We start from the raw sequence: 120,329 nt of genomic DNA, 5'->3' as shown, positions 1-120,329 counted from the left end.
TTCATATGTGCATTGTAAATGTTAAGGACATGGTGTCCTTAACTTCTTGTGTGCAATACAAATGTTAAGGACATAGTGTCCTTAATATTTTACACATCACTCATGAAGTTAAGGACACCATGTCCTTAATATTTTACACATTACTCATGAAGTTAAGGACATCATGTCCTTAATATTTACACATCACTCATGAAGAAAGGGTAAAAAAGACTTTTCGTATCAATTTTAATATAGTAGTGACTATTTTTGCTCAACATTAAAAATACTGGCTAAAAAGTAAATATCACTTAAAAAAATGGCTATACCACGCCATTCCTACAACATTTTTGGACACTAACCTGAGATATTTTCTGGAGGATTTGTGTCCAACTAAGTTTCAGGTTGACAACACGCAAAGTGTTTTATGTAATTTATTACTCCACTGACTTTTGGATTTTGGTTACTATTTAGAATATTTCATTTAATTCAGATTCAGATCCCTTTTCAACATTATTAAAGTAGAATATATGTTGTTGTTTGGTCGGAAAATGGTGTATTTCTTCTTTCTTTCTTTCTTTTTTTTTGCGGAAAACAAGCATTGCCTACACTGCAGTATATGTATAATCACTTTTATTTTTGGTAATGTAGATTTTATCCTATTTTACATTTTTACAGAAAAAAAAGGTTAATTATCTGACCTCATGTATTATCCAATAAAATAAAATGCCAAATAGTTTAAATATAGATGGCTGTTTTCAGGGTCAAATTGATACCTTCGATCGGTTTGAGAAAAAAGAAACCCTAAATCTGATTCAGTCCCATCCTCCAATTTTCTCTATATTTTGGCTTTGCAATAAGCATAAAAATCTTTCTCACTTGAATAGGAACCTCTCACTCCATCACACAAAATGGTGAGTGATTTGCATAAATAATATTATTTGGTGCTACCCTCTAAATTTTGATTATGTTCAGAAAAAAATTGGGAAATAGCGCGCATCATAATTTCATATTTAATATGAGACAAGTCTTGTGGTGAATCGTTAGAATTTCTGACAAATCATCATAATTAGCCACAAAATTCTGACGATTGAAATAATTGTTGTGCAAAAAAGCATGACAAATCGTATAATTATATTGGCCACAAAATTATGACGGTACCACCAATGGTATTTTTCAATTTTCTCCGGCTAAACCAATTCAAATCATTAAGGATAAACAATATAAGTTCAAACCACAAATAAGTAATGAATCTTTAATTTTCCATACCACAAATTTCATTATTTTGTAATTTTGGTTGTGTACTTACAATTTATTGGAAGAAGAAGAAGAAGAGAAAAAGGGAAAAGGAGAAGGAGGAGGAGAAGAAAGCTATGACGGATCAAGTTGAAAGAGCTAAGATTTTGTTACCAGCGTCAAAATTTAAATAAGTGTCCTTAAAGTGTCCACCCCATATACATTCTTGCAACATGACGGCGAATTTAAAATTAGAAAAATTATATATTATAACAATAGCCCGTGAATGTATACTTTTTTAAAAATATTAATGTATACGATACATATATAAATTTTTTTATATATTTAGCTAGCGGTTGTAATAATTTTGGGCCTACCGAAGCCGTGTTGACTTTAAAGTTTTGAGTTTATTGCAAATATTTATGTTTGTTATGAAATATTATATTATGTAGTGGATGTCTATAACTACTACTAAAGTTACTCTCACTACTCTTTTCCAACACCTCCGTAATCTTCCCCGTGATCTCAATAGTTAATATCATGTTTATGACATGCATTTGTATTACCTAAATATCATCATGTGAATAGAGGGTTTGGGCATCACATTGTACACACTTGAATACATGAAAGAAATAAGAATCTCCCATCTCTTGCTCTCTACATTTTTATCTATTTTCTTATTTTATATTATTACTTTGAGCTAAATTTCTTAACAATGCATGCTACTTTCAAATTTTATAAATTTGGAGTCGAGCCCTAATTAAGCATAGGAGCTTTTCACTCATCTTCGTTATCCTACTGCGAGCGAATCCGGTTTAATCTGAGCAGAGTGTGTTGGATGCCAAATAGTTAAATCGAAAAGAAACAAAATTTAATTTTAAAAAAGTCCCCACTACCAGCTTAAATGATTTACCTCACATTTATGCACCCAAAATTAAGTTAGGTTTTATTGGATTAATTAATTAATTTATTATTTTATTTTAAGAAGGTTTGGAACTTATGCCTCGTAATTCTTGTGTCATCTATTGCACATCTCAAATTATCTGTCATGATTTTTTAAAATAGTTGTCTTAAATTATTTATCGTTTTAGAAGGTCAAGACAAATAAATAAATAAAATTCTATTTTACCTTTAATAGTAATTATTCTTGAAAATAGAGATAGTACATAAATAGAGTAAATATTCAATGAAAAAAGATCATATCTTAAAATATAAATAAGGGAAAAATAATTTAAAATCCCTCATAAATAATATTTTTTAAGAGGCGTGTAAAAGAGAAACACAACAGATAATTTTGAGACGGAGGAAGTACCAACATGATTAAAAAAATTGCAAATCCATCTATTTGTGTTATCATTGTAATAGTAAAGATTTGAGATAATACTTAAGGTCAACTACATCTTGTATACGGTCGAAACTGATTTCGACCTTCGTGCGTCTGATCGAGATGGGAACACAATGGACCGAAGAAAGTCTTTATAATATCGAGATAGGATCCGAAGAAGGCACAAACGAGCTTCAAGTTTTAGGAACAGGTCAAATACCGAGCTCGAAGTCATTATCGAGCTCGGATCCTCATCGAACTATGATGAGATGAGATGTGATGGAATCGAACTTAAGGGCCAGAGGCCAACCAATACCGAACCCAAGTCATTACCGGACCCCGAGTCGGCCTCAAGCTCAAACCCGCATCAAGCTCTAAAACTTGAAACCCACCAATGCTGAGTCCGATCAAGATCGAGCTTATAGACAAGAGTCGTTGCAGCCGCATTAAGGGAGAGAATCTCGGCGGGAATTAGGAAAAAGCTTATTTATCATGGGTTCCCCACTATGTATTTTTAATTATATCTAAAGTAGGATCCCCCAACTATAAAGGGGATGACTATATTTTTATAAAGCATCAAGTTTTGCATACATTGTAACTGAAATATCATATACTCCCATATTAAAGAGTTATTATTTTTTAAGCTTCATAGATTGATTCATCTTGCTTAATCCATAAATCATTCCATTTTCAACTTTGCTTATTTTTCTTTCTCTACAGTCAGCATTCGATATTTCTATTTACTCTTACGATTTGTATCAAGTTATACCACATACCCTTAGAACTACGTACAAATTCAACTCAATTCGTTTTTCAGACAAACAGTTTGGCGTCCACTGTGAGGCTAAGGATAATAGTGGTTATTTGATACGAATCTGCAAAAATACACCATTTTACGCTTGTTTTCGGAAGTATCTTTGATTTCGGATTAGCAACGACGAGTTCTCAATTAAATGGCCTTACCTATCAACAACGAAGCTAGCCTTCAAGGTGAGAACAGCAACTCGACACCCAGGGCCGAAGGGCCACTTATCGACGTCGTTGGAGTTCAAGTCGAAGTACCATTAGACGTTAATTCGCATATGGCCATTGAGACAAATCAACGTTCTGAACCTGAAAATAGATTTCATGGTAGTACTCGATCTGCAGCTCGAGAAACCCATAACGTTGAGGAAAACAGAATCAGCTTACGTATAATTTTTGAAATGTTGCAAGCTTAACAGGTAGCGACAGCTCAGTTGCAGAGTCAAACCCAGGTGCTGAGCAGGCCGGAGCCCAGTCCACCCCGAGAAGTCACCCACAGAACGAAACCAGCTATAGTAAGGTCAAATGAGCAAGAGTCGGGGACTAATCCCAAAATTGCTTAGATGTTCGAAGAACTGATTAATCGAATAGAATCAGGAGAAAGGAGTATCGAGGCAAACGACAAAAATGTGGAAGCATATAACTCCAGGGTTGATCAGATCCTGGGGGCACCACCGATATTGAAGGGCTTAGATTCCAAAAAATTTACTCAAAAGCCTTTCCCCCCAAGCGCGGCTCCTAAACCGATCCCAAAGCAGTTTCGCATGCCCGAGTTTCCTAAATATAATGGAACGATCGATCCCAACGAACATGTCACCTCTTACACATGTGCCATCAAAGGGAACGATCTAGAGGATGATAAGATCGAATCTGTATTATTGAAAAAATTCGGTGAAACCTTGACAAAGGGAGCAATGATATGGTATCATAATTTACCGTCTAACTCTATCGATTCTTTTGCTTTGCTTGCAGATTCTTTCGTAAAAGCACATGTTGGGGCCATAAAGGTCGAGACCAGGAAGTCAGACATATTCAAGGTAAGACAAAAGGATAACGAGATGCTAAGAGAATTCGTATATCGTTTCCAAATAGAACGAATAGATCTACCACCAGTCACAGACGATTGGGTTGTTCAAGCTTTCACTCAAGGTCTAAACGAACAAAGCTCGATGGCTTCACGGCGGCTGAAGCATAACCTGATCGAGTACCCAGCTATTACTTGGGCCGATGTGTATAATCGATATCAATCCAAAATAAGAGTCGAAGATGACTAGTTGAGTTCTGGGTCCGTTATTAAAAGGGCTGCCAACCGAGAACAGAGGTCGATCAGAGACCGATACCGGCCGTATAATGGAAATCCTACAAACTCGGTGTAATAAACGGAAATCAACTACCATGCAAATTGGAATGTGTCACGCCTAAGACGATGCTACTGCTAAGGTACGTTCTCCCTTATTCAATTATATTTCGAAACTAACCCTTGCAAGTGCTCGACCAAAGACAGGGATGGATTATTCAACTCGAAGCATTTAGGCCAGAAAGCACACGTTGTACTCTTTTTCCCTTAGACTAGTTTTTTTCCCAAATGGGTTTTTCGGCTAGGGTTTTTAACGAGGCAACCATTGATCGTGCTAACTTGGAACAATTCAACAGTATTCGAGGCCTCCTTACAATCAACCTCGAATACTGGGGGCATACTATTGTCATTGAACATATCAACGATGATTATCAAGTACGATGCAAAGAAAGTTACTTCGTTATTTCATGGCAACAAGGTCTCGACAGAAAAAATTGTAAGAGCCAAATGGTCAAACGAGCCATGCCCATGTAGTTGGCCCGAGCCTTGACACAAAACATAAACACATGTATAATGACTTACAAAGAAAAATTTCTTTTTTACCGTTATCTTATATCCAAAAAATATTCCTCTATTTCTAGATCTATTATGCGAACAAGCTTAAGGGCCGACCATTACCCCATAAATCAGGTACTGCCAACCGAAAAATCAATAAGTTCGAGCAACACTCACTCGACTATAAAGCCCAAGTGTTACACCGACTCTAGTTCGAGCAACCATTCTCACTCGGGTACTATATACGAAGCCCAAGGGCTACCCAATTTCGAGTTCGAGCAAGCACTCACTCGACTAAGAAGCCTACGGGCTACATCACTTCGAGTGCGAGCAAGCACTCACTTGATTACTAAGCTACGGGCTACTCTTATTTCGAGTTCAACTAAGCCTACGGGCTACCATTATTTCAAATTCGAGCAAACACTCACTCGACCATTAAGCCTACTTGCTACATTACTTCGAGTTAGAGCAAGCACTCACTCGACTACTAAGCCTACGGGCTACTCTTATTTCGAGTTCGAGCAATCACTCACTCGACTACTAAGCCTACGGGCTACTATTATTTCGAGTTCGAGCAAACACTCACTTGATCATTAAGCCTACGGGTTGCATTACTTCGAGTTCGAACCACTCACTCGACTACTAAGCCTACGGGCTACTCTTATATTGAGTTCTAGCAATCGCTCACTCGACCATTAAGCCTGCGGGCTACATTACTTCGGGTTCGAATCACTCACTCGACTACTAAGCCTACGGGCTACTCTCACTTTGAGTTCGAGCAAGCACTCACTCGACTAATAAGCCTACAGGCTACATCACTTCGAGTTCGAGCAAGCACTCACTCGACTACTAAGCCTACGAGCTACTATTATTTCGAGTTCGAGCAAACACTCACTCGACCATTAAGCATACGGGTTGCATTACTTCGAGTTCGAATCACTCACTCAACTACTAAGACTACCGGCTACTCTTATTTTGAGTTCGAGTAATCGCTCACTCGACCATTAAGCCTACGGGCTATATTACTTCGAGTTCGAATCACTCACTCGACTACTAAGCCTACGGGCTACTCTCACTTCGAGTTCGAGCAAGCACTCACTCGACTAATAAGCCTACGGGCTACATCACTTCGAGTTCGAGCAAGTACTCACTCGACTACTAAGCCTACATGCTACTCTGATTTCTAGTTTGAGTAATCACTCACTCGACCATTAAGCCTGCAAGCTACATTACTTCGAGATCGAATCACTCACTCGACTACAAAGCCTATGGGCTACTCTTATTTTGCGTTCGAGCAAACACTCACTCGACCATTAAGCCTACGGGCTATATTACTTCGAGTTCAAATCACTCACTCGACCATTAAACCTACGGGCTATGTTACTTTGAGTTTAAATCACTCACTCAACCATTAAATCTACGGGCTACATTACTTCGAGTTCAAATCACTCTCTCGACCTCTAAGACTACGGGCTATATTACTTCAAGTTCGAGCAATCACTCACTCGACTACTAAGACTACAGGCTACCATATTTCGAGCTTGAGCAAGCACTTACTCGATTATAAAGGCTACAAGGTCCAAATTCGATCAAATTGCCTAAAGCCTTATGAAAACCTTCATAAGGTGTGAATGAAACAAAATCTTCACAAGGCAGAGAATAAAATAGAGGCAAGTCGGGAAAAGAAAAGATCTTTATATATATACAAGAATGTTTACGATGTCCGAACAGGACCCTACACAAAAAACCAAAATGGAAACTAAGGGCTAAGTTTCTTGGTTATTTTTGGGGGCGGTCTCTTCTCTATCAGGCTCCTCCCCGCTCTCAAACCCACTCTTACTCCCATTATCATCATCATCATCATCATCGAAAGCTAAGGATTCAGTATCAACTTCGATCTCTTTAGCCCTTTTAATTTTTTCGGAGAGATCGAAACCTCGATTATGGATCTCCTCGAGGGTCTCCCTCTGAGATCGGCATTTAGCAAGTTTAGCAACCCAATGTGCTCGAGCGTTAGCGGTCTCGGCCGCCTCTCTTGCTTGTACCTGAGCAGCTTCAGCATCCGCCCGATAGACGGCCACTAATGCATCTGTATTGGTCTTTGCTTTTTCGGCGTCAGATTTGGCCTTGGCAAGTTCGGAGGCTAACCGAGCCTCGAACTCCTCTATTTTTCTTGCTTGAATCGAGCTCTTATTCTTCATGATTTGAAGTTGGTTTTCGACCGATGATAATTGGGCTCGAGTAGTTTCTTTTTTCTGCGGCAAGACGTTCCACGCCATCTTTCCATTCCATGGTCTATGCCCTTATCATATCGACCTCCTCACGAAGCTTCCCAATCACCTCAAGCTTCTGCTGCACCTGTGAGATCGAAATATTAGCCACCGTTCAAGGATCGAGCCCATGGGTTTTTACTATTATTATTACATGCTCGGTCAGGTCGATCTGGTCTTGATGAGCCTTGGCCAACTCAGCTCGGAGGTCTTTGATTTCTTCTTCCCTTTGCCCGAAGAGGAGTCTAAGGGCGTTCCTCTCCTTCGTGACCCGTCGTATTTCGGCCTCATACCGACGCATCTCAGTTCGAGACCGAGAACATGCTTCTCAATGAACCGCTGCGGCCTATGTAAGAAAAAAGAAAATAAGTTAGAGAAGAATAGAAAACATAAAAGTAATATCAACGAAGGTAGTTAAAGCTTACCCGATTCAGAGCTTGCTGCACTTCACAGAAAAGGCCCGACACATCATTAGCGCCAATAACATCCTCGACACCAGTAAACAAATCACAGAAGGGGTCCTCCCATTCATGAGATCGGTTTACCTCGAGGGCCCCCAAAGCTTGGGCTTCCCGAATCGCCCCTTCGAAAAAAGCAGGGAGAGTGGATGACTCTCCGATTACTATTTCCCCAAGCGACTCGCTTGGGGCATTCTCCTCAGTTCGGAGAACTTCAGGACCGACCCCTTCTGATATACCCACCGTTTGTTGACTTCAGTTGAAAGCATCCTCGATCTCTAATGATTCGGGGACTCTGCTCGAACCTTCCTCTAATATCTCCTCAGTCCGAGGCAGAGCTTTATAAATCACCATCGATTCAGCTTCCTTGGGGGCATCGATGGTTTCGGGCCACCAGCATGGACCCGCCGTTTTCTTCTTCTTCATCGTCGTCTTCATCCCTTAGACGCAGAACTGATTCTATGATCAAAGGGATGGTATTCTTCTTCGGCTTACGAGCCATCCTCGTCTTCGGTTTTGGATCTTCGGAAACGGAGGCTATTTTTCTCTTATTATCCTTCACTGGTTTTGGAACAAAGGCCGAAGCGTCTTCCTCGACGGACGGGGGCTTCAAAATCATATCTTTCCCAAGGCCTACATACAAGAAAATTGATTTAAGTATATGGAGAGCATCTCGTTCGAATTACCAAAGATACGAGAGAGAGAGAGAGAGAGAGAGAGAGAGAGAGAGAGAGAGAGAGGCTTACCATGATTTTTGGTCTCCCATCGGCCCTTTGACAAATCACGCCATGAGCGCTCGGCATATGTAGAGGTCAAAGCTAGACCTCGTACCCAGTACTTGAGGTCAGGAACTGCAGCGGAAATCCAAGGAACCAATGCATCACAAAAAGGGGATATCAGTGAGGAAGAAATGAAGGGGCAAAATAGTAGGGAATAATAGCAGAATTACACTTACGCTTCATGTTCCACTCCTCGAAAAATGGCATCTTTTCAGTCGGAATCAGGTCTGAAGTCTTCATTCGAATGAACCTCATATCCAGCCTCGATCCTTGTCCTTGTCTATGCTCGAAAATAGAACCTTGGTAGCTCGGCGCTGAAGTTTTATTAACCAGCCTCGAAAGAGGCGAGAGCAGTACAATCGAATTAGATGGTCGAGGGTAAAAGGCATCCCCCTGATTTTGTTCACGAAGAAACGGATCAAACTAACGATCCGCCAAAAAGAAGGATGGATCTGGCCTAGGGTTATTTGGTATTAACAGCAGAAATCAATAATAATAGGGCCGAGAGGATCTAACGTGAAAGGGTAAGTATACACGCTTAAAAACCCTTTCACGTGAGTGGTGATATCTTCTTGAGGAGACGGGATTACCACTTCTTTGTTCTTCCAATTGCAATTTTTCTTTAGCTGTTCGAGGTGCCCCTCGGTTATCGAACACATATACCTCGATACTGGCTCACATCGGCCGGGAACCGACGAGCCTTTGACTAACTTAAAATCAGAGGTAAGAACACACGCCCCAGGAACGCACTCCTCAGGCCGTGGCTCCACCGGTGTTTTGTCGGCGTCGGGCTATGAAGAAGAAGCTTTTTCTTTCTGAGGAATAGTTTTTGATGTTTTCGCCATTTTGGATTTAAAGATCGAAAATAGAAGGAGGTAACAAAGATTTGGTATTTTTGAAGAGAGATTTTGCAGTGAAAAATCATAGATTTACAGATAAATTCAGAAGATGCAAGAAAGAACTTTATAAAATTTGGGGATTGGAGATGCAAAAGTGATAAATGGTAAAGTAAGGAGCTATTTATAGATTAAGCAACACCGGTTCAGTATCAACATTGGCCGGCCGTCGTCTGACACGCATTAAATGCCTTGAAAAAATAAACTGACGGGACAAACTATTACGTACATCATGATCGAGCCCGATGTAAACGTCAGCTTATATCTGATCGAGCCGTTGAGAAATCATATCGTTTCTCGTCACATTCTTCCCAATAAACAAGGGGACTATCTGTATACGGTCGAAACTGATTTCGGCCTTCGTAGGTCTGATCGAGATGGGAATATAATGGACCGAAGAAAGTCTTCATAATATCGAGATGGGATCCGAAGAAGGCACAAACGAGCTTCAAATTTCAGGAACAGGTCAAATACCGAGCTCGAAGTCATTATCGAGCTCGAGTCCTTATCGAACTATGATGAGATATGATGAAATCGAGCTTAAGGGCCAGAGGCCAACCAATACCGAGCCCAAGTCATTACAGGACCCCGAGTCGGCATCAAGCTCAAATTCGCATCGAGCTCTAAAACTGGAAACCGACCAATGCTGAGTCCGATCAAGATAGAACTCATAGACAAGAGCCGTTGCAGCCGCATTAAGAGAGAGAATCTCGGCGGGAATTAGGAAAAAACTGATTTATCACGGGTTTCCCACTATATATTTTTAATTATATCTAAAGTAGGATCCCCCACTATAAAGGGGATGACTATATTCCTGTAAAGCATCAAGTTTTGCATACATTGTAACTGAGATATTATATACTCTCATATTGAAGAGTTATCATTTTTTAAGTTTCATAGATTGATTCATCTTGTTTAATCCATAAATCATCCTCTTTTCAACTTTGCTTATTTTTTTTTCTCTACAGTTAGCATTCAATATTTCTATTTACTTTCACGATTTGTGTCAAGTTATACCACATACCTTTAAAACTACGTACAAATTCAACTCAATGCGTTATTCAGACAAACACACCTCACTAAATTATTGACGAAATAATGATTAGCAGCAGATAACAAGAGTTGCAACTAATTATGTTAGATCACACGTGTAAAATAACTGTTTCTCCTATATCTGCAATAATTTGATCTCAAGTCCCAACTTAAAGTGTAAGTATTAATCAATTTGCTAATATTGTTATCAATATTTAAAAAAGAATCTGAAAAAATATTCTTAAATCTCCAATAAAACACTAGAAATCATTTTAATTTTTTAAAGGTATATTTTTCGTATCAAAGAAAGAAAAGGAAAATGAGATGCACAAAAGTCATGTTTTCAATGAATTCACAGGCTCAAGCCGAGTGATGGTCGACTGCCGACCAGGCAAAGTTGGCATATGGACCCTACCACAAATAATTTTGGATATTTCGTCTGTGGCTTGTTATTTCAAAAAGAAATTTTTATAATACGTCAGAGAGCCAAATATATCTCTCTACTTTCAAAATGGTCTAAGAATATCATTCGTTATACTATTGGGTTATTTATAACCTTGCAGTCATACTTTGGGTTCAAATATACCCCACATTTAAACGGAGGGACACGTGTCATCGTTCTGTTAGTCAATTCTAAATATCTTCTAATTAATTAAAAATACCCATTAATCATACTCGAAAAGCAATTTTTAAAACAATTTTTTTTTTATAAAAACTGGAAAAAACTGAAATTATTTTTAATAAAAACTGAAAAAAACGAAAATATTTTTTTTTCCAGTTTTTACAAAAAACCTGCTTTAGAAAAAACTGAAAAATATTTTCTAAAACAATATTTTTGAAAAAACTGAAAATTAATTTTCTGAAGCAATTGTTTTTCTAAAAACTGAATTTTTTTTGTAAAAACTGAAATTCTTTTTACTAAAAACTGAAAAAAAATGAAAATATTTTTTATCCTGGAGGTAATTAATTAGGAGATATTTAGAATTGACCAACAGGACGATGACACGTGTCCCTCCGTTTAAATGAGGGGTATATTTGAACCCAAAGTATGACTGCAGGAGTATAAATAACTCAATAGTATAACGAGGAGTATTCTTAGATCATTTTCGAAAGTAGATGAATATATTTGGCCATTTGCCGTTTATAATATTACTTTTTTTTTCTGGAGGAAGCTCATTCAAGAATTGAATGGTATCTTATTAATGGCTTGTGTTTATTGTAGCAAAATTATAAAACTAAAGTTTGTAACTAAAAATTATATATATTATTGTTTCTATATTTCACATCGAGTGAAAATCGTTAGAAATTACGACTAAGCGCCACATAAGATGACGTTATCAAATAAAGGATGAGATGAACACCGCCACACTGTCAACATTTTAAATGAGATTGCTGAAACTTTCAAAAGGTAAAAAATGACACTCAATTCATATAATTATAATAAAGTTTTTTTTAATTCAACAATCAAAAATTACACAATAGTATTGTATAAAAAGTGAAAATCCATACTCTTCTTTTATGATAATAACATGTTGAATTCGTGAGAATCAACAGAACATTAAGAGTAAAATTTAATAGTGTTAAATTCAGAATAAAATAGTCGCACATATTATGTCATGACCCTTATTTCTCACACGGATAATAAATCAGTTTTGCAAATCTTTAATTCTTTGTGATCAATTGCTATTTGCTTTACTTCTAGCAGTTAGTTGTAGTTCATAATCATTCCTAATGAAAATATTGATCATCCTGAGTAGCATTTAAGCTAGAAATTACTAGAACATCGTTTAATTTAATTCCTGTGAAGACGATAACTTTCTATACTATCTTTGCAATAGCACAATCTTATTTTATAGTGTGACGCGCACTCGTCAAATTTTGTAGATGTTACCGTGGACCAAAACCGGGTCACCCGCGTGATAGGCTGGAATACTCACCACTAGGGGTATTCATGGTTCGGTTTGAGTCAATTTTTTCCTAAAAAGAAACCAAACCAAATAAGTCGGTTTTTCAAATATTGGAACCAAACCAAAACCAATGAAGTCGGTTTTTATCGATTTGATTTTTGTCGATTTTTCGGGTTTTCGGTTATTTATCAATTTTTTCTTAAATATGAGGCATACATTACCAAACGCATATTCCGGCAACTACATTTTCAACGTAACGCTATCAAACTAAATGCTCTTTGAGAAATCTATCATTTACCAAGATATATTGATGATAATTGACTCAATTAGTGATGAATAATTTAAGTACTCAACTAAAAATCAGTTATTTTTAACATGAAATAAATTCTTGTACTTAGCAAAAGAAAACTACCAATCAAACTAGAAGGCAAAGAATTAGATTATTATAATAGCCAAAAACTAGACTAAAAATACAAATGACTAATATGTAATATAAAATTTCAGAAACTTTATATAAAAATATACATTTATATAAGTGTAATAATAAATTTAAATAGCTACTTTTATAGTCGATTTGGTTCGGGCTTTTTCGGTTATATTTTTATTAAAACCAAAACAAAACCAAATTTGATCGGTTTTTAAAATTTAAAACCAAAACAAAACCAAATTTGATCGGTTTTTAAAATTTAAAACCAAAACTAAACCAAACCTAAAAAGTATCAGTTTTTTAGTCGATTTGGTTCGGTTTTCGGTTTTGTTTGATTTTTCAAATTTTTATGAACACCCCTACTCACCGCTATACTAACCAATTTTTGTAGCCGTCGCGGTTTCCTAAACTGAACTATTAAACGAAGTGTTCTTTTATGGCTTGTTTTTATTGCAGTGTTAATATGAAGTCCGACCCCATAAATTTTACAGTATAATAAGTTTAATGTTAATAATCTTAAAAGTTGAACCCGTTATATTTAAATTTGAATCCGCTAGTGGTTCCATTGTCACGACCCGAAATATTTCACCGACGGGACCGTGATGACGCCTAACATTTCACTTGCCAGGCAAGCCAACGTTAGAGAATCATTAAAATAATTCCTTATTTTCATTCATTAAGTAGCAATAATTAACTAAAATAAAATATAATAAGTGCAGAATATCATAAAAACTGTATTAATTACTACCACCCGGATCTGTAGTCACAATTCACGAGCATTCTAGAATTTACTACAAGTACTAGTATGAAAGAAATACAACTGTCTGAATAAAAGAAATAGTAGAACAGAAATGATAGACGAGGACTTCAAGGTCTGTGGACGCCGACAGATCTACCTTGAGTCTCCGGACAGCGGACCAATAGCAAATTTTCGATCAACCAGAGCCGGTATCAAAATCTGCACAGAAAGTGCAGAGTGCAGCATCAGTACAACCGACCCCATGTACTCGTAAGTGTCGAGCCTAACCTCGATGAAGTAGTGACGAGGCTAAGGCAAGGCACCTACAATCAACATGTACAATTTAACAGTGTATACATAAATAACAGGAATGAAGAACTAAACAGGAAATGTCGTAAGGGGAAACATATTCAGGGGAATACAAGATAAAGAACTACAACAGAATGATCACCGGAGCAGTCAATATACCATGAATCAACAGGAATAGTGAATATAGTAAGGAAAAATGTACGACATCACCCTTCGTGCTTTTACTCTCAATCTCACCATAAAATTAATAGAAACGGCACGGTATCACCCTTCGTGCTTTTACTCTCATATCATGGCACATCATTACCCTTCGTGCATTAACACTCACAATATGGCACGACATCACCCTTCGTGCATTAACACTCACAATATAGCACGACATCACCCTTCGTGCATTAATACTCACAATATGGTACGACATCACCCTTCATGCATTAATACTCACAATATGGCACGACATCACCCTTCGTGCATTAACACTCACAATATAGCACGGCATCACCCTTCGTGCATTAACACTCTCCCTTACCATAATGCAATGCATAAATAACATCAGGGAGATAGAATAACAAGTACAAACCGTACTTCAACATTTGGTTTCATAATATCAATCTCAACTTGAAATAAAAACTCAATTATCACCAAAAAATCCGTAAACATAATAAGAACGATAATTTGGATAACACTAGTATAACACGTTATAATTTGGCATAGGAATGAGAAAATGTCAGAAAAACAGAGAAACGTGAAAAAACAGGTAAATTGGCGGCGCATAGGTACTCGTCACCTCACATATACGCCGCTCACATGAATTTCACTTAGCAATTAATCTAAGGTTCCTAATTCCCTCAAGTCAGGGTTAGACACAATACTTACCTCGCTCCGAAATCCACTTAATCCTCAATCACAGCTTTTCCTTTGGAATTCACCTCCAAACCACTCGTATCTATTCAAAAATGACTCAATAATATCAAATATTGCTAAAGGAATCAATTATATTGCATAAATTAAATTTTCCAAATTTTTTTCCAAAAAGTAAAAATATCAACCCCGGGCCCGCTTAGTCAAAACCCGAGGTTCGGACTAAAATCCTTTTACCCATTCACCCCCGAGCCAGAATATGTAATTAGTTTTGGAATCCGACCTCAAATTGAGGTCTAAATTTCGAAATTCCTATTTTCTACCCTAACCCCTAATTCTACCATAAAAACTCTAGATTTTTGGTTGATAATTCAAGGAATGTAATGGGTAATTGAAAGAAAATGGTTTAGAATCACTTACCAACATTTTGGGAAAAAAAATAACTCTTGAAAATCGCCTCTACCATTTTGGTTCTTGAAAAATATTGAAGAAATGACTTAAACCCATGTTTGATTTTGTTTTATGCACTAGGTGACAGTGTGCATCGCGTTCGCGTGGCCACTGTCGCGAACGCGAAGGGTACTGGCTGCCAAGCCTTCGCGTTCGCGAGACGTTGCTCGCGTTCGCGATGATTACGCTCCCCTGGCCTTCGCGTTCGCGAGACGTTACTCGCGTTCGCAATGAAAGAATGACCAACCCTCCCCCAGGTCCCCAAGTGCTTGCATTCGCGAAGGGTAAATCCCCCATCACTTCGCGTTCGCGACCAGACCTTTGCGTTCGCGAAGAAGGATTCTCAGCCTCACCGGATTACTCTTCGCGTTCGCGAGAGTACCTTCGCGAACGCGAAGAAGGACATGCCAGAACAGAGATTCTACAGAAAACTATATTTTCAAAGTCCAAAACATCCTGTGGCCTATCCGAAACTCACCCGAGCCCTCGGGGCTCCAAACCAAACATGCACACAAGTCTAAAAATATCATACGAATTTGCTCGCGCGATCAAATCGCCAAAATAACACCTAGAACTCTAAATTTAGCACCAATTCAAATGAAATTCTCAAGAACACTTTAAAATTCATAACTTCTCAAGTGATTTAAATTGTTCGAAAAGAAAAAACGTGCTTTGCAGCAGCAAAAATAATTTTTTGTTGTTAGAGAAAGCTACAAATTCCTTTTTCTTAGAAAGAAGGATATGCAAAAAATTAATTGTTTAAAGATAAAATAATACTTATCAAAATTTTATATTTATCAAACTAGCTCTCATTAATTTAACCTTTGTATCTCTCAAATACAAATATAAACTTTTTCTTCTCTTCTCTTTTTGGATTTAACTATATTTATATTAATTAAAAACCTTCACATATTTTTTAATTTTATGTTTTAAATTTTAATAAATAAAAACAAAAACTTACTTATTCTCATTCATAAAAATATTTAAAATTATTTCTCTAATGAAATAACATAATTGTAAAATAAACTTTAATATTGTTCTTTTAGTAAATTGATGATCAAAAGAGCACTTTTCTAATGAATTGGTTGAATATAAATAATTTTTCTCCAAAAAATACATAAATGATTTTTCACTTATTTTTAGACACAATTCTCAAAATTATCCGTTTTTAAAAATTTGGCCAAACTAAATCGATCTTAGTCAAACACAATAATTTTTTCACTTATTTTAGACGCAATTATTAGTTACTTGCTTAGTTCCAATTTATATGGTGTTGCTTGATTCGACAAGCCTTTTAAGGAAACAAATAAGTAGACTTTTAAATTTTCTTGTCTTAAACAAACAATAGATACTTATGTGGTCGTAAAAAAAGGTATGACACATAAAACGAGACAAAAGAAGTAGTATACCTCTGATTGGCTACTGAACTTGGCAGGTGAAAAAACAGCACATTGCAGTATATTTGGCCTGGGTAAAATAAGATGTCTTTTCCAAAAGGAGTAATATTACAGTAAATCTTCGAAATATTATGTGGTAAGTTCTGAAAAGGGAACTACGAAAAGAGCCAAAAAGGGTTAATGTCGTTGGGCAAAACAAGCCACAGAGTGATCCACGTGATAGCAGATGAGCTGGCGAACAATTATTGGCTGTTGGACTGTCCATCTTGTACGGAACGAATTAAAAAATCATACGGACAATCTATTTGAAACTCTGCCGCAGCCAGGAAAGGAAAGGGCAAGGGTTTGTCCAATCAAGTGTGCTAACCTTTATTTGACATCCTTTCTCATTTATGTTGTAATTTCCCATCGGAATTTATGCCTAGTATTTTCAAGGGAGGATACATATTCCCTTCGGCTCAATTTATGTGATGATATTTAGCAAAAAAAATTATAAAATTTATTAGTCTAAAATAATAATAAAAATTTATATGGTTAGAAATCATAAAGTTGAATGGTTACGAAATACAAAAAAATATAATTTTTTTGGGTCATAACTAAAAGAAAAATAATGTCAGATAAATCAAAATAAGAAAGTATTCAACTAGTACTAAAAAGGTTAATTATGTAAAGAATTTTTATACTATCAAATCATATATCAATTCATACTTAAAAGTTAAATTTTTGGGGGCTTTGTTCCTCCATAAACTTGTCCGAAGCTAAATACGTAATATCTAATTTGAGATGCCATGTGGCACAAAAAGTGTGATTTACTTATCCTGTGATGAATAAAAATATTAACGTATAGTATTTTCTTCGTTCCAATTTATGTGATATTTTTTATTATAATAAATTTTAAAAAATAAATTTATATATTTAATAATAGTTTAACTTTAATATGCTAATTTTATTTTTAATAGGATATTTTATAGCTACACAAATATATTTGACTTACTTTAGACCATAAATTTTAAAATTAAATTCAGTAATCAATCAAACACCGTTACATAAATTGGGAATGAGAGTAATATTTTACAGCTTTCTTTCACCGAAATTTTCTTCTTACCCTACTTATTTTTATTTTATATTTTTCCTTAAATATTTATATCTTTAACCGTTTTTTTTTCTTTCTCTCTTCTTGCCATGAGTGCTCACCGGAGCCGCCGTAGATTCGTCACAAACACAGAACAGAGGAGAGGGGTTTCCATTTGACCCATAATAAGAGCCTATCTACGTTTCTTATCTTTTGTTTTCATTCTGTTTGTTAAAGTTTTTGTTCTGATTTTATTTGTTTTTCATCGTAAAAGAGGTAGATTGATTTTTTGACTCTTTATAAACTTGTTTTTAGTTTTATAACTCTACATTTTTATTTTTATTTTTACACATGAGAGATTTTCTTTTACACGTAAGAGATCTATCTTTTACACATAAGAGATCTAAAAAGGTCATTTTTTTAAATTCAAAATTGTAAAGGGGCATGATGTACAAATAACACATTAAAAAATAGGAATGTGTCAAAATGAATTTCGAAATAACTTAGGAGAGTAAAATATACATTAAGCATATTTAAAACGATAATGTATATTTGTTTATTGAAAGTGTAAATTTAGAGGTTGAAAATGAAGACAGAGTGACTAGTATATCAATTAATGAAGAATGACGATAATATCACAAACTAAATATCATGTGCAAAGTTTTAAACGGCAAACGCCAAATATATCTATATACTATCATAAAAGGTTTAATTATACCCTTTGTTATATTTTGGATAATATACCTCTGCCTTAATACTATTGGTCAAATATACCCTTTTTCTATTAAGTTTGTCCAAGGTGGACATCCAATCATACGTGGCATTGATATTTGATGAGGTGGATGTCACATGTCATGCCACCTCAGTGCCCCTAATCCATATATAAAAGACTAAAATTTTGTAACGATCTGGTTGGTCGTTTTAAGTATTAAAACTCTGTTCTCCCATTTACTACTCAATTTATGTTTTACAGTTGTTATGTGACTTGCCAAGGTGATTGGTTCGGGTCCGGTGAGTTTTTGGAATAAATTGTAATACTTAGTTCCAAGGTTTAAAATTTAAGTTGAAAAGGTTGACCGGATATTGAATTATGTATAAATGACCCCGGAATAGAGTTCTGATGATTGCAATATCTCATTATGGTAATTTTGGAAATTGAAATAGGTCCGTTATGTTATTTATGACATGCGTGCAAAATTTGAGGTCAATCGGACTTGATTTGATAGGTTTCGACATCGAATGTAGAAGTCGAAATTTCTTAGTTTCATTAAGCTTGAATTGGGGGACGATTCGTATTTTTAGTGTTGTTTGATGTGATTTGAGGATTCGACTAAGTTCATATGATGTTTTAGGACTTGTTAGTGTATTTGGTTGAGGTCCCAGGGGTCTCGGGTGAGTTTCGGAGGGTTGACGGATTAGTTTTTGAACTTGGAGCTTTGCTGAAATTTTTCTGATGCAATATGTGGTTTCCTTCATCGCGTTCACGGTTGGTTGAACGCGTTCGCGTAGAAGGCATTTGAGGCAGAGAACACTTAGTACTTCGCGAACACGAAGTAGATACCGCGTTCGCGAAGGTGGAATTCGGGCGGAACGAAATTTGTTCTTCGCGAACGCGAGGTAGTGGCCGCGTTCGCGAAAAAGGAATCGCTCGGCAGAGAGTTTAAGTTCTGAATTTTCCATTTTTGATGAATTGGAGCTCGGGAAGAGGCAATTTTCATGAGATTTTCAAGTAAAACAACGAGGTAAGCGTTCTTAACTCAATATTGGTCAAATTACCCGAATCCATGGTTGTTTTTAACATTTAATTGGTGATTTAAGTTGGAAAATTTAGAAAATCCTCTTGGTTTAATTTGAAGATTTGAGGGTCGAGTTGATGTCGGAATTTGGTAAAATTTATATGGTTGGACTCGTGGTTGAATGGACTTTCATATTTGGTAACTTTTGTCGGGTTCCGAGACGTGGGCCTCACGGGCGATTTTTGAGTTAAATTTCGAATTTTATTGGAAAATTAGTATTTTCATATGGAAATAATTCCAATGATTTATATTGACTGAATTGAATTAATCGTGACTAGATTCAAGATGTTCGGAGATCGATTCATGAGGCAAGACATAACGGAGTAAAGAATTACACGGTTTGAGATAAGTAACAATTTTAAACTTGGTTATGAGTGTATGAATCCCCGAATTTGGTGTTATATCAATTGTTTGAAGGTGACGCATATGCTAGGTGACGAGCGTGTGGACGTGCACCATAGAAATTGTGACTTAAATAAATTATGTGAAGTTATAAATTTAAAAAATCATGTTATTATCCGAATATTCTCCACGTGTTAGGAAATTGAGTTGAGACTCTTATTAAAAATCATGTTTAGGCTACGTACCGATATTTTGGGACTCCTAGGGTTGTGTTACTGTTGAATTTAATTTTTTTTTTTAAAAAAATATATTTTATACTCAGTCATGTTCATCTATTATGAGGATATTTATAGAATCGGGGTTGTCCGCGTGCAGTAGGCCATATTGGCTTTATATATATTATTATTATATAAAACGGGGATGCCCGACTGCAGTAGGCCTTATAGGCTTTATTATTATATGGATCGGGGATGCCCGCCTGTAGCAGGCCATATAGGCTTATATCACGTTTGGGCTGAAGGAGCCCCTCCGGAGTCTGCACCCCCCACAATAAGCGTAGTTAATTTATATATACGGGATGGACTTCCAAGGGCTTGGACTTGCCTTACTTATCTATAATTGTGATGAATTTTTCTGGACATGGATCTTGTACGAAATATTTATATTTGGGGATAAATTACCCCAGGGCTGGATTGTCTTTATACGGTACTGAGTGACTCACTGTTAGTCAATGTGTGTGTGTGTGTGTGTGTGTGTGTGTATATATATATATATATATATATATATATATATATATATATATATATATATATATCCCTGGGCTGGATTGGCCATAAACAGTACCGAGTGACCGAGCGATTAGTGATTAGGAGTATACGAGATTTTCCACTGAGATGTCATATCCCTCATAGCATGCAGTATTGATCGATCTTACTTGTATTGAGTTTAACTGTTGAACTTGAAAGCATGCCTACATTTCTGTACCGTTATTAATATACTGGACTGTACCTGCGGAGCTCGTCACTACTTTCAACCCAGAGGTTAGTCTTGTTATTTATTGAGTTGGTTGTACTCATACTACACTCTACACCTCATGTGCAGATCCAGGTACTTTCAGACACGACGACTGCTAGATTTCAAAGTGCTATCATTTTGTAGACTATCAAGGTAGCTGCCTGGCGTCCGCTGACCTTGACTCTCTTTCCTTTAGTTATTGTACTATTCTATACTTTCGAACAGTATTTTTATCAGTCGGACTTTGTATTCATTTAGATGCTTATGTACTCAGTGACATCGGATTTTGGGAGTGTTTTGTATTTGTAATTGTGAGGCTTTCTGTTGAATTCAAGTATTATGTTTTTCAAACTTAAAAGATATTGTGTTTTATTGAGGTTGTCAGCTTGCCTAGTATTGAGATAGGCGCCATCACGACATGTAAGATTTTGGGTCGTGACAAATTTGAAATATTTTTTTTTTCATAGTAGCGATAATGGTGGTGGAGGGGAAGAAAATTTTAGTAATGGAAAAAAATAGAGGGGGGAGGGGGGATAAAATGGGTTAGGAGCGCTGAGGTCGCAAGCCATGTGGCATACACCTCATCAAATGTCAGTGCCACGTAGGATTGGATGTCCACTTTGGACAAACTTAATAGAAAATGGGTATATTTGAACCAACAGTATAACGACAGAAGTATATATAGACTCAAAGTATAACAAGAGGTACATTTAAAGCTTTTCTAATAGTACATGGATATTTTTGGCTCTTTTCTGATTTTTAAACGAGGAGCATAAAAATTTATGACACTTAATTAATTTGGAGAATTATACCAGTTAGACATGCAGAATAAACGAATATCAACTAATTAATATGCATGACTACTACAAAATAATTAAAAGTAGGAGTATAGTATATAACTTCATTTGTCAAATTAAAAATTCAGAATTCAAAATCTTGATTCCTCTAAAATATTTTTCTGACAGAGAAAGGAATAAGATCATACTATATGAAGAAAGAATAAACAAAATAAGAAAAAATTAGTTCAAAATTTCCTTTAATTTATGGATGTTAGATGGTATTTTGAATCACCGAGAGATAAGGCGAGACAAGTGAGATCCCTCCACCTTTAACAAAATGTTTTTGATTCAGAAATTTCTGATTGAGAGCTCTTTTCTTTAAATAAGCCCAGCGCAAACACGAGTAAATTAGTCTAGTCAATGTATTTCGAATATAAATATATAGTTAAAATTAGAAAATAGGAATCTGGAATAAAAATATATTTTGTGCCTTTAGTGGTCCCTAAGAGCGTCTCGACGAATTAAATACTCATGATTCTCTCTTGTTGCCAACCAGATACTTATTTTATTCTTATCTCTTTCTTTGGAAGTTTTTTTTAGTCACCTCTCTCTAGTAAGTTTACCAAAAGTAGAAAAAGACATAAAAGGGGTTCTTTCCTTAATCATTTTATGTACGTTTACTATATATGGATCCACTGGCTGGAACTCAAAAGGGAAAGATAATACAGTAGCACAAAAGTCTTAAGAAATCAAAGCTCTTCATTTCCTTTGGCTGATATGGTTTCTAATTCAACTCTTGAGCATTAAGTCTTTACTCTCTAGTCTTGACCAACCAAATTTTCTTCCTTTTTGGTTCATCTTCCAGATCTGAGACACCCCCAAAAAGGGTTTTGTGTCAATCAATTTTATCCACTTCTTGATTTAGAACCTTTCTATTTTTGGAAACTTCCCATGAATTGCTAGAATTTCAAGAGTAATTTGCTTGTCTCAAATCTTGATTTCTCAAGAATGGTGAGGGGAAAAACTCAGATAAAAAGGATTGAAAATGCAACAAGCAGGCAAGTGACTTTCTCTAAAAGGAGAAGTGGGCTTCTTAAGAAGGCATTTGAGCTCTCAGTTTTGTGTGATGCAGAAGTTAGTCTTATGGTTTTTTCCCAAAAAGGAAAGCTTTATGAGTTCTCAAGTTCCAGGTACATCTATTCTATTTTATTCACCTCTTTGCTACAAAATAAAGAATAGTCTTATTCAACTTTTTGTTTTTATATCATCATACTATATATACAGCATCTTTGAATTAGGAGCCTTACGAATTAACTAACTGGCCTTTACGATTTAATGCAACAAGTACCAAGTACAATGATCACAACCTCACTGTGCAAAAGGGACCCTTCTTGTTTCAAATATTGTATTTTCTTTTGAGTCCAATAATCTTTCCTTCTAGTTTCTTTTGTTGATTTCTCTTCATTCTCGAACTATATCTTTCTAGTGGAAATGCAAGGTCGTACGATAGTCGATAGACCATTGTGGCTGGCCCTCCCGACCCCGTATATAGCGGAAGCTTAGTGTACTAGTCCTCGTACAATATATATATATATATATATATATATATATATATATATTTCTCTTGCAATTTCCTTTTTCTTCTTTTGGTCCTCAAGGACCTATGATCATGGTACATGAATTATTAATATACTGAATAATCTGTAAACTTCTTGATTAAGCCGTATCTTGTACAAATTCTAGACGATTTTCTGTAAAATATGAAGCATACTACTCTTCAAACAAGAAAGCCAATTTTGAAGGCTATTTGTGCCTTTGTTTTTGGAATATAATATGATTATACCTGAAGGGAAATTGTACTTGCTACCCAATCGTTATTTCCAAAACCCCACCCACTTTTTGCCTGTTTATATCACAACTTAGTGCTAAACCCCAGTGGAAATCAACTTCTGCTATATCTTTCCTTTCTCCAACAAAGCACTGATGTCTTCTATTGATGGAAAAGAGAGGCTGGAGTTTAACTTCTATAAACTTACTTACAGGTCACCTAAATAGTAACATATATATACCCACTCATAAAAGTCGGATTAGTAATCTTGTTTTTGGTTAAAAGGAAATTTTTATTCATTACTAAGTAGAAGCAATACATAATCTAGATGCTCCATTGGGATGATCATTACTAAGACTATTGATCTAACTAACCGGATAGTAATCTGAATAATAAGATAAGTTACCAGCTATTGTTAGTCTAAAAATTCCTTGTACTATCAGTATTTCACAATATAGTACTCCTCTTATACTTAACAACTTTGTATTTCGTTTAGTCTTATTGGTAGATATAACTGTTACATTTTGTCATAAAATATCAAGTTTTTATCTTAATTACCAGCCTTCAGGTAACTTGCCTCATGTGTACGGAAATGTAATGCATTTAAATTTGCTTCTATTCGTACATACCAAGTTTATCAGTCGGCATAACAATTTAATTAATCCTTAATCTTTCTTCCCTTTGAAGTTCCATTACGCAAAGAGTTTTCTTCACTCAGCGATTTAGAACTGCCCACCACTTTCTTATCAGGCTAAAATTCTTAATCCAAGAGACTGAAATATATTTTCTGTGTTTTGTTTTTGGAAAGATAAAAATTGTTTTACTAGTGTGAATACATTGTTGCATTTAATACTTTGAGCAAATATTTGATAAGAGCACAATTTCATTCAGGAGGATTTCCTCCACTAAATACAACTCAGTTACACACAAAGGTGATAAATCCTTGAGGGTTGAAACTCTATCTAGGAGATACACTTTATTGAAGTATTTGATCATTTCATTCAAAAGTTTAAATTGTTAAAGAGAGCATATCTTTATTTATTTAATTATTATCTGCATTATGTCATCTCAGGTGCATGCTTAATTCATTTTTATGAGTCAAACATGTGAAAGTTCTTTTCTTGAATAAAGAGTGACAGTGAGACCTAAATGCAGAACCTACGCCTGCTCTGATGCCATATAGAAGTGTGTGATCATCTCATCTATAAATGACAAAATAGGAAGAGAATGCTTTTTAAAAAACAAAATAGAGAATGTTCAAGTTGTATTTAGATACTTAAGGTCACTTGATATGATTACAACCACTAAATATATCTCTATTTATATTATTCAAAAGATAATTTAAGAGTCTTGCACAACTAACAATATACATGCATTAAAAATTCCTAAACACTTCTTGAAAAACTAAGAGATAATATTGATGAACTAAATGATACACTTAATAAGAAATACAAAAGTCAAAGATAATATTCAAGAAATGCTTTAATTTCAACACTCTTAGTTAATTCATTTGTTTGACAACTCCAATACGTTCTAAAAGGTAACAAAACTTTTCTCTAGAAAGTGCTTCGGTGAAAGATGTTAGCAAGTTGTTCTCCAGTCTTGCAATAACGAAGTCGACTTTTATCTTTCTACTGTACTTCTCCAATAAAATGATACTCGATAAAAATATACATAGATCATTTATGATTGACCGAGTTCTTGGCAATAGCAATGGCTGATTTGTTATTGCAATACCAAAAAGTCCCTCCCTTTTGTTTTTTCATCAATATCTTCAAGAATTTCCCTAAGCTAATTAGCTTAAGAAGTAGCCTTAGCTACCAAGATGTATTATGCTTCGGCAGTAGATTGAGCAACAATATTTTACTTTTTTGACAACCAAGAACAAAACTTGAACCAGATATGAAAGCATAACAAGAAGTACTCTTCATGTCATCTACACATCTAACTCAGTCACTATTAGAGTAGCCAATTAATTTCAAATCTTCATCAATTTTATACATTATTCCATAATTCATTATACTTTGCAAGTAGTATAACACTCTCTTTGTAGCTCCAAAATACACTTGGCTTGGTGCTTGTTTGAATATGAATAATAAACTAGCAACAAACATAATGGCAGTTATTGAAGTATGATATAACTGGCTTCTAATCAAGCTCTTGTACAATGAGATATTATCTTTCTTTGTTCCGTCATCTTTCCTTAACTTTTATTTGCTGCTAATTGTGTGGACGTATACCTGAAATTCATCATTTTAAATTTGTGAAGAATGCTTTATACTTCTTCAGAGAGATAAAAGATCCTTCTTTCACTTGAGAAGCTTCAATGCCAAAGAAATAATATAGCCAAGATCGCGCATTTCATATATTTGCATCATATCCTGCTTGAATTTCTGCATCATTTTCAGTAATTTCCTATAGAAATTAGATCATCCACATAGATGCTTCCGATGAGAATGTCGTCATTTTGTTGCTTCCAATGAGAATGTTGTCATTTTATTGCTTTCACTTTTACTTTTTTGAAAATTATTTTTTAAAAAGTATGTGTCAATTTTATTGTACCAGGCTCTTGGCACTTGCTTTGGTGCATAAATAGTTTTTTTTAGCCTGTACACATTTTCTTCTCCTCCTTGAATTAAAAACTCTTGAGGTTGCTCAACATAATTTCTTCTTCAAGTTTTTCATTTAGAAATTGAGATAACATTAAGATAAAAAATCTTTTATCTTTTTGTGCAACAATAACAATCAAGATTCTTGTTGTCTCAAGTCTTGCAACCGGAGAAAGACTCGTAGAAATAAATACATAGTTTTTGTGTGAAACCTCTAGCAACCAACCTTACTTTATGCTTCTGAATTTCTCCTTCTTGGTTGAGTTTGATTTTGTAAATCTAAGACTTATAATCGCTCTTCCTTTGGGTATATCAACAAGCTCCCAAGTGTTATTTTTTCAACTATTCCAATTTCTTCTTTCGTGGCTTCCTTCTAAATATCATACGTTACTACCTCCTCATAGTTTTTTGGCTCAATGCAAGCAAAGTTGCATGTTTGATAGATGTAACTCAACTTTCTGTTTATCTTGGAGGTGATTCTTCATCTTCTGAATTTGATATTCCCCCCCCTTGAGAGACATCTTCCTCATCCTCTTCTTTTAGCACATTCATAGAAAAGATAGAAGTATTCTCCACCTTTTTATCTTTCTATCCATGTTGTTATTTCATGTGAGAAATCAGTGTGTTTGTGGTGAAAAATCTGGATATACTTCAAGCAGTATACCTTGTTAGGATCACTTTCCAAAGAGAATTATTTGTCCCTTACAAATACTCTCTCGGGATAGAATGAAGTAAAGCCAAGAAATAATAAATCAGATCTCCAAATACACAAGTATCAGTACTGCAGTTACCAAACTTATGTAATTTTTCTTAAGGAAGAATGTTAGTACTTGAGATATACATCAGGATATATTATGTCAAGAAGTGTTTCCCTATTTATAGAGGATGTCTAATTCTCAAAACAACTGGAAAAGCACCAGAAAATAATAACCAAAGAGGTGCAATGAATCAACCTAAGTGATACTCGAAGCAACGCAACGTTTCGCAAAGCAACATGTTGTATCAGAACTTTAAACCAATAACCGTTTTCCCTTTTGCTTATTCTTGCTATTTTCTCATGAAAATTCCAACAATCCCCACCATTTTCAAGTGAAAATAACAACCCAACAATTCATTTAGAAAATAAGAGACAAGTGAATCCATGCACAAATGAAGTATCTAGCGATACAAAGCACTTACTTTAGGATGGTAATACCAAGTGCTATCAACCAATTAAGTATGTTATCACTTATTGAACTCGAGACTGGATGTTGTATCAAGCGTCAAATTGAGGTTTCACCCTTAATGGTCTTTCTTTATGGGTTTTAACCCTATCCCCCTTGATGTTCTCAACGTCAAGTCCCTTGCTAATCCCTTAGTTAATGGGTCGACAGGATTATTAAGTGAGCGTACATAGTCAACAGTGATCACCCTATCTTTAATTAATTGATTTATATAACTATGTCTAGGCCAATATGCCTAGACTTTCCGTTATATATATGACTGTATGCTCGAGCTAAGGTGGCCTCACTATCACAATGGATAGAATCCGGTGGCATGGGCTTAGGCCATAATGGAATATCAAAAAGCAAATTTCTCAATCATTCCCCTTCCTTAGAAGCGGATGACAAGGCTACAAATTCTGCAGCCATAATTGAATCTGTAAGACACGTTTGCTTCTTAGATCCCCAAGATATCGCACCCCCACCAAGGAGGTATACCCATCTACTTGTTGAGGAATTATCCTTTTGATCAGTGATCCAACTTGCATCTGAATACCCTTCTAGTATAGCGGGATCACCACTATAATAGATGCCATAATCTAGAGTTTTCTTGAGATACTTTAGTACTCTTCTTATAGCATGCCAATATACTCATTTGGATTGCAAGTATATCTACTCAACTTACCCACTGCATATGCAATATCGGGTCTCGTACTAGTCATGACGTACATCAAACACCCGATCAACTTAGCATACTCAAGTTGAGCAATTGGCTTTCTGCCATTTTTTTCCAATTTAAAACATGGATCATACGGTGTAGAAACAGGATTACAATCAAAATGATTGAATTTCCTTAACACTTTCTTATACTAAGAATAACATCCGCTTCTCCCATGTCCTTTATGGAGAACTGAGCGGATAAGAATCTTTTGGTGGTCTTGACCCGTTCTATGTCGGTCCCAAAAATTAACATACCATCTACATACAGGCAAAGGAAAACTCTTTTTCCGTTTTCAAATTTTGAGTAAACACACTTGTCTGATTCATTGATTTTAAAACCATTAGATAAAACTACTCCATCAAATTTTTTATGCCATTGCTTAGGGGCTTGTTTTAGCCCTTACAATGATATTACAAGTTTGCAAACTTTCTTCTCTTATCCTTTAATTACAAACCCCTCGGGTTGTCTCATATAGATTTCCTCTTCCATTTCACCGTTCAAAAATGTAGTTTTGACATCCATTTGGTAAATTACTAGATTGTAAATGGAGGCTAGTGCAATAAGCACCATTATCTTGACTATTCTAGCCACATGAGCATAAATATCAAAGTAGTCAATGCCGTGCTTTTGGGTAAAATCCAAAAACCACAAAACGAGCCTTGTATTTATCCACGCTACCGTCTACCTTTAACTTCTTCTTGAACAACCATTTACCATCTATGGGTTTGCAACCGGGTGGAAGATCTGTTAGGATCCAAGTATTATTTTTCATAATGGAATCTATCTCATCTTAGATAGCCTCCTTCCATAACGGTGCATCAGGAGATTGCATGGCCTCACTAAAAGTAGTGGGATCATTTTCCATATTATAACAATAAGGAATTTTATTTCCAGTTTTATTAATTGAACCTTCTATTAAATAGATGTGGAAGTCATCTCCATATGTCTTTTCTTTTCTAACTCTCTTACTCCTTCTTATTCAACAATGTCATCTTGATTTCCACCATTTTGAGAGATTGATGATTGTGAAATAGAAGAACTTGGATCACCTGGAATAATATATTTTGGTATAGGAATTGATACAAATCTAGTTTCATAAAAAATTGCATCTCTTGATTTAATGAAGGTATTAACTGAGTATGAATCATTTGGTTCAATGGCGAAATCTATAGGCTTTGCTATTTTCAGAATATTCTATAAAGATACATTCAATTCCTCTTTCACCCAACTTTTTCCTTTTCGGTTGTGGGACTTTAACTATAGCTCTACATCCCCAAACTTTGAGATGACTCAAATTTGGTTGTATTTGTTCAAAAGTTCATATGGGGTTGTTGGATTCCTTTTATTAGAAACCCTATTAAGAGTATAACTAGCTGTTAACATAGCTTCACCCCAATATCCCTGACTTAATCCTAAGGTAGATAATAAAGAATTAACCATTTCCGTTAAGACTCGATTTTCCGTTCGGCTACACTATTTTGTTGTGGTGTATATATGGTGCCGTTACTTGATGTACAATACCAGTTCTTTTGAAAAATGTGGAATTATAATATTCTCCTCCCCTATCGGGCCTTAGACACTTAACGAAAGATTCAAATTGCAATTCAACCTCGGTCTTGTAAATTTTGAATTTTTCGAATGCTTCATCTTCAGAATTTACAAGATAAACTTTGCAAAATCTAGAGTAGTCATCAATGAATGTAATAACATATTTCTTTCCTCCAATTGTAGGAGTACTATGAAAATCACTCAAGTCATTATAAATTAGTTCAAGCAACTTAGTACTTCTCTGGATACTTGGAAAAGATTTCCTTGTGATCTTCGTTAATATGCAAGTTTTACATTTTCCACTATACAGTCATCATTGGTATCAAACCACATTTAATCCGCTGCCCCTCATACTTTTCTTTCCGTTTTTGGGTCATATCCCTCATTATATAAAAATCAACATGTCCCAAATGGGAATGCCACAATGAAAAATTAGAGTCAAGCATGTAAATAGAAACTTCATCGTTTATTGCATTGTCATTATTGATAATTATATTTAACTTAAACATTCCATTGGCATAATACCCCTGCCCAACAAATACACCACCCTTAGACAATATAAACTTATTGGCTTCAAATACTTGTTTGAAACCATGCTTGTTCAAATAAGATTTGTTCTAATACTGGAAACATAAAATGCATCAGTTAAAATTAACATCTTTCCAGATGTGAACTTCAATTTCACTTGTCCCATGCCCTTGACTTCCATAGTTGAAGAGTTCCCCATGTAGAGGACGGTCCCATCATCAACTGATATGAGTGACTTGAAGAAAGAACGATCATTGCACACATGCTTTGTAGCACATGTGTTTATCTACCTAGAATTGTCATTTTCAATAACATTGATTTCAGAGATCATGGATACAAAATTGTCCATTGATGCCCCTTGGTTTCCTCGACTCTTCTTTCTTTTCCAGATAGAGCAATCTGTCTTCTTGTGGCCCGGTTTGTTGCATTCATAGCACATACCCTGGAACCCCTTATTCTTTTTTTTCCATCATCATAAGGCCTCTTCTTATCGTTATATTTTTATTTGTGTGGTTTGGAGGACTTCCCATGTTCAACAACATTAATCTTGCCATCTTGAGTGTTAGGCTCCTTGGATTCATCCTACATGCGGAACTCTTGTTCTACCATCTTATAATTATTAAATTGTGAGACAAGGAATTTCTTACTAGATGCATCTTTAGACATGAACTTGTTCTCCAGAGCATCCCACAGTTCCTTAGCGGTCTCCACATGTTGATAAATATCGAATAAAGCATCCGAAATTCCATTCAATATATGGCCTCGGCACATGTAGTCATCACTGTCCCATTTCATCCTTGCTCTTGTGCTTTCCAATGGTTCCTCTTCGATCACCTTCATTGGCGTCTAGTGGACGAATGGCGGAAATCACATACACAACCTTTAGTGTTTTCAGGAGGAAGTGCATTTTCTTTTGCCAATGGCCGAAATCAACTCCACCAAACTTGTCAAGTTTGGAAAAGTTGGTGGCGAGATCTTTCACATAAGACATGATGATAATTCTCTTTGATTGTTAGAAATCAGTGTGTTTGTGGTGAAAAAACTGGATATACTTCAAGTCGTATACCTTGTTAGGATCACTTTCCAAAGAGAATTATTTGTCCCTTACAAATACCATCTCGGGATAGAATGAAGTAAAGCCAAGAAATAATAAATCATATCTCCAAACACACAAGTATCAGTACTGCAGTTACCAAACTTATGCAGTTTTTCTTAAGGAAGAATGTTGGTACTTGAGATATATATCTGTATATATCATGCCAAGGAGTGTTCCCCATTTATAGAGGATGTCTAATTCTCAAAACAACTGAAAAAGTACCAGAAAATAATAACCAAAGAGGTGCAAGAATTAGCCAAAGTGATACTTGAAGCGACATGTTGTATCAGAACTTTAAGCCAATAATCGTTTTCCCTTTTACTTATTCCTGCTATTTTCTCTTGAAAATTCCAACATTTCATAAAAAATGATATCTCGGTTAATAACAAGTTTGTTAGTTCTCATATTGAGAAGGTTGTAGCTTTTGCTCACACATCACTATAACCAAGAAAGATATATTTTTGGTTCCTTTCATCTAGTTTTGTTCTTTTCAACGGGTATATGAGTAATAACAAATACACTCATACCCATAAATATTCAAATGACTTACAGAAGTTTTTATTCCCTCCAAGATTCAAACTGGTGTCTGCTCATTCAAGCCTTTGACGGGTACCTATTGAGAATGTACATTGTTGTATGTACTGCTCTTCCAAAAAAAAAAATAGTAGTCAGTTCTCATTTATCATTGTTCTAGCCATTTCAAAAATAGTTTAGTTCTTCTTTACAGATACATTATTTTATAAGTTGCTTCCCAATGCCTTTATTTTTGAAATATTCTTTAAATTCTCTACTTGTGTATTTACCTTCAAACTATCATTATGCATAGCTTATATGTTATAACCCTTTTGCTTCTCAACAAAACTTTTAAATCTCTTGAAAGTAGCAAGTATTTCTCATTTTCTTTCAAGACATAAACTCAAGTCATTGTTGAAACATCATCAAAAAAAACTTAGAACGTACCTTTGGATTCCCAAATATGAAGTCTTCGTTGGATTAATTCCAAGACTTACTTTTTGGAAAAGGCTTTCTATGTTGCTTTCACATATATAATACAACTTTCATATGGATCCATTAGTGTGTATTTTAGAAAGGCTTTGCACTATGTCTTTTGGTTTGAGAAGCTTCAACCCATGAGAATTCAAATGAAAAAATCTTTCGTGCCAAATCCATTAGTCATCACAACTTCATTTTTGAATGCATTGTAATAATTTTATAAAGGAAAGTTTCTATTTACCATCTTTACTTCAACAATGACTTGATTTAGCTCATTTTTATCATAAATTCTATAATGATTATTCCTAAACAAGAGAATAACCATATTCCATAAGCTGGCCAACAATAAGCAAACTTTGTTATAAGTTAGGAACATAAAGAACATCATGAATATGCTTACCAGTTATTTTTTAGTTGATCGAAATGATACATTTATCTTGAGCGTCAACTAAGGCTTCATTTTTCATTCTCACGTTAAAGGTGATGTTTGGATTAATTGAGATAAAAGCCTTTACATCTCCACACATATGATTATAACAGCTGTGTCAACATACCATTCATTACTTTTTTATGAAGCATCATTGCATCATAATTGACAATAGTAGAAAAAACTTCCTTCTTTTTCTTCCTCTTTTTCCCACAAAAGTTGGCTTGCTCTCCTTGCTTGTGTCTACAAGCATTCTCAATATGGGCAAACTCATTATAATAATTATGTTGGGGTTTGTCGTTGTGCCAATATTTTTCTGCATTATGGTTAGTCTTTTTGCAAATTTTACAAAATAAAATTAGTGGTTTTCTCACTTATTTCTTCATCCTTGGTGGACCAATGACAATCCTGCTTCTTTTTGGATCATACTTCTTCTTTGTTGATTATTTGAGAATTTTTATTGGTTCTAGACTAGAAAATGGTTTCTTCGGGTTGATTCCCACAAATAAAATTCTCTGCTTCTCATGTGCACGAAACGATCAACTAGCGATCTTTTATGAAAAACTTAAAAAGATCTTTCATCTTCTTAGTGATAGCAACAATATACTCATATATTTCGATAAACATTAATTAGAATTTTTTTTATAACTTGTTGGTCAGAAATTTTTTCATCACGGTTTCTCATTTTATTAATAATATTCATGACTCGTGTGCAAACTTTCATCTATTTTTTCAGATTTATCATCTTCGAATTCTGAAACTCTCTTGTAAAAGTTTGAAGATTGATAGTGTGTACATTTTCATCACCATATACCTCAGCTTAAAGAGAATCCAAGCTTGCTTTGCAGTATCACATGTAGCAAATTTTGCAAAAAAAATATTCTTGAGACTCTCATTTGAATTTTGTTCAAGGCTTTTGCATATTTGGATATTTTATCTCTGCTCCTGAAAGAGCACCTTCTTCTTCTGGCTCTTTATAGTCATTTGCAATAATATTCCACTAGCATAGCTCTCAGATTTACGTTCTCATTCTAATCTTCCAATATTCAAAGTCATTTCTATCAAAAATGGTAGTAAGAACAAATGAAGAATCAACACCTTCTTTTGTGTTTGATGTCATGATTTTTCTTCACCTAACCCCAGAGTAAGACCGAAAATTGTGGTTGATATATACCAATTTGGAGGAAAGAAAGGAAAAAATATTTTTTCTTATAGAGAATGCTCAAGATGTGTTTGGCTACTCCAGACCACTTGAGGCGGATTTAGGATTTGAAGGTGGCGGGTGCCACAATTGTTTCTAATGTACACCTTAAAATAACTAATATAGAGTTTGTTCGAAACGTTTGTCCCATTTAATTATTTTTTAGTTTATTCCGGCAATTAATAGGCATTTTTATTTAAAATTAGAAAATTACATCTCTTTCCCAGAATATACTTGTGAGATTTCACTGGGTATGTTGTTGTTATTACGTTGTACAAAAATTACATCTCAGACATCAAGAAGCAAATATAATTAACATTTTAAAGAAGGAATCACACCTTTATTATTAACAATACAAGTAAAATCAATATTTTTTACTAGGAAACTACATCTTTTTTTGTATGCTAAAAGTAAATTTGCACAAGTAAAATATCATATTTAATAAGGGAATTCCACCAATGAGAATAAGAAAAATAAAAAAATATTTTCAATAGATAAATTATACACCATAAGTAAATGTAGAATTAGATAAACTATAAGATCCCAAAAGTTAAAATAAAAAATCTCATGTTTTTCTAAGTAATACTTGCGAAATATTCATCATAATTTAATAGTAAAGACAGTTAAATTATATTTAACAATCATAGAATAACACAAATTTTTATGTTATAATAAAAAACTAAATTATAAAAATTAAATTTGATCTCAATCAAAAAATTCTATCAAGACCCAAGTTTTTTGATTTTGCAAAAAAAAAAAAAAATTAAAAGATTTGAATTAAGAGAAATTGTTATTTTACGGTATTTTAAATATAGGAGGCTCTTTTTTGAGTGTCTTTGCTAAAGATTAGAGATAAAATAATAGAATAGAGGAAAACATATAAAAAAAATAATAAACGACAAATAGGAAATTGGGAGGTAGCCAAAAAGAAAAATAACTAGGACAAATGAAATAAAAAGCACAACAAAAAAGGAATGTTAGGCAAGGTTCAAGATAAATTCGAACTTGAATTTTGCACACGAGAAACGCTTTCACAAAGGTCTACCAACCATGGCACCTTTGTCTAGTTTGCGATTGAGAGTGACAAGATCAAATATTTAACCTAGTTTAAGAAGTTTTTTTACATAAATATATGATAATTTTACCTATCTAGCGGGTGACGTACCACCCCCACCCTAAAGGGTGGATCCGCCCCTGCTTCCACAACTAAAAAACTATATGCATCACAAATTTTTAAAAGACTTCTTGAAAAATTAAGAGATAATATTGAATAACTAAATGATACTTTTAAAAAACACTAAAATCAAGGATAAATATCCAAGAAATGCATTAATTCAAACAACCTAAACGATTAAATTATTAAAAACATATACTTAATTTACTTAATTATGTCTTTAATACATTTTACCAACCTCACATATATTTGAAGTGAAGTCTATCAAGACTTAGACTCTATTCTAACACTCATCCACAAGTGAAGTTGTGGATGCAACATTGCAAGCTTGTCAAGTAGAAATTGACAACACATCCTAGTAGATAGGATATTTGTCAATATGTCACCCAGTTGGTCAATTGAGCTAATGCAACGCGCCTAGGAGTGTCTAATGGGTAGGTTGGATTGATCTTCTTCTTTTTTTTGGTCGAACGAATCACATTTTATTAATATCCCGTCAAAAACTCCAATTACAACAGCCTCCTACAAAAAAACTGCTCAAAAAATAAAGGAATAAAAATACAAATTAGTATCTATAGCCTCCTGCCCTCTTTTTGTGGGACATCTTATACCTCATTTCTTCCTAGTAGCTGATTTATCCAAATTCTATCTTTCTTTCCCTTTTTTTTCTGCATGAGTTCACTCATTCTGTACCTTATCTCCATCTTTATCAGTTGTTGCATTATTTGTGGCCTTCGGACTCTTTGATTCCATAATGCATCATTTTTTGCTAATCATATGTGGTAGATTAGTGCTGCTATTCCTGCCTAGATTATGGACCTGCTCATCTTTCCTTGTTCTCTTTGTTAGGAGTTGTCCTCGTTTTCTTACCATATTGATTTTCCTATTTCTTGAAGAAAAGGGTAACATGTTTATCATAATTGGGCTTTCCTATTCTTAGAAGAAAACATTAATCTCCCATATTTGGCGAGTCCCTTTTTTTATAGGAAAAGGTTTGGACTTCTAAAAATTGAGAATCTTTTCTTCTCATTCAGCAGCATCCACAATGTAGCCATATGGGGTTTGAGAGTCTTGTTTAGGGGGAAAACTTTACGGGACAAGTGTAGTGTGTCACTTGTGTTGTTCTTGGTGAGGTTGTTCTCTCGATATTTTGTACTCTCTTTTATATAGTGGATTGCTTATTTTCATCTGTGGACGTAGGTCAATCGGTCGAACCACGTTAAATGTTTGTGTCTCTTTTAGTATATTTCTCTTTTATTGTCTGATGTATCATCGATCAAGTGTTATTTTACTAGTTTTCGCATGACACCGGACTTTTTTCAATCATAACAAGTGGTATCAGAGCAAGGTTTAAGACATGTTCATCTTGGCGGGTTCAGTTCGAGCCGCAACCTATTTGACGGTAATCATGATTTATGTCTGAGAAATTTGACCCGAGTGCTACGCACGTTGAGACAAAATTTGCGGTGGAGATTTGGAGATGCAACATGTTGAAGATTATGTGAAAAAGGTTGATCAAGTTTGTTTTGTCATAAAATTCAGGCCAAGGGGGAGAATTGTTAGGAGTTGTCCTGGTTTTCTTACCATATTGATTTTCCTATCTCTTGAAGGAAAGGTCAAAATATTTACCATAATTGGGCTTTCCTATTCTTAGAAGAAAACATAAATCTCCCATATTTGGTGAGTCCTTTTTTTGTAGTAAAATGTTTGGCCTTTTATAAATTGAGAATCTTTCCTTCTTATTCAGCAGCATCCACAATGTAGCCATATGGGGTTTAAGAGTCTTGTTTAGTGGGAGAACTTTACGGAAAAAGTGTAGTGTGTCACTTGTGTTTGCCTCTTCGTGAGATTGTTCTCTCGATATTTTGTACTCTTGATATTTTGTACTCTCTTTTAAATAGTGAATTTTTCATCTCCATATGTGGATGTAGGTCAATTGTATCTTTTTTAGTATATTTCTCTTTTGTTGTATGATATATCGTCGTTCAAGTATTATTTTACTAGCTTTCACATGACACCTGACTTTTTTCGGTTCTAACACTCTTCTCGCTGCTCTTTTCCATATGCTCTCAATATCTAGCTGTTGTAATTTGATCTTCATCCGTAGGAGCACTTCTGTGATGCATATTCTGGAGAAGTCACAATCAAAGAATAGATGCTTCATCATTTCTCGTTATTCTCTACATGGTAGACATGTCTCGTCTTGACATATTCCTATTGCTGCTAGCCTCTCCCTAGCTAATAGTCTTTGATGCATGCCAACCAGGGGCGAAGCTACGTTCCATCAAGGGTGGTCACTGGCCACCCTTCGTCGAAATATTATACTCCGTATAACTAAAATATTACTTGTTATTGATTAAAAATAGACTTTGAATACCCTTACATAGCCCACTGGCAAAGGTTTGAACACCCTTATTAAATTTCTTGGCTTCGCTACTGATGCTAACCAACTCATAAACCTATGTTTAGGTAAATTCACTCTATTACATACCCCCTCCAGTATCTCCATTCTTCACCCTCTCCTCTTCTTCACTAATACCCACTCTTGGTAGTATACATCCCCTTGTTTGTTATTCACCTATTCTGGATGGTTGGTTGGGATTGATTTTGGGCAAGTCAAAATGTGTTGAATCAATAAATATCAATGACTCACCCAAAAATTATTTGGGCCGAAATGAGTTGGGTCAGGACAAGCTAAGATTTGGGTCAAATATTTAACCTAGTTTAAGAAAATTTTTACATAAATATTTGATAATTTTACCTATCTAGCGGGTGACGTACCACCCCTACCCTAAAGGGTGGATCCGCCCCTGCTTCCACAACTAAAAAATTATATGCATCACAATTTCTAAAAGACTTCTTGAAAAATTAAGAGATAATATTTAATAACTAAATGATACTCTTAAAAAACACTAAAATCAAGGATAAATATCCAAGAAATGCATTAATTCAAACAACCTAAACGATTAAATTATTAAAAACATATACTTAATTTACTTAATTATGTCTTTAATACATTTTACCAACCTCACATATATTTGAAGTGAAGTCTATCAAGACTTAGACTCTATTCTAACACTCATCCACAAGTGAAGTTGTGGATGCAACATTGCAAGCTTGTCAAGTAGAAATTGACAACACATCCTAGTAGATAGGATATTTGTCAATATGTCACCCAGTTGGTCAATTGAGCTAATGCAACGCGCCTAGGAGTGTCTAATGGGTAGGTTGGATTGATCTTCTTCTTTTTTTTGGTCGAACGAATCACATTTTATTAATATCCCGTCAAAAACTCCAATTACAACAGCCTCCTACAAAAAAACTGCTCAAAAAATAAAGGAATAAAAATACAAATTAGTATCTATAGCCTCCTGCCCTCTTTTTGTGGGACATCTTATACCTCATTTCTTCCTAGTAGCTGATTTATCCAAATTCTATCTTTCTTTCCCTTTTTTTTCTGCATGAGTTCACTCATTCTGTACCTTATCTCCATCTTTATCAGTTGTTGCATTATTTGTGGCCTTCGGACTCTTTGATTCCATAATGCATCATTTTTTGCTAATCATATGTGGTAGATTAGTGCTGCTATTCCTGCCTAGATTATGGACCTGCTCATCTTTCCTTGTTCTCTTTGTTAGGAGTTGTCGTCGTTTTCTTACCATATTGATTTTCCTATTTCTTGAAGAAAAGGGTAACATGTTTATCATAATTGGGCTTTCCTATTCTTAGAAGAAAACATTAATCTCCCATATTTGGCGAGTCCCTTTTTTTATAGGAAAAGGTTTGGACTTCTAAAAATTGAGAATCTTTTCTTCTCATTCAGCAGCATCCACAATGTAGCCATATGGGGTTTGAGAGTCTTGTTTAGGGGGAAAACTTTACGGGACAAGTGTAGTGTGTCACTTGTGTTGTTCTTGGTGAGGTTGTTCTCTCGATATTTTGTACTCTCTTTTATATAGTGGATTGCTTATTTTCATCTGTGGACGTAGGTCAATCGGTCGAACCACGTTAAATGTTTGTGTCTCTTTTAGTATATTTCTCTTTTATTGTCTGATGTATCATCGATCAAGTGTTATTTTACTAGTTTTCGCATGACACCGGACTTTTTTCAATCATAACAAGTGGTATCAGAGCAAGGTTTAAGACATGTTCATCTTGGCGGGTTCAGTTCGAGCCGCAACCTATTTGACGGTAATCATGATTTATGTCTGAGAAATTTGACCCGAGTGCTACGCACGTTGAGACAAAATTTGCGGTGGAGATTTGGAGATGCAACATGTTGAAGATTATGTGAAAAAGGTTGATCAAGTTTGTTTTGTCATAAAATTCAGGCCAAGGGGGAGAATTGTTAGGAGTTGTCCTGGTTTTCTTACCATATTGATTTTCCTATCTCTTGAAGGAAAGGTCAAAATGTTTACCATAATTGGGCTTTCCTATTCTTAGAAGGAAACATAAATCTCCCATATTTGGCGAGTCCTTTTTTTGTAGTAAAATGTTTGGCCTTTTATAAATTGAGAATCTTTCCTTCTTATTCAGCAGCATCCACAATGTAGCCATATGGGGTTTAAGAGTCTTGTTTAGTGGGAGAACTTTACGGAAAAAGTATAGTGTGTTACTTGTGTTTGCCTCTTCGTGAGATTGTTCTCTCGATATTTTGTACTCTTGATATTTTGTACTCTCTTTTAAATAGTGAATTTTTCATCTCCATATGTGGATGTAGGTCAATTGTATCTTTTTTAGTATATTTCTCTTTTATTGTATGATATATCGTCGTTCAAGTATTGTTTTACTAGCTTTCACATGACACCTGACTTTTTTGGGTTCTAACACTCTTCTCGCTGCTCTTTTCCATATGCTCTCAATATCTAGCTGTTGTAATTTGATCTTCATCCGTAGGAGCACTTCTGTGATGCATATTCTGGAGAAGTCACAATCAAAGAATAGATGCTTCATCATTTCTCGTTATTCTCTACATGGTAGACATGTCTCGTCTTGACATATTCCTATTACTGCTAGCCTCTCCCTAGCCAATAGTCTTTGATGCATGCCAACCAGGGACGAAGCTACGTTCCATCAAGGGTGGTCACTGGCTACCATTCGTCGAAATATTATACTCCGTATAAGTAAAATATTACTTGTTATTGATTAAAAATAGACTTTGAACACCCTTACATAGCCCACTGGCAAAGGTTTGAATACCCTTATTGAATTTCTTGGCTTCGCTACTGATGCCAACCAACTCATAAACCTATGTTTAGGTAAATTCACTCTATTACATACCCCCTCCAGTATCTCCATTCTTCACCCTCTCCTCTTCTCCACCAATACCCACTCTTGGTAGTATACATCCCCTTGTTTGTTATTCACCTATTCTGGATGGTTGGTTGGGATTGATTTTGGGCAAGTCAAAATGTGTTGAATCAATAAATATCAATGACTCACCCAAAAATTATTTGGGCCGAAATGAGTTGGGTCAGGACAAGCTAAGATTTGGGTCAAATATTTAACCTAGTTTAAGAAAATTTTTACATAAATATTTGATAATTTTACCAATCTAGCGGGTGACGTACCACCCCTACCCTAAAGGGTGGATCCGCCCCTGCTTCCACAACTAAAAAATTATATGCATCACAATTTCTAAAAGACTTCTTGAAAAATTAAGAGATAATATTTAATAACTAAATGATACTCTTAAAAAACACTAAAATCAAGGATAAATATCCAAGAAATGCATTAATTCAAACAACCTAAACGATTAAATTATTAAAAACATATACTTAATTTACTTAATTATGTCTTTAATACATTTTACCAACCTCACATATATTTGAAGTGAAGTCTATCAAGACTTAGACTCTATTCTAACACTCATCCACAAGTGAAGTTGTGGATGCAACATTGCAAGCTTGTCAAGTAGAAATTGACAACACATCCTAGTAGATAGGATATTTGTCAATATGTCACCCAGTTGGTCAATTGAGCTAATGCAACGCGCCTAGGAGTGTCTAATGGGTAGGTTGGATTGATCTTCTTCTTTTTTTTGGTCGAACGAATCACATTTTATTAATATCCCGTCAAAAACTCCAATTACAACAGCCTCCTACAAAAAAACTGCTCAAAAAATAAAGGAATAAAAATACAAATTAGTATCTATAGCCTCCTGCCCTCTTTTTGTGGGACATCTTATACCTCATTTCTTCCTAGTAGCTGATTTATCCAAATTCTATCTTTCTTTCCCTTTTTTTTCTGCATGAGTTCACTCATTCTGTACCTTATCTCCATCTTTATCAGTTGTTGCATTATTTGTGGCCTTCGGACTCTTTGATTCCATAATGCATCATTTTTTGCTAATCATATGTGGTAGATTAGTGCTGCTATTCCTGCCTAGATTATGGACCTGCTCATCTTTCCTTGTTCTCTTTGTTAGGAGTTGTCCTCGTTTTCTTACCATATTGATTTTTCTATTTCTTGAAGAAAAGGGTAACATGTTTATCATAATTGGGCTTTCCTATTCTTAGAAGAAAACATTAATCTCCCATATTTGGCGAGTCCCTTTTTTTATAGGAAAAGGTTTGGACTTCTAAAAATTGAGAATCTTTTCTTCTCATTCAGCAGCATCCACAATGTAGCCATATGGGGTTTGAGAGTCTTGTTTAGGGGGAAAACTTTACGGGACAAGTGTAGTGTGTCACTTGTCTTGTTCTTGGTGAGGTTGTTCTCTCGATATTTTGTACTCTCTTTTATATAGTGGATTGCTTATTTTCATCTGTGGACGTAGGTCAATCGGTCGAACCACGTTAAATGTTTGTGTCTCTTTTAGTATATTTCTCTTTTATTGTCTGATGTATCATCGATCAAGTGTTATTTTACTAGTTTTCGCATGACACCGGACTTTTTTCAATCATAACAAGTGGTATCAGAGCAAGGTTTAAGACATGTTCATCTTGGCGGGTTCAGTTCGAGCCGCAACCTATTTGACGGTAATCATGATTTATGTCTGAGAAATTTGACCCGAGTGCTACGCACGTTGAGACAAAATTTGCGGTGGAGATTTGGAGATGCAACATGTTGAAGATTATGTGAAAAAGGTTGATCAAGTTTGTTTTGTCATAAAATTCAGGCCAAGGGGGAGAATTGTTAGGAGTTGTCCTGGTTTTCTTACCATATTGATTTTCCTATCTCTTGAAGGAAAGGTCAAAATATTTACCATAATTGGGCTTTCCTATTCTTAGAAGAAAACATAAATCTCCCATATTTGGTGAGTCCTTTTTTTGTAGTAAAATGTTTGGCCTTTTATAAATTGAGAATCTTTCCTTCTTATTCAGCAGCATCCACAATGTAGCCATATGGGGTTTAAGAGTCTTGTTTAGTGGGAGAACTTTACGGAAAAAGTGTAGTGTGTCACTTGTGTTTGCCTCTTCGTGAGATTGTTCTCTCGATATTTTGTACTCTTGATATTTTGTACTCTCTTTTAAATAGTGAATTTTTCATCTCCATATGTGGATGTAGGTCAATTGTATCTTTTTTAGTATATTTCTCTTTTGTTGTATGATATATCGTCGTTCAAGTATTATTTTACTAGCTTTCACATGACACCTGACTTTTTTCGGTTCTAACACTCTTCTCGCTGCTCTTTTCCATATGCTCTCAATATCTAGCTGTTGTAATTTGATCTTCATCCGTAGGAGCACTTCTGTGATGCATATTCTGGAGAAGTCACAATCAAAGAATAGATGCTTCATCATTTCTCGTTATTCTCTACATGGTAGACATGTCTCGTCTTGACATATTCCTATTGCTGCTAGCCTCTCCCTAGCTAATAGTCTTTGATGCATGCCAACCAGGGGCGAAGCTACGTTCCATCAAGGGTGGTCACTGGCCACCCTTCGTCGAAATATTATACTCCGTATAACTAAAATATTACTTGTTATTGATTAAAAATAGACTTTGAATACCCTTACATAGCCCACTGGCAAAGGTTTGAACACCCTTATTAAATTTCTTGGCTTCGCTACTGATGCTAACCAACTCATAAACCTATGTTTAGGTAAATTCACTCTATTACATACCCCCTCCAGTATCTCCATTCTTCACCCTCTCCTCTTCTCCACTAATACCCACTCTTGGTAGTATACATCCCCTTGTTTGTTATTCACCTATTCTGGATGGTTGGTTGGGATTGATTTTGGGCAAGTCAAAATGTGTTGAATCAATAAATATCAATGACTCACCCAAAAATTATTTGGGCCGAAATGAGTTGGGTCAGGACAAGCTAAGATTTGGGTCAAATATTTAACCTAGTTTAAGAAAATTTTTACATAAATATTTGATAATTTTACCAATCTAGCGGGTGACGTACCACCCCTACCCTAAAGGGTGGATCCGCCCCTGCTTCCACAACTAAAAAATTATATGCATCACAATTTCTAAAAGACTTCTTGAAAAATTAAGAGATAATATTTAATAACTAAATGATACTCTTAAAAAACACTAAAATCAAGGATAAATATCCAAGAAATGCATTAATTCAAACAACCTAAACGATTAAATTATTAAAAACATATACTTAATTTACTTAATTATGTCTTTAATACATTTTACCAACCTCACATATATTTGAAGTGAAGTCTATCAAGACTTAGACTCTATTCTAACACTCATCCACAAGTGAAGTTGTGGATGCAACATTGCAAGCTTGTCAAGTAGAAATTGACAACACATCCTAGTAGATAGGATATTTGTCAATATGTCACCCAGTTGGTCAATTGAGCTAATGCAACGCGCCTAGGAGTGTCTAATGGGTAGGTTGGATTGATCTTCTTCTTTTTTTTGGTCGAACGAATCACATTTTATTAATATCCCGTCAAAAACTCCAATTACAACAGCCTCCTACAAAAAAACTGCTCAAAAAATAAAGGAATAAAAATACAAATTAGTATCTATAGCCTCCTGCCCTCTTTTTGTGGGACATCTTATACCTCATTTCTTCCTAGTAGCTGATTTATCCAAATTCTATCTTTCTTTCCCTTTTTTTTCTGCATGAGTTCACTCATTCTGTACCTTATCTCCATCTTTATCAGTTGTTGCATTATTTGTGGCCTTCGGACTCTTTGATTCCATAATGCATCATTTTTTGCTAATCATATGTGGTAGATTAGTGCTGCTATTCCTGCCTAGATTATGGACCTGCTCATCTTTCCTTGTTCTCTTTGTTAGGAGTTGTCCTCGTTTTCTTACCATATTGATTTTTCTATTTCTTGAAGAAAAGGGTAACATGTTTATCATAATTGGGCTTTCCTATTCTTAGAAGAAAACATTAATCTCCCATATTTGGCGAGTCCCTTTTTTTATAGGAAAAGGTTTGGACTTCTAAAAATTGAGAATCTTTTCTTCTCATTCAGCAGCATCCACAATGTAGCCATATGGGGTTTGAGAGTCTTGTTTAGGGGGAAAACTTTACGGGACAAGTGTAGTGTGTCACTTGTCTTGTTCTTGGTGAGGTTGTTCTCTCGATATTTTGTACTCTCTTTTATATAGTGGATTGCTTATTTTCATCTGTGGACGTAGGTCAATCGGTCGAACCACGTTAAATGTTTGTGTCTCTTTTAGTATATTTCTCTTTTATTGTCTGATGTATCATCGATCAAGTGTTATTTTACTAGTTTTCGCATGACACCGGACTTTTTTCAATCATAACAAGTGGTATCAGAGCAAGGTTTAAGACATGTTCATCTTGGCGGGTTCAGTTCGAGCCGCAACCTATTTGACGGTAATCATGATTTATGTCTGAGAAATTTGACCCGAGTGCTACGCACGTTGAGACAAAATTTGCGGTGGAGATTTGGAGATGCAACATGTTGAAGATTATGTGAAAAAGGTTGATCAAGTTTGTTTTGTCATAAAATTCAGGCCAAGGGGGAGAATTGTTAGGAGTTGTCCTGGTTTTCTTACCATATTGATTTTCCTATCTCTTGAAGGAAAGGTCAAAATGTTTACCATAATTGGGCTTTCCTATTCTTAGAAGGAAACATAAATCTCCCATATTTGGCGAGTCCTTTTTTTGTAGTAAAATGTTTGGCCTTTTATAAATTGAGAATCTTTCCTTCTTATTCAGCAGCATCCACAATGTAGCCATATGGGGTTTAAGAGTCTTGTTTAGTGGGAGAACTTTACGGAAAAAGTATAGTGTGTTACTTGTGTTTGCCTCTTCGTGAGATTGTTCTCTCGATATTTTGTACTCTTGATATTTTGTACTCTCTTTTAAATAGTGAATTTTTCATCTCCATATGTGGATGTAGGTCAATTGTATCTTTTTTAGTATATTTCTCTTTTATTGTATGATATATCGTCGTTCAAGTATTGTTTTACTAGCTTTCACATGACACCTGACTTTTTTGGGTTCTAACACTCTTCTCGCTGCTCTTTTCCATATGCTCTCAATATCTAGCTGTTGTAATTTGATCTTCATCCGTAGGAGCACTTCTGTGATGCATATTCTGGAGAAGTCACAATCAAAGAATAGATGCTTCATCATTTCTCGTTATTCTCTACATGGTAGACATGTCTCGTCTTGACATATTCCTATTGCTGCTAGCCTCTCCCTAGCCAATAGTCTTTGATGCATGCCAACCAGGGACGAAGCTACGTTCCATCAAGGGTGGTCACTGGCCACCATTCGTCGAAATATTATACTCCGTATAAGTAAAATATTACTTGTTATTGATTAAAAATAGACTTTGAACACCCTTACATAGCCCACTGGCAAAGGTTTGAATACCCTTATTGAATTTCTTGGCTTCGCTACTGATGCTAACCAACTCATAAACCTATGTTTAGGTAAATTCACTCTATTACATACCCCCTCCAGTATCTCCATTCTTCACCCTCTCCTCTTCTCCACTAATACCCACTCTTGGTAGTATACATCCCCTTGTTTGTTATTCACCTATTCTGGATGGTTGGTTGGGATTGATTTTGGGCAAGTCAAAATGGGTTGAATCAATAAATATCAATGACCCACCCAAAAATTATTTGGGCCGAAATGAGTTGGGTCAGGATGAGCTAAGATTTGGGTCAAATATTTAACCTAGTTTAAGAAAATTTTTACATAAATATTTGATAATTTTACCAATCTAGCGGGTGACGTACCACCCCACCCTAAAGGGTGGATCCGCCCCTGCTTCCACAACTAAAAAATTATATGCATCACAATTTCTAAAAGACTTCTTGAAAAATTAAGAGATAATATTTAATAACTAAATGATACTCTTAAAAAACACTAAAATCAAGGATAAATATCCAAGAAATGCATGAATTCAAACAATCTAAATGATTAAATTATTAAAAATATATACTTTATTTATTTAATTATTTAATTATGTCTTTAACACATTTTACCAACCTCACATATATTTGAAGTGAAGTCTATCAAGCCTTGGACTCTGTTCTAACACTCATCCACAAGTGAAGTTGTGGATGCAACATTGCACGCTTGTCACGTAGAAATTGACAACACATCCTAGTAGATAGGATCTTTGTCAATATGTCACCCAGTTGGTCAATTGAGCTAATGCAACGCGCCTAGGAGTGTCTAATGGGTAGGTTGGATTGATCTTCTTCTTTTTTTTGGTCGAACGAATCACATTTTATTAATATCCCGTCAAAAACTCCAATTACAACAGCCTCCTACAAAAAAACTACTCAAAAAATAAAGGAATAAAAATACAAATTAGTATCTATAGCCTCCTGCCCTCTTTTTATGGGACATCTTATACCTCATTTCTTCCTAGTAGCTGATTTATCCAAATCCTATCTTTCTTTCCCTTTTTTTTCTGCATGAGTTCACTCATTCTGTACCTTATCTCCATCTTTATCAGTTGTTGCATTATTTGTGGCCTTCGGACTCTTTGATTCCATAATGCATCATTTTTTGCTAATCATATGTGGTAGATTAGTGCTGCTATTCCTGCCTAGATTATGGACCTGCTCATATTTCCTTGTTCTCTTTGTTAGGAGTTGTCCTCGTTTTCTTACCATATTAGTTTTCCTATTACTTGAAGAAAATGGCAACATATTTACCATAATTGGGCTTTCCTATTCTTAGAAGGAAATATTAATCTCCCATATTTGGCGAGTCCCTTTTTTTTATAGGAAAAGGTTTGGACTTCTAAAAATTGAGAATATTTCCTTCTCATTCAGCAGCATCCACAATGTAGCCATATGGGGTTTGAGAGTCTTGTTTAGGGGAAAAACTTTACGGTACAAGTGTAGTGTGTCACTTGTGTTGTTCTTGGTGAGGTTCTCTCGATATTTTGTACTCTCTTTTATATAGTGGATTGCTTATTTCCATCTGTGGACGTAGGTCAATCGATCGAACCACGTTAAATGTTTGTTTCTCTTTTAGTATATTTCTCTTTTATTGTCTGATGTATCGTCGATCAAGTGTTGTTTTACTAGTTTTCGCATGGCACCTGATTTTTTTCGGTCATAACAAGTGGTATCAGAGCAAGGTTCAAGACATGTTCATCTTGGAGGGTTCAGTTCGAGCCGCAACCTATTTGACGGTAATCATGATTTATGTCTGAGAAATTTGAATCGAGTGCTACGCACATTGAGACAAACTTTGCGGTGGAGATTTGGAGATGCAACATGTTGAAGATTATATGAAGAAAGTTGATCAAGTTTGTTTTGTCATAAAATTCATGCCAAGAGGGAGAATTATTAAGAGTTATCCTGATTTTCTTACCATATTGGTTTTCCTATCTCTTGAAAAAAAGGTCAACATGTTTACCATTATTGGGCTTTCCTATTCTTAGAAGGAAACATAAATCTCCCATATTTGGCGAGTCCTTTTTTTTTGTAAGAAAATGTTTGGATTTCTATAAATTGAGGATCCTTCCTTATCATTCAGTAGCATCCACAATATAGTCATATGAGGTTTGAGAGTTTTGTTTAGAGGGAGAACTTTACGGGACAAGTGTAGTGTGTCACTTGTGTTTGCCTCTTCGTGAGGTTGTTCTCTCGATATTTTGTACTCTCTTTTATATAGTGGATTGCTCATCTCCATCCGTGGACGTAGGTTAATTGATAGAGCCATATTAAATGTCTGTGTCTCTTTTAGTATATTTTTTTTTGTTGTCTAATGTATCGTCGTTCAATGGTTGTTTTACTAGCTTCCGCATGACACCCGACCTTTTTCGGCCCTAACTCTCTTCTCGCTGCTCTTTTCCATATACTCTCTATATCTAGCTGTTGTAATTTGATCTTCATCCGCAGGGGCACTTCTGTAATGCATATTTTGGAGAAGTCACAGTCACAGAACAGATGCTTCATCATTACTCTGTGTTCTCCACATAGTAGCAAAGTTATTTTTAAGATATTTTAGCAAAGTTACTCATGGATAAATTTGGGCTAAAAATCAGCCCAACTTTAAATAGAGATAGGCTGCGTTAAGATGGGTTGAGTTCAATAAATGGGTGGGTCAATGACCAGCCCAACTTTAGACGGGTTGCACGAGTTGAATGAGTTTAGGTTCCACCCGTAAACGCACCTCAAGATCGTTGGAGACCACTTGTCCATAACAAAGTAAACATCTTCCTTAACGTGTTTAATTCTAGCATGGAATATAGGATTTGTAATAACTTAGGTGGCTGAGAGATTGTCACCACAACCTAGGAGCAACAGGAAGGTGTACACCAAGATGTACCAGTTTTTGAGTAATTTGTAGTCATGTTACTCAGATCACTAGTGGGGTGATTAGTGGCTCCTCAGTCCGGTTACCAAGATGAGTCCATAATAGTTGAAGGTTGAGGAACAATAATGTAATTTCACTCATTTATTATTTAGAGTTGGACTGGAAAAGCATGATTATATCTGTTTGTAGCATGACAATATTGTAGAATGGTCACCTTATTACACACTTGACATTGAATTGGTAGATTGGATGAATGTAAGGCAATATAATTAATCTTCAGTTTCCCATTCAAAGCATACATCTTATCAAAGGATTCGATCGAGCTAGTACAAACCCTTCAAAAAGTCTATCACAGTTAGGTTAATGATTTAACTACATATATACCACCTCATTGTGTGTTCCATTATTATTCAGTAACATGTTGGAGAACTAACAGTCTGAGTTTCTTTCATTTTTTTCCTTTTAACAGTACTAACAAGACAATAGAACGTTATCAGAAGAATGACAAGAATTTGAGACATGACAAAATATTACTTGAACAGACTACCGAGGTTAGCATTCTTTTTGTTATGCCTTGTTTTTATGCTGCATACGTATTTTTCAAGAGTTTAAGTTCTATGTATCAATAAAAAAAATGTATACAATCAGGTTTTGCACGTTAATAATCAGGTCGTTGAACTTGAAAGTGGGGTTAGTTGTAAGAATATCTTATGCAAATCCCACATTTCAGAGGAAAGTTAGAGGCCATATATGCGCGTAAAGGGATCGGCCAAAGCGAATTGGATTGTGACTTTAGAAGTATGTTATAATCATCGGCAAAGGGCCAAATATATCTCTGTATTTTCGAAAATGGTCTAAGAATACCCCTCGTTATACTATTGGGCTATATATACCCTTCCCGTCATACTTTGGAACAAATATAACCCTTATTTTGGATGGAGTGCCACGTAGCAGCACCAGATGAAAACGACCCATTTCTTTTTTTTTACCCGATCCGTTTTAAAAAACCCACCCCATGACCCGTTTTAAAATTCAGTTTTTTCAGTTTTTTTAAAGCATATATTTTGTAAAAACTGGAATTATTTTTTGTAAAAAAAAAAAAAAAAAAAAGAATTTGCAAAATATATATTTTTTAAGTCTTTTCAGTTTTTTTAAAGTATTTGTTTTTATAAAAACTAAAAAAAAATATTTTTTATAAAAACTGAAAAAAAAAAACTCTCTTAAAGTGAACTACATATGCATTAGACTACATATGCATTAGTTTTAAAAAAATAAAAATATTTTGCAATTTTTTTTTTCAATTTTTACAAAATAAATACTTTAAAAAACTAAAAAAACTGAAAAATATATATTTTTCAATTTTTAAAGCATTTTTAAAACAAGTATTTTCACCATGCCCTTCTTAAGAGTTGGTGTACTTTTGACCATGTTAAGAAAAGTTATGCAAATATAGATTTCCGCCACAACTTCTCCTCCTTCTCCCTTCTCCCTTCTCCCTTCTTCTTCTTCTTCTTCTTTACCTTATTTTTCCTTTTTCTTCTCCGTCTTCTTCATATCCTTCTTCCTCCTCCTCCTCCGTTTTCTTCTTATAATTATGATCACACACTTAAAATTGAAAAATGAAGAGATATATGTTGTAGAAAATTGAGAACTCGTTCTTTTATTTTATGATTGAAATTGAGTGAGTAATGTTCCATTTATCTTATATTGTGTATCCCTAGTGATTTTGGATTAGTTTGGGGGAAGAAAATTGAAGAACACCATTACTTGATTTTGTTGTTGTGGAAAAAACTTGTTGTTGAAGACAAAGTGAGTCTATTAATTTCTGAAGGTTTGGGTTGAATTTAACCATTGAAAATAGTTGAAACCAGAATTAGAAGATTGGATATCAAATTTGGAGTCATTTTACAGTTGATTTGGAACAATTTTGAAACAACAATGTGTTAATGAGGCTTCCATACAGTAAGTTATGGTGATCGGATTATCTGACAAAATATATCAATCCGTCAAGATTTGATCACAAAAATTTGCTACCCGCAAGCTTTGCTCATCAATTTGAAAGTCTGGTTGGCCGCAAATTTATTTTTATAAAACTCTTTTAAACACACAATTAAAAATTAAATGGTTGTACTTAAACATCTTATTTGTGTTGGGAAAAATAATAATCCCGTCGAGGAATAATATTCACAACAAATAATAATAACACAAGAGAGTAACAACGACATCAACTCTTTTAATGGGGTAAAATACAATACCCGAGCGGAGCAATATAACCACTATAATATTACAACTTAGTAGTGTCAAGAGACTATTACAATTTTGAAAGAAATAATACTCTTTATTTAAAAACAACTCACTGCAATATTACTCACATACACTATTTATCTCACAGACTACAATCTGTGGATTACTCTCTCTAACTTCTATTGTTTCTTTCTTATTTTGATGTAATTGAAATGAAGAATATAGGCATCTATTTATAGTAAAAGATGCCGTCCAACTACTACAAAGAAGATGACTTGTTGTTAATTTAATCCTATAATTTTTCAACAAGTTAGGTACCTCCCATCCTATTTTTTTTCAACAAAATTGTCAACAAAGTTAGGCAAGATAATATTGAGTATGGACCAATATTGTTGTTTTGTTGGTCATCTAGCTTTGGGATTTGTTCGAGGTATATAAACCATAAAATTTCCTTTAGTAGCCAAACATGAAAATGCAGCAAACTGTAAAATGTAATCAGTGCGGTAGTGCGCTGCCAGATTGGCAAATTCAAGCAGATACTGAGATACCAAATTATAGAAAGAAGCCGGAAAGAACATATGCAAGAAACATAAAAATCTCGGAACCCTAATTGGACAAAAATCAACAAATTCTGGTAGTGTAAAAGAAAAAAAAGGAAACAGCATTAAGATATTAAGTATAGGAGCAAAAGATCTCTGAAACGAACTTGAACTTAAAACCTCGAAAAACAAGTACAGAAAATCTGGCAAATATACCACAAGGACGGAAAATTTTGGACAGAATTAAGACAATCTTTATCTCTCATAGCAAATGAATTTCTAACATGGTTACTCCTTAATATAAGAATCTGGGATTGAGTTTTTTTGTTGAAGTGTCTCACAATCTCATGTTAAAACTTAAGCTATTGGAGAGAGTTCAACACGCCCTCTCACGTGAGGGCTTGATTCTATTTTATTTTTATGAGTCATGCACGTGAAAATTCTTTTTGATAATGGATGACAGTGAAACTCGAAATTCAAGACCTTTGTCTGCTCTGATATCATGTTGAAGTGTATGTCCATCTCATTTACACGCTTTAAGCTTTAGAAAGAGCACACTCTTATTTACTTAATTACGTCTTCAACATGCACATGAAACTTTGTAATACTACTTCTTGTTAGATGCATTTCCTTTTTCATTATTGTCTCTTGCCGAAGAAAGCTCGGAAGCAAACAGAATTATATTAGCCATAGAAATATTACTGAATGCTACTTCTTCTTTAAATTGCTTTGTAGCATTTGAAAGAGGACGTTGCTACTATGAGTAGGAAGCTGGAGCTTCTAGAAAACTCTAAAAGGTTTCTTCTCTACTACTTTCCAATGCTGCATTATCATAAATTTTAAGCTAAGCAATAAGATAACCTTATCCTTGTATTGCAAACCGCGTAACACATTGGCAGAGATGATTCTGAAATGTTAATTTGACGAGTTTTTCTTATTCATTGCAGAAGAATTTTAGGAGAAGATTTAGATTCTTGCTCCATTGATGAACTTGAAAAGGTAGAAGAACAGTTAGACCGAAGTTTAAGAAACATTAGGGCAAGAAAGGTACAATATTATATATCATTATATTGCTGTATTTATTTTTGTTCCTTTTGCAGTAATTATCTATATTGCTCGAACTTTCCAAAAATATTTTCGGGTGCGTTTCGGATCCTCGAAAAGTAATGTATTTTTTAAGGATCTAACATGGATGCGGTATTATTTTGAAGAGTCTGTGCAACATAGGTTATTATTTATATTGCTGGGACTCTCGAAACTGTACCACACCCGTATTTTATCCTTTAAAAATGCGGTACTTTTGTCCGACACTTTTGAATAATATTTTGCCATCTTCTTCTGTTTTACTCCAGAACCAACTATTGAGGGAACATATTGCTCTTCTAAAGGACGAGGTAAATGCATTAAAACATACTTTATTATATCCATAAAATCTGTTTAATTTTATTCTATTTACATATCAACAATTCAGTTCAAAATAACTGTGAGATCATTCAAGTACTAATTGCTTCAGAGTTTCCTTATTCTCTTGTCCCAGGAAAAAGTCCTAATGGAGGAAAATGCAGAATTGCGGAAAGAGGTGAGTTAGTACTTGAATTTCAACGCCCTTAACATACATTACATATCTAATATTGCATTTGTTTCAATTCGTTTGACATGTATAGTTTGGCTCGACACGAAATTTAGGGATTTTTAATGAGAAACTTTTATAGTCGCACAAATATTATAGTATTATTTAAGATCACGAGTTTCAGTAAAGTCTCATAGCATTATGAGTTAGAACTGTTAGAAATTCGGGGAGGAGACTCTCAATCTCATTTTATTTGAAGACAAGTGGAGGAAAGCTTTCAACTTGACTTACCAAAAAAGGGTATAGTGTCTAAGTATTTATAGTACTTCTTTTAGCATGTGCGTAGTCTAGCTAGCACATATACCTTAGTTTTATTCTAAACTTTTCTTTTTCCCCAGTTCATGATTAAACCATGCATACATCTTAGTATTAGTTTCCTAATACATGAAACTAAGAAAATTCATATGAACCTAGTTCATTTTTTTTTTTCCGATTTCCTACCCGAGGTCTGGTACCCTCATGGGGTCCAGATTTATTTGGATGTGCGCCATGGTAAGGTCCTAAAAGGGGTAGTGTCCCCGTCAGAATTTTTTCATTTTGAACTCGAAATCTCTGATAATTAGGGTGGTGGGGGTCCTATTCATCCCACACTCTGTCTTCACGAAGTTACACCTTCATTTGTATTGTAGAATGTTCTATTTAGTGATCACTTGTCTCCATTTTCTTAATGTGTACTATTTCAATGACTATGTAACAAAAGCTAGACATTCTCTGTTCTACAGAATGAGGTCCGACCGCTGCCTTTATTTACTGATCGACAACAAGAAGAACATCTTCAGAGAGAGACAGTGGATGTAGAGACACAGCTATTTATTGGACCTCCTGAAAGACTAAGTTCCCACTAATTTAATTATTACTTCTCTGATAAGAAAATCCCATAACTTCGAGCATTTGCAACTGTAATTTTATTGAGTTGATGAATAAAAGCAAAATGGAAAAAGTAGAAGAAAAAAAAGAACCAAATTGGCATATGTTCCCCCCCCCCCCTATTTTTCAGGAGTAATTATAATCTAAATGGAGTGTTAAAAAAATTTTCGTGTCTTACATTGTAAGGTGTTGGATGTATATTGGTTGTTGTACTTGTATAGTATCATTTTCTGTGTTAAAATACTCGGATTTGGCTCACCTCCAGTTTAGTAACCCTCCAGTTCCACCGGTGCGCATCTAGTTTAATGACATCTGTTCATTTTTAGATCTAAGGGTCATGATTCATTTAGACTAAACAATCCCTTAACCATTGTTAAACTAAAATTCGCTTGGTGGGTTAGTTTCAAATTGAAAAGAAAAAGTCGCTATCTGAAAATCTTGTTAGAATTTGGTTAGGTTGGAAAGAATGAAATGTATTTTTGACCTATGTTTTAATTTTATTTTTTCTTCACATTAGCTTCAACAAAATATTTTAACAATGCAATTATCAAGTACAAGAAACACAATATAGTCCACTATTTGGTTTCTAAGAAATACAAAAAGGTGTAAGAACAAAAAAGAAACTTTTATGGTGCTTATGAAAATAATATTTCATTCGAAGGTAGGGATTTTGGGGAGAAGAAAGTTTATCGATTTAGAAATTTGAATCATGAAAATAAAAATAAAACTTCATGCAAAGGGGCTTAATTGTTACAAGTAATTCAGTTACTAAAATGACGAGATTCTCGCCTATTATATACTGCTAATTATAACCTGACATTTTGGACAATATCCTGAGATATTTTCTGGAGGATTTGGGTCCAACTAAGTTTCAGGTTGACAACACGCAAAGCGTTTTATGTAATTTATTCTACTGACTTTTGGATTTTAGTTATAATTTAGAATCATTCATTTGATTCGGATCCCTTGCAACATTTCTAAAGTAGTGTTTACCCGAAAAATTGGATAGAGTTAGATTTGTGTATGGTTCTAAGGATATGCGATATAATTTGATACAAATCGTATAGAGAAATAGAAATACATGTATTCTTGACTATGAGAATGAGAACAGTGAACAAGAAGAACAAATAAGATAAAATGAAATAAACACAAGGGGATAACTTTAAATATAAGAAGAAATCTTTTGTTACAATGTGTCCCTGCTTACAACTCATCCCCCTCCTTATAGTAGAGAGATCCTACTTTATATACAATAAAAAATATGTAGTGGAGAGCCCATGATGTGTTGTCTTTTTCCTACTTCCCGCCAGGATTCTCTCCCTTAGTGCGGCTGTAACGGCCTTGTCTATGAGCTTCGATACTGACTCGAACTCGATATCGGGTCGAGCCATTGGCCTTGACTCGAGCTCGATCCTGACTCGGAGTCTTGATATTCGAGGTGGGTGTTGGTCGGTCTGTGCATTTTCGACAACCTTTTGCCTCATGGTTTGATTTGGTCATGGGCCCGATAATGATGCCGAACTGATCCTTGATCGGACTTGGAGCTCGAATCCTGAAGCCCTTTCTTCGGACCTCGACCTGACCTTACGTAGATACCTTTCGATCGAAATATTGCCGTCTCAATCAGTCCGTACGACTGACTCAATCGGTTTTGATCGTACACAAGTAATTTTTTTTTTTTTTTTACTAAAGTAGAATATATATTGTGGTTTGTTTGAAAAGTTGTGTTATTTTTGTTTTTAAAAAGAACTGTGTTCTTTTTCTTCTTCCTTTTTTGGGGGGAAAAGAAGCATAGCCTACACTGCAGTATTAAGCAATTCATCAACTCACCAAGTGTCGGTCATGACTGTTCAGTTTTGGATGGTGACAATTATATACAGTCGAAATAGATTTCGGCCCTCGTATGTTTGATCAGGTTTGAATAATAAGTGATCGAAGTGAGACTTCGAGATGAGTTCCGAAAATAGTACAAACAAGCTTCGAGCTCCAAGACCGATCGAGGAGTCGGCTCGGTATCATTATCGAGCCCATGACCAAATCGAACCGCAAGGCAACGTGAAGGTAGTCGGAGACGCACAGATCGATTGACACTCACCCTGAATGTCGAACTCGAACCAAGGCCGAGGGCTCGACCCAATAACGAGCTCGAGCCAGTATCGAGTTCATAGACAAGAGTCGTTGCAACCGCACTAGGGGAGAGAATGTTGGCGGGAATCGAGGAAGAGACAATTCATCATGGGTTATCCACTGTATATTTTTTATTGTAAATAAAGTAAGATCCCTCTACTATAAAAGGGGAAATTCCTCTAAGCACAGGGCAAGTTCACTCATTGTAAGAAAAGACTACTTCTATTTATTGAAGAATATATCTCTTGAGCTTGTTTTACTCAACATACTCACTCTCCTCATTCAATAATTCATATCCCGTTTTTATAGCCAGGAATTTAAACATCTCCACTTCTAGTACGACTTACGTCAAACTATATCACATATCCTTAGAACTACTAATAAATTCAACTATATCCGATTTTTTGGGTAAACAGTTTAGCGACCACCGTGGGGATAAGGGTAACAGTGGTTGTGTTTGATACAAATCTTCAATACACACCAGTTTACAACTTCAAATCAACAATGGCAAACCCTCGATTGATGGCTTTACCTATCGACCAGGAAGTCAGCCTTCAAGATGAAACCAACAACTTGACACCTAGGGCCGGAAGGCTAATTAATGATGTGACCAAAGCTCGAGTCGAAATATCACTAGATGTCAATTCACAAGTGGATCTTGAGGCGAACCAACGTTTTGAACCGGAAAAAAGCATTCAGGGCGGTTCTCGATCCGTAGCTCGAGACACTCATAACGTGGAGGAGATCAGAGTCATCTTACGGATGATCTTCGAGATGTTACAAGCCCAGCAAATAGCGATAGCTCAATTGCAGAGCCAAACTCAGGTACAAAGCAGGCCGGAGCCCAATTCTCTTCGAGAAATCACCCACAGGACGGAACCAACCATAGTGAAGTCAAACGAGTAAGAATCGGGGACTACTCCCGAAATTACTAAACTGCTCGAGGAACTCACAAAACGAGTCGAGGCCAACAATAAAAAAATAGAAACATATAATTTCAGGGTCGATCAAATCCCGGGAGCTCCACCAATGTTAAGAGGCTTGGATTCGAAAAAATTCGTACAAAAGCCTTTTCCCTCGAGTGCAGCCCCAAAACCAATCCCCAAAAAATTCTGCATGCCCGAAATTCCCAAGTATAATGGCACGACCGATCCCAACGAACACGTCACCTCTTACACGTGTTCTATCAAGGGTAACGATTTGGAAGATGATAAGATCGAATCCGTGTTATTAAAAAAGTTCGAAGAAACCCTCTCGAAGGGAGAGATGATTTGGTATCATAATCTGCCACCAAATTCCATCGATTCTTTTGCCATGTTAGCGGATTCGTTTGTAAAGGCACATGTTGGTGCCATAAAGGTTGCAACAAGGAAATCGGACCTCTTCAAAGTAAAGCAAAGAGAAAATGAAATATTGAGGGAGTTCGTGTCCCAATTTCAAATGGAACGCATGGAATTGCCACCGGTCACAAATGACTGGGCTGTCCAAGCGTTCATCCAAGGGTTGAATGGGCAAAGTTCAGTAGCATCACGTCAGCTGAAGCAAAATTTGATTGAGTATCCAACGATAACTTGGGCGGATGTACACAACTGATATCAGTCAAAAATTAGAGTCGAAGACGACCAGTTGGGATCTCCTTCCGAATCCATGCATCAGAACAGGACAACTATTAAAAACCAGAGGGACATCGACAGAGAGTAAAGGTCGAACAGAGACCGATATCAACCGTACGTCGCAGATCGAATGAATAACGGTTCAACGCGTAGTGCCGCTCGGAACAATCGAAGGAATGATCGAGGGCAAAACTCTCGGGGGCTTATAAGCAAGAATGGCTTTGATAAATATGCTGATCCTATAGAAGCACATCGGCTATCAGAGTACAATTTCAGTGTCGACGCATCGGGCATTATATCGGTGATCGGAAGAATCAAAGACACTAGGTGGCCCAGACCCATGCAAACTGACCCTCCCAAAGGAACCCGAATTCGATGTGCAAGTATCATGGTACGCATGGCCACAGGACCGAGGATTGCAGACAATTGAGAGAAGAGGTAGCCTGTCTATTCAACGAGGGCCACCTTCGAGAGTTCCTCAGTGACCGAGCCAAGAATCACTTCAGATAAAGGGATGCCAGCAAAAAAGATAAACAAGAGGAACCTCTGCATATCACCCAAATGATCATCGGTGGGGTCGATACTCCACAGGGACCCGTGCTCAAATACGGCAAGATTACGGCCGTAGAGGAAAAACAAACTCGAGGATATGTACCCGAGGGCACTTTATCATTCGGAATTGAAGAAGCCGAGGGCATCTCTCAACCTCACAATGACGCTCTGGTAATTTCTATCCTATTAAATAAAGTTCAAGTTAAGCGTGTCTTAGTGGATCCAGGTAGCTCTGCGAATATCATCCGATCTTGGGTAGTGGAGAAGCTCGATTTACAGAATCAAGTCGTGCCCGCAACTCGGGTCTTAAACGGCTTCAATATGGCCAGTGAAACAACTAAAGGGAAAATTATTCTGCCTGTAAATGTAGCTGGAACCATCCAAAACACCAAGTTCCATGTAATCGAAGGCGATATAAGGTACAATGCCCTACTCAGAAGACCATGGATCCACAATATGAGGGCAGTGCCTTCGACTTTACACCAAGTGATGAAATTCCCTATTTCGGACGGCGTAAAGACAGTGTACGGGGAGCAACATGCTGCGAAGGAAATATTTGCGGTCGATGAGATAACACCAATACCAACGTTATCGGCCTCAGAAAAGTCGAGCACAAAAGATAGGCGGGAAACCAAGTAGCAATCACAGCAACCAGTCTCAACCGAATCGGTGAAGCAGGAAATAGAAGATAACGAGGAAGAGTTTCCGATGCCTCGAGCTCTCATCGTCCCTAACGACTCCGACGCCACCAAGTCAACGATCGAAGAACTGGAGCAGGTTATATTAATCGAACGTCTACCCGAGAGAAAGGTATACCTGGGAATGGGGCTGAACCCCGATCTCAGGCAAAAACTTGTCCAATTTCTTATTGATAACATAGATTGTTTTTCTTGGTCCCATTTAGACATGACAGGGATCCCACCATCGATAACAACGCACCAGCTAAGCTTGGACCCTAGGTTCAAGCCGGTGAAGCAAAAAAGAAGACCTCAGTCCGAGGTAAAACACGCATTTGTAAAGGATGAGGTAACTAAACATCTCAAAATAGGGTCAATTCGGGAAGTAAAATATCCCGAGTGGTTAGTCAACGTAGTTGTAGTCCCTATAAAGGGGAATAAACTTAGAATGTGCGTAGATTATAAAGATCTAAACAAAGCATGCCCCAAAGATTCTTTTGTACTGCCTAGCATCGATCGCATAATCGATGCCACAGCCGGCCACGAGATCCTTACTTTTCTCGATGCCTACTCTGGGTCCAATCAAATTCGAATGAACCCGGAGGACCAGGAAAAGACTTCATTTATCACCAAGTACGGAACCTATTGCTATAATGTAATGCCATTCGGGCTAAAAAAATGCAGGAGCTACTTACCAACGCCTAGTGAATAAAATATTCGAAGAACAAATAGGTAAGTCGATGGAAGTTTACATTGATGACATGCTAGTTAAGTCCCTGTGCGCAGAGGACCATTTGACTTATTTGCAGGAAACGTTCATGATCTTAAGGAAATACAACATGAAGTTCAACCCCGAGAAATGTGCTTTCGGGGTTGGATCGGGCAAGTTTCTTGGTTTCATGGTATCGAATCGGGGAATCGAGATCAACCCCGACAAAATTAAGGCTATCGAAGACATCACCGTCGTAGATAGCATGAAAGCAATGCAAAGGCTAACCAGGCGGATAGATGCCTTAGGCCGATTCATTTTGAGGTCATCAGATCAAAGCCATAAATTCTTCTCTCTACTCAAAAGGAAGAACGATTTCGCTTGGACCCCGGAATGCCAACAGTACTAGAACAATTGAAGCGGTACCTATCGAGCCCACCACTACTTCACACTCCGAGGACAGATGAGAAGCTTTACTTATACTTGGCAGTATCGGAAATCGCGCTAAGTGGCATCCTAATTTGAGAAGAGCAAGGTACACAGTTTCCTGTTTATTATGTAAGTCGGACCTTAGGAGAAGCAGAGACTAGATACCCTCACTTAGAGAAATTAGCACTTGCACTAATAAGCGCCTCTAGAAAGTTAAGACCATACTTCCAATGTTACCCCATATGCGTTTTAACCACTTACCCACTTCGTAATATTTTGCACAAGCCCGAATTATCGGGTCGATTGGCCAAATGGGCTGTCGAACTCAGTGGGTACGATATCGAATATCAACCCCGTACGACCATCAAGTCCCAAATTTTAGCAAACTTCGTGGTCGATTTCACGCCAACCCTCGTACCCGAAGTTGAAAAGGAACTCTTGTTAAAATCGGGTACGTCATCAGGGGTTTGGACCCTCTACACAGATGGTGCTTCAAATGTGAACGGGTCCGGGCTTGGCATCGTACTGAAACCTCCCAGAGGTGGCATTATTAGGCAATCCATCAAAATCACTAGATTAACTAACAATGAGGCCGAGTACGAGGCCATGATTGTAGGCCTCGAGCTAGCTAAAAGCATAGGAACAGAAGTCATCGAAGCCAAATGTGACTCTTTACTAGTGGTGAACCAAGTAAACAAAACTTTCGAGGTTCGAGAAGATAGGATGCAAAGGTATTTGGACAAATTACAGGTAACTCTACACCATTTCAAAGAATGGACCCTACAATATGTGCCTCGAGAACAAAACTGTGAGGCTGACGCACTCGCAAATTTGGGGTCGTTGGTCGAGGAAGATAAGATCAACTCGGGGACTGTCATTCAACTCTCAAGATCTGTAATCGCGGAGGGACATGCCGAAATAAATTCCACGAGCTTAACCTGGGATTGGAGGAATAAGTATATTGAATACTTAAAGGACGGAAAACTCCCATCGAACCCTAAGGAATCGAGGGTTCTACGAACCAAGGCTGCTCGATTCACACTGGTTGAAGATGGAACATTATACAGAAGGACGTTTGACGGACCACTAGCGGTATGTTTGGGACTAGGAGACACCGATTATGTTTTACGAGAGGTCCATGAAGGCACTTGTGGAAACCATTCCGGCGCCGAACCATTAATTCGAAAAATCATCAAAGCCGGGTACTACTGGGATAGCATGGATAAGGACACTAAGGAGTTCGTTCGAAAATGTGATAAATGTCAAAGGTTTGCACCAATGATCCATCAACCCGGAGAGCAGCTTCATTCGGTCATTTCTCCATGGCCATTCATAAAATAGGGAATGGATATTGTCGGTCCTCTACCATCGGCCCCAGGTAAAGCTAAATTCATTTTGTTTATGACTGACTATTTCTCTAAATAGGTTGAAGCACAGGCGTTCGAAAAAGTGAGAGAAAAAGAGGTTATAGATTTTATCTAGGACCACATCGTGTGTCGATTTGGGATACCAGCAGAAATAACATGCGATAATGGTAGACAATTTATCGGTGGTAAAGTGACAAAATTCCTCGAAGACCATAAAATAAAAAGAATACTGTCTACACCATATCATCCTAGAGGGAACGGACAGGCCGAATCAACGAACAAGATTATCATCCAAAACATAAAGAAAATATTGAACGAAGCTAAAGGAAAGTGGAGAGAAATTTTGCCCGAAGTCCTTTGGGCATATCGGACAACATCTAAATCCAATACATGAGCGACCCCATTTTCCTTAGTGTATGGCTCAGAAGCTTTAATTTCGGTCGAAGTCGGGGAACCAAGCGCAAGGTTCCTACATACATCGGAAGAATTGAACTACGAGGCAATGAATACTAGCCTCAAATTATTAGATGAAAAATGAGAAGCGGCACTGGTTCGAATGGCTGCACAAAAATAATGAATCGAAAGGTACTACAACAGAAGAACCAACCTCCGCCATTTCAAGGCCGGGGACTTGGTCCTAAGGAAGGTCACCGTCAACACTCGAGATCCTAATGAAGGAAAGCTTGGCCCAAATTGGGAAGGACCCTATCAAGTCCTCGATATAGTCGGGAAAAGGTCTTATAAACTTGGAGCAATGGATGGAAAACCATTACCAAACAATTGGAACATATTGCTTCTCAAACGATATTACTGTTAAGGTATGATTTTCTCTTCTCTATCGTCTATATACGTATATTCGGCACTAAATCATTACAGGAATTCAATGAAAAACATCAAGACCTCTGGTTTTAAAGCACGCGTTGTACTCTTTTTCTCTTAAGTTTGGCTTTTATCCCAAATGGGTTTTTCCGGCAAGGTTTTTAACGAGACAACAACTATGTGCTACCCGAGGACAAATCAATAGTATCTGAGGCTCCTTCATAATCATCCTCGAATACTGGGGGGCTACCAATCGGAATAAATCAAGTTCGGCGCAAGAAAGTTATTTCATATCAAATTCATGTCGAACAAGGTCTCAATAGAGAAAAGTGTAAGGGCCAAATGGTCAAGACGAACCATGCCCACATAGTTTGGCTCGAACCCTGGCACAAGATACAAACACATGTATAATGACTTAAAAAGGAGGACCTTTTTTTTCCAGATATCTCACACTTTGAAAAGATCTTCCTGCTTCATGATTCAAACAGGAGTCTACGGGATAAGATACTTTGAGTTCGTGTTCGAAAACAATCACTCACTCAATTATTAAAGCCTAAAGGCTATCTTACTTCGAGTTCGAGCAATCACTCACTCGATCATAAAAGGCCTACGGGCTAAGATATTTTGTGTTCGAGTTCGAAACAATCACTCACTCAATTATTAAAGCCTAAGGGCTATCTTACTTCGTTTTCGAGCAATCGCTCACTTGGTCATGAAAAGCTTACATGCTAAAATATTTTGAGTTCGAGTTCGAAACAATCACTCACTCAATTATTAAAGCCTAAGGGATATATTACTTCGAGTTCGAGCAATCGCTCACTTGGTCATGAAAAGCCTACGGGCTAAGATATTTTGAGTTCGAGTTCGAAACAATCACTCACTCAATTATTAAAGCCTAAGGGCTATCTTACTTCGAGTTCGAGCAATCGCTCACTTGGTCATAAAAAGCCTATGGGCTAAGATATTTTGAGTTCGATTTCGAAACAATCACTCACTCAATTATTAAAGCCTAAGGGTTATCTTACTTCGAGTTTGAGCAATCACTCACTCAATCATAAAAAGCCTACTGGCTAAGATATTTTGAGTTCGAGTTCGAAACAATCACTCACTCGGCCATAAAGGCTACGAAGGCCGAATTCGATGAAATCACCTAAATCCTCGTGAAAGCATCGGTAAGACATGAATGAAATCTTCATGAAACAAGTCAGTAAAAGAAAAAGATATTTGTATAAATATAAAAAGATGGTTTACATAAATAAATGCAACATAAAAGAAGCTTAGGGCTAAGCTTCTGGGTTATCATCGAGAGCGGTCTATTCTCCACTGGGCTCCCCCCATTTTCGGACCCGCTCTTACTACCGTCATCATCATCATCATCATCATCGCCACCAGAAGCCAAGGCTTCAGCATCAGCTTCGAGTTCTTTGGCCCTTTTTATCGCTTCAGCAAGGTCGAAACCTCGAGCGTGTATATCCTCGAGGGTCTCCCTCTGAGACCGATACTTAGCAAGTTCGGCAACCCAATGTGCTCGAGTGTCGGCAGTATCCGCTGCCTCTCTTACCTCCATTTGAGCAGCCTCGACATCGGCCCGATACACGGCAATGGTCTTGTCCGCCATGACTTTCGATGACTCGATCTCCGCCTTGGCCTCAACAAGCCTTGTTTCAAGCTCCTCGACCCTCTTGGCCTGAGCCGAACCTTTTTGCTTGATGCTTCAAAGCTGAACATCGGTCGATAATAATTTGGCCAAGATGGTTTCTTTTTCTGCAGCCAGGCGGTCGATAGTCTCCTTCCACCGGTCACATTTGGCCTTGATTTGATCGATTTATTCCCGAAGAAACCCGATCTTTTCAACCTTTTGCTGCAGCTGAGATAACGAAGGGTTAGCTTCCATAGTTGGGTCAAACCCATACTCTAACAGAATGAGGCTCACCTGCTTATCTAGTTCGGCCTCTTCTTCACGAGCCTTAGCCAAATCTGCTTGGAGGTCCTTTATAACCTCGTCGTTTTGGCTGCAAAGAAGCCACAAAGCATCTCTCTCCCCCGAGACCTTCTGAAGCTCGACCTCACACCGGCTGAGGTCGACTCAAAACTTGCTAATATCCTACACAGTATGGAAAAAACACAAGTCAGGTCTAGAAAAGAACGAAGAAACCAAGCGCAGCAAAATCATTACCCGAGAAATGAAACGTTGGGCCTCTTCTAGGAGAAGAGAAGCGTCACTAATATCGGGAGGCATCATCGACTCCAGTAAATCAATCCCGAAAAGGGTCCCCTACACTAGAGCCTCCGCCCATATTGGGGGTCTTCAATTCTCGGGCTTCCTTTAACGCCTCCTCAGAAAAGGTCGAAAGAGAAGGCAAATGACACACTATCATGGTCCCAAGCGAATCGCTTGGGACGCTATAATCAAGACTCGGGATATCGAAACTGACCCCGACTGGTATAGCCGTCATCGGCTCAGAAGGTCTGGCGACCTCGATAGCTTTCGCAGATCGGATCACCAGAGCCGAAGCATCATCATCATCTTCTTCTTTTTCTTCTTCTTCTTCTTCTTCTTCTTCTTCTTCTTCTTCTCTCAGCCGTTGGACCGAGTCCTTCAAAAGAGCGATTGCCTTCCTCCTCACCCTTCGAGTTTTGGGCTTAGGGTCCTTTGACCGAGAAACAACTTTTCTCTTTTTATTTTTCCCCAGTTCCGGGATAGGGGACTTGGTTCCTTCCTCACCACTCGAAAGCCTCAAAACGGCATCCTTGGTTATACCTGCATGAAAGGAAGTCGGTAACGAATGGAGCATAAAAAATATTTCGAAAAACATGAGAAGTGACCCTTACCGTGATTCTTGGCCTCCCATCTACCTTTTGCCAAATCACGCCAAGCGCGTTCGGTATAAGAGGAAGTCGAAGCTAACTTCCGAACCCAATCCTCGAGGTCGGGTATCACTTGTAGCATCCAAAGGGCAGCTGTATATCGGAGAAAGATATCAGATAGAATCAGAAAAAGATACGAAAAGCAACGCCTTATGAAAATCACTTACGGTCGAAATTCCATTCCTCGGGGAATGACATCTTCTCTTTCGGGATGAGGTCACGGGTCCTCACCCGAATATAACGGCCTATCCAACCCCGATCCTTGTCTTCGTCGATGCTCGACATTAAAGCTTTCAATGCCCAACGATGGAGCCTGATTAGTCCTCGAAAGATTTGAGGCCGATACAATCGTATGAGGTGATTTAGGGTGAAATCCAGCCCCCCGACCTTGTTGGAGAATAAGCGAAGTAAGATTACTATGCGCCATAGAGAAGGATGAATTTGGTCGAGGGAGACCTGATATCTTTTGTAAAAATCAATGATCACTGGATCGCCGGGACCCAACGTGAAGGGGTAAGTATAAATACTTAAAAAACCCTCCACATGAGTGGTGATGCTCTCTTCGGAAGAGGGAATTTGCAATACAATATCAGGACCCCAGTTGCAGTCTTTCCTCACAGCCTCGAGATGGCCCTCTGTTATCGAGCACTTGTGCATCGACATGTGCTCACATCGACCCGGAACCGACGAAGGATTTTCAACCTTAAAATTGATTTTTAGAGTACACGGACTAGGAACATACTCGTGGGGAGGCGGCTCTACCGCGCCTTGTCGCCGGACGGCCGTAAAGATAAAGCTTTCTCCTTCTGAGGTACGATTTTTGAAGTTTTTGCCATTGGCATAAGAAAAAGAAAAACTAAAGAAGATGAAAGGCTGATGGTGCCAAACGCAGGTGAAGGTGACTGTACGAGCGGCGAAATAAAGGCAGAAAGAGTAAGAAAATTTGGAAGATTGAAGATGTAAAAGTGGTAAATGATAAATGGAGGGGTTATTTATAGGTTTATACCATGGCGGTTCAGTATCAGCGGTAGCCGACCACCGCCTGACATGCATTAAATACCTTGAAAGACTAAATCGACGGGACAACTATCACGTACGTCATGATCGAACCCAGTAAAAACATCAACTTATAACTCGATAGAGCCGTTGAAAATCATATCGCTTCTCACCACATTCTTCCTGAGAAACGAGGGGACTATCTGTATACGGTCGAAATAGATTTCGGCCCTCGTACGTTTGATCGGGTTCGAATGGTAAGCGACCGAAGTGAGACTTCGAGACGAGTTCCGAAGATAGTACAAACAAGCTTCGAGCTCCAAAACCGATCGAGGAGTCGGCTCGGTATCATTATCGAGCCCATGACCAAATCGAACCGCAAGGCAACATGAAGGTAGTCGGAGACGCACAGACCGATTGACACTCACCCCGAATGTCGAACTCGAACCAAGGCCGAGGGCTCGACCCAATAACGAGCTCGAGCCAGTATCGAGTTCGCAGACAATAGCCGTTGCAACCGCACTAGAGAAGAGAATCTTAGCGGGAATCGAGAAAGAGACAATTCATTATGAGTTCTCCACTGTATATTTTTATTGTAAATAAAGTAAGATCCTTCTACTATAAAAGGGGGAATCCCTGTAAGCACAGGGCAGGTTCACTCATTGTAAGAAAATACTACTTTTATTTATTGAAGAATAAATCTCTTGAGCTTGTTTCACTCAGCATACTCACTCTCCTCATTCAAGAATTCATATCCCGTTTTTATAGCCAGGAATCTAAGCATCTCCACTTCTAGTACGATTTACGTCAAGATATATCACATATCCTTAGAACTACTAATAAATTCAACTATATCAGATTTTTCGGATAAACAACAATATTTTACCTCATTTAGGATAACTGATTTAGGTCAAATATACCATTTGTCCTAGTTTAGATGTCTATATATATGTATAATCGCTTTTTTTTTTTTTCGTAATGTAGCTTTTTCCTGTTTTACATTTTTACATAAAAAAGGTTATTATCTTACCTCATATATTCTCCAATAAAATATCAAATACTTTAAATATAGATGGCTGTTTTTAGGGTCAAATTGATACCTTCGGTTTGAGGAATTAAAAAGAAACCCTAAATCTAATTCAGTCCCATCCTCCAATTTTCTCTATATTGTGCACATTTCGGAACTATTTCCCCGATAGTAGGTGAGGTCGGTATTTTAGCTTTTTGCAATAATTTGGCACGCATAAAACGTGGAGAAATAATCAAATCTTTTTCATGTCTGGCTAATAGGGTCTTCCCCCCCTCCCCCCCCCCCCCCCACACATGATATGCAGATCGTAAAGCATAAAAATCCTTCTCACTTGAATAGGAACCTCTCATTCCATCACCCAAAATGATGAGTGATTCGCACAAATTAGGATTATTTGGTGCTACCTTTTAAATTTTGATTAATATAAGAAAAATTTGGAAAATAGCTTCTATGTCAGAATTTTGAAGCACGCTCATCATGATTTCATATTTAATATTGGGCAAGTCTTGTGGTGATTCGTTAGAATTTCTGGCAAATCGTCATAATTGGCCACAAAATTCTAACGGTACTAACAATGATTTTTTTCAATTTGCTCCTGCTAAACCAATTCAAATCATTAAGGATAGACAATATAAGCTCAAACCATAAATAAGTAATGATTTTTTAATTTTCTACACCACAAATTTTATTATTTTTTAATTTTGGTTGTGCGCTCATAATTTATTGGAAGAAGAAGAAAAAGAAAAAGAAAAGGGAGAAAGCAGAAGAAGAAGATGTAGAACGTGGAGAAAAAGAAAGTTGTGACGGATTAGGCTGAAAGAGCTAAGATTTTGTTCTCAGGGTCAAAATTTAAATAAGTGTCCTTAAGGTGTCCACCCCATGTAAATTCTTGCAAAATGACGGCAAATTCAAAATTAGAAAAACTACTAAATAGTATAGTCTGCCAAATAATAGCTCGCAAATATATATTTTTGTATATATATATATAAAATAATTATTACTCCTATATCTGCAATAATTTGATCCCAAGTACCAACTTAAAATGTAAGTATTATTCAATTTGCTAATATTGTTATCAATATTTATAAATTAAAAAAACTGAAAAAAGTATTCTTAAATCTCCAATAAAACACTAGAAAGCATTTTAATTTTTTTTATAAATATTTTTCGTCATATCAAAGACAGTATCAAAAAGAAAGAAAAAGGAAAATGAGATACACAACAAATATGTTTTCAATGAATTCAGAGGCCCAAGTCGACTGCCGACCAGGCAAAGTTGGCATAGGGACTCTGGTACAAATAATTCTGGATATTTCGTCTGTGGCTTGTTATTTCTGAAAGAACTTTTTATAATATTACTTTTTTTTTCTCGAGGAAGCTCATTCAAGAATTGAATGGTATCTTATTAATAGCCTGTTCTTATTGTAGCAAAATTATAAAACTTAAGTTTGTAAGTTGTAACTAAAAAATATATATTATTGTTTCGATATTTCACATCAAGTGAAAATCGTTAGAAATTTCTCAACCTAGTGATAGAAATTATGAGATGAACAACGCCTCATTGTCAACATTTAAATGAGATTGCTGAAACTTTCAAAAGGTAAAAAAAAATGACACTCAATTCATATAATTATAACAAGGGTTTTTTATTCAACAATAAAAAATTACACAATAGTATTGTATAAACGTGAAAACACATACGCTTTTTTTTCTCTCGTTTAGTTTGTTCTTTCAACATTCAAAACCTCAATTTGTTTAATGAGATTTTTATTTAGAATTCGAAATTTTTAATATACCGCAGTTCTTCCTTTTTCTTTTACTTATATACTAGCTAGTATGAAATTCTCTCTTGATTAATCAATTTTGTATAAGCATTACTTTTTCTATTTTCATGTACTCTCCCATACCTCGTGGTCAAATTTGTTTATAAATATTTCATGATTAATTATTTTGATGAAGAATAAAATATCAACGTTAAGGGTGTGTTTGGTATGTAGGAAAATATTTTCCAATATTTTCATGGAAAATGAGTGATTTTATCACTTATTTCCCCTTGTTTGGTTGGTGAGTGGAAAATATTTTCTAGTGTTGAGTAGAAAATATGTTTTTAGGAAAATATCTTTTTATGCTACCCTCCTCACCCCTTTTCTCCAAGTCCCCATGTTTCCTTGCTCCATCCACCCCCCCACAAACACCCAATATTTTCAGAACTCTATTATCTTCAACAATTTAATTATTCTTCTAACAATTCACACAAACCCAAAGAAACTAATGTGTTGCTTTACTTTTTTTACACAAAACAACGTTGAAATTTATGCTCCATAATTATAAAGAAAATACTCTTTTTTGGTTGAAAGGGCGGGGAAGGGGAACAGGGTGGGGAAGGTTGAAAAAGAGTTTTAAAAAAAATATTTTTTCCTTCTCTTCTCTTGATAGAGAAAATATTTTCCTCCAATTTGAGAAAAATGAGTTCATGAGAAAAATATTTTCTAAAACATTTAAGCTAACCAAACATGAAAAAATTGGAAAATATTTTCCGAAAAAATTGGAAAATATTTTCCTTCGTACCAAACACACCCTAAATGTCTAATTACTTTGTAGGTGATACGAATACAACTCTTCAAAAATCGCAAGTAATGTTAACTTGAACAAGTTCTTTAATTTTTCTGATTCAAAAGATGATTGATGTATTTTATTCCTTTCCCAAAAAGATTAAGGAAATTAACTGAATTTACTCATTTTTATACAATACTACGGTGTAAAAAAAATCATTTATGAAAAATAAATGTAATAATTCATAATAATTTGAGGGCCATTTTTTAACTTTTGAAAATTTGGACAATAACCAGCTCATCTTGGCAGTTGACTCTAAGGTCGAGATTATCCGCCCATTTAAAAGGAGAAGAAAGTATTGTCTTTTTACTGGAAATATTAAGGGAATTAAATAAAACTTAATTTATAAAAATATGAGGTTGATATTTTAATTTTTCAACATAGTCTTTTGTTTTTTATAAAGTCAAAAAAAAAAAGGTCCCCCTCAAGATAGTTAACATACGCAACTCTTTTCTTAATACAATTGCCACACCAATAATAAAAGAAAATATTACTATGTTTATTAGTATTTTATCCGGTCTCCTTTAATTAATTTTTTCACATATATTAAAGAATTCACCTTTTAGCATTAATTAACAATGATAATTAATCATATTAGTATTAATTTATTCATTAAAAATATAATAAATATTCCTAGATTCTTTACTCCAAAGACAATTTTAAAAAAATTAATTCTTTCTTGATATCTAAAAAAAATCAAATATTATAAATCACAAAAAAAAATTTAAAAAATTAGTTAAAGTGGAACGGGCGGAGTAGTAAATATATACTCCAAATACATTTGAAAGTTCTCAAAATTTAAGAATTGGAGCTATTAGTAGAAAAGTCAAAGGACACAGGTGGGAGTGCCAAATAGGGAAACTGTGATGCCACCCACGTGCTAATTGCTAAGCCGTGCACCCAACCCTAATTAAGCTTAGAAGCTCCTTTAAGCAACTGTATAATTTATCTTATATATACTCGTATGTATTTCATTTAATTATGGTTTTTTAATAGGAGTACTATATATTATCATTTTAATTTTGTGACTCTTAGATTAAATTATATGATTAGGTGTAAATTTCAATTTTCCTGTAATACTATGTTTGAAAATGAATGGTATAATTCGTATGCTTGGAAGGATGGATAATTTACCTTCGTTAAATTCAGAATATAAAATATGAATGTTTTTTTTTCTCTCACACTTGAATAGAAGGAGGAGGTTTCTTGCACCGATTTGGAAAAACTCAAGTTTATAGCTTGGTCGATGCCGAAAATACTAAGGATACCATTAAGAAGAGGAGCATTGCTTGTGAAAATAGAATAATTATACAAAATTTACTTACATTCATAATTAATTTATAAGCATTTACATTTAAACCTTTATTACTAAATGATATATATGTATCCTCACTCTAATTTGGTCGCTTTAATTTATATGTAAATATGAATTTAAACACGTATCCCCCCATTTTTCTTTGCCTCTTTCGTCGTTTTTTTAATGTCTTTCTCAAAGATACACGTATGAATACTAATCTTTGAATGAAGTCTATAAAACCTTAAAGCAAAAGCGACTACGCAAGTAAGAAACCAAAACCAATCCAAAAAAGGCAAATTCCTGTTCTAACTTTTCCCTACGCCTACCTGATCATACTACTATAAAATATTCAGTACTTATCTTCAAAATTTGGGATTTGCCTTAAGAATTTGCAGCTTAAAGAAGTAGTAGTTGTAGTTTAATCCATCCTCCTTTAGTTGTGATCTTCAGATATAGCTTCAGCTTCATAACATATCAGATTCTAATAAGAGTCTCAGAGAAATGAGCACTTTGACCATTTCTTTACTTCCATCAAATCTCAACGCTCAAAAAGAAAGCTCTCTTTTTGTATACAAAACTAGAAGACTGTCCAAAAAGAGCCAATCTATAGTTCCTGTAATATTCATCTTCTTTCTTAATTCCCTCTTTTGCCTTTCAAATTTGGACATTCTGCATTGTTTAATTATTGATATATGTGATTGATGATTTCAGGTGGCAAGGTTATTTGGACCTTCTATTTTTGAAGCATCAAAGCTGAAGGTTCTATTCTTAGGTGTTGATGAGAAAAAACATCCTGGAAATCTTCCAAGAACTTACACACTTACACATAGTGATATTACTTCAAAACTCACTCTTGCCATTTCTCAAACCATTAATAACTCTCAGGTAATTTCTCTGATCCTGCTTCATATTCATGTATTAGCATAACTAAATTAGAAAATATAATTCCCTTTCAGTCTATAGCTACTCAACTTTTAGGCACAACAGAGGAAAAAAGGGAAAGATTCAGTTTCTACAATATTGTTTTTATTGGAATATTAGTTTTACTGCAAATTTGTCTTCCTGAGCCGAGTGTGTACCGGAAACAACCTCTTTAACTCTTAAAGATAGGGGTAAGGTCTGTGTACACACTGCCCTCCCATGACTTTACTTTGACGTGTTGGCTTGGCCCGACATAAGATTTTGGAAGTACTTAAATCAATTATATTCCTCATGAGGGTTAATTTTCCTTATTTGTATTTCAATTGAAATTGGTGTGAGAAATTACTCTAAGAAATATTTGGAACTTTGATGTGCAGTTACAAGGGTGGTATAATAGATTGCAGAGGGATGAAGTGGTTGCAGAATGGAAGAAAGTTAAAGGGAAGATGTCACTTCATGTTCATTGTCACATTAGTGGAGGCCATTTCTTGTTAGACTTTGTTGCTACCCTCAGATATTATATCTTCTGCAAGGAACTCCCCGTGGTATATATATGTTTTTAACCCTCAGAAGTCATTTTTCTTTTCCTCAGAAAAAATTCAAACACCAGAAAATGATTTTATTTAAAGCAGTCTTTTGACCTAATATTATTTGGCATATGCACCTGCAGGTTATAAAAGCATTTGTTCATGGAGATGAGAATTTGCTAAAGAATTACCCAGAGTTGCAAGAAGCTTTGGTTTGGGTTTATTTTCACTCAAACATTCCAGAATTCAACAAAGTGGATTGCTGGGGCCAACTCAAAGAAGCATCCTCACCTTCTAGTGAATTGGGTAAGACCCAAATGGCTAGTATAGCTACTACAACCACCAATTGCAACTTGGATTTACCACAACCTTGTCAACAATCTTGCACATGTTGCTTCCCCTCAATGAGTTTGATTTCCTGGTCCTCTTCATCTTCACAAACTGGTTTACAAACTTTACAAGATTGAAGTAATTTACTGTCCTTGTAGGACTGTAAAAAGATAATAGGAGTAATTCTTTATTCTAATGTAAATTATTTAAAAATATGCATTTCGTTTTGAAGATGGTGGTACCTTTTTTTAAAAACCGGAGAAAAATAGGCATTCGGTGTATGTGTTGCGCCCTTACCACTAAAACAAAGCATGAGTATAAAGATGTTGATGCATAGTAGTCATGGACTTGGATTGTATCCTAGCGTTGCAGCCATCCCACGTTTCATTGACTTGGTTTTCATGTTTTTCATTTGCTTATTTGCTTTAGTTTCATTTCCTTTCAATCTCTTTCAAGCTTTATCCTTTCAATGTCTAAAATAACTAAATAAGGGCAGCCCAAATCTATGTTGGTATAAACTAATATTGATGCATAAGTTACTGAGGCAGACAGCAGTAGGAAACAAAAGGTGAAAAAGAAATAGATCGAACTTCTTTACACCTGAACCTGAGAAGTTACACGAGTACAGTAGCTTGTTCAATTACTCGTGTACAATCAAATTGTAAGTGAGCATATAAGATCTGCTTTCATGAATTGGAACGCAGAAAAACAGTAAAAGACAACTTTATGTACAAACAAGATCACAAGTTCGCGAAAAATTGGATGTCCCCTCAAAAGAACACGCTCCCTCTCTCTCCTATATTACAGAACGCCCCAAGGATGTTAATGAGAATTAAATAACATCTCCAACTGTACACTCTGATCTATTAACAGATTAATCACTATACATATTTTTGAAAGATGATAGAGATCATCATCCTATAAGTTGCACATTAAGTCATACATCTTCCTGTAACTCTTTCCCGTTACAAGTATCTCTCATCGAACAGATCAGCTCGCACCTCTTCGCTGCTTGTGCTTCACGATGAAACAACTTTAACGAGTGCCCAAAAATAATTACATTGCAGTCACCTGATTTTCGTTCTACCGAGAGAAGATGCCCCAATTTCAGTCTCGGTGTTCTGTATGGCCAATTACATTCACATGTTAGATGTCCTTGGATTCTTTTGAAAGTCTAAATGAAGGTACCCTGTAATATAGAAGGTTACTATCCTTTTACATATGCTTTACCTGAGATTTAGGAGAAGGGAAGACATTCCAGAATCGAAGTGTTTCGTCTCCTGCTCCAGTCACAATCGCCTGCAAAGATGTTAATAGCAGTTAAAAACATCAGAGTAGAGAGAATGAAGCTGCTGCTGCACTAGGCGACAAGTAGAAAGAAATACATAGACAAAATTAACTAGTTTTGCTCAGCTACCTGTCCATCTGGAGAGATGGCAAGATATAAGACTCTATATGTATGGCCCGTCAGAGTAGCTATCTGCATTAATTGAAAAAAGCATATGATTAAACTAGTACAAGACGATGTCTAACAAATAAATGTTTGTCCATATAATTTTTACTGCAGCGTCACATTCTGAAAACTTAGGTGAAATACCTTGGACATTGTAGGATACCTCCAGAGTATTATTTGGTTTTGTGAGTAACCATGAGTGCTGACTAGTTCATCTACGTTCTTCGACCATACAAGATTGCAGACCTGCCACAGTATTGAATGAGTTAGTATATCTGAGTAAACAACACTTGGTGGCACTTGTAATTTGTAAATCTGAAAGTCCAGAGAGACCCGGGAGGGAGGGGGTTGAGCAGGGATTGTTGGACAGTTTTCTAACCTCCCTCACATGCTTACAGATAAAAGTATCTTGCACTATCCTGTAGTGTGTACACACACATATATCCCGACTCAGTATGTGAGTGTGTGTGTGTGTCTGTTGGGGCGGGGGGTGTCTGAGAGAGAGAGAGAGAGAGAGAGAGAGAGAGAGAGAGAGAGAGAGAGAGAGAGAGAGAGAGAGAGAGAGAGAGAGAACTGGTTCAAACATAAATATTTCAATGATTTTTTTTTTCATGAGCTCCTTTAGGGTATATTCCCAAGCTATTGAGATACTTGTATTTCCCAGGGTTATAGGTCTAAAATCTGGACGATTGGGCTCTACTTCCTACTGTGCCAATTCCCGGGATTGTAGGTCTAAAAATCTGGATGATGGGGCTCCACTGCCCTCTGTGCCTTTCGAGCTAGCTCTTCCCTGATGAAGCACCTACAATGGCATAACTTGTCTAGATAGCATAAACCATGGGCACGCCTAGCCCGAATTCCCAGCCCAAGGTATACTAATGGGGGAAGTCTTACTTTTAATTCCTCATATTTTGTTATACAAATGGGGGTAAGTCTTACTTTTAATTCCTCATATTCTGTTATACAAACGGGGCAAGTCTTACTTTTAATTCCTCATGTTTTGTGGATGAAACCACTTTTGCAGTGTTATTTGCTCTTACAGCAATTCCTAGATGCTTAGAATTTGTCTGAAAAGGCTTTTTTAAAAAAATCCAAAAAACTTACACAGAATGTAGTAAGCTTGCGAATCTTTTGATTAGTTTCATTTATGTCTCGCATCACTTTCCTTGGTTCCTCTCCTACCTTGTGAAGTGAATTACTTTCAAGGACCTCCTTCACAATGAGAATGATCCAAATCTCTCTCCAGCTCCCCTTTTCTTTTACCCTCCCTTCTCTCAGTCATATTCAAAGATTTCTGCAGTTTCAGCTACGGCGGGAACTCTTCTAATTCTTTAGCTGTTTAGGAACTTCAACACAATTAATAGAATAGGTGCGTAACTTGAAAAACACTGTTGATATTGTCTCCCAGGGCTTTGAAAACCTAAGTTGCTCGGACTCGGGTTATGAGTGATACGAGTGCAACTCTAGAGGTCAGATCCTTCATAATCTAAATTTTAAGATTCGGGGGTACGGATAAGGGTGCAGGGATTCGCCTAAAAATAATTCAAATATCTAAAAATAGAGTTACAAAAATATGTTATTATAAAATATTATGTGGAAAACTTACAAGGTATTCCGATAAGGAGAAAATATTGATCAAGAGAAGAATCCGAGAATGAGATAAAAAGAAAAAGGCCTGACATAGAAATTTATATATACAAGGTATTCCATTTTCTTCAATTTCACCCTAGCTTTTGTTTTGATTTCAAAAATCATTGTATCTTTCCGAATTTCTCCGTCGATTTTGGTCAAAGTACCCAAAATTGGTTGACAAGAGCCGGTACAGATCCCACACCCATGTCAGGTCAACACAGGTGCGGCACCCAAAGTGAAAAGTCCGAGCAACTTAGTTGAAAACGCCTCAGGTTCTTGATGGTAAATGTTTATGCAATTCTGATGTTTTTCTTTAAAGTTTATACCTGCAGAGGGCCTATACTATCAATAGTACAATATTAGTGCATTTTGCCTTGTGCACAAATAAATAAAGATACGTAGTGAAGGCCATAGAGAAAGATATTTGAGATTAAGAAAGAGATGGGAAGAGGATGGGTGGTGGGGGTTAAAAAGAAGGTCAAGATGGTTTGATAACTCCAATAACAATGTTTTAAGAAATAAACTTGAGGACACTACTCTCTTACGAAAAAGGAGGACTGAATATGCAGGGTAAGGTGTAGTAAGAGCAACATCCCTAATGTTAACTATCATCCTCATACAAATATTAGAAATGACAGAGTGAGGTCCCCAGTACTGTTTCAATTTGAAAGGAAGATCCTGCTCTTGAATGGTGTAAAATGTGCTTGGAGATGGTTCAGAAGGGGATGGCCTACTGGATAAGGCGTAGTAGTAACAACAGCTCTAATCCCAACTGCAACACTTGGGGTGAGCACGCCGGCTCTAACCTTGGTGAGCAGGATTACCTTGGCAATCTGCACCGGGTGTGAACAGGTTGCCCGATGAACTAGTTGAAGTGCACAAAAGCTGACCCGATGTATGTTTGTATGCCCGCACGTGTAAGATTTAAAGGTCCACAAATTCTTAAAAAGCCAGAATTATCCTATCCATGGAATATGGTAAACTTGACGAACACAAACTTAAATGAAGCTAAACCAAACCTTTTTCTATTCTAAACGCCATGGAATGATCAGAAAGTGAGTTGAAAAGAAAGATTGTTCTTTTTTTGAGATGGTAACAATTGAAAAGCAAGATTGTTCTTCTGATCACGTAATTTAGATAACGCAAGTACTATCTTTTGAAAGAAAGAAAAAGTTGGTAAGATTTATCTAAGATAGGCAGAAATATCAAATATAAAAGAGGTCTTAAATATATGTAATAATAGGAAAATACCTGACTGCCAGTGTCTATGCAGCTGAGGTGTGTATTAGTGGTTGTATTCCAGAATCGAATGCATCGATCCGCTGTGCCACCACCAGAAGCTAGAAGCCCATGAAGATGAGGGGACCATGCAATCGCTTTCACAGCAGCCGTATGCTCGCAGTATTTTAACATAGGTTGTGTTGAATGGTTGTTCCACACTAAAAGCTGGTCATCAAGATTTAAGTGAGATACTGAAATAAGAGCCTAAAGATAGCAAAATATCATCTAGCGAGTATCATGATCAGAAGAACTTGATTCTGGAAATTAACAACATACTCTGTTATCATTTCCACCAGAAGCTAATTCACGGTTATCACAAGACCATTTGAGCCCACAAACCTGAAAAGAAGTAGTTTCTATTAAGATGCAAGAAAAAGTAAAACAGAAAATCTGCTAAAAATGAGTTTATAAAATGAGAAGCAAGAAGGAAGCCTAACCTCTGACCTGTGACCACTTAGCTTACTGACGTAATCTTCTTGAGCTCGTATATCACGCTGAAGAATACTCTTGTCCCGGCTTCCTGAAGACAATAGGGATGAGCTCCAAGCTAGCGCACCGACTCTTAGTCGATGTCCCTCCATTGTTCTTATCCTCTTACTGCAAGAGGCATCCCATAACTACGCCACATGAGATTCAAACACCCGTTAACCATGTAAACAAAGAAGGTACTGCAAAACAATCCTATGTTTTTCATCCAATAGATTAGATTAGACCTAGAAATAAAATTTTCATGCACTTAAAAGAGAAATTTAAGTTTCATGCAATAAATTGCGCATGAATAAAGGAGAACAAAGATCTAAGTTATTACAGCAAGCGAGCCAATGTTAGCTTTAGGATGCCCGAATTCAGAGGACAAAGGTGAAAAGTAAACATTGTGTGCTTTCTGCTTTAAGCCTCATGCTATTTCTTGCTTCAGAAAAATAGGGAAAAACAACTGCGTAACCAGCCCAAGCTTTCAAATAAGTGTTCCCATGGAATTTACGTTGAATAGTAAAGTTCCTTTGTAACTTAACTTTGTTCATTATAAACACAATATGACAACTTCATGAAGCTTATATTGAAATCTTTTTCCTTTATATGCAAATTCCAAATACTGCAGAGACAACAGCCGCAGCAAGTTTTTCAAGTTTTATGCTACTTAATTTCATAGAACAAAATTGGCTTACAGAATAAACATATGTAGAGAACATCGAGATAAATATGCAGCTTAGTGTGATTAAAGCACTTTATATATATACAAATACCACCAGTGCTAGGACATGCAGTTTCCTTTCGAGAAAGCCTATGTTTCTGACTCAAGGATTATTATACTCTGGATCTAATAAGCAGAAAAAAATTTAAAATTTAGAATCTGTGATTGGCTCCTGTTAACAGTTTTCTTTCATATAAAAATATTAAGTAAGATAACCAATTTAGCATTCCAGACCTGAATTTTGCCATTACTTGTTCCAACAGCAAGATGTGTACCCCGCTGTGCCCACCCAACTGAACTGACATTATCATCATTTCCCAAGTCGCACAACTTCACTACCTGCATATTGCAATCGACAGAATTAAGTTATGTTTATCAGCCAGATAGATGCATTGATCGAGCAAGAGTACGTTAACATCTCCATGAAAGGAAAGAAAATGAAGCCAAACGACTCACCTTGCTACTAGATGCATGCCACAGATATACACAGCTCCCCAGTCCCACAGCTAATACATTATGCGAAGACCAGTCCACAAGGTTTAGATAAAAATCATCTTGCAACGCAGGCGCATCTAATACCTAGCAACAACCATACAACCACACCTACATAAGCGTTCTCATCTGGTAATAACATATTCACCACGCAGCAAAAAAATAACAACGTTATAGTCAAGAACCAAAAAAAAAAAAAAAAAAAAAGAGGAATAGGGTGGTGATTTGGGAAGCTGCTAAGGGAACTAACATATAATAAGTGTCATTCCTACTCTACAAGTCACAAGTTGAGGTGCCAAGTAAACTTGCCCACCAGCGCAATGAGCTCACACTAAGTGTTCTAGCTGAAAATCGAACTTAAGATCTCTAGATTGTTACTCCTTTACCTCAACCACTTTGCTATTCCTCGGAACGAAAATCCTTAATAGTACTCCCTCCGTTCAATTACAGTAAACCTATTTAATTGGGCAGATATTTTAAAAAAGAAAGAAAAGACTTTTTGACACTTGTGGTCTTAAACATGCCACATTTTCTTGGCTATAAGACTATTGAAACTTGTCATTCTTAAACATGCTATAACATTTGTGTGGTTACAAAAGCTTTTCGTTAAGGATAAATAGGAAGTTTAAGTTAAATTATTTCCAAATAGAAAATAGGGTCACGTAAAATGGTACAGAGCTAGCAGATAGACTCAAGAAGTGTTACCTTATAAGGTGATCTTGGAACTTTGCGGGGGGCCTTAACAGGGCTAGGACCACTAACACCAGGTAGCAGCTGATCATCAAGCCCAAAAGGAGACAAAGTATGCAAAGATTGACGGGTCTCACTTTTATACCGAAAAATATTGCGATTGGGTCTAATACTCTGCAAATTCCTCCCATTTAAACCAATATTTTTCTCCGGTGTTACAGGAGGCAATACAGGTCCAGAATCAGGCCCGAACAACGCATTACGCAAAAGAGAAGTATATGCTTTGCTAGAATCATCTGTAGAGTTAGAATTCGGGGACGAAAGTGGCAAGTCAAAAAGAGCAAAATTAGAAGAAGATCTGCTGGGAATAAAACGGTCGCTGTAAATAGTACGAGAAGGGGAAGGATGATACGAGTTGAAACCCGGGATTAGATGATTATTATTAGGAGTTTTGGGATTAAGATTTGGATTAGGAGGTGATTGATTAGAGTGTATGGAACCTGAGCTGGGGTTTTCCATAGAGGAGATTTCTGAAACAAACCCTAGGAGGAAGAAGAAGAGGGGAATTGCAGGTGGAGAATAATATTTCTCACGGGAATAAAATTTGTTGGTTTTTCGTTAAATTTTCCCGGGAGAAATAGTAACAGTACTTGAGTTTTGCGGGAAATTTATATATGTGGGGTCCATTTTATTAAACTAGGAAGCACCGTTCTATATATACTTTCTTTCCTAATTGGATTGGGAACCAATTCGTACAACGTAGGAAAACGTGTGATTTCCTTTTAACTAGGAAAGTTACTTACAACTCCTATTTTTACCTAAACAGAACGTAATATTTTTTTTTAGCAAATATATAGGCTGCCGAGTGGCTAATATATATATAACAAACGGAAACAAAGATACAATATTTACAAATTGTCCTACCAAATTTCAAATATGCTAAACTAGGGCTAAAGGTAATAAAATATGAAATGCTAAGTATTACAAATAGTGCCATAGCCAACTCCCCACATAGGTAGGTATGCGTATCCGCCAGCAAGTGCAAAACCTTAATATAGCACCCAGGCGTCAAGTTTTGCGTTCCAAAGGACAAGACAAATGTAAATCTCCAAGCAACACCACCAATTGGGAGTGACCAAGTATCCATATAGATTTCCAAAACCATGAACAATGTAGGTATCCCTGCATATGATGACTGTAGTCCAAGCCGAAAGCAACCTATACAGAATGAGATTAACCAAAGAAAGAAAGTGATAGGTGTTATCTCCTACAAAATAGAGCACATGCTTGCACTGCCATGACACCTCCAGATTGGACATGTATACATGTCAGTACCACTGAATAATGCCATGACATTACAAAGCCTACCAATATGAGATCTTACACCTTTCAGTAACAATAAATACCAACTTTGATCCTTCATGAAACCTTGCAGAATTGGTGTGTTGTAACCAATATACATACTGCTCCAGTAGCTACCTGTGTGATGCAGTAGTACCTGCCAGCCGTAGGCTATACATATCGACCAAGACAACATTTCAAAATAGCTATGTACATTGCCATTACATCTCTAGATTGGGCATGAAGTCATACCAATACCACTGGCTAATGTCTTAGCATTGCACATATACACATAAATCAACACTACTCATGTTGATAACATTGGATCCCAACTTTTGAATTTAGCCAACCATTGTTCTAGTATATATATACACACATTAACCTCAATGCAAAGGATATACCGAGACACATAATCAGACATTATATTCTCCAGGAACCTTATAGAGTGAACTATCCACTGCCTTCTTGTATATGAACCTTCATACACCATTAGAGCACCTCCAGAATGAGCATGATAACATGCTAATACCACTAGAAAATACTCTAACAGTGTATAGACTCTAAACTTAACAAAGCGACAAGCAGGCAACTGGAATAACAAACCTTGAATCATCATCAATCTGGAGCTCTTATTTTGACAATCCTAACCCTAAGATTAGGAGTTTGTGATTTGTCAAGATTGATCAGTCTCTTCCCTGCACTAGGCAGTTCAGAAAAGAATTGAAATTGAATTGTACTGCAAAAAAAAATAAATAATGTTAGCTATAAAATCTGCAACTGAGTTGCTTTCTCCGAACACATGTTGAAAGATCACATTAAAGTGATCCCTCATCTCTTTAATCTCCTGCACATATGGTACTGTAGACCAAGGTGGATCCCATTCCCCTTCAACAACCTTCTTTAGCACCAAATAGTCAGTCTCCAATATGAGTGGATGAAGATCATGCTCCACACAGTACTCCAAACCTTGCAGGATTGCTTTTGCCTCAGCTACAATATTTGTGGTCACTCCTAAGTCCACTGCCCTTGTATACACTAGATCTCCAACATCATTTTTCTCACAAAAGCCAAGTGAACTAGGCCCAGGATTTTCTTTTGAAGCTCCATCAGTGTTACACTTGTACCATCCTTGATATGGGAGTTGTCAAGTAACTCTCCTAGTGATCAATATTGGTTTATAAGTTTCAAAGAATTGGATCATATCTGGCCACAAACAAAGGTATATGAGATAACCATGGATATCTAACCCTTGCCAAGTAATGCAATGTCTTGTTGACTTCATGAATGACTCTATTAGTAGAGACAGTTCCCCCATTCTTGCCCGTGTTCCTCTTTTTCCATAACTCCCATGTAATGATGGCTGGAGCTGCCTGAAATAATGGTTTTAACTTTGGGCAACATTTTGCATTCCACCAATTCCTTATCACTTACTTCACTTGCACTAACGATACATTAATCCCTGCAGCTCCCATAAGCAGTTTCCATACCTTTGATGCAGTAGGACTAGTTAAGAATATGTGATCTATTATTTTCTCCTGAGGATGTTGACAACACCAACATCTGGACATGACTATATACCCTTTCCTTCTCCATAAATCATCAATAGCCAATTTGTGCCTCCATAACCTCCACAAGAAGAAAGATATCTTGAAAGGTAAACCTTTAGTCCATATTTGTTTGAATTCCTGATTATGATTAGCTTTATGCCTCAGAATTTGCCAAGCAGAGAACTTACCTAATGGAGTTGGCATCCAACATGGTCTGTCCCAGTATTTCCCACTACCATCATAGTGGACATTATGTTTGATATGGTCAGCAATGTCTTCAGGAAAAGTTTGATCAATCAGTTGCTCATTCCATACTCCTAAATGTCTCAGTTCTAACACCTCATGTAATTCTTCATCTATTGGAAAATCAGGAGGCAGTTCATGATAGAGTGCACCTAGTCCTGTCCAGTTTTCATGCCAAATACTAGTTGTTCCACTCTTCATCTCTCACATGATCTCATGTTCTACTTCTTCCCTAGAATTCAACATCTGCCTCAACACATGAGAGCCCCCTCTAAATTGCACAACAGTAGGAAACTCCTTTTTATAATATTTGTTCCATATAAAGTTGGACCACAATGATTTGGTAGTCCTAATGCTCCACCAAAGCTTAACAAATAGAGCTTTTGATACATCATGTAAAGGTCTAAAACCTAAGCCCCATTCTTCTTTAGGAAGGCATAGGTTCTGCCAAGATGACCAATGCCTACTCCTACCTTCTTCCTTGGTGCTCCAAAAAAATCTTGCAAATATTTTATGCAAGTGCTCCAGTATTTTATCAAGAGGATCAAGAACTGACAGAAGATGCATTGCCATGCTTTGAAGAACACTAGTTATGAGAGTTGCCTTTCCTCCAAATGATAGCAGTTTACCTTTTCAAGCATGTAGCTTAGCTTTCACATTTTTTATAGGATCATCATAATACTCCTTCCTTCTTCTAGTGTAAAATATAGGGCACCCTAAGTATGTGAACGGAAAATGCCCTCTTGTAAAACCTGTTGTATCCCCAACTGCTTGAAATAATGCATGTGCAACATTGGCATGCATGTAATAAGAACTCTTGGATTTGTTGATCAACTGTCCTGAAACCTGCTTATAACCTCCTAACACTGCCATGATCTTACTCAATGAGGTAGGATGGGTTGAGGCAAAGATTATTGTATCATCAGCATAGGCCAAATGGTTCAAAGGATCGGACTATTTAGCCATGCCAAATCCAACAAAGGACTTGTCTTCAAACAATTTGTTCAAAGACCTAGATAGCACTTCAGCTGATAGAATGAATAAGGCAGGAGACAGTAGATCTCCTTGCTTCACTCCTCTTGTAAACTTGAAAAAACCCGAGGATTGTCCATTAACCAAAATCGAATACCAATTATTAGAGAGTAGGTTCCAAACCATAGTGATAAAGTGTTTTGCAAACCCCATTCTTCTTAGCACATGCATCAAATACTTCCAGGACACCCTATCATATGCCTTTGCCATATCAAGCTTGATCACCATATTAGCAGGTTTGCCTCTCATTCTTATGTCAGTGACAATTTCCTATGTAAGTAGGATGTTTTCAAAGATACTCCTCCCTTTCACAAAGCAAGATTGGTTAGGAGAGATGTAACTAGGCAGAAACTTTTCCAATCTGTCATGAAGAACTCTAGAAAACACCTTGTTAATAAAATTACTCAAACTTATAGGTCTTAAGTCTGAGAATGTCTGAACTCTTGGCTTCTTTGGCAGTAGCACCAAATTAGTGTGAGTAATAGATTTTGGCAAAGTTGCACCTTCATAGAAATGTAGAACCATGTTGTGGATATCATAGCAGATCACCTCCCAACATGATTGATAAAATAGACCAGTAAATCCATCAGGACCACTGGCACTATCTCCACTTAGCTCAAAAACTGCAGCCTTGGCCTCTTCTAATGTTGGAAACCTACATAGCTCCAAATTCTGCTCGATGGAAATAATAGCTCGGACATTGTCCAACATAAGAAAATCAGTAGGATCTCCCTCTTTTGTGAATTGTCTTTGATAGAATTCAACTGAAGCATTATCCATCTACTCTTGATCTTCTAGCCATGCCCCATCTCCATTCTGAATTTTTTTCAATTGTAACTTCTTCCTCTTGCCATTGGCATGGTTTTGAAAGAAACTAGTGTTCCTATCACCCTCAGCAAACCATGTCATTCTAGCTTTTTGCTTCCAGTATTATTCCTCTATACTCAGGTATTTCTTCAATTCTAGTTTAGCTTTCAGAAGGACAATCCTATTCTCAATTGTAGGCTCCTCCTCAAATAACATCTCCTTCACCCTAACAATATCCTCCAGTATTGCTAACTATTTGAAGATATCACCAAAAGTATCCCTACTCCATTTAGATAGTGCTATCTTCACCTTCTTGAGTTTGTGCTTAAACATTAGAAAAGGATCTCCAATAAAATCAACATTCCAATTCTGTCTCACCACATCCATAAATGTAGCATGTTTTGTCCAAAAGTTTAAGAATTTGAATAGCTTGACCAAGTTTGTAACCTGCTCACCATATGTCATGAGTAATGGTGCATGATCTGATCTAGTTCTGATTAAGTGTCCCACTTCAATTGTTGGCATCATGTTCTGAAATGGAAAATTCACAAAGATCCTGTCCAGTCTTTTGAATATACACTCAGCATTAGGCCTCCCATTCCACCATGTAAATGGACTGCCTTTGCAGCCTTGATCAAATAAACCACAAGAGTTTACACAAAATGCAAAATCCTCATATTCCGGGAGATGCACTGGCAATCCACCTATATTTTCATCTTCATGTAATACCACATTAAAGTCCCCTCCTACTAGCCAAGGTAGCTCCATATCACTTGCAATGTAGTATAAGTTATCCCATAATTCCAGCCTCTCTAATGAAGAGCACTTTGCATACACAAATGTCATCATAATATGTTGCCCTAACTCATGATGAAGCACCTTTACAGTTACCTGTTGTGTAGTTTCCATCACTAACTCCCATTCTACCACAGTATAAAAAAAAATCATATCTTCCCATTCAAATTTGAAAAAAGCAGTCTCCATATTCAATCTTCTCTTATACCTTTGTATATGATCTGCCTTCTGGAATGGTTCCATTAGTGCAATGACAAAGAAATTATGCTCCTTTTGCATGTTGATCACCCTAGGAAAGGCCTACTGTGTATTCACAGACCTAATGTTCCAAATCAACCTCTTGATCATCATTTAGTTTGTGAGGCTGCCCTCCTGGGCATGATTCTTACAGGTTGAAGAGGTTCCTTATTTTGAGTCTGCTTCTTTGTCTTCTCACCTCCCTTTGCACTAGTTCTAGGTGATAAATCAGCCTCCCTTGCCACTTATCTAAAATTGCCAGCAGTTGATTCATCATCCCCTTCCTCCAAATGTGACTGTATTATGTAGTGTATGCAATGGTGACTTCAAATGTACATTGAGATACAGCTGCATAATCTGATCAGTGGCTGAAGCACAAGCCATTGGCACTGGCTCTAGTGCTTCAGGGTTCTATGTAATAATAGCCTGCTCCTCATCGACCGTAGCATTCTGCTCCAGATCTCATACTGCCTCCTGCATCATTCTGAACTTTAGTTTATAAACATTGCCCAGATTAGGGTTCACTGTAGCAGATTTCCCAGAATTTACTGTTCCATTAAGATCAAAGGTCTTGCCATCAACTATTTTTTGGTTTGCCCTCACTGTATCCTCTAAGACATTAACATTGCCAAACTTTTCCTTTCCCAAGTTCTCCACCAGATCAACCCTAGAATTCTCCAAAACCTGAACAGTTTTTCTAGGGTTTACTGTTCCACTGAGATCCTTCCTCCCTGTAGAAGTTATGATTGATCCTTCAGTGTTTATAAGATCTTCTTGTGTTCCTATATCAGCTCCAGTTAGTTGCGTAGGTTGCTGCTCACTTTTCTCCTCAGAATCCTCAACCCTAATTTCCTGGGGATTAGGGTTTATTGTAGACAAGATGTCTACATTAGCTGCCTGCTTCTGCTATGTATTTCCCCCTTGATCATCGACTTCTATACTTATATTGACCTCTGAATTATCTTCTAATTCTTGCACTTCATCACTCCATAATGATCTATCACCTCTAGTTGCCCCAGTTGACTTAGGTGATTCAAGAAATATTTGTGAAGGCACTTCATGGCAGGAATGATTTAATGAGACATTGAGCACCTCCTTAGGAGTACCAAACCTTCTTTGTACCCAGTCAACTGTACTCTCCTTTATAGCTGCATTCTAAATCCCATTACCAGTAGGATTAAGGCTTTTTGTACCTACTGGATTTTCCATACCATGCTCCTCAACCCTAATCCTTGTATTACTAGGATTAGAAGTTCCTTCCTTAGCCGCTGAGGTATTCCCAGTATCATTAGGAGTGGCACTGGGATTTTCCTTATTTTTCACCTGCTCTTTCTCCTGAACCTTCCTACCTTCATCTCCTTTTTGTTTCTTCTGTTGAGCATTGTTATTATTATCTCACTTACCATCAGTAATCCTCAATGTTGGTGGATTACTTTCCTCAACTTCCAGTGCATAAAATTTATTTTAGTTGATACTGCCTCAGCCTTATTCTTCCCCTTGACATTGCCATTCTCCTTCTCCTTTGTATTGTCAATAATATGACCTGTATTATCATGTTGGTACTTGTTTCTCCTTGCTTACATCCATTCCTGCCTAACATGATTTGGAATTGGTTTAGCCAAGACTTTACCACTTGAAAGCACCTTGGTTGAAGCAGCTGTTGTGCCAACAATCTCCTTTTCTTTCCCTTTGTCATTGCTTTGCTCCTCAAACTGCCTCAACTTCGGATTAATCATCCAACATTCAGCTTCTTTGTGATCTTGTTTCTTGTATGTTTTACAATATTTAGGCATGTAATCATACCTAATCTTGCACCTTCACCTTGGCACAACTTGGTCGAGTACCATTATGAGTAGCCAAATCCATATGTAATGGCCTGCCTACTGCCCTTGCCAATGAGAACACAAACTCCTTACCAAAGAAGTTTGGATGTAAATCTTAAAATGAAATCCAGGCTATAGCTACAGGTGTCTCCTCATCAAGTTTCCACCATGGATTCCATTTGGTACATCTCATCTGCCACATATTACCTTGAATCTTCAAGTAAAAATCTGGCTTTGATAACAAATGTATATAATCCTCCATCAATGAAAGCTTAATTAATACATGGCTGTCCTTAATTAAACCAACTGGACACTGTCCTTTTAATTCGTATTGTATAGGGACAACTTTACGTAGTTCTTGAATAACAGGCTTACCATATGAGAATTTACCCAGTACTGCAAAATGCAATCCTCGTTGAGCAATAAATTGACGAACCTCTTGTTTATTCCATCTCACAACTGCTTCCCCATGAAGATACTCGATCGGTTTTAGGGTTACGATGGGCTGCGACTGCATGAGGACAGTTAATGTCGCTTATTGTAATAATTCCGCATAGTTCTGGATTGGATTAGGGTTGGTAGTTGTTGTTTGGGGATGTGGGGATGGAAGGGATGACTGACCAATCTCAGGAGGAGACTGGATAGTGGCCGGAGAAGCCATTAAAAGCTCGCGAGAGCTTCGTGTGTGAGTCGTCGCAATCGCTTGATCGCCAGAGCTCTTGTCGCAGTATGGGTTTAGGTTTTTTTAAACAGAACGTAATTCAAACCAATAAATCTTAGTAATTTTTATCAAAAAAAAAAGAATCTTATTAGCGTCATGTCTATGCAAACATTAACAATCACTACATATCATAACTAAAGGTGTAGATTTCTATTCAACTGCTAGCCTCCACAGTGAAGGTTATAATTGGCCTTAGCCAGGCTAGTTTCCTATCCAATAGAAGGGCATCTGATAATGCCATCATTGTCCAAGAATACATCACTCATTTTGGGAAAATGAAAGGGAACCAGGCTCATATGATTCTCAAAATTGACTTAGAGAAAGATTTTGACAGGCTGGAGTGGTCCTACATTAGGGACACACTACATGCCTTCAACTTCCCTCCTGGGCTAACTAAGTTAATAATATCCTACATTAGCTCATCAAACATCTCCATTCTAGTGAATGAGGGCAAACCAGATACCTTCAAGCCCTCTAGGGGAATCAGACAAGGGGACCCAATCTCCCCTTACCTGTTCATTCTGTGTATGGAGAGGCTCTCTAGGTCAATTGATAAAGCTGTCCAGGACAAACAATGGCTCCCTATCAGTAGGTCTGGCACAAAAAGTTCTCATCTCTTCTTTGCTGATGACCGAACCCTCTTTTGCAAAAGCAAACATTAGGAACTGCACCATAATCTACTTTATCCTGCAGGTATTCAATGAGGATTCTGGCCAAAAAATCAATCTCACCAAGTCCAGGGTTCTTTTCTCCTCTAACACAAGGCAAGACACAATTGAATGCCTCACAAATGCCCCGACAATCCAAGCTATAACATCCTTTAGGAAATACCTAGGATTCCCTATTTTCCATAAGAGACCCACTAGTACTAACTTCCAATTCATAATAGATAATATGCAATCCAAACTGGCTGGCTGGAAAACAATTATCTAAATATGACTGGAAGGATCATCCTTGCCAAGTCCTCTCTCAGTAGTATCCCAAGCCATATTATGCAATACATCAAATTGCCCACTAAGACTACCAAACAAATTCATAGAATCTAGAGGAATTTTATCTAGGGCACAACTCCAAACAAGAAAAAAATGCACATGGTTAGCTGGGACAAAGTCACCAGGTAGAAGTCCTATGGAGGGTTGGGTTTAAATAAAGTTGGGCTTAAAAATAAAGCATCAGATGTTGGGCTGGCTTGGAGGATCTACCATAACATCTCCAGCTTATGGGCTAGAGTCCTGATCTCTAAGCACTGTAACTGGAACCATACCCCCAAGAAGCCAAAATTCCCAATCTGGCAATGTATCCTCAAGGGCCGGGATACATGCAATAAGGCTAGTAGATGGGTCGTCCACAAAAGAAATAGGGTGAGCTTCATGAAGGATGTATGAATCCCAAACCAACCAGCAATTAGGGACATGATTGAGGGCCCTCTAACCCCTAATGACATGGCTGCCAAAGTGGATACTGTCTATAATTCTGGGAACTGGGATCTCTCTTCCATCTCTATAGACATCCCTAAGAACATTACTAACCAGATCAAATCAACTTTCATCACTACCAACTCTGCCAAGGAAGACAAGCTAATATGGGGATTGACTCCAAGTGGGCCTTTCACCACCAAATCAGCTATACCTTCCTTAGCAGCAATAATTAGATTTTGTGGAAAGAAAAGGAAGGCAACTTCACTTAGATATGGAAGATAAAAGTCCCTAACAAAATCAAAAACTTTATATAGCTACTTGCCCAAGATAGGCTGCCCACTAGAGCTTTCCTGCACAGAATTTGGGTTAATTGCAACCCTCAATGTTGTTTTTGCTCAGCAAGTCTTGAAAGTAGTGACCACATCTTCTTTGAATTCCACAATGTAACCCACTTATGGCGTGAAATAATAGCCAAGGGATCTACTGAAAGTCAGGAATTGAATCCCATATTCTTAGCTCAACTATGGCCATTAACATGGAATAAGCTGAAAAAGCTCTCCTTCAACAATATCATCCCATAGGAGAACATCATTCCTTTTTGTTTTTGGCACATCTGGCTAGTGAGAAACCATAACCTTTTCAATAATAAAAGAGATAACATCAATGCTAATAAAACCATTTCCAAAGAAACATAGTACTATATGTTGGCACAAAATGGGACCCCCCAGGAGGGGCCACAATAAACTCAACACGGATGGGGCTGCCAAGGGCAACCTAGGCATTGGGGGAATTGGGAGAGTATTCAGGAATCATAGTGGGGATTGGATTATGGAGTATATGGAAAATATACCACATACCACCAACACCATGGCAGAACTAAAATCACTGCTAAAGGGCATGCAACTAGCAGAACATAATGGCTGGATTCCACTAGACATAAATACAGATTTGGCTAAAGTAATAAAAATTTCACTCACAAGCAACACAACTTACGATCCTCTGATTTGTGAATGCAGGTTATTAATGCAAAGGATGGACAAGGTGATGGTGAGGCTGTAACGACCCGACTTATCATTTTGAATATTTACGCTCCTTTTAAATATTTAAAGTCTTGAATAGCTTCATATGATGTATTATGACGTGTGTGAATCGTCAGTATTGATTTTTAGGTGTTTCGGGATTAGTTCGGAAGAATGAATTTCATGTTGGAAGCTTAAATGAAAAAGGGTTGACCAAGTTTGACTTTTTAGTATTTGACCTCAGAATGAAGTTTTGATAGTTCTGTTAGGTCCGGATGGTGATTTTTAACTCGGGCGTATGCCCGAAATTTTATTTGGATATTTCTAGAAAGTTTCGGTACAAGACCTAATTTTGGACAAGAATATATATATATATATATATATATATATATATAGAGAGAGAGAGAGAGAGAGAGAGAGAGAGAGATATTCTTGTCCTTATATATATATATATATGGAGTTATGTGATGGACAGCCTATCAAATGAAATATCTTCGAGTTTAGTTTGTAACGCTTCAAACCGTTCGTTATTTGGACATTTATACAAGAAGTTATGACCAAATTCCCAAAGGCTGGCAGGGGAGTGAACTACGGATGTGAAGCATCCAGGGCCGCGTCCGAAAGAAGGGCTGGCAGTGAAGTGCTGCCATAGCATCCGGAGTAGCATTCGAAACCCAAAAATCTGGGCCTATAGATACAATTTCGGGGTTCATTTTTCCCCATTCCTCTTAGCCAAAATTTGGGGTTTTCCTCCACTCACTCAAGACCTCCAACTTCCCCCATCTTCAAGGTGAGTAATCCCTACTAATGTGGTATTTTATTCCATCAATTCCACCCTAAAACTATCTCAATCCTCCATAAAATACATAGATCTTCAAGAACTCAAAGGAGGGTTTTGCAAAATTTATTCCAAAAGGTAATCCTACACTCTTAGATGTACATGTATGGATATATTATGGGAATATGAGTATGAATTAAGTATTGGAACTTATGATATGATGATTGGAAGCCATAAGTTCCCAATTTAAATACATAACTATTGTAGAGATTGAAAAGTGATTATTTGATGGAATTTTGTTGGTTGGGTGTGGATGGATGGTCATGTATATGATGTTGGAAGTTATGAATTATTTAAGAATGATGGTGGGATAAATTATTGGTAAATGGTAATAGTTGGATGAACTAATTCTATGGTTAAGAGATGTAGAGATTCATGCCTACTAGGTGTTTAATAAAGTGCCTAAATGGCCTAAACTATGGAATTTGTTACTAATATTGGTCCCATTGGATGTTGTTATTGTGGATTGAAGTTTCTTAGTGTAGTGGATCATTGTAGTATCATTAAGGGATGAATTTGAGGTATGTTGGCTAAACTACTCTTTTAGAAATGAATTCCATGATGTTCCCGTAAGTTGCAAGTATGATTGGCTCAAGTTCCTTATTCCCATGTTCCGAGTTGTTCTCAATAAATTCGATTGCACCGAGTAAGCAAGTGTCGAGAATTATGTATTCAAAATATGTTCTGAATATTCCTATCATATTATGTTATCCTTCGGGAATGTGTTCAAGAATGATATGTGTATTAAAATGTTATGGCTTTGAGCCGTGTTTCAAATGAAAGTCCATTATGCTTAACTTGGAAAGAATACCCCATGCGTCTAAAACTCCAATTGCTTATATGTGTACCTAAAGTCTTGATTTGAAATACCTTGTTGTTGATAATCTATAAGGATGCTTGAAAGTGAAAGAAGTGGGTTGAAGATGTAATGTGTGGCCACCGTTCCGATAATGAAAATTATACTTGGGGCCAATGGTGCCAATGAAATGAAGTGATGTGATAAAGGTCAAGAAATGAGTTTGATTCAATTGTTCCAAATTGACTTAGAATATATATATATGCTTATAAGTATTTCCAACGTGTTTTGAGCTCTTATGTATTCATGAGTTGAAATTATGTATTTTCCTTTTGGGAAAAAGTGTTTCAAGAATAAATGATGTGTTACTCGTTTATGATTTTAACTTGTGCTTCGATTGCCAATCATTTTGCTCCATTTCTTAGAAAGAAATTCATTATGTTTAATGTCTTCATTACCAATGAACCTAAAGTTGTGATTTTTAAAATATTCTATTTGTTGATATTTATGATGATAATCCATGATAAAGAAAGATAAGAAAGTGTGGAATATGAAATACAGTCATTGTGCCATGAATGAAGAATCATATGTATGGCCAAGAGAGCCAATAAAATAATGATGTTGTAAGTTGATGAAAATGCCAATGAGGCTATAAATTGTGTAAAAGGTTATGAGATAAATACATTTGTGTTGCTGTTTCATTTGTATAAAAATCATAAATATTTTTGGGAGTATCGTTAGTCACCGAGGAAGGATAGGCTGAAATAACCTAACCCCGAAACTACACGTGCCGGTGTATGAGTGAATTGCGATTATTCCCCTTATTTGGGATGAGATTGATGTGATAAAAATTCTTCCACTTAATTGGGATGAGATGATTGATAGAAAATGATGATGTTGATCCACACGACATTGTGGTGAGATGGCCTAGTCGATCGGGTCGTGATCGTATGCCATGCCGCACACATGGTAGTGATTATGCTGGAAATTATAATTGAAATTGTGATTGTGGTTGATATCTCGGATGAGACGGCCTAGCTGATCAGGTCGTGATCGGACTCCGTGCTAAAAATACGGTGGTATATCGGTGCTAATGATCTCTCAACCAAAAATATATATATATATTATTTTTACATTTTTACAATTGTTATGTTTTAACTGGGCATTTGGATATTGTTGATTGTGACTTGCTGTTTCTATGGTTTTCTTGTTCTTATATTGACATTCTATTTTGAAAGTGGATAGTTAGCTTTACATACTAGTACTATTCCATATGTACTAACGTCCCTTTTGCCAAGGGCGCTGCATCTTTAATGGATGCAGGTGGTTCATCAACAAGCAGCTTAGGTCCTCGTTAGCAGTCACTCTCTATTCAGCAGGTTTTGGTGAGCCCTACTCTATTACAGGCCTGATGTCATTTAATGTTGTACATTGTATTTTGAGGTATAGCCGGCACTTCCATACTACTCTTCAGTTGTATTTAGAGGCTCCGTAGACAGGTTGTGGGTGGTGTTTGATGTGGGAAATTGAACTAGAAATGTTGGTGTTTAGCAAACATGTTTTTCATTATATCTATAAACTTGTAATATTTTAAAAATTATGAAGGAAGCTACTAATGGAAATTAAATGGGAGTTGTTAATGAAATCTTTTCAGTGGTTGATTAATGGAGTGCATCTGTTTTTTTTTTTAATGAATGAGTTTGGGTAGAAGAAAATCTAATAGGCTTGCTCGGCCGGGTTCACTCGGTTGAGCGCCGCTCGCACTCCCCGAGTTCGGGGTGTGACAGAGGCATAACTTCAGGGAACATAATAGAGTGGTCGATGCACTGGCAAAGGAGGCAGCAAATTCAAATTTTTTGGGTAGAACTACCATGCTAGCAGTTCCTCCGATGTTTTCAAATGATATCTTTTGGAAAAACATCCTAGGAACTGAAGTAGTTAGGAAATTTTGGGCATGTAATATTGATACAATTGAATGAAATATGGTCGTTTTAGGGGAACTGTAGTACCCCAATTTAGACAGTAATCTGCAATATAATTCCTAGTTTTATTCTCTTTAACCAAATAAAAGTGAAGGTTCCAGTTACAGGTTCCAGTGCTTCAGGTGTATAACCATCTCGAGTACCATAAGAGAAGAGGAACTAAGGGGTCTTCGTGAATGATATGAAAATTTATGACAAGATGTTCATCCCATCTATATCGCTTCTTTGAATTCTTGACTATTAGTTCTTGAGTATTAGTTCAAATTTCATCAAGTTATTTAAACCTAGTGCAGATTTTGTCGTGCCTTTTGACAAAATATTTCATGAATTTTAAGAGAATAACATAGAAGCAAGTAAAACGTGTTGTTTCCAATAAGGAAAATTACGTAAAAATCCTATTTATACCAAAAGAAGTAAATTAAGTCAATAAAATCCTGATTTTTCAAAATTTTCCGAAAGGTTCTTATCCATCTAGCATTATTTTATGTAAACATTGAACATAACGAAATTCCATAACTAAATTAATCATCTCAAGTACCATATAAGAACATGAACAACGCGAGCAGGCGACTTTCATGAATGAAGAGAGAATATATAAAAGATATTTCAGTCAAGATCTTAGGGTGGATTAGTTATGAGAACACCAGCAGAAGGTGGAATATAATTAGAGAATAGGTCTTGAGCCCTGCATATATGACATAAATTAATTATATTGTAGTGATTTCTACTATTATTGACTCGTGCAGGACCACAGTATAATGAATCATATACTCGATTCGGTTCCTTTTATGTGAAGATGTTTTATTGCGCACAAAATTTGTGAAAACGAATAAATATCTCTTGAATCAAATTCAAATGAAAAACTACAACAATCTCAAGTGCACGAACCCAAGATACTCGATTCATTATCAGTCAACCAAACCGTCAACCAAACCACAGACATAACGAAAGAACCATCAAGTGCTAGGTGCTCAATTAGTTCTTAAGCAATAATCATCACAAACATGGCAAATGCGGCAACAATCGAAGCAACAAATTTGGAAGGACTAATGGTACAAGTGTTTACCCGTAAAATGATACAGTTGAATTTTTAACGTAGTTTATAGACAAGTGAATCGATTTGATCTCAAAATAATAAATAAATTAACTAAAATACAAGACTTAGCGTTGAAATAGAGATAAGACAATTAATAGCTTGATTCCGGGAGCGAGGCTTCCGAAGTGATAGCAATATTAATAAGCAAGAAATGAAATGTTATTGAGCTTTTGAATAGTATATAACATAAGTTTGTCAGAAAATTTGCCCCCTTAAAATGGCTGTTGAAATCACTATTTATAGTTGCACCTAGGGAACAAGGTCCTAGGATCAAGCCCCACTGAAAACATTTCTGACGCTTGATTAGACGCACGTCTCTCCGCATTTAATTGCACGGAACACGCGTTACTCCACGATTCAAAAATACTTTCACCGGTTCTCGAGATAATCATGGCCACGATTTTAGCCGCCTATTCCTTTACTTATACGCTTCATTATTCTCCTTTTACGCTTCATAATTTTTTGAAATCTCTCAACTTTTCTTACTAAACTCTCTCTTTCTTTCAACTTTCTTTAACCTTCTTCTTCATAGAAACTCTTACTTCCTTCTGCTTACCATGGCCTCCTCCTCCAAGAACTCTAGCTCTTCAAAAAATAAGGAAAGTACTGATGATGATGCTCATCCTACGGTGAGCACCATTATTCCCAAGAGTCCTAATACAACCAAAGATTTTGAATATAAGTTTCCTTCTGCTAACTCGCGCATATGGGTTGTTGGTGTATACCCTTCTTCCATCCGCCCTTCTAGCATTCCTGTGAAGGAATACTGTGATTGCCAAGATTTGAACATCATTGCTCTCGATCTGACAAAGCAGGTAACCTTCCCTAAGAAGGGTTTTACGTACGTTTACATGTACCCCTTCACGTTGGTCCCGTTCTTATTGAGCGGGGAACTTGAACCCATAATCTTGAAGTTTTGCTTCCGCCATCAAGTCTTCTTGGCACATGTGATCCCTTCTGTATGGTGGACGGTAGCCTGTCTTCAACGGTTATGCCAAGATAAGAGGGAAGAGCTCTCCATGGCTCGAATGATGAACCTTTATTCCCCCAAGATTTTCCATGGGGGAATGATAAACTTTAGAAAATGGGGTCACCATGTTTTGCTCACCAGCATGGATGACGACAGCGACCGTTGATGGATGGAGTGGTTCATTGTAGTTGCCACCAGGGATATCATCTCGGCCACAAATCCATACTTTTCTAAGTCATGGACATTTCATTATTTCAGCAACTCGGTGGACACCACCAAGAGTTGAACGCTTGGACCAATGGGTCCAGAAGATTCTGGATGTTACTACGCCTGAGACCTACCGGTGGAACGAATTAGCTCTCAGATACGGGTGGAAAGCCAAAAATCATGGTAAGTTAATTTTTGAACTAATCTTGTTTTTACCTCGCGTATAAAAAAATTGGGTAATTTCTCTTTTTGTTGAATTCAAGTCTTCCACAGGGCTCTATTATTTTTCCCAAGGAGGACGTTTTGGCTGATCCCACAGATACGGCGAGGTTGCTGCAGGAGGCCTTCGCCCGAACGAATGTCATAGGACCTGCTTCCAGTGTAGCTGCTTTCTCTCGGAATCCCCCGCCGGAGAACAAGCAAAAAAGGCGATGTTCCTCTACGACCGAGGGTAATAGCAAAAAGGTGTAGAATGCCGTGCCCAAGCCAACCGCAGCCACTTTGGTGATTGACGATGATGGGGGAGCCAGTGATGATAGGGCTTCCCTACAGAGAAGACGACGACCTTCATCAGCTCAACATAATGCTCAATCTGTTGAGCTAGTTACACCAACCAAGGACGACGTCCAGGCGCTCTAGGGAGAGTGTGATATAGTGGAAGATGCCAACTCTCGCTTTCAAACCGCAGTTACTACTCCCGGTACTATGAGGCTGGGTACCGTGCCTCTTCCATCTTCAGTTGATGAGAAACCAATATCAAGCACTGCTTTTGTCGCAGCCACTTCTCAACCCACAACGCTATCAGCTTCATATCCTTCTTCACCACCAGCAATTGCTACATCACCCCCACCTGCCGCAGACACCCGAGAGGAGGATGTCCCTCATCCCCAGTCTCGAGTCCATGGAAATTTGGGGCATAACTATTCGCCCTCCTTCGCAGATCCTCGGAGGAGGAGGATTGTCTCCCTCCCGGTCTTTACCGAGTGCCATCTGTTGTCTCAGCCGGTGGAACTCGCCAATTACCTGAAGCCTCTGGCTTCAGAGAGAGATAAGAATAAAATATACTCTCTCTCAAGGGAGTGTATGGTAAACAATGCCATGCACAATGCAATATCGGTACAATATTTGTTCTCTTTACTGTTTCTTCTAGCTTCGCTGTGGCAGGATTTTTTATTTGAACTTTTACTTTGTAGGCTAACTTCCTTGCTTCCAAGGGCCTTCAGAGGTTGATCCTTGATAAAAAGAAACTCACATCTGAGCGGGATCAACTATTGGCCGAGCAGGAGCAACTTGATGCTCGCCTCCCGGCACTGGAAGCATAAGCTGCCAAAGCCATTGAGTTGGAGGCTCGATTGCAGTAGAGCGAATAAGAGGTGGTGACCCTCATCCAAGAGGCCGCCTTGTTAAGGGTACAATTCCAAGAGGCTAAGTCTAAGTGGTCCGAGGTTCAAAATGTTGTTCTTGCTGCTGCCGAGTGTGAGGCTACCACTACTGAGAGGCTAAATAAGTTAGAGGCATTCTGGAACTCCAAAGCTGAAGAGGATGCTACTGCCGAAGAGAAGCATGCTCGATGGAAGAGAAGTACAAGAAGGTCATGGAGCATAATTTTTTAACTCCACTATCCGTGACCTTGATGTCAGCCTTCAGGACGCTAGATCCGAGCGAAATAACCTTTTGACCAAGGTTGACCAGCTTATAGAAGAGCTTCAGCACCGAGCGACTTCCCTCATTGTTAAAAAAACATATTCAATGTATATCATGAGGATAAAAACCTTGGAAGAGGATAAAGCAGGTGTCATTGATTTTTATGTCGAGATCGCCAAGCCCGTGAGCTGGAGTCAACTACCCGAAGGGGCCTACCGGTTCAGCCTGATGCAACTGACTCTTCTAGTTCTAGTTCCGCATTCTTGGGAACGGAGGTGGAACTTGAAGGGGATGATGATGAAGACCAAGGTCCCGAGCTGGGGGCAGATCTGCCTACTTCTCCTGGGGGACGCATATGCTTCTCTTCACCCAAGTTTTGGGGATGCAGTAGTTTAGCTTTTAGCTTTTTTTTTCCTTTGTTTTTATTTTTTGTACTTTTGTATTTGTGGTGCTTTGCACATTTGTTATATGTAAAAGTGCTTTTTCGTTTAAGCGTTGTGCAAATTTTACTTTTTTCGTCGAGTTATGCAAGGCTTCGGGTGCATTTTTCCTTGATGGCATTTGGATTTCGAGCATAAATTCTTTCGTAACCAACCCTTTACTGTGAGAATTTTATAAGAGAGGGCCCTCTTATGTTTACAGTGCTCTTGAATAGGACGTATCATTTTCATTCCAGCACTAGCATTTGAAGTACTTGATTAACTTTCAAATGATAAAATTAATTCATTGTTTGGACAAGAAACAAGATAAAAATAAAAGGACTTTACTTTATTCCTTCCATTTTTAAAAGTACATAAGTATTCGTTGTGCTGAAAAGAAATTGCCATTACTTGTGGCTAACTTGTACAACTTGTTTCTACGAGGCTGGTCGTGCAGTCCCTGGTCCCGATGATACAATTTCGTTCCTGGATTTTGCATTCCCAGTTTGTGTAAAAGTTATGTTGCCATATTCTCATGTCATTCCCCCCCCCCCCCCCGCGTATTCGAATGCGAGAAATGTGATTCGAACACTGGAAGTCTTGTTCATTTGATGACTCCACTAGTGAAAGGTTGGATAATCTTTGGTTCGATAGCAATCTTCACTTCCCATTAGGAACTTTACTATAGAGCCAAAGACTATCTAACCACCCTAGTGGCTTATACTCGTGAGTGGTTGGGTAACCTTTGGCCTGAGAGTAAGCTTTATTTCCCGGTAGGAACTTTGCTACTAAGCAAAAGATTATCTATCCATCCTGTAGCAGTTCATTGTTTTCCCATGCCTTGTCGTTTAAAGGTCTTATTTTTATTGACGATGCTTCCTTTATAGTATGATTTTCGTTGTTGTCTCATTAAAAACCTTTCTAGAAAAATCCAATTGGGATAAAAATCGGACGAAGGGAAAAAGAGTGCAGTACATACTTTCAGTATAAGTGGTCCCCATAAGCAATAGTACCCTTTTTAGGTGTTCCACGTTCTAGTTGCTTGGAAATTTTACCGCATCTTGATTTTCCAGTTCATATGATCCTTTCCCGGCGACAACTGAAACCCGGTAGGGGCCTTCCCACGTTGGACCCATTTTTTCGACGTTGAGCTCCCGGGTGTTCTGAGTTACTTTCCTTAAAATCAAGTCTCCTACTTTGAAATAACAGAGATTGGCCCTTCGATGGTAGTATCTTTCCATTATTTGCTTCTGGGCAACCATCCTTATATGTAGGGTCTTCATGGTTTGGTTTGGATCGGTTTTTCCCTAAAAAAAAATCAAATCAGGTAAGTCGGTTCTTCAAATATTGGAACCAAACCAAACCAATTAAATCAGTTTTTATGGATTTGGTTTTTGTCGATTTTTTGATTTTTTTGGTTATTTATCGGGTTTTTTCTTAAATATGAAACATACACTACCAAACACATATTCCATCGACTACATTTTCAACGTAACACCATCAAACCAATTGGTCTTTGAGAAATCTATCATTTACCAATATATATTGATGTTAATTGAATCAAATAGTGATGAATAATTTAAGTACTCCATTAAAAATCAATTATAATATGAAATAAATTCTTGTACTTAGCAAAAGAAAACTACCAATGAAAGTAGAATGTAAAAGAAAAGAATAAGATTATTATAATAGTAGAACTAGACTATTATAATAGTAGAACTAGACTATATATATATATATATATATATATATATATATATATAGTCGGTTCAGTTCGGGTTCTTTTCGATTATTGTTTGATTAAAACCAAAACCAAACCAAATTTGATCGGTTTCTAAAATTCAAAATCAAACCCAAACCAAACCTAAAAAGTATCGATTTTTTGGTCGGTTTCGTTTGGTTTTTCGGGTTTTTATAAACACCCCTACTTATATGTGCCAAATCACTGCATTCGTCGAGTAGGTCCAATCTGACCAACAATGCTTCGTTGTTTTCTTTTTCGTCCGCCCGGAAGTATCTCAGAGTAAGTTCTCCCACTTCCACCAGGATCAAGGCTTCTGCTCCGTACACGAGAGAGAAAGGTGTCTCTCTTATGCTTAACTTGGTCATCGTTCGATATGCCCATAATACTCCTGGTAACTCTTCAGGCCATTTACCTTTGGCTTCTTCCAATCTCTTTATGAGATTTTGAATAATCACCAGGTTGGTTGATTCTGCTTGACTGTTTGCGCTCGGGTGGTAAGGTGATGATGTGATTCTTTTGATTTTCAGGTCTTCAAGAATTTTGTGACCTTTGCAACTATAAATTGTGGCCCGTTGTTGCAGGCTATCTCTTTTGGTATCTTGACTTGCAAATTATATTCTCCCACAGAAAATCGACCACTTCGCGCTCGCCGATTTTCTGGTAAGGACCTGCTTCAACCCACTTAGAAAAGTAGTCAATTAAAATCAAAAGAAACCTTACCTTATTGGGAGCCAGTGGCAGTGGACCGACTACGTCCATCCCCCATTTCATGAATGGCCAAGGCGGCAAAACCAAGTGCAATAGTTCTGCTGGTTGGTGTACCAACAGCGCATGGCGTTGACACTTATCGCATTTTTGGACATATGACTTGGCGTCTTGTTCCATCTAGGGCCAGTAATATCTTGCCCTAATTAGTTTTAATACCAAGGAGTCCGCGCCCGAGTGATTTCTATAGATTCCTTTGTGAACTTCTCTCATGACGTAATTAGCCTCGGAGGCTCCTAAACATCGGGCCAACGAGCCTTGGAAAGACGTTTTATACAATTGGCCTTTTTGAAGCAGTAACAGGCTGCTTTAATGCGCAGTGCTCGGGATTATTTGGGGTCTTCGGGTAGTTTTCCGTGCTCGAAATAGTCAATGATCTCATTTATGTAGTCTTAGACCAAATTAGTCGCGTTTACTTCATAATAACCATCCACATCCAATACCGAGTGTATAAGCTGCACGACTGTACCGGAGTCTGATCCCTTCATTTCTATGGACGAGCCCAGATTAGCCAGTGCATCTACTTCCGCATTTTCTTCCATTGGGATGTGGGTAATTGACCATTACCTGAACCATGGGAGCAGAGTCTAGACTTTCACTACATTTTGTTGCATACGCTCTTCTTTGGTGTGGAAGATCCCGTAGATCTGATTTACTACCAGTTGGGAATTACATTTGATTTCTATGACCTCGGAGTCCAGTGACCGGGACAGCTCGAGTCCTGCAATCAAAGCATCATACTCGGCGTCATTTTTAGTCAAGGGAACAGTTCTTATGGTAGGCCTTAGGGTTTCCCCGAGGACGTGATTAGTACTACCCCGAGCTCGGGCCATTTTATGTTGGAAGCTTCATCTGTAATAAGGTCCAGACTCCCGTTGTCGATTCTGACACCATCACCGCTTCTTTGGTGGTCAAGGGTAGCAGTCGAGGACTAAAATCGGCCACAAAGTCGGCCAAAAATTGTGACTTGATCGTAGTCCAGGGTTTATATTCTATGTCAAATTCACTCATTTCGACTGCCCATTTGGCCAGTTGACCTAACAGTTTATGCTTGTGAAAAATATTCTATTGGGGAAAATTTGTCACCACGGCTATCAGATAAAATTGAAAATAAGGCCTAAGTTTTCGAGCGGCGACTACGAGAGCTAACCAATTTTTTCAGATGTGGGTAGCGGGTTTCTGCCCCCGTTAATTTTACTAACATAATAGATAGGAGATTGCGTACCTTCATCTTCACAGACAAAAATGACACTTACGCTACCTCCAAGACAGCTAAGTAAATCAGTAACTGCTCGCCTTCTTCCGATTTCGATAATAATTGAGGGCTCGATAATACCTTTTTAAATCTTTCGGAGCCTGCTGGCATTCCGGAGTCTATTCGAAGTTGTTCTTATTTTTTAGAAATAAAAAGAAGTGATAACTTTTTTTCGAGGATCGGGAAATTAAACTACTTAAAGCGGCCAGCCTTCCTGTTAACCTTTTAACCTCTTTCACGTTTGATAGCTGGCCGGGAATCCTCGATGTTTTTAATTTTATTAGGATTGACTTCGATCCCCATTTGTGACACCAGGAATCCTAAGAACTTATTTGAGCTGACTCCGAACGCATACTTCTCAGGGTTTAGCTTCATGTTGTGCTTCCTTAGCATGTCAAAGATTTCTTATAGGTTTTTAAGATGATCAATTGCATTCAAAGACTTAACCAACATATCATCTATGTAATTTTGCATGGTTTTTCCTATTCACAAGCCTCTGATAAGTGGGTCTGATGTCTTTAGCCCGAAAGGCATCACATTATAGAAATATGTGCCGAAGTTCGTTATGAACAGAGTTTTTTCCTGATCCTCCGGGTTCATTTTGATTTTTTTTCCCGGAATAGGCATCGAGGAAACTCATCAGATCGTTCCCGACCATCGCATTAATCATTTGATCAATATTTGGCAATGGGAATGAGTCTTTTGGGCACGCCTTATTCAGATCCTTATAATCTATGCACATGCAAAGTTTATTGTTCTTTTTTGGAACTACTACTACATTAGCTAGCCAATCAGGATACTTTACCTCCCAGATTGAACCGATAGCAAGCAATCGAGTTACCTCTTCTTTGACAAATTTCTTTCTAACCTCGGCAATAGGGCGTTTCTTCTGCCTTACCGGAGGGGTGTTAGGATCCAAGCTTAACTTGTGCACGACCACCTCTTATGGAATACCTATCATATCCGCATGCGACCACGCAAAACAGTCAACAGTAAATTTAAGAAATTCTATAAATCCTGACTTGAGCTCTGGGTTTAATCTTATCCCCAAGTGGAACTTCCTCTCTAAGAATTTCTCAAACAATGTGACTTGTTTGAGTACTTCAGCTGTGGATTTGGTTGCGTCCGTTTCTTCTGGTACCTAAAAATATCTTGGTACCTGATATGATTCAAACTCCTCCTCCTCCTTGTTGACTTTGTTCGGCTCAGGAGCAGGCATCGGTTCCTGTAATTGCTATGCCGCATGCTCCTTCCCTTTGCTACTAGAAACTGAGATCGCGCTAATCTCCCTTGCTGCTGGTTGATCTCCTCTTATTTGTTTAGTTCCCTCGGGAGTTGGGAATTTCAGAAGTTGATGGCATGTTGACGTCACAACCTTCATCTCGTGCAGCCATGGTCTTCCAAGAATAATATTGTAGCCCGTATCGCTGTCTACTAATTTAAAAAAAGTCATCTTCATTACCCCTTCGACATTCATGGGCAACAGAATTTCCTCTCGGGTTGTCACACTTGCTAAATTGAACCCGTCCGGGGGCTTTGTGACCGGAATGATGATTCCGGTCAGCTTGGCTTGTTCCATCACTCTCCATTAGATAATATTGGTTGAACTCCCTAGGTCCACCAAAACACGTCCAATTTTAAAATCTAGAACATTAAGGGAAATTACCAGGGCATCGTTGTGCAGTAGTAGGAGTCCATCTGCGTCCTCCTCCGTGAAGGTGATACCGTCCTCGACGACTTCCCGTAGTCTCTTGCTATGGGTCACTGACGAACGCAAAACCCACACTTAAATTATGCTCGTTAGTCAAAGGTAGTATAGATTAATTAGCATCTCCACGGGGATTGGAATTAAACAGTGTTTGAATAATCTCCAGTTGATTACTATCCATGAAAATTAACACTTGGTTGGATATCTATTACTATGATTAACTAATGAAGTTCAAGCAAATAACAGTTGATCACTAAAAAGAGCAAGTAAGCACAAAGAAATATTTATGAGTAAAATAAGGGTAATTGACTAGATAAATGCACGATAACTGACTCAGGATCCAATTCTTGAGTTAATTCACTCTATAATACGATTGATTCTTACGAATTTAACCGATTATCAGATTCCTGTTGAAGCTAATATTCCTCTTTCGATTAAACACTAGTTTCAGTAATTAACCCAATTGAAGAATGGTAAACAGTTGCAAGAATAAAAATGATGTTTATGATCTAAAGGGTAATTTCTCACGAATATTCTCTATTTTCTCATTCAATCAACAATTTAAGAGGCTCCTTCGATTACCTATTTGAATCGTGAATTTAAACTAGAGTATAAGATGTGTAGAAAATTAATATCGAACTTCTCTTTCGATTAAGCAAAATACTAACTAACTCCACAATACAATTCAAGCTCCATCAATTAATTCTAGCAAGTATCAAGAATCGAATCCCTAGTCCAGTTATTGAAACACCATACTATCAACACCCAAATGAAAATTATTCCATAACAATGGAGTATGACATCTCAAATAAGTTTAAGAACAAAGAAAACATCAATTCTAAAGATTTGATACAAACTCTCGTATTGCATCGATTGTAGGTTGAAATCTTGATGAATTCTTGAGTCTTTTCCCTTGGTGGCTCTCCAATCTTCTCTAAGTCAAAACATATTGAAAAAGGGTGTTTTTGGTGCCTTAAAACCGAAGTCCAAAACAACCCCCGGACGAAATTACCCTTAATTAGCGAAAATGAGAAATACTCTAAGGAAATTGAGCTATCGCGCCGCATCTTGCGCGCTTGTGACGATTTCCAGAACATGTTGCAAATGAAATTTTAGGTACATTTTGTACTGCCGTGGAGCGGCAGTGCATTTTTCTTAGAGTAAATTTGCTTCTCCAGTTTTTGACATCTGGACTTGGTCTTCGACCCCCGAACGATATCCTGACTTAATTGCTTGGGCTTCTACTCAGACTTCAAAGCTCCAAATAGCTCGGATTGGCTCCACCATAGCCACATAACTTGGAATCACCCCTATAAGGCATAAAACAACCAATAAGTGCAAAAACACTACCATTTAAAGTTCAACACCAGTAAAATGCAGTGATTTGAGTGCAATACTACAACTAAAATACGAGTTTCTAGCCTACCATCAGTCACCGATACCTGTGTCTTTTTCGCTTCCGAAAAGGTTACACCATTAATCTCGTTCTCCCCAAAAATCATGTTGATCGTTAGACGAGGGGGATCTATCACGACCCAATTTCTCCTATAGGCCGTGATGGCGCCCAGCATCGCCGCTAGGTAAGCCAACGGTGAACTAACTACGTGATTACTCTTTTTAATAAGTTTCCAAGTAATTAAATTCCATTTATTACGAGATTAAGAAGTAAAAAATTTAATAAATAAAATGAAAGCAACTGAGTGCAATCATAGTGATATAAATACTCTAAAACCATAAAGTCTACTAGTATGTGAGCCGCAACCTGCCGCCACAAGTGTATGAGCAACTAATAAACTATACAAAACTCTAACTACTGTCTAAAATAAAAATAGACAGAAATAAGTGCAAAAGAGAGACTCAAGGTGTTGTAGGACGGCTCAGGAAGAAGCTCACCACTAGGCCTCAGGGTAAAGGGGGTGCGCACCGGTAAGACTGCCAGATGCACCTGCCTCAGATCCTGCACGGTTAGTGTAGAAGTATAGTGTGAGTACATAAATAACATGTACCCAGTAAGTATCTAGTCTAACCTCGAAGAAGTAGTGACAAGGGGTATACATCAACACTTACTATGGGCTAACAGTAAAAATACAGAAATCCTAAATAATCATGAGTTATGTAAATAATAATAATAACTCAATAACAAGCATGAAAATAAATAATCCTTTCACAATGGTAAATCTCATGTCAATTTCCGTCTTATATAATTTTAACCTCTCAAGCCATGAAATAATATCAAATATAATTAAACTCTGAGTATTATCATGCACGATTATGTCGAGGTCGTATGACCTGATCCAGAATAATGTGTACACTGCCGAGGGTCGTGCGGCACGAACCATAGATGCATCTATCTACTGCTGAGGCATTCGGACCTCTCCACAAGAAGAGATGATACTTTATAAACGTTTGGTTTAAAAGTTATTACAAGGCCAATACACAAAGAAGCACAATTCCCATTAACGGTCAAGTAACCCGCCAAAACATAAGTAAGCGAAATTCGGTCTTTTACAATTCCTCTATAAAGTTTTAATATAATTTAGGCACTTTAATTAACAAGTAGGGTGCAAACATTCCAAGTATTTCATGATCTGGGTCCTAAACTACCCGGACATAGGCATATTTAGTATCTACGCATGGACTCTCGTCACCTTGTGATTATGTAGCTCCCACAACTAGAAGCAAATATTAATTTAAATCACTTATGGGGTAAATTCCCTCTTACAAGATTAGACAAGAGACTTACCTCGTTTCAAAGTTCGCTTTCCGGCCTCGAATTCACTCTAAAGCCTCAACTCGGTGCTGAAAAATCTGAAATTAGTCAAATATTGTATAAATTAATCAGTACATGTTCCAAAGTTCATAATTTAACTATTAGAGTGATTACCCAACCCAAATTGAAAGATTCTCAAAATTTCACCCCTGGGCCTACGTGCCCAGATTCGAGAAGTTTCGAAGATAATTGTTACCCATAACCTCACGAACTCAAATATATAATTTTCACCCAATCCCATAACCATTTTCGTGGTTAAATCCCATTTTTATCAAAATCTAGGTTTTTCATCGAAACCCATGATTTTCATAATTTTTTATATAAAAATATGCCCATAATCTAAGTATTTAACTTACATTGGATAGAAATTACTTACCTTCAATAGCTAGGTGAAAACCCCTCTCAAAGAAACTCCAATATCGCCCAAGAAGTGAAAGAAATGAGTCAAAATGGCCTAAGTCCTGTATTAAATGAACCTCACTGCCTCCAGCATTCTCGCATATGCGGACAATGGGACGCATCTGCGGCGTCGATTCTGTGGACTAAGGTCCACTTTTGCGGAATGCTCCAGACCCAGCACTGGCTTCACCTGCAGAGAGGAAACCGCATCTGCGAGCCTGCTTCTGCGGCTCGCCTCTCGCTTCTGCAGCCCAGGCCTGGCCGGCCCCCTTCGCACCTACGGTCCTTCCCTCGCAGAAGCAAGGCCGCTTCTGCGGAACCCTCGCTGCTTCTGCGGCCACAGTCAACTCGCCCAAAACCGCTTCTGTAACCATACGCTCGCTTCTGCGAGCTCGCACCTGCGACTGGCCCTCCGCAGGTGCGATTGCACCAGAAGCTTGATGCTTCGGCTGTTCGCCCAAGGCCAAACGACTTTCGCGCATCGTTCGAATGGCATCCGGAGCCTCGAGGCCCCGTCCAACATACCAACAAGTTTGTAAACATAACACGGACTTGCTTGCACCCTCGGAACGCGGAAAACAACATTAAAACTAAGAATTGCAACCCAAAACCAATAAAATCAACTTATAAACTTCAAATCCTTCCAACTTACTCCGAACATGCCGATTCATACTTAAACTACTCGGAATGATACCAATTTTTGCTTTCAAGTCTTAAATCACCATATGGAACTATTCCCAGTCTCGGAATCCCAAATGGACCTCGATAACACCAAAACCTACTCTAAACCAAATTTAAAGAACTTTAAAACCTTCAATGCGCCTACTCCAAACCAAATTTACTAGAAATGTTGACTCAAGTCAAACTTACCCCTTTAAAGCCAATATTAAGGAACTAAGAGTTATGATTTCAACCCGAACCCTTCCAAATCCCAAACTAACCGTCCCCGCAAGTCATAAAACAGTAAAAGAATATATGGAGAGTCTTATTTAGGGAAACGGGGATCTAGAAAGCAAAACGACCGGTCGGGTCATTACAGGATCTTCTCGTGCTTTTGAGGGTTCCGTGTTATCCTGGTTGTGGCCGTAGTTATTCTTAGCCCGGTGACTTAATAATTCTCTGAGATGGTCATTTTTTAGCAATACCGCCACCTCCTCACACAGATGTCGGTTGTCCCTGATCCGGTGGCCGTTGGTCCCATGGTACTCGCACCATAGATTAGGATCCCTCTTACTAGGGTCGGATCTCATCGGCCTCGAAAACCATATTTCCTTAATGTTCCTTATAGTCGACACTAGTTCCACTACGCTGACATTGAAATTATATTCGAAAAGTCTGGGGTAGGTGGAGTCACGGGAGCCCGATACCTCTTTATCTTGGGTGTGATGTTGACATTGTTATCTGCCATTTTCTTATAATTTTTTGCTAAGAAACAAAGAATTAAACGGGTTAGTAATAGATGTAAGGATAAATTGTTTACCCGTACAATGGTACAGTTAAATTTGTAATGTGGTTTATAGACAAACGAATCGATTTGATCCCAAAATGATAAATAAATTAAATAAAATACATGGCTTAGTGTTGAAATCCAGACAAGACAATGAATAGCTTGATTCCAGAAGCAGGGCTTCTGAATGCTGTAATAGCAATATTAATAAGCAAGAAATGAAATGTTATTGAGCTTTTGAATAGTATATAGCATAAGTTTATTAGAAAATTTGTCCCCTTACGATGGCTATTGAAATCACTATTTATAGTTGCATCTAGGGAACAAGGTCGTAGGATCAAACCCCTCTTAAATGACAATTATGGAGGCCATTGAAGAATGTGTAGCGGTAGGCTATGAATGCCATAATTCTCTATAATGGTTTGTGTATTTAATATCGTAGAATAATCTTCATTCAATGCTATCGCGGCATGCATTCATTTGTCTTTATTAGCAATATTCCTTTCGGGAGCCTCCTGGTGTCAATCGAAACTGCTGCCCCCCGGTCTTGGTTTCTACCTATCTTATCTTCCGTCTGTCTTTGGTTCCACGTGTTGCTATATTATGCGAGTATTTAATATGAACCGATTTTATCCTATTCGAAAAGCAGCAGATAAGCCGGGGGGACTTGAAGGTGCAGTAGAAGGAGATTCCACTTCGGGCACAACGTTAATAGCAACTTTCATGCCTTGGTCACAATGATCTCTTATCCGTAGAAGTACCATTTCTTTCCGGGAGATATCAGCTCAATCACATCATTTCCAGCGTTGAAGGATGTAGTAGTAGTTGCCGGTGGACAGTCTTAGAATGATATCAGATCTGCTTTGAACACATTGTGAGCTCCTTCCTTGTACTTGAAAATTGTATGCACCACAAAAAATAATTTTCATTATGATCCCAAAATTAAACCTTGCTTTTGTGCATAATAAAAGAATTTTTACTCTATCAAATCACTTAAAATTAAGATAATTGTAAATAACCGTCCATAGAAAAAGTATACTAGTAACATAAAAAAAAGTCACATTACCACCTATGTAAAAATACACTAATATTTGTATACATATATAAGTGAAATACATATATATCCTTATCAAAAACTAAGGTACAACGTTAACAGCAACAACCCAGTATAAACCCACTAGTGGGGTCTGGGGAGGATAGTTTGTACGCAGACTTTACCCCTACCCTGGGGTAGAGAGGCTGTTTCCGATAGACCCTCGGTTCTTTTCCTCCAAGAACTCCCTAACTTACTCTTGGGGTGACTCGAACTCACAACCTCTTGATTGGAAATGGAGAATTCTCACTACTAGAGCAATCCACTCTTGTCAAAGGTACAACGTTAAGAAGAGGCTAAATAACATACCGAGCTTATCTCCAACATGTAATTCTTTGCTTTCCGCCCATGTTTTGTAGTCAAAGTTGAGCTTCCAACCTTGATCATCCCCTGCCCAATGATCAGTTGACATTACTGGAGCAAGAACCATGCAAATAACAGCAATAACCAAGAAAGCTTTCAAGGCCATTTGTAAGTACTTGTTGTAGCTACTGCTCGTAAAAGCTTCTTAATTTTTAATTATGTGTTGTAGAGTGTTGTTAAGCTTGATGGTTTGAAGGTCAGCATTTAGGTAGGAGCATATTTATTACCACAACCCAAAATCACACTTATCGTGATGGCGCCCGTCGTAATACTAGGCAAGACGACACTCACAAATAACCATGTATCTTTAATTTAAAACATACTGAAGTAAGCTTAAACAGTAAAATCTCATAATAACTGATAAGAAAATACCGCAACTCAATACAAAATTTTTCAAAATTCGGGTATCATTGAGTACATGAGCATCTAAATGACAACATAGTCTGACTGCTAACACACTGTCTAGAAAGATAGAACAATACTAATAACTGAAAAGGAGAGTCAAGGTCTGCGTATGCCAAGGTAGCTATCTCAATAATCTCCGAATAGATAAAGCTCCAAAGCTAACATCCGTCGTGCCCAGAAGTACCTGGATCTGCACACGAAGTGCAGGGTGTAGTATGAGTAAAATCGATCCAATGTACTCAACAAGTATCGTAAATAAACACGGAAAGGTAAAAGGAGAACAAATTATTAATGATACTAGCTATCACCTGTGTAGTTTCCTCTTTAATTCCGGTACAGAACAATATTAAAGTCAACTCATCAAGTTTAGTGAGAAAACATATGTGCGTGTATGTGTACAGTTTCTCAAATACTTTGCTCAGACAATATCATGGCATATAGAGGTGAACAATTAAATCAAATAAATGATCAAGGAAATTGCAAGTAAAAATAAAATGCAAAATCCAACAAACACTAGCCAGATTTCCCTCAACTTTCCATATCCGTTCCAAAATCACTGGTCAATATTCTCAATAACCGCGTGTACACCATCAAGAGAGAAATATGAGAGGGTGACCCTAAAGGGATGGATCCATATTCACACACAAGCACGGCCAATTCAACGTGTTGCCAGCCTGGCGTGATCATATGCTCAATATCATAACTCACCTGGCGTGGTGACATGCATAACAATACAATCCGCCCGGCATGGTCACAGATATAATAACACAATTCACCCGGCGTGGTCACAGGCACAGCAACACAATCCGTCTGGCATGGTCATAAGTATAACAACACAATCTGCCCGGCGTGGTCACGAGCATAACAACTCAATTCGCCGTCTTGGTCACGGGCATAACAACTCAATCCGCCTGGCGTGATCACAGGCACACAATCCAATCACACCATATAGGAGCAAATAAACAAGTACACATGTATGAAACGAGTGAATAACACATATCGTGCTCCTGGACTGGTATAAACAACATACTAAAGTGTAGGCATGTGCAAGCGTACTGTCATAGCTCAAACGGGAAAATTTCATCAAAGAATAATATTTATCAGTTCATTCAGGGATTAAACCCCTACGTAACCTCAATCGTGGCTCAAAAAGTTCATAACAATATTACAAATGTGCGAAGCATCATGGCTTAAGGCTTAACAGTCAAATTCTAGGCTTATAAGAGCCCGAGCATAACCCAAACATGAATAAATAATCCCAGTGTCCGCACATGGGTTCATCCCCATGCATGTGCGCACCCAATAGCACGTAGCTATCACAACAATTCAGGCAACTAGTGCTTCAACCGAGTTTAAATAAGACACTTACCTCAAGCAAATCAAATCACTCCGCTAACAAGCCCTCCCCACACGTATTGACCTCCGGAAGGCTCGAATCTAGCTAAAAGGAATGTAACACTATCAACAAAAGCTATAGAAATTGATTCCAAATAAGATCTTTGACTAAAGTCAAAAAGTTAACCCAAAAAGTCAACCTCGGGCCCCCGTCTCTGAATCTAACAAAAGTTACAAAATTCGAACACCCATTTAATAACAAGTCCAACCATACTAAAATTATTCAAATCCAACCACAAATCGCCTTTAAATCTCCAAAATTCGGTCTATGAAGTTTCACCATTTCTCCCCAAAATTTCCAACTCAAACCACTAATTAAATGACAAAACTAACAATGGATTCATATATAATAGCCAAATTCGAGTTAGAATTACTTACCCCGATAACTTTCTTGAAAATTCCTCAAAATATCCACAAACCGGGCTCTCTAGGTCAAAAGGTGAAGAATGAATTAAAACCCCTCGCGAACTTCTATTTTTGCCCAGCGACTTTCGCTTTTGCGGACTAATAGTCGTTTTTGCGGTTCCGTACCTGCAGAAATCGCAGGTGCGGATTTAAATCAAGCCAACAGGTTTTGCTTCTTCGCACATGCGCTTCCGCTTTCGCCGGCCTCAAGCGCTTCTGCGCACCCGCACCTGCGGACCGAGTCTGTTTATGTGCTCCCAGGCTTTCTTGGCTAATTTCTGCATCTACGACCTCACAGGTGCGGAATAACCCTCGCACCTGCACTCCCAGGCCATCACCACCAATCTCGCACTTGCGACGACCCCACCGCACATGCGGCCACTCCCTCCGCAGGAGCGATAACACCAGAACTTCAACAAATTCTCAGAAATGCTCCAAGTCCAAATTTGATTCATTAACCATTCAAAATCCACCCGAGGCCCCGGGGACCCCATGCAAACATACAAACAAGTCTAAAAATGATACGAACTTAGTCGAAACATCAAATTACGTCAAAAATATCAAAAACACGAGTCGCACCCCAATTCAAGCCTATTGAAACTAATTAATTTCTAACTTCTACAATCGATGCCGAAACCTATCAAACCAATTCCGATTGACCTTAAATTTTACACAGAAGTCATAAATGACACAACAGACCTATTCCAACTTCCGGAACCAACATCCAAGCCAGTAACCACAAAGTCAACTCTCGATTAAACTTCTCAACTCTCCAAACTTCAACTTTTCCAACTTTCGTCAATTCAAGTCAAAATCACTTACGGGCCTCCAAATCAATATCCGGACATACTCCTAAGTCCAAAATCACCATACGGAGCTATCGGAACCATCAAAACTCCATTCCAGAGCCATTTACACATAAGTCAACATCGGTCAACTTTTTCAACTTAAGCTTCCTACCTTGGGACTAAGTCTCCCAATTCTTTCCGAAACATCCCTAAAACCCAACCAACCACCCTGGAAAGTCAAATAACAACAAATGAGCATAGAATAAGCAATAAATGGGGGAACGGTAATACGAAACTCAAAACAACCAGCAAAGTCGTTATATTCTACCCCTCTTAAACAAATGTTCGTCCTCGAACGAGTCTAGAATCATACCTAGAATCTCAAATAGTCATAAATATCTGCTCCGCATCTACCGCTCGGTCTCTAAGGTAGCCTCCTTGATTGGCTGCCCTCTCCACTACATATTCACTGCATCTATATTCTTCGACCTCAACTTTCGAACCTGCCGATCCAAATGGCCACCGGTTCCACATCATAAGTCAAATCCCCATCTAACTGAATTGTGCTGAAGTCCAAAACATGAGACGGATCACCAAAATACTTTCGGAGCATGAAAACATGAAACACTAGATGAACACTTGACAGACTAGGTGGTAATGCCAACTTGTAAGCCACCTCCCCAATCCTCTTTAGCACCTCAAAAGGCCCAATATACCGAGGGATCAACTTGCCCTTATTACCGAACCTCATAACACCCTTCATGGGAAAACCTCTAAGTAGTACCTTCTCCCCCACTATCTAGGCAACATCACCAACCTTCCGATCGGTGGAACTCTTTTGTCTAGACTATGCCATGCAAAGCTGATCCTGAATCAACTTAACCTTGTCCAAAGGTTCCTGAACCAAGTCAGTACCCAATAGCCTAGCCTCACCCGGCTCAAACCAACCAACTGGAGACCGGCACCGCCTCCCATACAAGGCCTCATACGGAGCCATTTGAATACTTGACTGGTAGTTATTGTTGTAGGCAAACTCTGCAAGCGGCAGAAACTGATCTCAAGAACCTCCTAAATACATTACTCAAGCGCGTAGCATATTCTCCAATATCTGAATAGTGCACTCGGACTGTCTGTCCGTCTGAGGGTGGAATGTTGTACTCAACTCGACTAGTGTGCCTAACTCTCGCTACATTGCTCTCCAAAATTATGATGTGAACTGTGTGCCCCGATCTGAAATGATGGACGTTGGCACACCGTGAAGGCAAACAATCTCTCGAATATAGATCTCAATCAACCGCTCCGAAGAATAGGAGGTCCTAACTGGAATGAAAGGCGGACTTGGTCAACCGATCCACAATCACCCAAATAGCATCAAACATTCTCGAAGTCCGTGGGAGCCCAACTACAAAGTCCATGGTGATCCACTCCCATTTTCACTCTGGAGTCTTAAGCCTCTGAAGCAGACTGCCCGGCCTCTGATGCTCATACTTCACCTACTGACAATTCAAGCACTGAGCTACAAATCACACCAAATCTTTCTTTATCCCCCTCTGCCAATAGTGTTGCCTCAAGTCCTGATACATCTTTGCGGCACCCGGATGAATGGAATACAACGAACTATGGGCCTTCTCAAGAATCAACTCACGTAACCCATCTAAATTGAGCACATAAATCCGACCTTGCATCCGTAACACCCCATCATCCCCAATAGAAACCTCCTTCGCATCACCGTGCTGAACCGTGCCCTTAAGGACAAACAAATAGGGGTCATCATACTGACACTCTCTGATGCGATCATATAAGGAAGGCCGAGAAACCACACAAGCTAGAACTCGATTAGGCTAAAAAATATCTAACCTCACGAGCTGATTGGCCAAGTCCTGAACATCTGATGCAAGCAGTCTCTCACCAATAGGAATAAATGCAAGACTACCCATACTCACCGCCTTCCTACTCAAGGCATCGGCCACCATATTGGCCGTCCCAGGATGATACAAAATGATAATATCAGTCTTTTAGTAGCTCCAACCATCTCCACTGCCTTAAATTTAATTCCTTTTGCTTGAACAAGTGCTGGAGACTCTGATGATCCGTAAATACCTCACAAGACACATCGTAGAGATAATGCCTCCAAATATTTAATACATGAACGATGGTTGCCAACTCCAAATCATTAACATGGTAGTTCTTCTCATGAGGCTTCAACAGGCGTGAAACATAAGCAGTCACTCTACCCTCCTGCATCAAGACACACCAAATACCAATCCAAGAAGCATCACAATACACTGTATAAGAACCCGATACTGATGGCAAAACTAGAACTGGAGTTGTGGTCAATGTAGTCTCGAGCTTCTAAAAGCTCTCCTCACACTCATCCGACCGCCTGAATGGAGAACCTTTTTGGGTCAACCTGGTCAAAGGCGCTGCAATGGATGAGAAACCCTCGACGAAGCAACGATAATATTCGGCCAAGCCGAGAAACTCTAAATCTCAGTAGCTGAAGATGGTCTGGTCCAACTCTAAACTGCCTTTATTTTCTTCGTATCTACCTTAATCCCCTCACTGGACACCACATGCCCTAAGAACGCCACCAAACTGAGCCAAAACTCACACTTGGAGAACTTGGAATAAAGCTTCTCCTCTCTTAACCTCTGTAGTACCATCCTCAAATGTTGTGCGTGCTCCTCCTGACTATGTGAGTACATCAGGATATCATCAATAAATACTATCATAAGCTAATCAAGATATCGCTGGAATACACTGTTCATCAGATGCATGAATGTTGGTGGGGCATTAGTCAGCCCAAAATACATCACAAGGAACTCTTAGTGACCATAGCAGGTCCTAAATGCGGTCTTCAGAATATCCGAGTCCCAAATCTTCAACTGGTGGTACCCAGACCTCAAATCAATCTTAGAGAACACCCTAGAATTGGTAATCAACAACCCTTCTTCCCGTAAGGAAATTGTATTGGTTAGGACTAATTAGGTGTTTAAGGAATGGACAAATCCTATTAACAATAATCTTCGTTATGGATTTATAAACAGTGGTGCAGAGGCTGATTGATCTATATTTTTTTTAAAATAAAAGCAATAAAATAAAGTAGCATGTTATCTTACGATGTGTAAGACTATAATATATGACTGCTACATAGGTCCTATTATCAATTTTGGGCTTGAGATACCCAAAACTGATATTACAAAGTGATCTACTAAAATATGAAATAGAAAGTCTAAAGATTGTATACGAACTAGCCTATTACAAACATAGCCATTTCCTGTATTTGCGCACACTTGATTGCCTAAATGGCCCTTCAAAGTGCACTTTTCACTACGAATGTATTCCAAAGCCATTGAATATGATATCCTCTTGTGCATATACAAATTGTATTTCATTGATGTTTTTAATCTGAGTGTCGAAAAGTGGCTATTTTGTATTTCATTGATGCTTTTAATCTGGGTTTTTAATCTGATTGGTCTATATTGAGATATGTGTTCAGGGTTTTTTACTTTTGGAATAAGCGTGATAAAGGTGGTATTTATCTCACTAGGGATAACTGAGGATGCAAAAGCATTTCTACAAATTTGAATTACAGCAGACCTAGTGGCATTCCAATGTTTTTGAAAAAATATTGGATGAAGCCCATCTGGCCCGAGGGCTTTAAGAGGTTTGAAGGAATTAATGGCCCGATGTATTTCTACTTCTGAAATGGGCCTGGATAACCGAATTATGTCTTCTGCTAAGAGGGCATACTCATAACGTTCGTGATCTATAATATTGATATAAGTAAGCTCAGATGAATAAATTGCATGGTAGTGATTTAGGATTATTGAATTGATTTCTTTGTGTTCGTAGGTTCAGTTACCTACAGAATCATTTCAACCTCGTATCCTATATGTTTTCTTCATTGGATAGTAGATGTCACGATCTAATTTTTACTATAGGCCGTGATGGCGCCCAACATCGCCACTAGGCAAGCCAACAGTAAACTACCCATTTAATTGCTCATTTTTAATATTTTTATAGTCTTTAATTTTTATTTAATACATAAACAAATGTCAAGTAATCGTAGTAATATAAAGCATAAACTAAACATGAGAGTAAGATTGTGAATTTAATAATCAAAACCATGAGCATCTACTAAAGGTTCCCAAAACTCAGTATCACAAGTACACGAGCATCTAGTAGAATATACAAACTCCCTAAAACCTACTATCTGAAACAGAATAGACAGAAATGATAAACATAACAAGAGAAGGATACGGGTGCTGCAGAACAAAGCATGAGAAGAGGCTCACCACTAGGCCTTCAGGTAATGCGATGCGCGCTTGGATGAACTCCAGATGCACCTGCCTCAGAACCTGCACTATATGTGCAGAAGTGTAGCGTGAGTACACAAACAATGTGTACCCAGTATGTATCTAGCCTAACCTCGAATAAGTAGTGAGGAGGGGTCGACATCGACACTTACTAGTGGGCAATATACATAATGTACAAGAATATTAAATATGCTTGAAATATAACATCAATAATGGAATAAGAGTCAATAATTAAATTATCCTTTAACAAAATAACAATTAAAATCCCCAAATATCACATGCTAATGTCACGCTCCGACCTCGGGGAGCGCGACTGGCGCTCAACCGAGATACCCCGGTTAAGCAAGCCGGATAGATGCCTTCTACCCAACCTTGCACATTAACAATATAATAACCAGTGCAAATGGTAGACATGAGAATAGTCTCAAGTGTTCCACAATTTTTTCCATTACTAACGGATATTCATTTATGATTTTCAAAATATAACAAGTTTACTGATATGATGAAAACATATTCGCTCAAATACCAACACTTACTAGTTTAATTGCTAATATCATATACCACCCACAACCTGTCTATGGAGCCTCTAAGTACAACAGATGAGTAATAGGGAAATGTCGGCAACAACGCCCCAGTTATACCTTAAAATAAGTAGTATAAAATCAAATGACACGAGGTCCGGAATAGAGTAGGGCTCACAAAAACCTGATAAATAGGGAGTAACTACTAACGAGGACCAAAGTTGCCCGCTGATGAATCACCTACATCCATTGAAGATGTAGTGCCTCCTGCAAAAAGGGACATTAGTACATATGTAATAGTACTAGTATGTAAAGCTAAATGTTCTCTTTCAAAATAGAATGCCAATATAAGAAAGGAAAAACCATAGAAACAACAAGTCACAATCAACAATATCCAAATGCCCAGTTAAAACATAAAAAATTTCAAAATGCGAAAATAATATATATTTTTGACTGGGAGATCCTTAGCACTGATATACCACCGTGTTTTTAGCAAGGAGTCTGATCACGCCCGATTGGCTAGTCCATCTCCCCACGAACAATGTGGTTTGACATGTGGTGCGAAAGAAAAGTGTTACCAAGAGTAGTACCATCATTTGCGCAACATGGCGTCCGATCTCCACCCGATCAGCTAGGCCGCCTTCCCACATATGCTGTGTGGGTTGACTTTTCCAGTTCACAGCTATTTTCAATCTCATCCCAAGTAAGGAATAATCTCGTCCCAAATAAGGAGAATAATCAAAATCCACTCCTACACCGGCACGTGTAGTTTCGGGTATGGGCCTTATGACCCACCTTTCCTTGGTTTACTAATGATACTCCCAAAAACATTTTTGGTTTATACGTAAGGGAAACAAAAGCACAAATATATTTGCCTCATCATCTGTCACATTGTATAAATCTCCACTAGTATTTTAAACCAATCACAACAATAATATTCCTTGGCTCTTTTGGCCATTCACGAGATTTTTTATTCAAGGCACGATGGCCGTATTTCAAATTTCATACTTTCATATTTTTCCTTCTATGGATCATCATCATAAATATCAACATATATAATATTTTGGAAATCACAACTTTAAGTTCGTTAGAAATTAAAGCTATAAACACAATAGATTTATTTTCAAGAAATGGAGTAAAATAATTGACAATCGAAGTGCAAGTTAAAATCTTAAATAAGTAGCACACCATTTATTCTTGAAATACTTTTTTCCAAATAGGACAATACACAATTTCCATTCACGAATATGTAAGAACGCAAAACACATAAAAAAATACTTACAAAGCATAACATTAGTTAAAACAAGCCACATATGGGCATGAATTGAGTACATAAGCTTTTAGGCAATTCTATTTTTGAAATAATTTTGGAACAATTGAATCAAATCTCATTTCATAATCTTTCTCACATCATCATATTTTGTTGGCACCACTAGCCACAAGTATAACTTTCATTCTTGGCACATTGGCCACACTCTATATTCCCAATTCACTTATTTCATATCCAAACATTTTTATAGGTTATCAACAGTGAGAGCATTCGAAATCAAGGCCTTAAGTGTATGTGTATGAGCAATAAGATTTTTAGGCGCATTGGGTATCCTTTCCAAGTAAAGCATAATGAACTTTAATCTGAAATATGATTTGAAGTTATAACGCTTTAACACATAAATACTTGAACTTATGGGAACACTATGGAATTTGATTCTAAGAGAGAAATTTAGCCAACATACCTTGTTTGAGATTTCCTTAAGTTACTACAACGTCCCAACACTTCTAGCAATAATAATCTATAGGAAGATAGCGAAAATCGGATAATGATTAGAAGGATTCACATGGGGTAACTCTCTTAGGAATTTTGTCAAACACCTAGTATGCAAAATGGACTACAAAGCTCTACAATGGTAATCTCTTCCTCCCTCAAACAATTTCAACAAGAAACTACCTAAACTAGTTCATTAACCCCACATACTACAACCTATTGTCACATGCATGGCCTCTTTCTAACCCCCACAATATACTATAACTCATAACCTCTTGCATGAAAGCTTAGGAGTAGGACTTACCCGGATAGATGATAATCTAGTGATTGACTTCCTTGATTCTTGAAGATTGGTACAAGATTGGATGATTAAGATGTTTGGTTTCCTCCTTCTCTCTCTAAAATGCTCTTACCTCTCTCTAAAACCATCAGATGATCGCCCAAAAATAAGCCCCAAAGGCTATTTATCAAAATGGGATCGGGTTATAAAAATAGGAAAATGGACCCTCCGAACTCAGGTCTTCGGTCGCAGAACTAACCGCAGAACAAGTATGCGGTCCATAAAATGGACCGCAAAACTGATGCCCAAAAACTGGAAACGGTCTGGACAGGTCTGCGAC

The 120,329-nt window shown here is 37.3% G+C and overlaps 5 protein-coding genes across 5 annotated transcripts; 2 read left to right on the top strand and 3 right to left on the bottom strand.

The window, feature by feature from the left end:
• Nucleotides 1-6,958: 6,958 nt before the first annotated feature.
• Nucleotides 6,959-7,471, bottom strand: LOC138903216 (uncharacterized). The gene has a single exon (XM_070191148.1). The coding sequence runs from the start codon at nt 7,469-7,471 to the stop codon at nt 6,959-6,961; it is 513 nt and encodes a 170-aa protein (XP_070047249.1).
• A 14,930-nt stretch (nt 7,472-22,401) lies between these two features.
• Nucleotides 22,402-54,206, top strand: LOC104117193 (MADS-box protein SOC1-like). Its single transcript, XM_009628204.4, has 7 exons — nt 22,402-22,910; nt 49,210-49,291; nt 52,259-52,320; nt 52,471-52,570; nt 52,876-52,917; nt 53,061-53,102; nt 53,876-54,206. The coding sequence occupies exons 1-7, from the start codon at nt 22,729-22,731 to the stop codon at nt 53,996-53,998; spliced, it is 633 nt and encodes a 210-aa protein (XP_009626499.1). The 5' UTR covers nt 22,402-22,728; the 3' UTR covers nt 53,999-54,206.
• A 17,175-nt stretch (nt 54,207-71,381) lies between these two features.
• LOC104117176 (protein STAY-GREEN homolog, chloroplastic-like) lies at nt 71,382-73,306 on the top strand. Its single transcript, XM_009628189.4, has 4 exons — nt 71,382-71,732; nt 71,829-72,002; nt 72,416-72,583; nt 72,709-73,306. The coding sequence occupies exons 1-4, from the start codon at nt 71,619-71,621 to the stop codon at nt 73,030-73,032; spliced, it is 780 nt and encodes a 259-aa protein (XP_009626484.1). The 5' UTR covers nt 71,382-71,618; the 3' UTR covers nt 73,033-73,306.
• A 158-nt stretch (nt 73,307-73,464) lies between these two features.
• Nucleotides 73,465-80,325, bottom strand: LOC104117185 (B-type cell cycle switch protein ccs52A-like). The gene is made up of 10 exons (XM_009628196.4): nt 79,651-80,325; nt 78,910-79,032; nt 78,688-78,792; nt 77,699-77,878; nt 77,538-77,600; nt 77,232-77,426; nt 74,493-74,594; nt 74,313-74,375; nt 74,126-74,194; nt 73,465-74,016 (listed from the first exon to the last, which is right to left on the bottom strand). Exons 1-10 carry the CDS (start codon nt 80,152-80,154, stop codon nt 73,963-73,965), a joined length of 1,458 nt encoding a protein of 485 aa, XP_009626491.1. The 5' UTR covers nt 80,155-80,325; the 3' UTR covers nt 73,465-73,962.
• Nucleotides 80,326-84,857: 4,532 nt separating this feature from the next.
• Nucleotides 84,858-85,679, bottom strand: LOC138903215 (uncharacterized). The gene has a single exon (XM_070191147.1). It carries the CDS (start codon nt 85,677-85,679, stop codon nt 84,858-84,860), a length of 822 nt encoding a protein of 273 aa, XP_070047248.1.
• Nucleotides 85,680-120,329: the final 34,650 nt, after the last annotated feature.

Source organism: Nicotiana tomentosiformis, chromosome 12, assembly GCF_000390325.3.
Source record: "Nicotiana tomentosiformis chromosome 12, ASM39032v3, whole genome shotgun sequence".
Taxonomy (NCBI): domain Eukaryota; kingdom Viridiplantae; phylum Streptophyta; class Magnoliopsida; order Solanales; family Solanaceae; genus Nicotiana; species Nicotiana tomentosiformis.
Note: the sequence above shows the minus strand (reverse complement) of the source record. Positions and strands in the feature narration are given on the sequence as shown.

Excerpts from the sequence above, each read along its gene's own strand:
- LOC138903216 (XM_070191148.1), bottom strand. The coding sequence starts at position 7,471 with ATGGCGTGGAACGTCTTGCCGCAGAAAAAAGAAACTACTCGAGCCCAA.
- LOC104117193 (XM_009628204.4), top strand. The coding sequence starts at position 22,729 with ATGGTGAGGGGAAAAACTCAGATAAAAAGGATTGAAAATGCAACAAGC. Across the intron at positions 49,292-52,258 it reads TACTTGAACAGACTACCGAG|CATTTGAAAGAGGACGTTGC; the intron begins GTTAGCATTCTT and ends ATTGCTTTGTAG. Across the intron at positions 53,103-53,875 it reads ATGCAGAATTGCGGAAAGAG|AATGAGGTCCGACCGCTGCC; the intron begins GTGAGTTAGTAC and ends TCTGTTCTACAG.
- LOC104117176 (XM_009628189.4), top strand. The coding sequence starts at position 71,619 with ATGAGCACTTTGACCATTTCTTTACTTCCATCAAATCTCAACGCTCAA. Across the intron at positions 71,733-71,828 it reads AGAGCCAATCTATAGTTCCT|GTGGCAAGGTTATTTGGACC; the intron begins GTAATATTCATC and ends TGATGATTTCAG. Across the intron at positions 72,003-72,415 it reads AAACCATTAATAACTCTCAG|TTACAAGGGTGGTATAATAG; the intron begins GTAATTTCTCTG and ends TTTGATGTGCAG.
- LOC104117185 (XM_009628196.4), bottom strand. The coding sequence starts at position 80,154 with ATGGAAAACCCCAGCTCAGGTTCCATACACTCTAATCAATCACCTCCT. Across the intron at positions 74,595-77,231 it reads GCATAGACACTGGCAGTCAG|GTCTGCAATCTTGTATGGTC; the intron begins GTATTTTCCTAT and ends ATACTGTGGCAG. Across the intron at positions 74,017-74,125 it reads TCCCTTCTCCTAAATCTCAG|AACACCGAGACTGAAATTGG; the intron begins GTAAAGCATATG and ends TTGGCCATACAG.
- LOC138903215 (XM_070191147.1), bottom strand. The coding sequence starts at position 85,679 with ATGCAAAAGGAGCATAATTTCTTTGTCATTGCACTAATGGAACCATTC.